The sequence below is a fragment of the Hippocampus bargibanti genome, linkage group LG01 (assembly GCF_051943395.1).
Source record: "Hippocampus bargibanti isolate YZ-2025 linkage group LG01, ASM5194339v1, whole genome shotgun sequence".
Lineage (NCBI taxonomy): Eukaryota > Metazoa > Chordata > Actinopteri > Syngnathiformes > Syngnathidae > Hippocampus > Hippocampus bargibanti.
The window spans coordinates 30,790,678-30,912,573 of record NC_142734.1 but is presented as its reverse complement, the minus strand read 5'-3'; the positions used below and the strand labels follow the sequence as shown (position 1 = coordinate 30,912,573).

General features: G+C 40.3%; 2 protein-coding genes and 1 pseudogene across 12 annotated transcripts in view; all 3 read left to right on the top strand.

Annotated features, from left to right (window-relative positions):
* The first annotated feature begins 664 nt into the window (after positions 1-664).
* Positions 665-48,166, top strand: LOC148903879 (neural cell adhesion molecule L1-like protein). 9 transcript variants are annotated; one of them, XM_089010272.1, is made up of 31 exons: positions 665-923; positions 5,666-5,834; positions 7,140-7,248; positions 7,388-7,581; positions 7,682-7,804; positions 10,822-10,992; positions 11,292-11,330; positions 11,491-11,596; positions 11,677-11,858; positions 11,969-12,103; positions 12,480-12,620; positions 14,933-15,044; positions 17,817-17,983; positions 18,749-18,914; positions 19,002-19,126; positions 19,643-19,747; positions 20,153-20,350; positions 20,604-20,674; positions 21,443-21,665; positions 22,469-22,504; positions 22,996-23,111; positions 25,068-25,272; positions 25,441-25,563; positions 27,215-27,397; positions 33,058-33,123; positions 33,534-33,647; positions 34,728-34,889; positions 35,505-35,636; positions 37,634-37,706; positions 38,457-38,532; positions 47,735-47,871. In XM_089010272.1, exons 1-30 carry the CDS (start codon positions 909-911, stop codon positions 38,530-38,532), a joined length of 3,837 nt encoding a protein of 1,278 aa, XP_088866398.1. In that variant the 5' UTR covers positions 665-908; the 3' UTR covers positions 47,735-47,871. The 9 variants fall into 9 exon arrangements, with proteins under 9 accessions (XP_088866398.1, XP_088866381.1, XP_088866375.1 ...); XM_089010255.1 differs by having other exon boundaries at positions 35,505-35,681; XM_089010249.1 differs by lacking the exon at positions 38,457-38,532 and having other exon boundaries at positions 666-923; positions 47,735-48,166.
* A 41,242-nt stretch (positions 48,167-89,408) lies between these two features.
* On the top strand, positions 89,409-89,526 carry LOC148903878 (5S ribosomal RNA; annotated as a pseudogene).
* Positions 89,527-104,732: 15,206 nt separating this feature from the next.
* The window catches only part of cntn3a.1 (contactin 3a, tandem duplicate 1), an 81,534-nt gene continuing 64,370 nt past the window's right edge, over positions 104,733-121,896 (top strand). For 2 of the 3 annotated variants that reach the window (XM_089010211.1, XM_089010202.1), the window contains exons 1-2: positions 104,734-105,122; positions 117,450-117,593. In XM_089010211.1, the coding sequence (XP_088866337.1) occupies positions 117,539-117,593 (55 nt within the window). In that variant the 5' untranslated portion in view covers positions 104,734-105,122; positions 117,450-117,538. Of the gene's footprint in view, positions 105,123-117,449; positions 117,594-121,896 lie in introns of all 3 variants that reach the window. The other variant, XM_089010219.1, reaches the window with a different exon arrangement.

Below are 121,896 nucleotides of genomic sequence, written 5' to 3'. Positions count from 1 at the left end.
ACAAGAATGATCTAGGTGTAAAGCTGTCGACTGCGACTATTAGCCCTACTTGTGTGATGGAGACAGCATGTTTTATTGTTTTTAACTGACTTGTCAATATTGGATCATGCTAGTGTGATCATCAAATGTGAAGCATTTTATGGCCGAGAGCGACAGCTGATAAAAGTGTTGACAGTTGAGTCACGTTGTTGCAAATACAATAGATCTCAATAATGATTTGTTTTGATCATCACCGCAGAACAGTGTGTTTAGATTTCGAGATAGAGGTACTGCTGGTCTTAACAATTCTCTCTCTGTTTGGGTGAAGTTTTTGGTTCAAACTTTGGGATTTATTTTTTTAATGCTTTAAGGCCACAGAAAAATATTAGGAAGACAAACTACAAGAAAGCAAAAAAGGAAAACAACAACAGCATTTCTTTTTCAAGTGTCTCCTCCCATTTTACTGTACGGGTAGCCTGGAGCAAGTCAAGGCAAAGACACTTCCCTAGACAAAAGCTCTGATCTTTAAAAAGCCTCAGACACATTGAATAGAAATCATGAGTGCAGTGTAAATGGGCGTGTATGGTTTGCGGAAGGCGTGATGGAGGGATTTCCATAAAATAAGAAAAATAAAAGGAAAAGAGCGAGACATGCTTGTACTTCCTCTTTCATGCTCCTGACATGCCCCCCATAGTGCAGGCTTTGTCCCAGTCATTGTTACGGGCTTAAAGAGCCTCTTATGCCAAGCTGAGGCTTTGGCGACATATGTCACTTGAGCGACTCTCCTGTCACCCCTTTCGGGCGCTTGAGTGCAGGGGCGTGTTCAAGGGGAGGCAAGCCTGAGCTGGAACAGGACCGACATGTCAGAGGTGTTGGTTGTGTGAGACGAGTTGGAACGATCCCCTCCCTTGTGCACTTGAGGATGTAGAATGACACCAGAATTCGTAAGTACTTCTTCAAAAGTTTGTTTGCACGCAACATTTTTCGCATTGTTTCCATTTCAAACTGTTTTATTTTGCCCAAGGAAACTTTCTGAGGCAAGTGGCTGGTATTTACATTTTTGAATCACGATGTGTGTTAACGGTGATACATTGTTGTCGTAGAGCAGTCACAACTACTTTTCTTGCCTTGGCTTAAGGAACATGATCCCTATGTCTGCCATAGGTACAGGTGCTCGATGGCGCCGAAGGAAATGCTTTGATTTCACTTTATAGCAACAAGATTGAAGATTGCTTTTCTGCAGGTTGACAGACTCTCACATTTAATAACTAATAATTATTTTCTTTATGGATATGTTCACATGGATGTTATGTGCCTGCTGCTGGTCGATGTTGTGTGGTTGGGATTTATTGACGCACATGTCAAAAGAAGGCCACACCTCTTATGCCCCCCCGTCTCTGACCAAGGCCTTTCAGTTCCTACCCGGTTGGCTCTTCTGGCACGAAAGCACATCTTTTACGATTGCCCCGTGTCTCATTCCAGAGCTGCGGTGGGTGCGCGTGTCACCCTGAATTATAAGATTGTGAAAAATGAAATAAATTTACCATTTCATTCCAGTGAGAAAATGTGTGTTTACTATGCCGGAAGCAGTGACGTGCGGTAAGGTTCATGGCTGGTGAGGCACAGACGTCATCACAGTCAGATTTACAAACATATGAACTCTACAGAGTAGCTTATTCACCATTTAATTGGCAACCGTTAACGTGTTTTGTTTAAAATGTCATGTCAGAATTCTTTATATAAACTGTAGCATATAAAAAAGAATAAAAAAACGTGATTATCGTTTTACCTTTACTTATAAATGAAGTCCATACGCCGCTCCTTCTGAAGAAAGGCATCAATAACTTCTTTGTAGAAGCCTTCCTTATCTTTCTTCAGTTTTAAAAGTCTCTCTATTTCTTTCAATTTAGATATGTAATCCTCCATTCTGAAAATAAGGCCAAGCAACACGAAAAAATGACTGAATGGTTGCACTTAATTTGCTAACTGTTTACTGTAGCTTGCTCTCACTAATTCTATTATTCTGCAGCCGAGGTGGCGCAAGAATAATCTGTAATCACCAGCGCCCCCTGTCAAAAGGCAGGAGAACTGTGTGCCTCACCTATGCACACAGTTTTGATAAAAATAACATAAAATAAACACTGTAGTACAGTGTTTATAATGTAAAGTAACTCTACATTATATACACCAGCTAAACTAGAAACTTAGTTCATATACTAAAAGTGTTTGAACACTTTAATAGCGATATGCAGAGGGGCAGCAATGCGGTCTCACTGCAGAGCAAGCCAGCACAGTTAGAATAGTCATTGCGCAATCGATGGTGAGGCTCAGCCGGCTGCTGCCTCACCGCTCCTCTCTACTTAGGATTTTTAACGGTAAATGTGAACATTCAGCGATTTTGAAAAAAAAATCCAAAAATGGTGAAGTTAAATGGAAAAGAACTATAAAGTACATATCACTAAATAAATATAACTGTTTAATTATTTTTTAATTTGATATTTCCATGATGACAGGTGAGGCATGGCCTCACCTGCCTCCCCTGACTGCACGTCACTAGTCGGAAGATACATCAAGTCAGCGTTACTACTTAATCCAAAGGAAGGTCTGTTTAGTTTTTAATACTTTGTCAATTTGTTTAATTGATTCTAAATTCCAGTAGCTTAATCTTGAATCCAGTCAACACCAATTACCACATTACCCCACATGGCTAAGAAGGGGGTAACACATGCTCACTCGCAACTTTGCAAGTCGTGCTCGGTTATTGTCAGACATCCCAGCCTTCATTCTTCTGATAGCGGGATAAGCTGCGGGGCGAAGCCATTTGGCACTGCCAAGGATGCCGCAGCAGTCTTAGATGCTGCGAGAACTAATCCGTGAAACGCCGGTGGGCTTAAGCCAATTTATAGTCTGATACTTGGACGTGGCAGACAAGCGGCTCAGCCTTTGTGCCATTTGGGTTTACTGTTAGCATGCCATGCCACCAGACAGGCTGCCGGGGGAAGGGAATAGGCAATAGGGTCATCTGCGGCAGTGTTGTGTTCCCTTTTTTAACATCATAACAAGAACTGGTACATGTGATGATCACTGGATGGTGTTCACTGGAGTTGTTTTGCATTCATTCAGGCCATGCTTACAAGAACTCCCGACGAGAGGTGAGGGCTGAGGAAAAATACAGTATTTTCCGCACCATAACACTTTCAGGTTTTTTCCAAATGCGCTTTATAAGCCTTATATATGGAAAACATTTTAAAATATGTCATTCATTGAAGGTGCGCCTTATAATCTGGTGCGCCTTATACTACGGAAAATACGGTGCTCTCAATTAGGTCTGACACATGAAGGACATGTGATAGCGATCCACATGTTCAAAAGTTTATCTGAATTTGTTGTATTTTGTTTGACTAACTTAAAAATCTTTAAGTACGAGATCTTGGATAGAAGCGGGCCAAATTAGTTTTCTGCGCAGGTTCTCCCTTAGATCTGAGAGGGGCACAAAATCCAGTCGCTTCTCCAGAGGAGTCAGATGAAGTGGCTCGGGCCTCTGATTAGCATGCCTACTGGACACCTCCCTGGTGAGGAGTTTCGGGCACTAGCAGGAGGCCCTGGGGATGACCCAGGACATGCATGGAGACACTATGTCTCCCAACTGCCCAGGGATCATCTCGGGATTCCTTGGGAAAAGCGAGAAGTGGCTGGGGAGAGGGACGTGTGGGCTTAACTGCTAAAGCTGCTGCCCCCATGACCTGACCCTGTATAAAATGAATGGATGTACAGTATATTCCGCGGTGTAAGACATTATAAGGTATTATAAGCCGCACCTTCAGTGAATGACATACATGTATTTTAAAACATTTTCCATCTACAAGCCACTTTCTGACAACTCCATTCACTCCCGAAATTAATAAACAACTGTTTAATGATTTTGCCCGAGGTAAAGTATTTGTGTTTTTGTGTCACAGTTTATCCATTAACAACAGCGATGTAAAACATATAATGCAACATGTATGTCACATAGTGGATGGGAACTTTTCCTCCATTCAGTAAACATGTGAAAAACATTCTGATGCTGTTACTCTAAATTAAATGTTAGTTCAATGACAATATACTAGCATTTGTAATAGTGCAAAGGATTAACAATAACAACTCAAATAATAACTCTAAAGCAATATCATAATAACTCAATGTTGTTCACTCAATGTTGTTCTTGTATTAATGTCCATAGTCACAATATCATCGAACTTGTTCAACTGTAAAGAAACCAAAGAAACACATTAAGCTCACTTTTTCAGTTCATCCTATACATAGGGCTTTTGAAAAAAATGAAGGCTTTTAGGTGCGCCTCAGAATGCGGAAAATAACTTTAAAAATTGACATTCAGGAGTAACTATGGTGACCTAAGTCATACCCCCTTTTCTTAAACATCCCTTTCTCTTCATCAAGCTTGCAAAGCAGCTTCAGTTTGAATGGTGCCATTGAAGTCCCGAGTTTGCAGGATTACATGAAAACAACCGACCTAGTTTCTGTGGAACCTTGTTACAAATGGTGGCACTTGTGGACCTATAATGAATTCATTCAATTTTGGTGCATATTCATAAAATTGGAAAATAGGGGAGGCTACCTTGGTGGACGTTTGTTACATATAACAGCAATAAATTTAAATACATTTTAATTAGCCCTTTTTTGTTTCACATTTGCTTTTTCATTTTAATTTTCAGCTATATTAAGCATGTGTTTGGTTCATTTGAAACATGCGTATCAAAATTGTTTTGTCATTGAAAATTAAAATTGAATATTCACTTAACTTCACTTTTTTAACATACTTTTTTGTAACAGTTGAACAGAAGTAACTGTTTTTATGTTGATTGTCGCCATTTTGGATTTTTTTTAAATATAGATTATTGCCATTTTAGAAAATTGAGGGGGCTCGTTCAGTCAATTACTCATATACGAATTCGCTGTTCCTAAGTGAGCCTCCAGAGGGGAGCATTTAGTACACTGAGGTAACAGTGCTACTGCCCAAAATATTAATTATACATGCAGGGCAGACGTTATTGATTTTATGAGAGGCTGCAGGCCGGATGAAAATTGACCACTCTGTTTTTTTTTATTGTGCCGTTAGCGGCCTCAAAGTCTTGGAAAGCATGTACTCTCTGATCATTTCTTTTCAAGTTACAAATTAAAATCTGATATTTCTCTCACACTGATTTGTGCTTTTGTTCAGTTTTTCGTCTGTTCTGAAACGGAGTACAGCATCGACTCCTTACAGCTAATCCATCTTTAATTTCTCCAAACACACATAAATAAAACACATCATTATTTCCCTGAGGGAAAGCTTATTTGAAAAAAAAACATCAACTGTCTAAAGAAACCAGAATAGGTCTTTAATAGGATTTCGCAGTAAAAAGCCCCGAGAAGCAGTGTGACTTGATTAAAATTTTTATGGCATTTAAGTCTTATCGATGTTTTTCTTTTGTTTTCCCTGGCACCTAGCCATTTTGCATAAATTGCTCTTTATAGATCCAATTTTAAACACTGCCACCTTGTCCATTTACGGAGAAGTGACTGTTCATCTGGGAGGGTCACTCAGTTCGGCATTTGAGGACACTTTCGATTCCATTATCATACTTTTTTCTCCTCTAAATGAATTAGACATACCATGACCATATTTTTAAATGTCGCCCTGCAGGTCTGCTGTGCCTTAGAAAGATTGCCAATTGATCTTCCTCGACACCTATTCCGCAACTCCTCTGTGTCCACTGACCAGCGCAGGGTGATGAGGCTGGCAGGGAGCCTCCAGATTGTCCTGCTGCTGGCTCTGAGCACCGAGGCCACAGACCTCAATATCCCTCCTGAAGGTAAAGCGAGTCATTAGAGATCAGCTTGCCATCGGTATTAGAAATTCATTAGATGCGTCCTTGGTGGGCCATAAGGGCCAAAGAGGCCCTCCTTGGTGGACTGGGTGGCATCTGAAGCGCTGACCTACATTTGCAGCTTAAATTCTGAAATATGTATTATGATAAGATCAGAAAGCCTTAAATAGTTCCACAACGGGGAAATGTGCCTTTATTTATTCCATACAGTCACTTGATGATGTAAAAAATGTGCTGTCGTGTTAATCTAATCTGTCCAGGGTGCTCACAGCTAAATTGTGTAATTTGAATCACCCTATATTAGAAACTTGAGTTGTTGTGTTTTTTTCCAAATTGGGTTGACTAAATCATTGCTAGACAAAGTCTGTATCGGTATCTTTCTGAGCCTCTGGTGGTTGGGCCAAAACTTGTAATCGCTAAACTCAACTGGTTCACCACATCTGTTGCCATGTATTCATCTATTTTCCGATCTGCAAGTGGGGTGCTGGAGCCTCGCCCAACTGGCTTCGAACATTAGGTGGAGGCCGCATACAGACGAACAACCATCTTGCTCACACTCACACCTCAGTACAGTTCAAAGCACGGGGGCCAAATCTGGTCCGCCACATCATTTTATTCAGCCCGCGAAAGCAAATCAAGCATGTCAAGTTCCATGATGCTTACAAAAGGTCAAACCAAAATTTCAAATTGTGCTATGTAACCCAAAATATCTGTAATTATTCTTGACTTCAGATTTGAAAACTAATTATTCATTAATTTGTCGTGCATTCTGTATGTAATATGTGGAGGAGATGAAACGTTCTAATGGTTTCCCGAAATTTATAACGGCCCCCGAGAGGAAACTGTAAATACATTGTGTCCCGTGGCAAAAAAAAAATATATAATTTGACAGCATTCCATAAACCTGCCCGGCATGTTTTTGGAATGTAGGAAGAAACCGAAGTACCCGGAGAAAACCCGCACAGGTACATGGAGAACATGCACACTGCACACAGGAAAGCCAGAACCGGACATGGACTCTGTGTTTCTGTCCATGTCAAGCATTTTATTACATTTATCAGAATTATCTTTATTGGCCATGTATATAGAAGACAGACAGAAGAACTTGTCACGCCATCACAGAAATTAGAAAAACAAATCGAGCCCATAACCGAGGCAGCCACTTGTCCTGGCCTCACCTTAGAAGGTTTATTTTGTTGGTAAGACCATTAGATTGGGAATCGATACTAAAGTTGTTTTTGCTTTGTATTGCTTGTGTTTACATGGAATGTTTCTGTCTTCTATCGACAGTGGAACAGCTTCCTACTATTGTATATCACACTACAGGGCCCATAATTGCCCTTCCTTTTGACAACACCGTGACTATCAGGTGTGAAGCAAAGGGAAACCCTCCCCCACAGTAAGTGACAATATTGTATGCTTATATTACCTCATTCACTGACATATGGTGTGCAAAATTGTGTCCATTACAGTACCACGGTTTTTGTCATTTTCAATCAAATGGAAGGACTTTGCAATCACCGTGATGCCTTTTGTAGATACAGATGGACCAAAGATGACCTCGACTTCATCCCTCCCCACCCTGCAACAATAAGACGTGACCAACTTGCCACAGATGGTACATTTATGCTTCAAAACAAAAGCCTCGCCCGATTTCAGGGTAAATATCGATGCTATGCTTCGAACAAGCTGGGAACCGCCATGACGGAGACAATTGAACTGATTGTACCTAGTAAGTAACATTCACCATCACTGTAATTCACAATTTTAGACAAATGCCTGTCATGATCAAGTATTCTTTTTGGTATTTATTTCTTTTCCCTTTTACTTAGGTATGCCAAAATTTCCAAAGGAGAATATTGAAACACTCGTTGTTGAAGAGGGAGAGCCTTTTGTTCTGCAATGTAACCCTCCGGAAGGCGTCCCCCCAAGAAAGATCCACTGGATGTCCATTGGTAAGCTTACAATTGTGTTTGTCATTTACACTGATCAGCCACAACAGGGTGACCTTTTACACAATGCAATGATGATCTATATCAAAAATTCTGTCTTTAGAAAGGTTAGGATTGTCCAATTTTGATTGACATTGCCAGGGAAGTATTTATCCGTGTGGATTATTGTGTTGGTAAATGTTTAGGATTTGGGTGACCTCAATTGAGGTGGTGGCTGGTGGGGCTCTCAGCACGGTACAATGCAGTTGTACATCAACTGGATGTGACACATTTCCTGCTGTTAAATGTAAATTTCTCCACTGCGAGACAAATAAAGGTAAATCCAATCCAATACACACAAATTAGCCCATTAAATGGACCGCCAATGTCCATTTGTGAGTAAAATATCTGATATACCCTTGTACCCTTGTATAGGATATGAGGAAGAATGAATGAAGGCACGTGTTGGTTGGACATGCAAAACACATTTGTGTTTTGCACGTCACACAAACACACACATACACACACGCATGCGTAAAATAACGGTTGTATTGTTGTCATAATTCACAATAGGACCCTCATATATTGTAACTGCTGGGAAATATTTTCATTGGATAGGATTGCGACCTTTCTCTCAAAATCTGAAATCAATCCAGTCAAATGTAGTTGATTCAGGAAGTGCCCAATCTGATGCTTGAATTGTGAACTTTGTTTGGTTAAGAGTACACCAATGTGACAAAAGCAGTGGGGAACCTTGACCGTGAACCATCTCGAAAGTGAAATTGGAAGAAAATGTGGCGTTGGTGTTTCATTTGCAGCTATAATGGTTTATTGTCTTCTGGAAAGACATTTTACAAGATGCTCTAGTTTGTATGTGGGATGTTGGCCTGGAGAGCAGGAGCCAACTGCTCACAATTTCTGTTGTGGTTCATAGGGGTCATCCACCCCAAAGAATCTAAGCATGCCTTAAATAATCTTTTTGTGTGCATTGGATACTGTTCATTCAAAGTTGGAAGCATTGAATTGACCAAAATGGTTCGCTGTTGATCAGTACTTTTGATTTCAGGAAAGCTGGAAAATGTATCACACTTTAATGAGCCATTCTTAATTTCTAAGAAAATATTATAATCAAAGAAATAATACCGTTAATATGCAGAATTGTGTGATGTGCGCAAGTTAGCAACCTAGTAAAGCTAGCTTGCATGCACTATGTTGCTTGTGGGCCAAGCATTTGATATTGTACTGTATGTTGTGATTCTCCATCCCCTGAGTTTGATTTAAACTCTTCAATGTCGCACTAGTTGGACTTGACTGTAAATACTCACAACAAAAAGCATTTCAAACACTGTATGTTTAAATACTGGTCATGTTTAATTTTAAAAACATTGCCAGAGCTAATGCTTAAAGCAATAGTAAATCCCATTGACATGCTCCCGGAAAATTAGCGTCAAGCATATTCCTTCAAATAATAAATACATGTATTCACCCAGAAACGCTGGAAGAACACACACACACACACACACACACACACACACACACACACACACACACACACACACACACACACACACACACACACACACACACACACACACACACACACACACATCCACACAAAAGGAAGATACACACCTGAGTTTAAAGATTGCGCCCGCTTTACAACCTTTGGCAAAACAAAGGAATTTGTTGAGCAAAAGGTGATTTCTGTTTTTCCCCCAAGTGTAGTGAGCTGAGTGTCTGCCTCTCGAGGCGCCCTCAAACAGATGACAGAAAGTCAAAGCTCAAAAGAAGTGCTCGCTGTGCTTTTCTTTTATATACGACCCAAGAATAGATGCTCAGTTCTCCCAAGTGCCACGGAACATAACTCTGCGCTCAAAGTGTTTTATGTGTTTGCTTTGTGAATTGACTTAAGCAATGACTTAAGGCTACACTTTAAATGAGACTGTAAATGAAGCTTCAGTGACCCGTGACATAAATAATAGGGCTGCGCAAACCAGCACACGTGCAATCAGAGTTCACTGGTTCCATTCAAGAACACTTTTCATTGAAGTCAATTGTTTCAAACTACATTGTCCAAGGTACCAATCTAAAAATTGAACACCCCATCTAATTTTTTTACAAGTAATAAATACCTCTTGTTCTAATATTCAGATTTTTGAGGCAGCAGAGACAAAAGAATCACCGCACACATTGTTTTGTACACATTTCACTCCCATTAGCGAATTATGATGTGCACCTCTACACCGACAGCAACCAACAATTACGATGTTTGACATTTAAGCTATCACTGCATAATGGTAAACGGCAATCAATTTCATGGTTGTATCATTAAATGCAGAAACGTGTTTGCAGATTCACCAAATGCAAATAAAAAAAAAAATCATGAGGTTTGCAAATAAAACTATTCATCAGAATTCTGAATCAACAATTATATTCGTTGTTGCGAGATAGTTGTAGCATTTGATTATTACTCGTACATTTTGTTCCAAAGTGGATTTATTGACATTGGTTTCATGAACTAATTATGTGAAAGCTCTGAGCAACAAATGATTTGGCAGAATGGTCACCTGGTTGGCCTCACAGTGCAGAGGTGCAGGGTTCGAGCTTCCCTATGTGGAGTTTGTGTGTGTTCCCCGTGCCTGTGTGGGTTTTCTCTGGGTACTCTGGTTTATCACCACATTTCAAAAACATGCATGGCAGGCGAATAGAACATCCTGACTCCTCCCTCAGTGTGATTGTGAACGCAAATGGTTGTTCGTCAATGTATGTCTTGCCTAATTGGCTGGCAACTGGTTCAGGGTGTCCCCTGCCTACTCCCTGAAGACAGCTGGGATAGGATCCAGCACCTCCCACGACCTTTGTGAAGATAAGGGGATGAGAAAATGGATGGACGAATGATGGAGGGTTGAAGAAGAAGAGAATGAAACTGTGAAATTGCCAAAATATAATTGTTGATCATTCCATAATGGTTTGCATATGTCTACTTTTGTTATTGGGCTCCGGTATTATGTCGCTAAGAAAACCATGCACTTTTTTTGCAGGTCTGCAGCACATTGAGCAAGATGAGAGGGTTTCCCTGGGCACTGATGGCAGCCTGTACTTCTCTCATGCCTTACAGAAAGACAGTCGTCAGGACTACTGCTGCTTTGCTGACTTTCTACGCATACGCACAATCGTCCAGAAACCTGCTATGGCAGTTGAGGTCAAGCCATGTAGGTGTATTGGCATTCCATCAAACACTACTGGATGAGACATCTCTGAAAATGAAGCAGGAAAAAAAAAAACAAATCACACTGAGAAAGTCTTTGAACATGAGACATCTTGAGTTTTTCTTTTCCTTTCTTGGAAAGTTGGTACTATTTTAATTGCCTAGTTTACATATTTTTCAAATACATACCAAAACGGGTCTTGTCTCGTTTGGTCTTTAGTCTGTGCGGTGTCAGAATATTTAATTGTAATAGCTGCTAAAACTACTGTATATTCTCCTTATAATGTTTCATTTTCTTTGCAGGGACCCCAAAGGATGAATTTGCTGACGGAGAAGATCAAAGTGAGTGATCCCCTTCTGCCCCCCTTCTATTCTCAGACCAAGAAAAATAATAGTTCCTCTTTTCAAAATATGAAACAGTTCAGCGGGGAGTTCTAAATATTTTTTTGCTGATATGACTGACCATTGATATAAATGTGTGGGGGTACTCTGGTGGTGGCAGGTCCTCCCGTGAGAACACCCAGTCTTCTGCTGCCCTCTGGTGTCCAGACAGAGAAAGTGCTTTTGAAAGGAGCCGAACTTGAACTTGAGTGTGTACCAGGGGGAAAGTAAGAATCAGTATCGCGTTCCCAATAAAATCTGGCCTCACATGTGACTGCCCCTAACATCTTCACTTATCATTTTGCAGCCCCACACCAAAGATCGAATGGATGAAGATGGGAGACGTGCTTACATCTCGAGCAAAACTTGACAACTTTGGAAAATTGTTGACCATCGCTGCAATAGATGAAAGAGATGAGGGCAAATACATGTGCTTGGCCAAGAACTCAGCTGGACAGGCTGTCCACTACTTTGATGTCGTCGTAGAAGGTTAGTCAACATCGGGTGCTCATTATGCATAGGCTCTTTTGTTTGAACTCATCGTGTTGACAGTTGATTTAACACAAAACAAATATGTTTTTTTTTTCGACAACTCCCAGAGCCTCCGAAGTGGCTGACAGATCCGCCTCAGAGCCAGCTGACTCTGATCGGCTCTGATGTGCACATCAAGTGCTCGGTCAGCGGGAAACCGCAACCAGACATACTGTGGAGAAAAAACGGAAACATTTTTGAAGGTAGGTGATGGGAAGTTATGCTTTCATGCATCTGATTGCGCATCAGTCATTGTTGTCAAACACAGAGTTGAAGATGACAAGCGAGCACCTTTTGCTGACGGGTGGTTAAGACTCAAGAAACAAGATTGACTCTTCAAAAAGCGTGACGCAACATCGAGATAAAACGTTCAACGTTGTTCAAGACAAGAGCTACCAAATTTGAGGGACAAATTTGAAAGAGTCCGTACTCTATTTTTCCACATTGATGCACTCTACTGTACTCTGTTTAGTGTGGAAATGGAAGGTAAAAGTGAACTAAAAAAAGGACATGGTTATTAGGTCGGGTTGAGATGCTATGTTATTATTTTTTTAAGACGATTTATTATTTATTTTTCAGACAACCCCTTAAATAACAAACGAGTGCTTGATGACACACTGGTGCTCCACAATGCCACGCCAGATGACAGTGGTGTATACCAATGTGAAGCAGCAAACAGACATGGCGCAGTACTGGGCAACATAAACATCATGGTCATGAGTGAGTAGGCTACGAGAGTAGAAGCTTGAAAGTAGAATGACAAATATTTTCCATCATCAAGCATGTTAAATATGTGTGACATTTGGTTGTTATATTTGGGGTCTTGCTCGTGTGATGGAAAAAAAACATGATACAGTAAAGTCTCGTTATATCGATATCCAAGGGAGTCCGAAAAATATCGATATAACCGGACTATCGATATATCCGATGCTGCGCCGAACTGCATTAAACAAAAGCCGCCAAAAGAGGGCAGCCAAGCGCCATATAAGAAACGGAGCTGGCCATTAGCTCCCTTTTTTGGGGGGAGATGTTCCCCTAATGTTGCCTCAAAATGGCACATATAATTCTTTAATGATTGTAAACATGTATGCTTTAATCTTCAGAACTACAGTGTATTTGAAACATATTAATAACTGGATGTGTAACAAGAAAGCATATTATCCGAATCTGAAGCCATTGTTTGGATTCACAAGCAATGCAAGACGTCTTGGCGTGAAGTCATTTTTATTTGCATTTGAATAAAAAGTGACATCGGCTGTCCTTTAATACACAGTATGGAATGTTAATAATTTTCAAAATCATTGCGCTTCAGCAGACAAAACAAGAAACATTGTTGCAAAAAACGATTGCATTCATATACAGTACAGTGGGCATGTACATAACACAACAGGGAAACTGCAACGCTTACATCTTACTGTATTATGTATACAATTTAAAAAAGTCATCAATCTTCTTCTGCTTCCCATTTTTACCTTTTAACACAAACACTTCAATCTCGTCTGCTACACACGAGCTAGCGTCTGAAAATGAAAATGGCTCTGCTACACGGGTGCTGGGCACGTAACCAAGTCACCTGACCAAGTCGACCAATGGCGCGAATGATGGCGTGACACGTAACCAAGACACGTGACCAAGTTGACCAATAGCGCGACCGATGGCGGCTCATGTGACCAAGTCGACCAATGGCGCGACCGATGGCGGCTCACGTAACAAGACACGTGACCAAGTTGACCAATGGCGCGACGGATATATCGATATAAACAACAAAAATGGCCGGCGGGGGATGAAAAGGAGCACCGTAATAACCGGATTATCGTCATAACCGGGTATTGTACTAAACGTTACTAATTATACATAAAAAGACTAGAAATGTGCAAGGGAAATGAAAATAGTATCGTAATAAGCGGTACTATCGATATAACCGATATCGATATAACGAGACTTTACTGTACATATAAATACAGGGGGACACCTATCGTTATGGATGTGTAATTACACATTATTGTATGATTACAAAAAATAATAATAAAAAGAACAACCAACTAACTAACTAACTAACTAACTAACTAACTAACTAACTAACTAACTAACTAACTAACTAATTGAATAACCATCCAAGCAACTAACCTACTAGCTAGTGAACTAACTAGTTACCAAACAAGTAAATGAAATAACCAGTCCATAAATTACACATTATTGTATGATTACAAAAAATAATAATAAAAAGAACAACGAACTAACTAACTAACTAACTAACTAGCTAACTAACTAACTAACTAACTAACTAACTAACTAACTAACTCACTCACTCACTCACTCACTCACTCACTCACTCACTCACTCACTCACTCACTCACTCAACATGTTCCCTGGTGTCACACGCACCCGCATCAAGGCGTCATATCGCAATGTGGGGTCAATCTCCCTTTTTGAGATGATGAAGCTTTTGCGCCACATTTGCTACATTTTTGCATTTAAGGACTCACGAAATTTACTCTAATTTGACATAGGCTATTTAAAAAATATGTTATTCCATTTTTACTCCAATTTTTATTCCAAAGATGCCCTTCACTTTGCTTTCATCACGTTTGCACTTTGAGTGGTTCTTGTTTTATTTTTAAATATTAAATTATGTGGTTTAATCTATTCACATTAATTGGATGGTCCCACTTTTGAAATAGGCATACAGTACTTTGTCCTTCACTCTTTTTAGAATTGTATATCATTGCATCTCTGTATCAACAAAGCCCTTTTTACAGGAAAAGCTTCAGATTGTATGCTTCTCTTTTATGGTGTGGATGGTCACTTACTGTGCATGGGGTGAAAGTGCCCGCAGAACGTAAAATGCTTCAGAATTAACCGTATTGTAGGTCTTGGGAAAAACAACGAAAGACAAGGGGAGGCTGCCACAAGCTAACTGAAGGTCCCCAAATTAACATAAAAAGAATGATGGTGGTTTTACAGTATGTGCACTTTTTCATCTAGCACCAAAATACCTTTCATATATGTATTTATTTTCCATTCACTTAAAGATACGGCTCCTCTGATCCTGACTGAAGACCACCACGAGTACGCAGTGATACGTGGCGAGGACGTGGCCATGAACTGCAATGCTTTTGGCTCGCCACCTCCCACTATCTCTTGGTAAGAAGCACGGGACTGTTGGTGAGCAATTTCACAGAAATGATGCAGGAAAAACCTGACATGTCGTGCTGTGTTTTTCTTTTTTTTTTGGGAGGGGGTTGGAGGCTGGCAGTGGACATAGTCATAAATAAACACTTCAGTCAGTGTGACTGAGGAAAGAAAACGTGTATAACTGCAGCGTGTGATTCAACTATTGAATCCACAGAGCTTCAGGTGTTCAAGCCGCACTGTTTAATGAGATTATCTTTTTTCCATCCTCGAAATTGGGGCTAATGAGATTCTATTCATCAGCATTGAAGCGCTGCTGCATTTCCTTTAAAAGGGATCTTATTTCCGACCAATACACATTTTTTTGGTCTTACGAGTTTTTGTCTTTGAATGAACCACTTGAAAAATTTACTGACATGTATTGAGATTCATAAAAGACTGAGGAATTGGCTTCGTTCAATTTAAACGTGCAGCAACATAAAATAAAAAGACATTATACATTATTGCACGATGGCATACAGAAAATTTGTTCTCAAAATAACTGCCTCACCGTCGCTATTCTAAAGCCATTACATTACCATGAGAACTGCCAATTAAGTGCACCGTGTGACACACGGCGGTGGTGGCTGTTGCCAACTGCGGCCAACTTGACTGGGATATTAATATGACGAAAGGTCACAAAGGCGCAACTTTAAATCACGAATAACAGCGATTGTGACATGACATAGAACAAAACAAGATTCCTATCCATCGATTATTCATGATGCCCCTTGTACTCATTAGGGTGCCTATCCCAACTGATCGAGTTTGTACAAATTATCGAGTGCTTCACGCACATTCATACATATTGATGTCATAGCTGCTCTAATGAAGAGTTGTTGTTTTTTTGCAATTACCATATTTCCGCCATTATTTACAGTTGAAAATAAGATTTCATTTAAAGGACAACCAACACATTTTTTTTTTGTTTCCTAACTGACATCAGAAAAACGTTTTATAGCATCTAAAATACCCGCAGACTGATATTTTAGTCACATGCAAAACACCAATAAAAATGAGTTAAAGTGTCCCAAAACTACTTGAAAATGACCTCGGGATGGCGAGTTTCAGAAGGTCCCGCCCCCTTGTTTGTGACGTCACGCCAAGACGTCTTTGCCTTGCTCTCGAATCAAAACAATCGCTTCACATTCGGAGAAGATACTTTCTTGTTACTCATCCAGTGATCAAATATTTCTGAAGAGGAAAGCATAAATGTTTGTATCGATTATAGAAGTTCTTCCGGATCATTTTTAGGCGTCTGGACTCCAATGTAGCGTCCCAGAAAATGCACAAGATGGTGCCGAACTCTGTTGGAAATGGGCTGATTTGTCTGCTGGGAATTTGTGCCAACCCGTATCAAATAATAGTCTTGGTGCAACACACAACGATTCACCATCGCGTTATTTATTGTGTTTTCCCTCTAATTTCGCCATCAACACGGATCAACACGAAGTTTTCAGACCAAACTAAGTACCCAAAATGCATTGTGTGTCGCTTTCTCGGTCAGGGGCGTTCCAGACGTGGCGTCACGTCAGGCATCGTCATCTACTCGAAAACAAGACTTCCTGAATATTCAATCTTAAAACGTAAAATATAGCTGTATGCTGTGGAATCTTTGTAAAATACGCTCAGTAGCAGTCATTTGAAGTGATTTTACGAATTATGGACACAACTTGTCCGGAGGCGTTATGTGATATGCATAGAAAGAGCTTGGTAGCTCCTTCATAATTTTTGTTATAATAATAACAATAACACAATTTTACATTTACTCACACTTTTTTACTTTCTGAGACTGAAAATTTGAACATGTTCTATATCTGAACAATTCTTTAATCATATTTTTTAAATGAATTTATATGAAGTCAAGTGTTTGGTTTTATAATTGCAAAAATTGACACCAACATATTGTCCTTTACAGCAAATAAATGTTTTTTGGCTTGCTCGCTACTTATGATTGGTCTTGGCCTTGAAAAAAATACCATCATATCACGACTCGTCAAAATAGCAGAGGATGGTTTCGATCTTGTGCCGGTCCCAAGCCCGGATAAATACAGAGCGTTGTGTCAGGAAGGGCATCCATAGTAAAAGCTTGGCCAAAACAAACATGCAAATCAAACCTCTGAAGATGGAGGACACTGATTTGCTATGACGACCCCTGAAGGGAAAAGCCGAAAGGAAAAGAAGAAGAGCATATTTTTCCAATTAGGTGCACCTAAAGACATTCAATTTTCTCAAAAAGCAGACAGTATCGCCGATAATTCGATTAGGCTAATATAAAATGACTGTAACTATGTTTATAATCCCCATTGAGTTGTTCCCTGTTGATGTTCCTATGCCACCAAGTGGTGATTATTAGCATAAAACAAATGTAACCTCAGAGCTGCAGCAGTTGTGAAGGCTCGATTTAAATAATGCTCTATTTTATTTTATTGTATTGTATTGTATTGTATTGTATTGTATTGTATTGTATTGCCTTAATCATATTGCCCTATGCATTTAAAATTGTTCATTCATTGCAGATGCGCCTCACCTGAAATGCTTCGTAGTACGGAAAATAGTACTCCACTCTTATGGCAAAACCTTCGTTAAGAAACATTCAGTATCTGTCGGAACCATTCACCCAGAAGGAAATATGTGATATTTTGAACACTAGAAATATGGCTTTTAATTTAGCTCTGTATAATGGAATTGGTTGTCAGATATGTCGCAGCAACTGTATGTGAAAGCATTTCTTCTCTCTCCTAGGGCCAAAGATGAGACTCCAGAAACCATTGAGGGAGAAAGATTTGTTACTCTTCAAAACGGGTCGTTACAAATCTCTAGTGCGGAAAAGAAAGACAGCGGCGAATACGTCTGTGTTGCCGATAACAGCGAGGGCAAGTCTTCTATCATGGCTGTGCTGGCAGTGAAAGGTAGCACAACAAAATAAGAAAATTGTACAAGCATTAGTTGACAAGATAGCTCTGAAAGGGCCAAGCACAAATGAACACAAATGATTACAAATGAACCAATTTATGAGTGTTGTAATGGTCGAGGTGAATTAATAAATTAGCCGGAGATTTTGTATTGCTGTGGATGATGACTTGATTTCCGATTGGAAGAACCAAGAATTGGAATGGAATTAAGTGCATGACTGCATTTGTTTTTTTAAGAGAAGACGACAACGTGTAAATTTTGTATACTCACTTTTCTAGCAATTATAAAAAAAATGGTCAAGTAAATGTACGCAAAGCAATTACACTGGTCAAATGTTTTCACACATTTTTTTTTTCATTTTGGAATATCTGATCTTGCTCTGCAGTGGAAGCATATAACCAATGAACATGTCAACATATGATAAAAATCAGTGAATCAACCCCGAAGAAAAAAAATGTATTGTATATTTTTGACTCATTGAAGTAGCCATTTTCAATGGCATTCGTTTTTCGGAACAGTTTTTCACCATTTTGTCAGTGTTTTTCTGTCTGTCTGTCTGTCTGTCTGTCTGTCTGTCTGTCTGTCTGTCTATCGAGCTATCGAGATAAGTTATTCTGTGATAATGCCAGTGCAAGACACCTGCTCACCTACAAAACAAATAGATGGGTTGATGGATGAACGGCTGAATGTATAATATAATATATAATAATAATTTATTCACATGGTCTCAGACAGTTTCCTCACTGGCTTTGTGTTTCTAGACCCTACACACATTGTAAATGGACCTCAAGACATGCAGGTCATCAGCGGAACCACAGCCCAGTTGGTGTGTCAGGCCGAGTATGACAAAAGTCTTGCCGACTCCTTTCAGGTGGTTTGGATAAAAGATGGGGAGGAAATTACATTTCCTGCAGAGGAACATTCCAGGTTTGCAGATTCAATAACATTTTTCCTTTTAACGGTTCTGGTCATGTATATTGTTGCAAGGACCTCATCGAAGGCTTTTCTGTTCAGGTACTTTCTGGGTGATGGCATGTTGCAGATCATAAACGTGAACCTAAATGATGAGGGAATATACACATGCATGGCCAGAACGCATCTGGATGGGGACAATAGAACATCCCTTCTTACTGTGCTTGGTAAGGTGCTCGTATGAAGAATACTTTCTACCTCTTTCATATCCAAAGTATATAGTGATGGGCCACGGATGGGAAGAATTTATTGATTCGAGATTCAAAACATATTCCCTTGCCATGCGTCCCTGCACTGAGAGCATTCATTATTTCTGTTTCTTACTCGCATATATTTCATATGGCGGACAGAGCACATTTATTATACATAAAATAAGGTCAATTGTGTGTGTTGTTTAAGGCTTATTTAGCAGAAAATTGTGTTTTATGGGGACCTGCGAACTGATTATTCTAATTTCTAATGGTTTCTTTCTCACAAATTTTCTGGGAACCAATTAAGTTCGTCAGCTGAGGTATCACTGTATATATGTACGACTGACTATCAGAAGAAAAAGCAGACCGTTTGACTTTTTATTTTATTGCCTACAAGAATTGTTAGTGCCTTACAATGTTTTGGGCAATGTGTTACCCATGTGATTTATGTTGAAAAAGTCCACGTGACTTGGATGTTTCTCTATATCGCAGATGTTCCAGATGCCCCGCAAAATATGGTGATAACTGAACTCGAGAACCAGAGACATATCCATTTAGCTTGGGTGCCTGGCAGTGATCATAATAGTTCTGTAATCGGTAAGACAAAATTGACGTGAATTACGGGTTAACTTTTTTCATTGGTTCCAAACCTCTTTAGGAATAATCAAAAAATATGTCCACATTTTGAAATATTTCACATGGTCCGAGCCTACTCATCTAGTTTTACTAAAAGTGTTCAACTTGCACATCGAAATGTCCCAAATACATTTTTTTGGCTGGCAAATTTACTGAATAAGCATCATCTTAATGTAATCATCTAATATAATTAGTTCAAATTAATGAAATTAAATCAGCATTTTAAAAAATCACAGTGAGCCTTCATGAAGATAATTCATCATAAACTGGATGTCTGCATATGATTTCAGAAGTTCAAATGTGTGTGCGCGTATGTGTGTGGTGATAATTAAATGTGCAGCGACCTGATCTCTTGTATGAATACAGAATTCATTGTGGAGTACGAGGAGAGCCAATGGGAACCAGGGAAGTGGAAAGAGCTCCACAAAGTCCCCGGTAACCAGGCAACAACCGAGCTGGCACTCCACGGACATCTTAACTACCAGTTCAGAGTGTACGCTGTGAATGCTGTTGGACCTGGGCCCCCCAGTGAGCCCACTGAGCGCTACAAAACCCCCCCAGCTGGTGAGACTCACTCATTCGCCCAATCCCTCACTTGAGTCTGTTTTCTGCTCTGATTCTTTTTAAATTGCTTTGGAGGTGGGGGACAGTTGGGTCACACAGTGTAATTGTGCCATCAGTTACAGTATACCTTTCAACTTACAAAAGAAGTTTGCTCCACAGTATTTTGTTGCAGTTTAACAATGACAGGACTGTGTGTGCATTACTCAGTGTCCAAGAATCATAGTTGTATTTTTTCCCCAAATATCTTTCAAAGCTCCTGACAGGAACCCAAAAAACATTAAAATCGAGGGCCACCTTCCTCATCAAATGGACATCAGCTGGGAGGTAGGATTTTACAAAAGGTACATTTCCATGTTCAGTGGAACCTCAATTTACGGAGTTTTCAAGTTACTAGGTGTCTCAAAAGGAAAATATTGACTCTTATTATGAAATAAATTTCACAATGGGAAAGGTAAAAATACAGTATAGGCTGCTCGTCAAAGGTCTGAGTTTCAGAAACACTGTAAATGTGAATCACCCAGAAAAAGTGTTAGAATAATTCATTTAATTTCTAAGCGCCTTTCAAAACTCTCAAAGACAGGTTACAATCATGGGATTCTTCATCAGATGGGTCACTATGCCGATGTTTGCCTTGGACATTTTCGAAAGATTGTTAAAAGCCCCCAAAAAATAATGTCATTTCTTTTCAAAACGCCAGGCAAAAGTCCCTTCTGAGAAAGAACATGGACCAAAGACAGCAAAAAACAATGAGGACGCAGTTAAAAGTTAAATGACCATAATTTTTAGTCTTTATTTCTACTTGATTTTTTTTATACGTTGTGCACAACTGTCATTTGTCGTGCAATATTCTGATTGTAACATCGATTTGTTCCACATTTTGATACATTTTTATGCTTTTAGAAAATTTTATGTCTGAATTTTGAAGGGGCTTGGAACAAATGAAGGCATTTTCATGGAAAATGTCACTCAGCGTACAAAATTCTACATATAATTTCGTAAGCAGAAGTACCATTGTACATGGATCATCACCCAATGCTAAGAAATGTTCTTGTTGTGGATCGTCACCCAACGCTAAGAAATCTTGTTGTGTAGCCACTGTTGCCCATCGAACACAATGCCCCAGGTCTGGAGTACAAAGTCAGCTACAGGAAACTCGCCGTGGACGATACCTGGACGGAACACCTGATCAAAAGACACTACTTTGTTGTGAGAAACACGTCAACGTTCGTCCCGTACGAAATAAAAATACAGAGCAGAAACAGCCACGGCTGGGGACCGGAGCCTAAAATCGCTACGGGTTATTCTGGAGAAGATGGTGAGTGAATATTTCAAATATACAAATAGTATTGCAAATAATTCAAATATACAAATATTGCAAATTTTTTTTTTTATTGTAGAAATGCTGCTGGGAGACAGGGTTTCACACTCATACACCACTGCATTTCCCTAGCAGATAATAACCATGCTTTTTTTTTTCTTATGTTATTTTATAATATGTAGATGTACAGTAAAGTCTCGTTATATCGATATTGGTTATATCGATAGTACTGCTTATTACGATACTATTTCTATGAACGCAAGAGAAAATTTACATGCCGCAGGATCGGATATATCGATAGTCCGGTTATATCGATATTTTTTCCGACTCCCGAGAATATCGATAAAACGAGACTTTACTGTATTTTTAATGAGTGCATTGCATTTAACCAGAAAAAAAGACCTGTCGATTTAATTCAACAAGTTTGAACAACAGGTAATCATCAAATGTTGTACACACAGACTGATTTTTAGCCCCTTAAACCACCAGTTTCCAAATTGCATCCAGGGGGCCATTTATAGTAACATTACTAGCAATAAATTTGTTTATACATCTATCGATAACAGTCTGAACTGCTTAATCCTCACAAGGGTCAGTGTCATGCCTCTGCGGACAGTAGGCGAGGGACACACTGAACCGGTCGCCAACCAATCGCACAATTTTTGACATCATCCGTGTTCATTCATACACTATTGCCACTATTAAATATCATATTTCTTAAATGGAGACTCAACTTGCTTCCATTGTTTATTATTGCGTTAATTTTTTTACTTTTTTTTTTTTTTTTGCCCCGTCTTCAGTCATCTTTCGGCATTGTCTCCGGGAAAATTTGTCAGGTTAAGTTCTTTTTTTATTAGATTTTTTTTCTGTTTGCCTGTGCAGCTGTGCTGTAGCAACTTTTCCCACCCTCAGATGCAGCAGGTGGCAAATAACCTTTTGTTGAGCTGTGAGATGTGATATCTACCGCCTCTCTCTCAAAATCTGTGCGACCTTTATTAGATCACGAGGCATTCCGCAGCTTAAAGACAAACCGAGGCATGATGCTGCTGCTTGTAGTGTCTGCTTTGCTTCCATCATATCCAGCAATCACGTAGAGCAGAAATGATGTAGTGTTTTTGTTTTTTTGTGTCCCCCCTATCCTCCCTTTAAAAGACAATTAGGCCCATTATGCTTTCAAATTTAAACCCCTGCTTATATTGTACCAGCTCGATCAAAAAATAGTTGCACCGACATTTCTGTGCAGTCATTTTCCTGCACCTGACTGTCGTGTTACAAGACTTTGTGAGTCTCTGTAGAGTTGCGTGACCTCCCTCCATGTGTCCTTCAGTTCCCACCGCCGCACCACGGGATGTTGCAGTGGAGGTAATGAATACAACTGTTCTGAGAGTAAGCTGGACCCCCGTTCCACCGATCACGCTGAGAGGTCACCTAAAGGGCTACCATGTAAGTTTTCATCAAGCACCTCCTTAAAATGATTTGTGTGCAAATAACACTGGTGAACAGCAATGAAATAAACACTGTGGCACAGCTGCACAGGCATACAGAAAAAAATAAAAATAAACAGTTTGCTACTTAAACAGATTTTTTTGCCACTGATTTACGAGATTGGTTTTTGAGATATGTTTATGTTTGTTTTTTAAGTTTGACCTTCAAAAGCTTTTGCTATGACATTTCAGGAAAAAAAAAATCTGCCCGTTACTTCTACTACTACTACTACTACTACTACTAATGATGACAATAATAATAATAATAAATTGATGACAAATAAAAACAAATGCTTGATCTGTTTTCCATTCAGATTTTTTGACAAGCATCATTTTCTTGCACGACATAATAATAATATTTTTTTGTCGCTTTTTGGAGTCTGAATTTACTTTCACATTGACATTTTAAGAATGAATAAAATGGACATACATGTTTTTCACAAGATACTGAGGGATGTATGGAGTGTCGTGGGGGGAAAATGCAGAAAATACCTGAAATGAATATTTCAGAGGAAAAAAAGTCATTTTTTTTTATTAAATTCAAATTGCAATCTATAATTCTGCCACATTCAAAGGAATCAACACATTTAATTGCAAAACAAAATATAGAACACAAAACATATTTTGTTTTTTGCTTTACTTTCTTCCCCACCTTTTTCCTCTCGGTTGTAGTAATTAGTATATAACTAAATTAAAAACTGAATCAAAAATCCAAAAACCTATCAATTTTTCATTCCATTTTTTTCACATGACTCTATTATTGGTCAGACTACATCTTTGGGTGTTATTTTATCACATAATTCACCAATCTACAGTGTTAAATATTGCTTCCTTTCTTTGATGATGCAACATTTAACAAAAGCGCAGTTTTGAGGGTCTCTTGTAAAAATCGTGATTTTGGTGAACAGACATGCTGGAGGTACGGTCAAGCGACCGGAGAATCGATTCCCACGGCAATTGTTGATGTCCAAAACATATCCAGCACATCACACAAGACATTAGCGCCGAGATCACCGCACATGCGGGAAGCCACATTGGGTGTTTAAATTCTTACACATAGACACTGCAATATCCCGGCCTTTTGGGTTCCGTCAAAAATGCGCAGGTGAATAAATGTCTATTATGCTATTCCGCCTTTTGCTGTGCCAATTTTGAGGAAAGTCAGTGTTTCCACACCTCACCAGATGACAGCCTGTCTGGGCAATAAATAACAACAGCAACAAGGTGTTTCATTGGTCATTTTTCTTGTCACACTTTACCAAATGTTGCAGTGCAATTAAACTTATCTGTCAGGGAAAAGGATGAAACATGATACATTTTACCCCCAAAAAAGTACAGCAGACAATGGCCTGGGGGCACAGGGACAGATAAGCTTTGTGAGATAATCTGGGGATGAGGCCATTTTAAGATTTGAAAGCAAATAATACGATCTTAAAAAGAATTATAACATGTTTCGGGAGTCAGGGAAGGGAGTACAAAGTAGGAGTTTTATGCTCCCTCTTATGAGTACAAGTTATAAGGTGAGTAGCAGCATTTTGGACCAACTAGAGATGCTTAAAGAATGATCGGTTGCTTTACTTGTATTTAACCTCAAGCAGTTGCACTGACAATAGTCATGAATCTATCAGCATATTTAAAGGACAACCGACGCCTCCCGACAAGTTGTATCCATGATTTGTAAAATCACTTCAAATGACTTCTACTGAGCGTATTTTACAAATATTCCACGGCATATAGCTATATTTTACGTTTTAAGACTCACGCTGAATATTCAGGAAGTCTTGTTTTCGAGTTGATGACGATGCCTGACCTGATTACAAGAAAAATGGAAACAAAACAAATGCTTGGTTCAGTCTCTGAACATTTTTGTCCCTCTTCTCTTGTTCAGCATTTCCCCATTGCCTGCTTCTTCTAGGTTCACTGGCTTCGAAAGCGAAGTTTCCTGAATCCAGACAAGATCTTGGATGAGCGCCACACACTTTCATTTCCCGGTAAAAGGACACATGCCATTGTGCCCAACCTGGACGCCTTCTCTGAATATCGGCTCACCGTCAACGTCTTCAACAAAAAGGGAAATGGGCCGAGCAGCGACCCAGTCATCTTCAACACTCCAGAAGGAGGTGAGATGAACACTCCAACGAGGTACCGTACTGACACAGTTCCTCACACCTGCTCGTTCCTTCAGCACTCACTGCTTTCACACCCGTGCAAATACATATTGATATGCAGACGAAATTGGCAACTCGTCGTGTGGAGAGATACAAGTGTAATTTCAAATTATTTTTCAGTTCCGGAACAAGTGCCCATTTTGACCACCTCCAATGCCCGGAAAGAGTCCATCCGGCTCGTATGGGCTCCGCCGCTGGTTTCAAACGGCATCCTGACTGGCTACCTCCTCCAGTACCACCTCAGTATGTTGACCCAGGAACTCACACATGCACATTCACACACAATAACCTACAGCTGGTCGATTCATACATATTGAATTCAGCCCTCTGGGATTTTTTTTTGTATTGACGTGTAGCACATTCAATGTTATATGTGGAAGGCAATGTGCTCAATATTTGACATACATATGTTTTTTTAACAGTTTGAATGTAAACACAAGGATTCATGTACATTAATTTCATCTGAGTTTCACTTTGGTTGTTTGTTTGTTTGTTTTTGTTTTTTGGGTGGGTGTAGGATGGTAATCAACCGCCTCAGTTAGGTTATATCAAACATTTTCTAATATCCTTATATTTCTCTGAACAGCAATGTGTATGCATCAGAATGAAAACAAACAAAAAAACTGCTGCACTTTGGAAATAGCAAAATTTAACTGACTTGTGTTTGCGGTCAGGTCACATGCTTGCATTGCCACATAGCTGGTTTACTTTGGTACACAGGAAAGAGCTTTTAGGAATAGTAGTAAAAAACCGCAGGGATTTATTTCATGATAAGAATCGTGAGCCATTTCCTCATGTTTGTATTGATTTCCCTGGTGAATCAGCGTTCCGAGGTGAATGTACGGGTAACATAATTGGAATCAAAGAAAGCCTCTGTGTGAGTCGATGTTCAACTCTAGATGGCAGTGTTTGGTTCTGAAGAAGGCTCTATCAACATTCCACACAGTGTCGACTTTTGCTTTTGCCCTGATTGCCCCCCCCCCCCCCCCCCCACCACACACACACACTCCCCCTCATTCACCATCTTTTCCCAGATGCATGAGAAATGTTACCTGTTCACGTTATCATTGACTGAACGGTGTCGCGACTGTAAAGTGACCTTGAGAGTTTTGAAAGGCGGTTATAAATGAAACATATTATTATTATTATGATATGATAGTGCCCCCCCCCCCCCCCCACCGCCTATCTGTGCCACATTTCCAAATGCAACAGTGTGTTGATTGTGCCAATACAGTACATCTAAATTATCCGACGGATAAACTGGTGGCGCTCATCAGCACATGAAAGCTCCAAAAGTGGTGCGAGCGGCTTTGGCACAGCATCAACCCTCACCTGGCTTTCAAAATTGCCGTCAATGTTGCTTCCCGCGCTCGGCGCGCAGGCGCTGCACTTTGATCTATAATGCATGTTGGGTGATATGTTTGACTGCTCCTGATTGCCCCCTATATTCCCACTTCGATGCACCGCCTCCACTTTATGCAAATGTTTCCCTCTTTCTTCTGCATTTGCGAGCTTTCTTTTAGTTTTGCAGCTTTGTTTACCTACTTTTAGAATTCAGACTCCTCCACACCCCCTTCTCGGTTTGCTTCCTCCCTTCTTCATCAACTGCCACTTATTAGAAGTCTTCCCCCGTTTCTTTTGAGTCCCATATATTCCGCCTCATCTCCCTCTTGACATCTTAATGTATTCCTGCTCAGCTCACCTGTCTCAACATGTATCTGTGACATTTTGCTTTTTTCGCATGAGTGAGTATGACACCTGTTCATCCTTGCTCGTCCCCTTGCCAGCTAGTTCAGCGTTGTCCCATGAACATGCAACATGTGTTGGTGACATCTCGGACATCCGCCTCGGCTTACTTGCGCCACTTAGACTGACGTCATGTCTTTTCTTGCAGTTAATGAGACCACAAAGGAGCCCCTGGATTCGTGGGACATGAACATCACGGGTCCCGACACCACCCACTGGCAGCTGGGGGGCTTAGAAGAGGGCAGCCTCTATCGCTTCCACCTCAGTGCCTGCACACGGGCAGGGTGTGGACCTCCACTGGCACAGCAGAGCAGTACTGCCACTCCAGCACGTGAGTATATGAAAAATAACATTAAAACAGCCCTGCCAAACATAAGAAAAAAAAAGATGGGACGATCTGCGCTCACTTTTGCTACGGTGGTTGCACTTTCAAAAACAAAGCAAAGTACCTTATTGACGCAACTATAAAACGGCCCTGATTATAAGACAACCACCCTTTTTTTCAAGACTCAACTATGAGGAAAAAAAAATGGAACACCAAAGTGATTCCTTTGAAGAAATTACCTATTCATTTAATTTATTATTTACATTTATTAAATTAATGTAATTACCTGGCCGATCTTCGACCCACTTCTCTTCAGATTGTCACTGCGTTTCTCCATTTTTTTGTTATGTCTTCTATCCATCCATCCATTTTCCAGAACGCTTTATCCTCATTAGGGTCGCGGGAGGTGCTGGAGTCTATGCTTGCCGTCTTTGGGCACTAGGCAGGGGACACCCTGAACTACCCAGCCATTAGCAGGGCACACAGAGACAAACAACCATTCCGTCTCACATCCGCCCCAAGGGATAATTGGGAGTATTCAAGCAGCCTGCCATGCATGTTTTTGGAAAGTGGGAGGAAACCGGAGGACCCGGAGAAACCCATGCAGGCCCGGGGAGGACATGCAAACTCCACACAGGGAGGCCAGAGTGGGATTTGAACTCACGACCTCTGCACTGTGAAGCTGCCGTGCTAACCGCTCGACTGCTGGATCGCTATCAATGATATCTGGCCCCATCTAGCGTGAATGAGTAGTGAGAGCTTTCCCAGAAAGGGTTAAGCACAACTGAGGAGTAAGCACAAATAAACATCTGTGTCTCATTTTGTTCATCGGATGTAATCATAAAGAAACAGTGAATCCAAAACACGCAAATATCAGAATATAAACACAATTAAAGGTATTTCTGAATACCTATTTTTCCTGAATCAAATTAACATTTCATCGGGAGACTCACTTTGAAATAACCTTTATAAACTGATAACACACAACGCTATCGCTGTCCAGGCACGTGCGGTTGAGCAATGGCAATATGCGTTCGTCACAGATTTGATCGAGACTAATGAATCTTCTATTCCAATGGCAAATTTATCAAATGCTGCAAATGGCTATCATCCGGTCTAGGATGTACTGGGATACACTCCAGCTCACCCCGCAACCTCAATGAGGACAAACGCTATTGAATATGGATGTCTGGAACTCCTCCAAAGGGAAACACATATTGAATGCGTGATTAACAACTGGAATGTTCATCGGGACATTGCATACAAAGTACAAAAGATATTGTCGCGGCAGTGAAATGAGGTATGCTAATGAGGGCGAGAACAACAAGCACCTTGAAAATCTCTTCATCGCTTAGTTTTGAAATGTGAGGAAGAGTAAACTATTTTGCGTCGCTGATAAAAATTTGGTCTTTAGTTATGTGTTTTAAAATATCAATTGTGTTTAGTTCGGCTTAGATTGAGGTTGCAAAAAAAAAAACGCCCAACTTTTCTTCTTCATTGTTGTCATTGAATAATAATAGCCGCATTAGTGTTGGCAATTTGTGCTCTAAATTGTCCACAATTAGAGACCATTTAAACTCAGATGATTTGTTTACACTCTCACAAAAATCAGATTTGAGGGCAGTATGTATAATTAAAAAAAAGAAAAAGAAAAAAAAAAACGATGAAACTGTAATGTGTCTATAAATCTATTTTAATATTGGTGATAATGTGGGTGGACACATTTGTATCTTTTTTCTCCACTGTGATGATTTAACTGTATATGGCAGTTTTTTCTTTAAACCGGTAATTAAATGCTCTTATCATTTTTCTTAATTCACGATCATACATAATTATATATCAGAATGTTTCCTGGAATTAAATGTACTTTGCACACAGCATAACTGATCATAGTCAAATGCAAAAGTGTTTATTTTCAGAAAATTAAATAGGACAAACACCCTATTTATTTATTTATTTATTTATTTATTTATTTATTTATCTCATCTCATTTTCCGTACCGCTTATTCCTCATTAGGGTCGCGGGGGTTGCTGGAGCCTATCTCAGCTGTCTGCGGGCACAAGGCGGGGGACACCCTGAATTGGTTGCCAGCCAATCGCAGGGCACACAAAGACGTACAACAGTCACTCTCACACTCACACCTAGGGACAATTTGAAGTGGTCAATCTGCCTGCCATGCATGTTTTTGGAGTGTGGGAGGAAACCGGAGGACCCGGAGAAAACCCACGCGGGTCCGGGGAGAACATGCAAACTCCACACAGGGAGGCCGGACCGGGACGCGAACCGGCGACCTCTGCACTATGAAGCCGGTGTGCTAACCACTCGACTACCGGGCCGCCCCTATTTATTTATTTATTTATTTATTATTTGTTCATTTACATGCTTATTTATTTTTGTTTATTTATTTGTGTACTGATGTTCTTTTTTGATTACTTTGTTTTGTTTTCAGGTGAAAACAAGACAATAAAAAATGACATTTTGGGAATAAAACACAGCAAGCAAAAACAATCCTATAAAATATAAGCAACAAAAAGGTGAACTGACTTACAATATAGTTGTAAAAATAAACTTTTTGTTCATTTTTACACTGACACTTAAAGGCCAACACAATTTTTACTGTAAGTTTTTCCTAACTGACATCAGAAAAACGTTTTGTAGCATCTCAAATACCCAAAACACGCAGGCTGATAGTTTTAGTAAAATGCAAAATGCCAATGAAAATGACTGAAAGTGTCCCAAAACTGCCACAAATTAGCTTGAACCTGGGGAGATTCAGAAAGTCCCTCCCCCTTTTTTATGACGTCACTATGGGTTACACGCTGCCTTGCTCGAGAATCAAAACAATGGCTTCAGAGAGTTCAGATTCGGAGAAGATGCTTTCTTGTTACTCATCCAGTTATGAATATAATTCAAATAGTTCTGAAGAGGAAAGCATAAATGTTTGCAATCGATTAAAGAAGTCTTATCATATCAATTTGAGCCGTCTGCAAGCGATGAAACCGGTGAAGATCTGGACTCTGATGTAGCGCCCAGAAAATGCACAAGATGGCGAACAAACTCTGTTGGGTTGGGCTGATTTGTCCGCTGGAAATTTGTGTAAACGTACACCTTCTTTATGCGTGTTACCGCAATTGGCTGAGACACACAACGATTCGCCATTTATGTAGTTTTCTTGTGTAATTTTGTGTGATGTTTTCCGACGAAAAGAGTACCCAAAAATGCATTGTGTGTCGCTTTTTTGGCCAGGTGCGTTCCGAATGTGACGTCACTTCGGGCATCGTCATCAACTCGAAAACAAGACTTCATGAATATTCAGCGCGAGTCTTAAAACGTAAAATATAGCTACTATATGTGGTGGAATCTTTGTAAAATGCGATCAGTAGAAGTCATTTGAAGTGATTTTACAAATTATGGATGCAACTTGTCCGTAGGGGTCGGTTGTCCTTTAATGACAATGCAGAGAGACACAAACAACTCCATGCAAGAGGAAAACTTTTATTTCCATAGGTCAGCTATCTATACAAGCCGGATCTCTGATACATTTGGTGAACTCCAATCCTGTTGTTTCTGAGCATACCTGCTCACTGCCACAATGAAAATGCAGATATCAAATGACATTTTAGACAGAACTCATTAACAAGTTGATCTTTGTTTTCCTCAATCACCTTTTATGCTTCAAGCAAGCACACATTATCAAGATCATTTCCATTGAGATTACGCTGTAATGTCAATGTAGTTAGTGCGAGAGTTTTCGAAAATAATTCCTGTATATAACAGGTGAAAAACGTGAGCTTAAAGGTATATATTTGTCCTTCATTTAATAAAGGTTACTCCCACCTTTGAGGCTTATAGGTTTACTTTGAGTGTTTTCTCCCTGCCGTAAGATTATTTGTTTGTAAATGCGGCTTGGTGGAGAGATCAAACTGGTTTTGTTTGGGGAGTATGGTGCTCCAGGCGTATTACTTCCTATAATATATGTCTCCCAATAGTGCCACGCCAGAGCACCATGAATCCAGAGACATGAATATGCGGTGATTGAAAGACAGTGTGACGGCTGAAGAGGAAATGCGGGGCATCAAATGATTCCACACACCAAAAAGTGTCTTTTATATTTTACCTTTCGGGTACAATGATATGGCAACGATCAAATAAAAGGATGATCATCCTCCTACTCCCACTCCTACTCCTATAAACTGTTTTTGAAATGTGGGAGCAAACCAGAATACCCAAAGAAAAACCAAACACACACGGGGACAGCATGCAAACTCCACCCACACTGCACAATAACCAATCAATGAATAAATAACTCAACAAATAACTAAATAACGAACGACCGAACAAATGAACTAATAAAGAAATCAATCAATCACTCAATAAATAAATACATCTTGTAAATAACAGTTTATTGGTGTGACACAACAAAGAACAACAACACAAAAAAGGCAAAGCAGATGATGTACACTGTACTAGATATTCATGCCACCACCACATATTTCACATAACAAATACCCCCAAACCCCCCTCTAAAAAAATAACATTAAAATTACAAAAAGTTGTAAACAAGAAGTAGTTGACGGATTTCTTGATTAGAAAAAAAGAAGAATAGAAATGATTGAGGGGGAAAAAGTCTATTCCCCTCTTGGGGGTCTTCAGAGATAAGAGGGCAGCAGCGATAAGGTGGGTTTCAAACGAGACAAACAGCATCACAAGCACATATTGCGATCAAATCTCAAGTGGCAATGAAAATAACCACAAGTATCCTACAGGGATTCAAATATTTGCTCACTTGCACCAAATTTCATCAGTCGACTTATTACAGATGTGTTGGCTGGTCGCTTTGAAAGTAGCTAATCCTGATAAAATAGTTTGTTTGCTAAAATAGCAATCAAGAGTTCTTCAGCTTGACTGCAGCCAGAAATCAACCATCAGTAGAATCAGGATCTATTTTCCCACAAGGAGACCACCACTTATGCACACAGCCCACACACAGCAATCATATTTCTCTTTTTGTCGTATCGGGATGAGGACTAAAATGAAATGAAAATAGAGGCATGTGGAGTTAGAAGCCTCGGTCGGTCAGTCGGTCTGTCGGTCTGTCGGTCTGTCGGTCTGTCGGTCTGTCTGCTTGTCTGTCTGTCTGTCTGTCTGTCTGAGATTGGTGTCTGTTACTTGCCCCCGACACTTAAGATGTCTTTTATTTGAATACATGACTACTATTTGTATGTATTTATTTTTTTATTTCTTGACTGCAGCTGTGGCCTCTGTTGACGGCAGTATGTATGACCGCCTCTGCAGATGACATAGATGTACAGTGCCAGATGTTTGGTTGATCTGAGTATTCTGAGAAAGGGTTCAAATTAGATTCTATTGAGAGTAGACGTTTAGGTTCGCTTGTGTTTACTTCTTCCATTCGTTTATCAGGCCGTGGTTTAATCTACAGTAAAACCATTAAGGTTGAACACAGTCTGTTCCCAGACAGCTAATGTCTTGCGCGTCATCATGTCGGCACTTCAAGGACTGAGACTCAGTGGAGCAAAATTTACAGAGAAAAGCTGGCAAATTGGAATGTTTCTATGTTTCTCTTGTCGTCATTTCTTCTTCTTGTTTCAAGTCTTGCATGCTTTCTGAGTTTACTTCTTCTCTGAGACATCTTCTGTCATTTCAGACCACAACTGCTCTCTTTCCTTTCCTCGCTTGATCCCGGACAGAGCTACTCATCCTCCTCCATTAGGTATTTACGACGCATACTCTAACTCTTGCTTCTTACGACGCTGCCTTCAAGTACCTGAACTTTTAATGAACAGTGAGACTCCCTGCGTGAAGTCGCTTTGCTCCGTTTGAGTCATACGACGGTTCTGCATAAAAGAGGAGTCTATGTCACACTCGCCCACTAGCACTGCATTGGCCCTTTGTGAGCATAAATCCGACTGTTTAATTAAGTCTGGGGGCCCGTGGTCGCCTTTTTAAACTGGCATCTTGAAGGACAAGCTGTACTATTCTCAAACGGCAAGGGGTATCCTATTTGCTTTGCTAATCCTCTTTTTCTGTCTTCTTTCCCTCGTTTCCGTGCCCGGTGGTGTTTTCCACTCCCTCTCCCTGCTCTATTTTCCCCTCCTCCCTATTTCTCTACCCTTTTATCAGCTCCGGGTGTGTTGAACATAAGCTCTTACGTGAGCGACACCTATGCCAAAATCAGCTGGACTGCCAGGGAGGAGCAGCAGGACTCGCAGCTTTACGTGGCTTATATGAACAACCGTAAGCTTCTCGCGACGGCTCCACACTGACACAATTTATAGGTGACATTGTTGCAAATGTATTCCTTAACATTTTCTCCATTGCCTCAAAATGGTACATGTTTTCAGTTCGATTTTTGGCATTCAGTGGAAACTCTTGAGATCAAACACAAGCCAAGCGACTGTGTTCATTTCAATGACAGCATCGTGGGGAATGGGGTGAGGGGCATTCATGGACAATCTCATTCATGTGCCACCTGTGCAGTGTAGCAGCTGTTATATTTATTTTAACCCGTGTCTACATTTATGTATTTATTGGAGCGACAAATCAGTCGACTAACGATAAAATCATATGGCAAACAAGAAATAACAAAGGCAATTTGTTGGCCTTTGCCAAGTGAATTGACGGCTTTTAAACATGGCCAAACATTTGGCGCCTCCGCCGCAATATGCGAAAATTCATTTTTCAATGTTTCAATAGATTAGAAGCTACAATAGTTTCAGAAGTTGCATTATGCATCCAATAGATGGAGCACCGCTGAACGGAATAAGTTACAATACTGCATTATTTATAAAGAGCAGTGGTTCTCAACCAGCGTTCGATTGAACTCCGGTGATTCGGTGAATCCGTCTCGGGATTTGACGGAGCCTCTGCCATGAAGATTAAATCACACCCAACTCAATTTATCAATTAGTTATGATACGCCCGCTTGGTCATTATTGGCTGATTCAATGTAACTGGTTGTGTTCTGTATCCCTATCCAAATTAAGAAACACTAATATAGAGTATTTACAACAGCTACAGTTGTTACAAACCGCTTGACAGAACATTTAAAAGGAGCAATCAGAATATTGGCCAATCTGATTATAAGGTGCGCTGTCGGCTTTTGAGAAGAGTGATCGCTTTTAGGTGCACCTTATAGTGTGGCAATTACGGTCACAAGCTAAGCTTGCAGAAACATACAGTGGTTGGCTTATCTGAGATATCTCACAGGCGTTCAACTGTGAAGCTTCCTCTTTTGCAGCATGTCTTTATTTTATTTGAAGGATTACTGTTTGAGACTCGCTGCTTCTGCACTTGTTGTGCTTGGCTTGTGTGTAGGTGATGGTAACTGGCGAATATCCAAGGCGGTAAACGCTTCCCAAAGTTTCCATGTAATTGACGGGCTCAATCCGGGGACGGTGTACACGGTGCGCCTCATGGCCAAGGCTTTGCTTGATAATGCTAGCATTTTCGAGGACGTTATCCAGACGCAAATCACAGGTAAGCGGTTACAAACTAGTGTCAAAGTCAGTAGCACTTAGTGTGAGCAAGTTGTAAGCACCCCCGTAGCAACCACCGTCCACTCGAGCTCCCCTGGGAGCAATTAATAAGAAGTCCGGGTTTTATTCAGTTACTTATTATTTTATATTATAACCATAATCATCATCGTCATCATTACCGTGTCTCATCCAAGAGGCTTCGTCAGCGAACTAAAATTTTGCTGGTAGCTCTGGCCCTATATCAATATCGCGACTGTCCAGAGGTGAGTCTTCACTGATTACTTCTATTGTCCTGACTGATTATGGTCTAGGACTGGCCTGATTGCCCCATTTGCTCTGACATCACTTCTTCAGCATAACTAAGCATATGTGGTAATGATCCGATCTCGCAGCCTCTTGGATTTGAAGCGAAATGTCCGATACCTTCAAAGAAGTACAAATGACGGCTGAATCATCAAATCAATCATCAAATCAAATTTTGCATCAGGACTCGTGCAGCGTGTTTCTTTCAATAATATTCGCTCAAGGAAACGAGTTTCATCTTAAATCTGCGTTTTCATTTCGATGCCAATATTCACCGACGACCATACTAATGATTGTTTGTCATTGTCGGCAGGCGCGGTGGGTCAACATCGGAGCATATCCACCAAGGGCTGGTTCATCGGGACCATGTGTGCCGTGGCGCTGCTCACGCTCATTGTCCTCACCGTCTGCTTTATGCGGAGAAACCAAGGTGGCAAGTATGCAGGTACGCCGCCGCCTGGAAGACAAGATGCGATCGCCATGGAGAAAGGTCAGTTAGTCTTTCAGTGGGAGGTTTGCTTTCCGGTGTCTTTTTTTGGGGATAATCAACCAAAATGTGGCTCTCTTAATTGACAAACCTACATCACTGATCACATTTTTTGACTTCGTTTTGGTTGACATCCTGAAAGAGAGAGCATCATACATGCATGCCCAGTGTTTGGGTAATATCCGATCAGGCCTGATCCCTTTGAATGAAGTGATCAACTCAATTTTCTGCCCTGAAAATTTAGTAGGACATGCAGCACTAATGACACAGTTTGAAGGTTAGAAAAAAATAAGCTTGACGTTTCCGAACACAAATCCGGAATCCTCCCCCCAAATAAAACGTGCGACGTGAGACAATCTAAAATGGCTCTCCATCACCTGTTGCATATTTGTTTCCAACCATTGATCTTTGAATGTTTGCAGTTGTTCTTATCATTTTATCATTGACACATTTATTTTTTTTAATTACACCCTGGCCTCCAGAAGTATATTTTTTGCGATTAAAGGCTTTCATAATAATCGAGGAACGTGGGAATGATTACACTTGAACCCCCAAAACTATGCGTGCCCTTTGTTGATATGTTGTATTGCTGTCAAAGACCAGCTACTTTTTTGCACACAAAATAAAAACATTAGGAATTTAAAACAAATCATAAAATATTTTTTAAAAAACTCTAAAATTTCAAGTGAGCCAGAGTAGGATTTTTTTTTTTTTTTTTGTGCGGGCAGAGTACCCCCATCCTCTGCAGTACAACCTCCAAACTCTTCAATAAACTACATGACATCCAGAATGCCGCCGCCCGTCTACTCACCCACACACACAACACCCCCATCCTTAAAAACTTCGTCTGGATCCCCGTTCCCCAGTGTATTCAGTTTAAACTCCTCATTCACTCCTACTCACAGATAAAGCCCTTCACAATCAGCCTCCCTCCTGCCTTTCCGACCTTCTTCACCAATACACTGCCTCCTGCAACCTCCACTGCTCAAACACAAACCTCCTCGCCATCCCCATGGCAAGGCTCAATACCTGGGGGACCAAGCCTTTTCTGTCGCTGACCCCTCCATCTGAAAAGCTCTACCACAACACACCCACAACTGTACTGACCTCCAATATATATACATCGCATCTCGTCGAGAGTAACATGCATGATACATGGGAGTCAGTATTTTCTGTAATCACGAAAACGAGTTCATCCTCCTCATTTGTCTCTTCTCTCCCAAATCCAGTGCATTAGTGAGTTCCTACTAAACTTTCTGCAGAACAGGCTCTGACAAACTAGCAACAGCATGTGAAAACTGTTTTGCATGCCTGTGTAAAGCATTACTTCTGAATAAAAATCTTGTCAAGATTGGATGAGGCGGTTTCGACTATTCACCTGTGCGCGTGTGCACCCGCTGGGCCTCAGTACTTCCCCCGGAGCAGAGAGATACTCATTCTCCTCACATGTGCTTTATTTCCTCACAAGCTGTCTTCTCCCTTGCAAACTTACTCGGCGTGGGTAGCTTTGACAAGTATTGAAAGATTTCACAAGCACTTTTGGACCTCCCGTCTTAGCCCATTCAGTTCTTTATATAAAAGCCTTTTTTCTGCTACGTTCGATTTCAAGGTGTGAATAGAAAAAAAACTGAAGAACAACAGAAGCTCTGTGTGCTCACACTTGATAGAATGTTTACATACGCCATTTGTAGTTTTACCCCCCAAAAGATTTTCGCCCATGCCTTTTGAAATCTAACTCTGACATGCGCTCAAATGCTTTCGTGTGGATTTTGGATTATTTTTGTGTTGCTTTACTCTTCTGCAAGCCTTGCTTTGCAGTCAACGAACAAACCGCTTTCGAGGTGCAACGGTTGTGATTGGTTGACAATTATTCGTTCATCAAATTTATCCGTCATGAAGATTGAATAATTGTTGGGACACGTTTAATACTTAAAGTGCCTCTGTTGTTTTGGCAGTGAAAGAGAAGGAAGACCTGCACCCCGATGAGGAGTCACAACCGATGAATGATGACACCTTCTGTGAATACAGGTGAGCCGCAGCATCTGATTTTCAGCAAATGACCGATGAATATTTTGTGCAGAGCCGGCAATTTGGTAATCAAGGTAAAAACTCAGGGCACCATGGCATCCAAGTGAAGAAAAGCAGGATTCAGAACTAAATAAATAAATAAATAAATAAATAAATTCACTTTTCTAATCAATAAGCTAAAATCGATTCAAATCTCCTCCACAATGGGCAAATTATTTGATGCAATCAATACCATACAACTTTTTGAACATTTGAAACTGACCGTTGCTGTTTTAGGACCGGGGGGAGGGGGGGGGGATTAAGAGGGGGGAAATAAATGTGAGAAACTGTTCAAGAGACCATCCAGAAGTGAAGCTTCAGTTGTACTCTGCAAGTCTTTTTTAGTACAGTGTTGTGTTACGTTGATGGGCAGTCTGATTGTGCACACGGATAAGGTCTTTTCATAGACAAGTACAGGTAGAAAGGGGCGTTTGCAACGTTGTGGGCATGAACACAGCAGACAATTGTCCGACTTCTCATTTTCATTAAAAATCGGCAAGAGATGCAGAAACAGAAAAAAATCTGAAATATTCAAGGCAACAGTAAAAATATTCAGATTTTATTTCGCTGATGAAGGCATACAATATAATACCTCACCTAGTGGGCCACATCAAGTCTGGCTGGCTCTGATTGTGTATGATGAAAAATCTACACGGTGAACACACTTTTATTTTCTTTCACTTTCGTTTTCTTTCTTCCCCACCCAAAAAGCAAACGTAAGGTTCTTGAGCCTTACGAGGACGAGCCGAGAAGACACTTTTCAACTTTCCGTCATGAAATTGGCTAGGTAATCACTCTGTAAAAACTGAACTAGTTGGATTAGTACCCAATAGACGTGTTGTGCTTCCTTTAGAGCCTTTTTAGTCGAGACAAGTATTCGCTGATGTGTAGCTTGAGTATTGCTTGTGGAGTCTGTAGTTTATTGCGCCGCTTCAAAACGTGCATGTATGTTTTTTTTCGCCTCTTGCTTTTTGTTGTTGTTATCATTCGCACGGCCATGTCATCAAAACTACGGACTGAAATCTGACATGAGAAATTTACTTGGTGACTTGACTTACTGTATGAACCAAGACGATGCTCATATACAGTGGCTTGAAAAAATATTCATACCCCTTGAACTTTCGCACATTTTGTCATGTTCTGACCACAAATATGAACATATTTTATTGGCATTTTATGTGAAAGACCAACACAAAGCGGTGCACAATTGTGAAGTAGAAGGCAAACTATACATGACTTTCAAAATAAAAAAAACTGAAAAGTGTGGCGTGCAAAAGTATTCAGCCCCCTTTTCTATAAGTGCAAACAGTTGCCTTCAGAGGTTGCCTGATGAATGTTGAATGATCAGCTGTTGACTTAATGAACAAATGGTGTCCACCATTGTGTAATCTAACCTTAGTATAAATACAGCTGTTCTGTAATGGCATATGCAAGGAGCAAAGCCGATAGAGCAGCAAAAAATATGAGAAAAGGGCACCAGATTATACCAATCTCCTTTTTCAGCAGCAGAGACAGCACCATTTACTTGTCAATATGCAGCCTAGTGAAGCCACTTTATATTTCAAAGCCACGGGGAAGGGTCAGAGATTTTAACCCACGCAGTCCACTGGCAGAAAAGGATCAATGAGTCATGCCGGCCTAAATAACATATTCAAGTACACAAGGCTTTTGCGGCAGCGGTCTCGTTACAATGTGGTGTGAGAGATGGGTAGGCGTCTGGTTAACTTGGCGAGTTGGGCGACATTGTAGTACAGTATTCAGTAGATAAGTTGAATTGGCGTTAAAAATGCTCACGTCAGCCCTCCTTAATGGACAAATACACCCTTTAATGGCCACTCATTGTACAGTGAAATTTCACCTTGTAAAATATTTACTGCGGATGTCTGTCTGTCTGTCTGTCTGTCTGTCTGTCTGTCCATCCATCCGTCCGTCCCCTCTCATTCTCTCTCATTCTCTCTCATTCTATCGAGATATCGAGTGAGCTAGGTAGCTAGCTAGCTAGTTATCTTTCTAGCTAAAGTGTCTTTATAGATTTCTTTATAGTGATCTATCTACACACCGACATGCGCACGCCAGCACACACACACGCACACGCCAACACACACACACACACACACACACACACACACACACACACACACACACACACACACACACACACACACACACACACACACACACACACACACACACACACACACACACACACACACACACACAGGCGCATAAAATAGAACCTACAATATTTCGCTATGATTCTATAATTGATGGGATACAATTCAATACAATATCCTCAGCATGCAAAGACTCAGCATGACTAAGACTTGATCATAGTTTTTCTCCCTTACTACTTCTACTGTCTTTGTGACAGATTTATTGCTTGTTTATGATAGACGCTCCATGTACAGCACTTTGTATGCAGCATTGGCAGGTTCAAAGTGCTCTATAAATACAGTTGAGAGGAGTTGAGCACAAGACAGCACAGCTTCATTTATATAGAGACTTCAGAACCGCTGCAGCTGAAACAAGCCACGAGAACCGGTTACCAACGCGGATATGAAACTTCGATATCAATGGCAAACTTGTACTTGAAGAACCCCCTCCACCACCCCTCAATTTTAAAGCAGTCCATCTGTGTCTTGAATTAACCTTCTTTACTCGAAATACACAAAGGAAAAGAAATACAGTGCATTTAACATGGATTTGTAACACAATGGTTTAAATTACAGTACTCTTCTTGAGGGGTTCGGGGCGACGAGAAGGGGGGTTGGGAGGAGTTGGTTCTGTCTCATGGAAATTAGCCACTTCAATCACTTCGCTCTTGCACTGCCGCTTCGCCCCCGAGTACATTTTTTTTGTTACCACAACGACCGAAAGGCAGCACGTGGGTGGAGGGCGGCAGGTGAATACATATGTATAAAAAAATGAAACGGTTTCTCTAAAAACTAAAATCAGTTTTCACTCGTGCAGGCAGCACTTCTTCCACCAAGTCTCTGAATTACACTACATAGTTTGTGTTGCTGATTTCGCACATATGGTGTATCCAGAAGACACTTTATGTCCCACACTCGGCAAGTTTGCCAGCATTTATGACTTATTACGTTTGGCATGCTTATATGCGCAAACCCTGAACTTCTCTGCTAACTTTTTAGCTTTGGCACGATTGTGCTTTAATGTCGTCTACTTGAACATATTATCCGAGCTTGCTGAGGCATAAGCGGATAATTCTAACATCAGCATTCAGCAAAACACAGTTTACAGAACTGGACAGCGAGCAAAAGCATATGTGGTGGTTTAATTTCACACTTGTTAGGTTAACAGGCACCCCCACGAGACTACTGCAAAGTACAACGAACACACACGGGCAATTAAAAAGGCCATTTTCTTTCACGTTCCCTCTTTATGACAGACATATAGACTATGTTTCTCCGTGAAACTGAAGCTTTTGAAGAAATACTGTAACTTTCTGACGTGGCATATTTTGTCGCTGTTTCCCTTTTTTGTCTTCGGTTGCTATGCCGACCGAAAAGAGACTCAATTGAATTCCATTGTGCTCTAGATCATCACTTGCTATTTTTGTGACAATGATGCGTTTTTTTTTTCGCACACATACACAAAGAAATCACCTAAAATAGACCTTTGCTGCCTTCTTCCAATTCTGAACCTCGCCAGTCACAATCACACACTGGCTGCCAATTTGCCTTCCTGTTGACGTTTGCCAGGACAATAATTCAATGTGAAGAAACGTGTTGTCTTGGGTGTCTTCATGCACTGTAGCTCCGAGATGTGATAAGAAGGTTTCTCCGCGGCCCCAAAAGCAATTTGCGGCCACGAAAGTGAAGCCGTGGCCAATCACTCGGACTCACTCCCTGATGTGCACACGCTGAGACATTCTTTGTGGTTTCGCCGCGATGTAGGTCATTGTATGAATGTTGAGCTGTCCCCATGAAGCAATTTGGAGCACAGTGGATTTGGATTCAGTCTACTTTAGTCACCTCTGTCACATCCACGGAGCTCTCAAAAGTCAGCACTCACCTGACTTATTGGGCTCTATTTTTGGTAACTCGACGTAGAAATCGGCATGTCTCGATTTTTGCGCCGGGGCGAGTCTAATTTACGCCGTTTGAAAATCTGGCAGCCTGCGCCGCATCAACCGAGGATATTTTCCTTCATACGTCCCAGGCAGACCTGACACTTTGGTGACTGGAGCTGCTTTTGTTGCCCCGGGAAGCAATCTACTTTGTTGATTTGCACAAGGGTGCTCTCTAACTACGCCTGTCTACAAAATTACCAAAAGAAAGAAAAATCCACTCATGCGCACAGTTGCACAGGGCACGAAAATGGGGTGGCATTTTCTCCACTGCGAGACTAATAAGGGTTAATCCAAGTCAATCCAATTACTGTACACCAAGTCAAAATAAGAACTGCTTTGCAAAAGGAACTACGACAATATTGCCTATTATTCAATGTGGATCACTGTAAAGTGTCCTTGAAAATTTTGAAAGGCACTTATAAATGAAATGTATTATTATTATTTATTATTATTATTATCATCACATGGAACGATCGTTGCTTTCTTCATCTTTAGAAGTTGATGATTTCTTCGCTTGTTTAATTTGTTTACCCATCGAAATGGTGTACAAGCATTATGCGGTTTATAAGACAGTGCGTCTAATATATGGGATTTTTTTTAAATATGTCATTCATTGAAGGTGTGCCTTATAATCCAGTGCGCCTTATACAGTCAAACCTTCATTTTCGAATGTCTCTCTTCTCGACCAATTTGGTTTTTGACCAAAAATGTCAAGTTTTTCATGCCTCGGTTTACAACCGAAAATAAGCTCTCGACCAAACTGAACACACCTGAATATACCGCTCAACTTCCCTCCGATTCATTATAAGTCACTTTCTTGTGTCGTGTCTCATTGTGACTGACACACTATCCTTTTGTAGCATTCCAATGTGTGCAGGTGTGTTTGTATTTTTCAATCACGATTAAAAAAAAAAAAAACGGACATTGATTACATTGATTATAATGGTAAATGTTTCGGTTTTATAATCAACAGGTTTCTGGAACTGATTATGGTCAAAAATCGAAGTTTGAATTTAGTCTGTAAAATACGGTATATTAAAACGTTTTCCATAGATATAAGATTCCTTCAATGAATGACATATTTTAAAACTTTTTCTATATCTACGGTGCATTTTCAGCTTTTGAAATTTCGAAGAATTTTAGGTGCTCCTTATAGTTTATAGTATAGTATATACGGTAAATCAATAAAGTCCAGACACATGCGGGTTGTGGCATCTCCGGCAGGGCTGGTCTGATACTCAATCATTCTGCTTTGGTGGCGTCATTACAAAGAGAAATTTGCTGAATGACTAAAAATGTGAAAAGGGGTTTACGTTTCACGTCGGTGTCTGTTTTAACAAATTTGTATGGCACCAAAGTGCCTTCCAATAAAAACACCCCTCGTTTAAAATGATGGCGGCCCACCTTTTTTTCCATCATGTGGACGGTTTGAATATCAATATTTGTCCAACTACCGTGTATTGCTGGAAGGGGTGTTGGGAATTCAGCGGAGGAGTGAGTCTATTCCAATCTGTTTAGAATGCCTCTCATGCTTGGTTTCATGGAGCTGTTCTGACTGCCATCCCCCCAGAGTGCCCTTAGCCCGGCTATGATGTTGTTTTCCCGGCTTTAAAGTTGAATCCGGGGCTTCACTTATGCCCTTTGAGTCTCTGAAGGCAATAAACCATCCATTGCTTTGTCACGTGTCCAAAGAGCTGACAAGTGGTAATTATGCTTTAGACGATTTCTCTTCAAGAGATGCGACTCCGCTTGCATTACCCTGCTGTCCGGTGCAGTGACAGCAGGTGGTCATGGCTCAGGGTCTGCTTCCAGCCACTATTTTTCTTTTTTTCGATTTTTTTTTTTTTCTAGCAGTCCAAATCTCATTGGAATTGGGTTCGTACAATCTACCAAAATAGCTGTTGGCCTCCCATTTGGTTGGTTAAGAAAAACAGAGGAAAGTGAGATTCTGGGGACCATTCCTTCAACACAGGAACATCTCCAAGAAGTGAAAACCATGATAGGCTCCAGTTTAGCCATGAAAAGGGTAAAAAGTGGATGGATGGAGATTAGTGGAGACATTTACATTTACATTTCACAGCAACAAAAGCAAACTATATGTTCTCCTGTAAAAGCAGCTACTCTCACAGGGACATCTTGAAGTAAAAAACAAAAAAGAACAAAATCACAAATAATGTGACACAACACAAAAAAACAGACGCTCGTCAAATTTAAGCACTTTCTGCACCCTCTTTGTTGCGTGAAGGAGGTCTAGATGAAAAAGGAGATGATTAAAGCGTCTTAAACGAAAAATGTAAAGTATATTTCACTCATTAACTGCCATTCCCATATGTATTCAGGAATTGAAAAGCATGACGTGGAGCGCCATTGCCGAATTTGTTCGAGTTTTTCTTGCGGGGGGTGCCGATAAAGCGTTGGTCAGACTTCTGGCAATGTTTTTCCCTCCCATGAGGGGACAGCATTTTTTTTGTCCAGCATTTCAAGGTCAGATAACTCCAGCTTAATATTCTGTGGGTCCTGCAATTTGAGTGACAATGACAAAAACCCTAGCACTGGAGTGGACATATTTTTTGAACGTCATCTGGCAGTGAATGAGTTAAAAAGGTCAAAACTTCCTCTTGGACCCGATGTTTTTGTTTTGTCCTGGAACCAAGTTGGTTCATGGCTAGACAAAAGTAATTACCGTGGGCCTGGTAACGTGCCACCACGCCATCATCCAGTTTCTTGTGGAAGCGGGGAGGGGCTTTTGTTGCACAACCAGCTGAGGCCAACTTACCGAACATCCCGAAGGAGCTTTGACACAAAAGCATTGAGCTCCCTCAAGCCCCATAGCCCCCCCACCCCCCATTCTTTTTTTTCTTTTTATCAGCGCATTGAAAGTCACTGTGGGCGGGCAGCGGCGACCGTGGCATTACACCGCTCTTCGATAACAGCCACTTATCTTCACCGTGCAACAATCATCAGCCAAAAGGAGCTTTGATAAGAGTTGAAATGCAGAGCGCATGTGGCCTGCATGGAAAGACGGGCCTAATGAAATAGAATAGGAAAAAAAGTCAAGATAAGATTGCTTATTAAAAGTCCACATGAAGGAGACCTTTGAAATCCTAAGGTGCTGCGTCTTTGTGCTCAAAACGTGTTGGACAAAAGCGATGTGTGACATAGTGTGCCACCATTTTTTTAAACTTGACGATAGTCTGTCCTCGTGGTTGCTCTCCATTTAGAAAGGGCATAAATGAAATAAATAATAAATCACACATTTGTTAAATGTATTTTTAATTAAATGTGATTAGTTAAAAAAAGGTTTGGATTGAAAAGATTGAAAAGCATGGCAAAACACTCCACACTTGCCTTGCGGGCTCACTCACATTAGACCAGTGGTTCTTGAGCTTTTTCCATGTTCGCACCCCTTTCAATTCACTACCCATTTCTCCTATGCCCTTGCAGAATTGATGAAAAGCAATATTGACATAATCATCATAATATGTCAGGCAGGCGCTACCGATCCATGCGCACCAAATCCAGCAGACATTTAAACAGCTTCTTCCCCCAAGCCTTTGAACTCTTTGAACTCTTTCAACATAGCCAAGTTAGCAGTTTTTTTGACGACGATACTAGTGCAGCGTGTTCTACCGGAAACAAATTCCTTGTGTTTTATACATACTTGGCAATAAAGATGATTCTGATTCTGATTCTGATTCTGATGTATGTAACAAAACCATCATGTATTTAATTCTTTATTCACATAACTTCCCAAGTTTTAATTGTGTATTATAATTCATTTAACACTACTTAACGTTATTACTTACAACAATAAATTAAAACTACATCAAATAAAAATAATAAATACAAAATATTGTATATTATATGTATTAAATAATTATCATAATAATAACAACAATTGGTGTACTATACACATACACACAGGTGTAAGTCAAGGCCCGGGGGCCAAATCTGGTTCACCACATCATTTTATTCGACCCACAAAAGCAAATCAAACTTGTGAAATTCAATGCTTGCTAAAGTCCGAAACAACATTTTTAATAGTTCCATGTAAAGCACAATAACACAATAATTTTTTACTTCAAATTTGAAAACTAGTTATTAATTCATACTTATTTTTCTCATGACTTCCCCAAATTGATAAAGGCCCCCGAGAGGAAGCCGTAACTATAACGTGGCCCGCGGCAAAAAATGACTATGACATCCTTGCTTTACAACTATAAAGCTTAATTAGCATGATCCCTAATGTCGATTAACACAATGACTTCTTTATTTCCAGAACGTTTCAACTTTTTTTAATTATCCTTGAAAATTTTGAAATGTCCCGCAGGGTATCCTCGCACCCCCTAAGAAGCAGTCTCCCACCCCCCGTTAAGAACCACTGAAATAGATCTACATCCTTTAATTTCAACCATCCGTGCAATTTCTGGGCCGCTTTACTCTCAAGAGCGTCGCGGGGGGTATTGGGTCTGTCCCAGCTGTCTTCAGGTTGTAAGCGGGGGACACCCTGAACCGGTTGCCAGAAAATCGGAGTGCACACAGAGACCCAACTGCACCAAAGGACAGTTTGGAGTTATCAATTAACCTGGCCTACATTTTGTTTTGAATGTGGGAGGAAACCGGAGTACCCGGAGAAAACCCATGCAGGGCCTGGAAGAACATTCATACTACACACAGGACGCCGCAGTCGGAATCAAACCCACTCCAATGCGTTTACCCTAACTTAATATCAATCATAACATCTTAAGAGTGAATTTGGGGAAATTGAAACTTCCGTAATTTCCAAATTCCTCATTCCCACCATTGTGCACCCCTGCACCGGGCCTCTTTTTGAATTACTGATTACACATTGTACTGAATTATTCAGCTCAGGTTGAACTTCAATATGAGACAGATTTTTTTGGGGGGGCTCGCACGGAAGGTGCAATCTCACTGCATAAACAGAAAACAAAGAAACAACACGTCTAGCCTTTTCATAAGGGTTTTTATCAAATAAATCAGGACTTGAGGAACGCTTTTTAGGATCACAATAGCAATTTCCGCGTTATATGCTGAAGATGGGTTTAAATCATTTTTCGCCCCCCTTCCTCCTCTTTCCCAAGCTTCTACACCTCCCTTAAAGCCTCCCAAGGGAAGACACAACTCTCGCTGATAAATAGCATCCACCTCTGCACTTTATCGCTTTGTGTTGCGAATACCAACTCAAAAGGAACCCGAGTGCTTGACCGCATTACAAAGCAGGACAGCAAAGGAAAAAAAAATCCTGTTTTGAGGTGACCTCCCGTCTTGTCGAGAGACGCTAGCCAAAGTTGGCTGGTTGCCTGCTCTTAAATTGGCATCTAATCTCCTTCCTTCCTGGTGTGTGGCCCTCGGGAATACCGGGAATGACAGGCTGTTTGTCTGGAATTGTCTTTGCAACCACCATCCCCATCCCACCGCTCTTTGCCAGACTCCTTCCTGATTCCGCTCCCTTTCTCAATCTCAGCCTTCAACACAAACACCCCCTACACACACACACTGTCATGTTTTTTTTTTGTGTTTGGAATGAGCTAGACTCTTGCAATTTCCATCACATCCTCTAAAGAGATTTTAAATTGCGTTTGGTCATGGAGTCGAGGCAATTAGCAATTAATGAAGTGATTGCAGCTGCCTCCCTCGTGCCCATGCAGCCGCTTGCATCTGCACCCCGCTCGCAACCCCGATTCAGTGAAACCGTAAGTTGGTTTTCCTGCGGCCAAATATTTGATAGTCTGTACATGATTTGCTATTTCAGCATTTGTGCGCTCGGTGCGATGTCGTTTCGCTTATAGAGTTTGGAATTCTCCACAGGCGTTGTGCGCCGCGATGTCTTTGTATTTGTATTGCACCGCTGACCCTGGTTCGTTGTTGATGGCAGCGACAGTGATGAAAAGCCACTGAGGGGCAGTTCGTGTTCCCTGAATGGCGACGATGCGGTCGGGGACGGCATCAGCAGAGACAGCCTGGTGGACTACGCTGACGGCGGAGGAGAATTCAGCGAAGACGGCTCCTTTATCGGCGAATATTCAGGACATAAACGAAAAGGATCTGTCAGCGAGCCCAATGAATTCGGCCCTGTCAGTGAATAACGTCAAGCTTCCTTTTCACATTTTAACAAGAATTGCTCCGTGTTAGGGCTTTCGCAACATTACATATATCACACATAGCTGAAATATGAACCATTAGAAATGTCTTTTTTTTCAGAAATGTTGCCAAGAGACTGGAAAGACAAGTATTATTGTACATACTGAAAGACAATGAACCAAAGGATCGGATTGAGAATTTTGCTATCATATTTTTTTTTCACTGTCACTCACATTCTGTTGTTATATTGTGTTTATGTGGTGTTTAGCACCAACAATATATTCAAACAAGCGCATTTATATTTACATTTAATACCGTCACATACTGGCCCTAATTTTTGGAAGGTCAAAATTTTCCGAACTATAAGGCCCACCTTCAATGAATGACATATGTGAAAACTTTTTCCATATATAAGGCACACCACATCATAAGGAGCATGGTCAGCCTTTAAAAATGTCTTTTAGGTGCGCCTTATCGTGCGGAAAATACAATATTTTATTTATTATTTTTTTTTGTCTGGTGACTGGAAATTAAAAAATAATGTCATAAATTGCGTTACCTTTTCATTAAATCAGTGATTTCTTATGGCGACTGAGCTGGAGGGGGGGGGACAACTGAACTAATTTCCATCCAATCACAGAGCACAAACAGCATTGCCAAGCAACCATTTCCACTCACTTAACAATTCAGTCTTCGATTCATCTTATATATGGGGGAGAAATTCAGAGTTCCAGGAGAAATGTCAGAATTAAATGCATGACAATAAGTACTTTTATCATCTTTATCAACAAGTAACAAAGCAAAAGCTATGTGACATTTCTGGTCACCTTTGCGAAAAAAAAAAATACATTGTGTTTTGGTCTCAGTGGTTTGTCAGTTGCAACAAGAACCGTCACATCAACAAGCCGGCCGCACACCCCTTTATCTGGAAACCCCAAATCGCTATTTAGACATCTCTTTGCACTCAATGGTATTTTGACATTGCCCTAATTAGATTATATTAGATTAGCCTTTATTTTTTTCTCACTGTGGAGAAATTTACATTTCACATCAGCAAAAACAAAATACAGTAGCTGTTTGTTGTAAAGGCAGCCACACGTGCGGCGCAACCTTGAAGTCAAAAATTAATAAATAAAATAACAAATAATGTGACACAACATACTTTTTAATAGCCGGGCTGTGAAAATGCTGCCCATTAAAGGCGCAAAAAAAAGCTCAATCGCCACAGAGCTGTCCAGCGATGACAGTAAAATGGCAATGTCATTCCTTCCAATCAAAAACAGTCCTGCAATATTCGTGCTGCCGAGAAGGTGCACCAGCCCATCACGACAGAGTGAATATATTGCATACCCAAGTTGCTCTGAGTGCATACTAAAGTCTGTAGTTATATGAGCTTGAAATTAGGGTGGCTATCCAAAATGCAATGCAATACAGATATAGCACTTCAATAACATTAACATTAACAACATTAACATTAAGTCGTAAAATTATTTTTTAATACCTCAAGCAACTACTACATTAAGCCCAAAAACTCTGCCATTGATCATTTTGAAATTACACTTATTCGAAATGTTGTTTTTCATATTCCATGTTTACAGTCTAAATTATGTTTTTCTTGAAATAGTCAATTATATTCGCCATATAAGCGAGACACTTGGGGGAACCCAAAGTGGGTTCCTCCAAAGGGTCAAACATTCATATCCAGAAACCCCACCCTGACCCCAACCATTGGCCTCTCTTTAATCATGTCATTCATAATACAGATTGCTCAAATATTAATCAAGGATATACTTTACATGAGTCCAATGAAATAAGTGCTGAATATTTCATTGGCTTGAAGCTTCTTTTCTTTCGCAGTTGACGACTTGAGAGTGTAGCGAGAAAGGGATGAGCGAGAGAGAGAGTTACAGGGAGAGAGAAAGAGAGAGAGAGAGATGCAAAATGAGGTCGAATTGTTGTTGTTTTGGGCTTACCGCGTAGCACCAGGCAGACGATGCATATTTTGTTTTAAACAGATGAGATTAAACAAAAACCTGATGGAGGAAGGTAGCATTGAAATTGTTGTCAATCTTTACTGAGGCATCTCCCATGCCACCAAATACCACAGATTCTTCGTTCTCAGAAACTATACATCACCTTTTTGATTAAAGTAGAACAACAATGCAAAAATACCCAACGAACAAAGATTGCGGATGATTGACTCAGCAACCTGTCTGGGATGCTACGCATCCACGTCACTTCTCTGATGAACTTCATTATTTCTTAACTATTCTTGCTAAAAACCTAAAAAAGTTCTGAAACTAAACTTTACCCAATCAACCTATTTGTTTAGCTACAAATGTCCAGCGCAGCATGTTTTCATTTTTTTTGTGTTTGTTCCTCAGCAGAGGAAACAGAACACAGCTTTTTAAAATAAAAATTGTATCTTTAAAGTCATATGTACTCAGTCCTTAAGGTGTAAGTCCAACCAGCACACTTTAAGTAAGTTGCCGCATTTTCCGCACTAAAAGGGAATCCTCTTAAAGACAAAACAGTTCTTATATTTAGGGTGCACCGCATTATAAGGTGAATAGAATGGAAGCGACAATAGTGGCTGCGATTGTATTACCATCCACTAGATGGTGCTAGATAGGGTGTCCGTGTCCCGATGAGTGAAAGATTGTCACGTCGACCTCACAGTGCAGAGGTAGCAGGTTCAGTTCCAACTCCTCCCTCTCTGTCTATAGTTTACATGCCTGTGAAGCACTCACTGGATCATGGCAAGATAAAAGTCATCTATAGCGATAATCCGGGTATTGTCAGGGATGACGCCTTTATCCATATCAAAATCGCTTTTGTCTAAAACCCCAGAATAGCAACAACAATCCATTAGGGTGGTCAAAGCTGCCATCGGGGTCACACAAAAGGGCATTTTAGTGGTATGGGGTGTCGTCAAATCTTGCTTCATAACTGCAAACTTTCCATTGAAATGCGATTGAAGAAGCTACAAATCAAGTTTTTGAAAGACTGTAATTAAGCTTCATTAACCCTTTCAGCGATCGCAGTTACGTCAGTGGAGGGCTGATCATGTTTTTGGGTTACAGAGTCCACGAAAGGGTAAAACCATATTCTGTATTTGATCTTTTACATCCAATGTACAGATTGGGATGTGACGAAATACTGGATTTTGGGTTGAGATGAAGGCACAAATAGTTGGGCTCTCCCTGAGGGCGCTGCCAATCAATCCCGTGCCACTGGTTGCACGCACATTCGCACAAACATATTGATCTTTCTTTAAATCAGATCAGCGCCTCTTTATCACTCAATTTTATCAGTGCAGATATTTAGGCCAAGTGCTTTAGAAATTGCCTGGTGGAAGCAAATCAATAACATGTTCCTCCCCAACACCCAAACGCAAAAAGCGCTTGTCGGCTTTAAATATTTCACCTCATACATACGCACAAATGCACCATCGGACTGTCCGGGTGAAGAAAGTGGCGAGTGAGCACATGAACATCTCATCCATAATGCGCACCGTTGGGTTCACTGAAAGGGTAACTGTGTGTGTGACAGGTGTTTGCCAAGGTGCTCTGTTATGCAGCCAGTAAAGGGCCGGCTGGCAAAAAAAAAACACAATGAGGAGACTCGGTAACATCACCATTCTGTCGACGAAAAGGTTTCTTCAACCGTCATCTATCATAGCAGAGTCCGGCATCGCCATGTCTGGACAGTAGGGATATATATAGAGCCTAAACTACCAGTAAGACTTGAGTTTGCTGACAAAGTTTCTTGGATAAGAAGTGAAACGTCCGACACCTTCAAAGAAGTACAGATGACGGCTGAAGAAACCATTTCATCGATGGACCACTCCTGTACGACTGAGAGCTTACACAGACATGTCACCATTCTGTTTTTTTTTTTAAATGGAGCACTGAAAATCGAGTGAAGGAATGGCCTCAAGGACACACTTTCAACACTCACGGGAAAACGGGGTAAAGGCTAGCAGTAGGAATAAAAATGAATTGAGCTTTTAATGTTATTTCATGTTCTGCCCTTTACTGCTCTGACTACATTTATAGATAAAGGAAAGGAGGTCATACTGAAAGGATATCACCTTGACAGTGAATCGGAATGGTACTATTTTATTTTACATTCTGTCAGCGGCCTTTACCCAAATGCAATGTTTTCAAACCACACTTTTCATAAAAGAAAAAGAGGAAATAGTAAGCGGATAAAGGTAAAGATGTCGGGTGTTCAAGAATGGGTTGCGGTTATATTAATCTGCAGGGGGTGTGCAAAAATGCAAAGAGCTGCTATAGATTTGGGTTACTGTTCAGGGAGTTTATGGGAGGTGGAAAGAAGCTCTTTGAACGTCTCCTGTTTTTGTTGTGTATGGATTGTTGCCATTTGCTATAGGAGAGTAACTGCAAGAGGTGGTTTGCGGGGTGGGGAGGGTCCAGAAAGATTTCCATGCCCTTGTTTTGGTGTGCAAGTAGTCAAGTGCGGGTATGGCGTTACAAATGATTATTTTGTCAAACCCCAGTTTGCTTTAGTTTGATGCGCCTGAGTTGGAATCGAACTCTGCACCTTTGCACTGTGAGATCAACACGCAAACCTCTTAACAAATGGGCTTCCTTGCTCCGCAATCTCTGTACAGAAACACAAATGACCTCAATGCTATGTTGATGAGAAGGTTTCTTCAGCCGTCATCTGTACAAAAGTGAAGGTTTCGGACGTTTCGCCTCCTATCCAAGAGGCTTCGTCAGTTCGCTGACGGCTGAAGAAACCTTCTCATCGATGGACCACTCCTGTACGACTGAGAGCTTACACCTCAATGCTATGTTGTTGTTTTCTATTTACTGAATGTTTTTTGAAAATATTTCACACCCTCCAACAAATTATTTGGTAACTGCATCGCTGGTGTGAATCCAAACAAATGGAAGTCATTTGTCATCAAGAGAAGATCGCCTTTAAAGAAAAAAAAAGTTTCTTTTTTCTCATCTGAATTTTGCTGAGTGCTGTGCTGTTGCTCTGATAATTCAAAAGGAAGGAGGGTCAGAATTATTCACCTCACACACATGACTTTGATGCCTCTTATCTAATTCTATATGTATCTAATTTGCCGTCAATCCCATAAAATCCATCTTTGACCTAAAACAGGCTAGACATGATCCTTAAAACACTGACTCCCATCCGGTACAGGTGCCTTTTTCTTGCTGAGTGACTTATCAACGGAAACACAAGCTGCCATTGTGCAAATGAACATCGCTTCGTCCACTTTGTCTTGCGCCGTGTCTTCACTAAAGCTGTTCTCTGACATTGGCAGCCCGTCTTTGTAATTATATTAACGATGCATGTCTCATTAGTTTCTGACATGGCTGAATGTTCCTTCTCCTGCCTTGACACACACTCGCACACGCGCACACACACACACACACACACACACACACACACACACACACACACACACACACACACACACACACGCACACACACGCGTGCGCGCACACACACACACACGTACACACACAAATGCTTGCTGGCATTTCAAGAAGTCTAGTCTTGCATGCCAAACATTTTAGTGTGGCTATGATAGGCCTCTAAAAGGATTCTGCGTCCCGTTACATTTACATATGAGTGAGACAAATTCAATTTGAGCAGAAGGTGAGTGGCGTGCTTTGTTTGGATGACAGAGGAAAGATACAAACAGGGTAGGCGGACCCATGGGACGTCAAGTTGGTCGGGGGTGTTCTTCCAATTATTTTTCTCGCCGAGGAACTGAGTGAGGTATGCAAGTGGGCAACAAAAGTCTGGGATAAGTTTATGGAAAGTTTATTAAAATGATGTTTTTTACCTCTCATAGGGAATAAAGTCATATAAATAAACAGTAGCCAAAATGGAACTGTATAGTGCCACTTAGCAGTTTTTTTTTTTTTTTTTTTGACGACGATACTAGTGCAGCGTGTTCTACCGGAAACAAATTGCTTGTGTGTTCTACATACTTGGCAATAAAGATGATTCTGATTCTGATTCTGATAAAGGAAAGACAAATTATATTTCCTCCAAGGCATGAAATTATGTATATTTCTATACAAATGGTATACAGAATTATGTGCTGTATTTACCACTGTAGGCATTTACCATGTATCTATCAATCTATCAATCTATCAATCCATCAATCTATCAATCTATCAATTTACCTCTCTGCCTGCCCGCCTGCCTGCTCATCTGTCTGTCTGTCCGTCTATCCGTCCATCCGTCCTTCCGTCCATCCTTCCGTCCTTCCGTCCGTCCGTCCGTCCGTCCGTCCACCCATCCTCCCGTACACCTGTCCATATGTCCATCCACCTGATCACCTGTCCATCCATCCAGCCATCCATGTGTCCACCTGCCCATCTGTCCATCCGTCCACCTGTCCATCTATCCATCCACCCATCCATCCATCCAACCATCCATCCACCTGTCCATCCATCCATCCATCCATCCATCCATCCATCCATCCATCCATCCATCCATCCATCCATCCATCCATCCATCCATCCATCCAACCATCTGTATCTCTGGGTTCTCTGGTTTTCTCCGGATACTTGGGTTTACTCCCACATTCCAAAAAACATAAAGGGCAGGTTATTGTAATGCGAGCGCAAACAGTTGTTCATCTCTGTGTGCCCTGCAGTTGGCTGGCAACCAGTTCAGGTTGTCCCCGGCGTACTGCCTAGAGACAGCTGAGATAGGCTTCAGCACACCTGGGGCCAATGTGAGGATAAACAAGTAAGAAAATGGATGGATGGATGGATTTTGGTGAAAGCGATTGTTCATACCGGTGCATCCGTGATTGCGGTAACATAAAATTGATCTTTAATTGCCATGTCTATGACAGAAACTTTGTATTGGATGCTAGTCTAATGGCTTTGTTAAGCACCCAATTAATCTGTAATGACCGATTGAGCGGCATCTTATCGAATATGCTTGTGGTAATCGGGATCTAAAGTTCTACGTTTTCTTGTCAGCAAATTAAAACCATTATTCTTTGCTGCCTCCCAGCAAATGGTCATCTGTCACATCGTCCTCGTTAACGGGGTTATTACAGTCGAATAAGGAAAGGACCAGCACACCAAGTTATTAGACGTTCACCTAGATAATTAAATAAATACATAAATAAATAAATAATGCATTGTCAATTTTTATCCTTGCAAAACAACTATTTTCAGCTCGTTTGTACTTACTTTGTGCTTTGAAGGAACACAGCACCTGAATTATTCATTACGCTTTTATTAAAATGCGCAGATTTGCATAACACACGGGGCGGCGGAAAATGCATTAGGGCTTTTGATCCTCGTGTAAATGTCAACTGATTTAGCCTGCCACTGGACCGTCAAACAGCCGAGAAACATGGATGTCTTTCAAACGTCGTGAACTAAACTGATTACAGCTTAAATGTGAGCAAATAATGAATAAACTTTCTGGCACATAAAGCCTAACCCGAGCAATTTGAAAAAAAGGACGCTAAGAAAGCAAATAAAGCATGAAAATTAATGTAAATTTGAAGTTAATCAAATGCTTTTTGAATGAGACGCACGCCAAAAATAGTTTCATCTCTATCAACAAAATAAAAAAATCACGTTTTACTACAGCGAACAGGCAACAGGAGAAAAGGTCAATTTTGCTAAGCCACATCCTTTTTATTTTTTTTACAGTAAAGCTCTTGCTTTGTGAGTCAGTTTAACTCAATGGTAACTTGTTGCTGGGCAGAATTTACGTTGAAGCCTTGACGTGTTCCAAGCGATTCACGCAGTCACCCTCAACAATCTTTATTTCATTATCAATAGCAGAGGTTGAATGAAAAAAGTGACATGTAGAAAATAGTGTGTGATTGTGTAGAATGGCGTCGAATGACAACCGTGACGATTCTATATGAATAATTTTATAAACAGCTAATGAATTTTTTTTTTTTTTATATCTTTATTTATTTATACACAGTATTATATAAAATGTTTGTTTACCAATGCATTTTTTCAGTACAGCCTGCTCTCGTGCCACCCCTCCCTCTACATTGTATTTTGGTTAACATTTTAACTCCACACAGACATTCAAGTTCTAAGTGAAAAAAAAGTGTTTTACATTAATAGCTTGTCAAATGTTTATTATTTAGCTGGCTGCTGTCAAGTCATGCTGGATATCTTCATTGCCGTGATGTTTTTTTTCCTTGCGGTTACTTTTAGTGTTGATTATATTTATTTATATTAGTTATTTATTTATAGTTTTAAGACTTTGAGATTTGAGTGTTTATTTACTTGTTTCGCAGTGCCTTGTTTGCTTTTTATCCCCAAGTCCACCATGCTCTCCTGCTCCTCTGCATTTTGGTTCACATTATAACTCCATAGTCAGCCACATATATAAACCCGACTTTGGTAGTTTTCATGATTATATCGAAAATAACTTTTTAGAAGCATCAATAGCCATGACATTACTCAACCCAAAACAGTGATTTTAGACATTCCAAGTTTTCGTTAGCCTGTCAAATTATCACACTTTAGTAGGAGCACGAGGCATTGAACAGAAGAACAAATTGATGACAGCATGGCAGTCTAATATTTTTGCCATGACTACATAAAGGCCCCTGCCCACTGGATGTGGAAACACACTAAAAGCCACATTTGAAATGATTCTTTTTTTAACCTCTTATTCAAGTGTTGCTTTCACAAATAAAAGCAAGCCACATTGTGTGTCCATACTTATTTGATTAGGTCAATTTAGTTGTCCCATTGCCTCAGAAAAGTGAACTAGTGAGATGGCCGGTAATGGTGAGTGCTAAAAGCATCAGCCGGAGTATAACAATGATGCTGTCAAATCTAAAAAAAAAAAAAAAAAAAACACAAGTAAAATAAAAACAAAAACAAACGGGACACAGTATTGAAAGCCGACATTTTCTTTTTTTGGTTCCATTCAGCACAGATTGATAACTCTAAATACATCCGAGTTTTGCCCTTCACTCCACCATGGAAATGCTTGATCCTTTCACAAGTACATTAAGGCTGTACGTTCACAAGCATTGGCATGCATGCACTGGAACAATGAGCACAGATGGGTATTATGTGTTTAGTGAGCTTTTCTGTCAAACTGTCTTCCTTTATTACTCTTTTTGTAAAAGCAATGTTCCGAGCCCTCGGGGCACACTTGAACTACCTCAGTATTCGCGCTGACTACAGCAGTAGCAAACGGCGTGAGTCGTCTGAGTCAAGTGTGTTGGACACCTCTGTAAATCACTGCTAATTGTGAAGACTCATTTGTTTTATTCGAGAAGACAAAAGAGCAGCAAAATGATCGCGGCGCATTTAGAGGTCAGACACCATCTGATGTCTACTACACGATTCAGTGAGGGTGGATTTGATAAGAATAACAACATGATCGATCGAAAAGGAAAGTGAAATGACGATTTAAATAGCGCATGGATAAATGAGTTGCTGCCAGTTTGTTCGGTTTCATTTGTGGTATTTCATAACTTTTTGTTTGCCTGTAATAAATGTGCTCATGCCAGAAAGCCCCAAGTGCATATTCTGACTTGGTTTTCCACACACACACACACACACACACACACACACACACACACACACACACACACACACACACACACACACACACACACACACACACACACACACACACACACACACACACACACACACACACACACACACACACACACACACACACACACACACACGCACGAACACATGCACACATACATTAGTTATTCAGAAGACCTCTGAAATAAATGTACATGTACTGTGTTCAAATCTCCACCCGCCACAAAAAAAGAAAAAAAAAATCTGCTGTGTGCAAACGCACATCTTTATCATGTAAAACATGACCAATTATTTTTGCAGTGCATCTTTTTTTCCCCTGTTGCTTCTTGTATTTGTAAGCATACTGTCATTCCCTGTACAAGGATTGTGCAGTTCAGCAGATAATGAAAGTGTTCTCCTAAAAAAAGGAATGATTTTGGCTCCAAGCTGATTATTTGCCATAAATATACATTCCAAGTAGCTTCAACACAGCATAGTGCCATTATTGATACAATACCATAAATCTATTGGCTTAATGCTAGCCGTAAATCTATTAGTTTATTGCTAACAATGCATTTGCTAGCCCGGTGGACTAGCTAATGGCTGATCGCATGGCTATTGCGGTCATTCAAAATAATTACATAACTGTTACTTTTATATAAACTGGCAGTAGCACACTCAAACACAGCATCGTATCAATAGTTGTGGAAACAAGTGTAATTGGTGACGTTGAGATTTCATATTGGATTGGGTTTGCTAACTCTGTACTTTATAACATCATTGATTCTCTCAACATTGCTAACACAACTGCAATGGTCTGCTCAGCGAGGGCCAGACATCGAGCATCGTATATCTGTATACTAAACAAGTATTTCTAATACAGTTATGTAGTACTACGTATTGGTATTGTCCAAGGTAGAAGTTACCGTAACTAACCAGGAAGGAACGATCACATGACACTAATAGTATGACAGGCATTAATATTCATGAGTGTCATGCAAAAACACACTGTGTGATGAAGCGAAAATAAAAGTAAGACACCTGCAAGGAAGACAGTAATTGAGGTGAAACAAGGAGATATTAGCAGAATGGTCCTGTCAGTTTGTGACATTTTATACATCATTCTGAGGGCAAGTGCATGGACAATGTGTCTCTCAGCAAGCCATAGAAACCGCTATCATAGTTTTATCCTTGGGATTTTTTTTTACATTTCACACACAGTCGACATGAGGACTTTGCTCAAATTGGCTATGATGTACAACATCACCTGTGATGTTAACGTTGATGTCCCTTCATGTCCATGAAAAGAAGTCAGGGAGACGGAACCGGATTTGTCTGTGCTCATAATGGCTAACTTCTTCAAACTTGCTCACACCCCACTGCTCGCGAGTTGCGTCCTCTGCGTCTTTCAGTCCAAATCACCTCATTTCATTTGCCTCCCATTACACTCGATCACGCCTAATATCTCTCGTATGACTTCACCAAACACAATTTGCCCTCTGTGTACGCGCAACACGCAGAGCGACACAACGGGGGGTGCCGCATGCGCAATTAGAGGCCACTCATCCTCCCCTGGATTCCATCAACTTTTGCCTACCTTGGCTTATTTGCGGTTCCCCCTTCTTAGCTCCACATTTTCTGCTTGAGAGACATTTTCTGACACGCACAATTTCCGTAGCGTTTTTTGCTGCCCTTTTGCTTTGATGGTTTCTTACTCGGCTCTCCAGAACATGACGTGTGAAACCAAGTTATTTCCATATGCTTTTTAATGTGATGCATATGAGTTACTGTATTTGTATCACACTACTTTCTACAAAGTGAGCATCATCTTGCCAGGCAGTCATAGGCCCGCTTACACAAACAACAACCTTTCTCACTCACAATCTTTCCCTGAGCACAATTTAGACTAAAGTGATCAATTAACCTACCGTATCGTATTTGCCGGATGATAAATTGCTCCGGAGTAAAAGTTGCAGCAACCATAAAATGTGTAATAAAGACGAAAAAGCATATGTAAGTCGCAGTGGAGTCGAAGATAGATTTTGGAGGAAATATATTTGATAAAATCCAACACCAACAACATCTTCAAAGGTAAATAAAAATAAAAATACAAAACAATGACAACAACTTTGAAAATTTCCGCTTCTTTAAAAAACACTGTAAGACACACTGTAAGACATCCTAGGCAGAATTGATAGGGCGAAATGATTTCCCTCTGAATGTGCCTCTAAAGCCATTATATGCTGTTTCCTTGGCAACTTGGGGATATGGGTTCGCTTTCACCACAGAGTGAAGAAAAGAAAGGGTGAGGTGGCCCAATGTCTCAAAGAAAGACACAGGCACACTGTAAAGTAGCTGCAAGGTTCAATTAAAGTTGTACTGTCAAAGGTTTTTGATCATATTGATCCATGAATCACCATTATGGCCGCCATCGTTCTGCGACGGGCAACCTGAAGGAAAAAAAAACAAAAAAAAACAAAGTAAACAAATTAGCTTCCAGTCTTGCTTCAACCTTGATCAGGAGACTCACAGTCGGGTAGCCAGGCTGTATAAACATGGACTTTCATCTGAAATGGTGATGGAGCTTACAGACGGCTTTTCATGACAGCGCATTGCACTCGAGGGCCAAAGGCAAGTTTGCAAATGTTTGGAAGCGCAACTCGTGTGCTTTATGGAGTAAAGCAGAGTTATCATACCACAGCTTCAGAGGAGCATTTCTTCACAGGTTTTGTTGCGTATAATTTTGTCACAGAGGAGTAGATTTTATAACTCTTATCAAAGACTCAATATGTAGAAGCCCCGAAGCGCAAGTGGAGTGTAACATCCCATTAAATATAATGAATTACCCGCTGCTGTGCATAAGCGCCATTCCAGTGGACCTGCTGTTCGAGTCGGCCGTTTGGCTTGGTTTATTTCAACAGTTGCGAAAATCAGTCAGGAACAAGATGGATGAAGATGGTAAATCTTATTGTCACTTCTATTATCTTTTATTTGAAAGGGCCACACGTTTGTCTCTCCCCGAACATGAGGCGGCTGAGTAGTTGAAGGGTTTTTTTTTTTTCTGGAGAGAGAGCTTGCGCAATACAGAGTGAGGAAAACAACACAACAGGTCATAAAACAGCACTGCACAAACTAGGAGATATTTGATGGCTTGCTCTCTTTTTTGTAGGGTAGAGGCAATTTTTTTTCTGGAGGGTTGAATACAATTATTTGTGACAGGGACAGAACAATACGTCCATAATACGTCCATCCACTAGTTTTCTGATCTGCGGGCCATATCGCAAACTATCTCAGCTTTTGTTTGGCAGTAGGCAGGGTAGATGTATAATTGACCTCATATTACTGGATTTTCCTCACTATAAGGTGCACTGGATGATTGGGCGCACCTTCAATGAATGATGTATTTGAAAATATTTTCCATATATAAGGAAAACCATATTGATTTTTATGAGCTTGAAAATATTCCAGGATTATATCAGATTTCAACACAATAAAATAATCACTTCAGTCACTTCAAATGACTTTTACTGCGCGTACTTTACAAAGATTGCACCGCATACAGCTATATTTTATGTTTTAAGACTCGCGCTGAATATTCAGGGAGTCTTGTTTTCGAGTTGATGACGATCCCCATGTGACGTCACGTTTGGAACGCCCCTGACCGAGAAAGCGACACTCAATGCATTATGCGGTACTTTGTTTGCTCTGAAAACTTCGTGTTGATCTGTGTTGATGCCGAAATTAGAAGGAAAACACATAAATAACACGATGGTGAATCGTCGTGTGTTGCACCAAGACAACTATTTGATATTCGCTGACACAAATTCCCAGCAGACAAATCAGCCCATTTCCAACAGAGCTTGTGCGCCACCTTCAGCATTTTCTGGGTTTCTGGGACCCTTTCATCGTTGAAGACCTCTTGGTTGCAGTATGAGACTCTTATTCCTCTCAGTTCTAACGAATTACCACTTCACCACTTGTATTGTGAAAAACTTCAGATGTTGTAAATGTTCAAGAAAAGAAAAATGAGCCGAGACGTAGGGGTCACGATCTGACATTCTGCCTCAGGTTTCCAAACGTCTCCTTTTTAGAACGCGTGGTGAAGTGTCACAATTTCCTCCGACAGTCTGGTCGGAGATACGAGCACTTTCCGCCTCACGAGGGTGACAAAGCAGAATCGCTTATTGGCCTGTCGTCTTTGTGACATCTGGCTTTTTAGAAGGGGAATTATGGGTCCACCAGCAAATGCGGATGCGGAGATGCATGGATACAACGGCGGCGGCGGCTATCACCGCAGCTGTGATTTGGCACATGCATTATTCAATAGTGCTTTAAGATCTGCGAGGCTTTTAGATTATTTACACTTTGAAACGTGGTGGCAGGGCAACTGTAGACATGTCCTGCAGAGCCCAATGGTAATGTATCAGCATGTGAGAGATGAGAGAAGCGTGGTAAATTTTTTAAGACGCACCATAAGGCAATGCAGTACACATTATTGACTTTTGCTGCTTGAAATGTTATGTTTGTACCCTCGTGTCACTTATGTCACCCCAAAAATGTCTTTAGATGAGGGGTCGGGATTTGGCGAGTCAGATTGCATCTGACTCGCCGATAATACTAAATACATATTCTCCACCTTTTCGCTGTTCATTTCCTGTTTGGGGCGGCAGTTGGCAGAAAGCGCAATTTTGATTGGATGATATTGGCCGTTGTTGAAACAGGTAAATGCCCCTTTTAAATAAGCCCAACGAGTAAAAAAAAATACGAGTAATTTCTTACACTTAAGGTTGATTAAACCGAAGGATTCGCTTTTGTGGAGAGACAAGGTTCTGATTCTAATTTGCAATGTAACAATATCACCGATGAAAGAGTCAAATGTCAGTGGCACTTTGACAGGCCTCATGCTAACGTTAGCATCAATACACTTCTGCGCGAGACAGCAGAAAGCAAGCGTGAAAGCTAATGAGCCGTGTGCAGGCTACCTAGCAGTACCTTCTCGTATGGACCCGGCAAGTTTACTTTCATTCCGATCGTTTGGCTGGATTTTTGCCAATCATGAGGAACAGAAAACCAGTCATGTTAAAGGTCAGTATTATAAAAAAAGTTATTTTAAATAATACATTATGACATTTTGTTGAAAAATGGCCGCGCGTGCGTCCGTGTTTGTGTGTGTGTGTGTGTGTGTGCGTACGTGTGCGTGTGTGTGTGTGTGTTTGTGTGTGTGTGTGCGTGCGTGTGCGTGCGTGTGCGTGTGTGTGTGTGTGTGTGTGTGTGTGTGTGTGTGTGTGTGTGTGTGTGTGTGTGTGTGTGTGCATGTGTGTGGATCTCACTGAATAACATTTCTCCATAATTTACTTGTATGGCTCTCTTACTCAAAAAGGTTCCCGACCCCTGCTTTACACCCTTAATCCTACTTGACCATCTATATCCTGCCCACCACCTTTTCCAGCTACTCGCCTGAGGCAGGCGCAACCGATCCTACTGGACCCTGCACATCCTGCCCACCACCTTTTCTACCTATTTCCCTCAGGCTGGGCTACCGATCCATGCACACTAAATTCAGCAGACATTTAAACAGCTTCTTCCCTTCCATTAATGCTCAACACAGTAACCCAACTCTAACTGTATAGTGGCTCAAAACAATTTTGCACAAGCCTGTGGAACAGCATCCTGTTATAGTCATTGTAGCTGCAGCTCTGTACCTACTTGAACCACTGTCATTGATATATTATACACTATATTCCACCGCACCAGACACTTTGAAGCGCTCAAGGAAATTTACATAATTGGACACTTGTTATACTCCAAATACAGCTACTGGTCACTGTAAAATGATTCAATGGTTTTTTTTTGCACCAACTGTTATCGTATTTTATGTGACCACCAATCACTATAACCCTTCTTGATAATTGCATATTGTCTCACTGTTGTCGATGGGAGGTACCGCTGCACGTTGGTTCACTTCCATGACAGAATGCCCTTCCATACTTATTTGTCATGTCCTTGTTGATGATAATACGAGTGCCGCATGTTACATTAGAGACATATTCCTTGTGTGTTGTACGTACTTGACCAATAAAGAAGATTCTAATTATAATTATCAGTATGATAATAAGTACATCCATCCCATATGTCAATACAATACATAAATACTGTACATATTGATTTATATAGAGCTTTATCAAACCCACGTTCATCTAACATTGTAATCCATCCAAAATCACCACACGAGTGACTCTCACATTTTTCGAGGGTACAGTACAGTCATCCATACGTAAACTTGTGCCTTTGCATCGGCAATGTGGCACAGCTCCTTTTGCGGGAGCATGCAAAGGGATCGCTAGTTAATGGTGAAAGATGCCTTGCTGGGTGTCCACCTCAAGAGGACAGCAGTCACTTTTATTCTGCGAAGCTATATAAGGATGACTTCTCAAACTATTTTTGTAAGCTGTGTCTGTGTGTCCAGAGTCTTCTTACATTCATTATGGTAATTGTCATGGCAGGCAGCAATGACTCTCAGACACGTTGCCCACTGAGCTCGGCCCACGCACCGTGGCCCCTGCTCTCACAGTCACTGTGTTGTCTGTGTGTGTGTGTGTGTGCGCCTGGATCTATTTCTGCCCCAACCAAAGGCCTTCCCTGCAAATATTACTCAAGTTGTGGCTGTCTTCTTTCGCTAAATCCTCCTCTTGCTATCTTCATCCTTTCTGCCTCTGTCTGTGTCAGACTGAAGCATGTGACGCTTAGGCCATGGAGCTGTAAGCGTAAACATCTCTCCATCTCCACGTGAAGACAAAGTAGGGTGGGGGGCAGTATCATGCAGACCGAATAACCCCTCGTTGAAATAACTCAAAGCACCAATTGGCATTCATGAGGTGAAATGCAAGCATGGAGATGGAAAATGAAGTACGGTCCGTTTAGGGTCCCTCCATCCCTTTTCTGATCCGCTCATCAACACGAGGGGCGTGTGTGTGCCGAGCAAATTTAAGCCATTTTCCGACAGCAGGCGGAGGACACCCGGAACTGGTTGCCAGCCAATCGCAGGTTATATGTAGACAAGAACCATCTGCTGTTACACTCACACTTAGGGAAAGTTTTAACCTTTTATTAACCTGTCGCAGATGTTTTGGGAATGTGGGAGAAAACCGGAATACCCGGAGAAAAGCCATGCAGACATGGGGAGAACATGCAAACTCCACACACAGCCGGAATTGGAGTCCAAGATGGCGCCCGAGTAGGCAGCCGTCAGCAAGTGCTCTCATGAGCCTTGCTTTTTTTTTTTTTTTTTTTGTCTTGTTTTGTGTTTTCTTTTGTCCTTTGTGTTGTTGTGCGTCGTGTGGAATGGATACGGATTGTTTTTTCAGCATTTTTGACAACGACATTCATCAAGGAGGAGACTGTGCTGAGCGGTTGCGCCTTTTCGGCAGCATGAACATGCCAGTACTCTTTTTGAATGGGAGGAATGTCTGTGCCATTCGACTGTCATCGCTGGACACCAAAGGGGCCATTGTGCTTTTTTGCGCCTGTAATGGGCAGCATCTTCACAGCCCCGCTTTGTTCAGCGGAAATAAAGAGGGTACCGAAAGTGCTTAAGAATGAATTACTCTCTGTGTTGTCATGTTATTTGCTATGTAGTTTTTTTTTGCTCTTTTGACTTCAAGATGGCGCCGCAAGAGTGGCTGCCTTTCCAGCAGCTCATGTATTTTGTTTTTCTACTTTCATTCCTCTCATCACTTTGCTGCTGTGAAATGTAATTTCTCGACTGCGAGACTAACAAAGGCAAATCCAATCCAATCCAAATCCAATTGAAGCCACGGCCACTGCACTTTGAGGTTGCCAACCACTGTGCAGCCCTATGAGTGTAACAGCAATATACTTACCAATACTTACTTTTCGATTCTAACCACCCTTTACAACACAAACTAGGAGTTATCAGAACCCTCCAGCATAGGCCTAAACTATTACTAACAAGCGTCAAAGGTAGAGAAAAGGAGTCAAAACATATCAGGAGAGCACTCACAAACTGTGGGTACCCTCAGTGGTCATTTAGCAAATGTCAGAAAGAAAGAATAGGGAAAAAATTCTGAATAGACAAAAAGGATTGGAGTAGCAGTACCTTACATTGCAGGAGTATCTGAAAAACTACAAAGAGTCCTTTGGCAACACAAAATTCCTACTTATTTCAAACCGATAAACACTTTAAGGCAAGAATTGGTGCATCCAAAAGATAGGCTGCCAAATGAAAAACAAAGTAATAATTCAATACATTGTAAGAATGAAAATTGTAAAGAGCAGTACATTGGGAAGACTAAACAAATTCTCAAAACAAGACTTTATCAACATCACAGGGATAATACTAGTGGGCCTCAATCGGCAGTACATATGCACCTAAAAGCTAGCAACCACTTATTTGACGACAATGAGGTTAACATCTTAGCGAAAGAACATAGATGGTTTGAAAGGGGAGTAAAAGAAGCGATTTTCATAAAACAGATAAATCCTTCACTAAACCGATACAGTGGGGTGAGGTTCAATTTGAATCGTTCGTACAACAGCCTACTTAGGCAACATAGGATGAGGAATACTGATGAGGTGATACCGGAGGAAGTGGGGCAATCAGACCAGTCGTTAGTCAGAACGATAGGAAGTATCACTGGAGCCGCAGGGAGTAGTCATAATTGCCATTCTCCCCATTGCATCTTCGGTCCGCGCCTCTTCGTCGCGGTAAATACACCACAATGGCTTTTTTGGGCGCCTTGAAAGGCATGTTTTTCCCCAAAAATGTCAGATGTAATTTTGTTCTGCAATAAAATCAAGTTTCTTCTTGTCTCAGCGTCGTACGCCCACAGTCGCCGATATCTCACTTTGTGCAATTGTTAAGTGTATCCGTACCGCTTTCCCAAAACAAAAAACTGACCTGAAAACCCTTGAAAGTCAATGCATGTTAGCATGATCAACCTCCGCTTCACCCGAGAGAAGCTCACATGTCCTCCGAAGGGTTGCCTTTCAGTCGAACCGCGACTTGAAACACAATCTTTGCGAGGCTCAGTCATGAAACGCGCCGCTTGTGAAACCTTGCCTCATGAAAAATTAATTGAGGAATCGAGCGGGAAACATATAGCCGAGATACATCACACACGCAGCGTCCAACGCCGGATTCGGGAGTACAAACGATAAATACCTTGAACAACCATCTGTTGTGTTCGCTTCCCTGACAGTTTCATGTTTGACATTTGAATTTTTGTGGCACTTTCGGTGCACCGCCAAATAAGAAAGGCGTTGCCATCCATCTATTATGAATACTCGTTTCCCCTCTATGGCTTTGAAATAAATGAGCAAACTGGCCCGAGAACAGACAAAAGAGGCATTCGGATGTGAGCAAAATGCCTTTCGCTCCGGCTGTTTTTGAATCTACAATCAGTCACTTTGTTGGTTTTCATAATCTGGGATGCAAGGTCAGAGATTTGTCTCCTCTATTAGTTCATTTGTATTTTTGTCAGGCCTTTGAGAGTGGATGACTAATGATGCTGACAGATCGACACGCCTCAGTCCTAAGCCGCTAGAAAGATTTGATTTATCCCCCATTATCGGGTTATTAGCTGCCATTGAAATCCTTGACAAAATCTAAACCTATTTTCGCAAAAAAAAAATATTTTGTCAAAAAATGGCAACCGTACAGTATGTGAAGCGAATTTTACATGAAAAATACAATACAATACAATACATATTTATTTACAGTTACAGCGCTTTAACAACAGCTGAATCTGTAACAAAACGCTTAAAATGGGCAACTTTTATATATACAGGCAATCCCTAAGATAGTAGAAAGCACCAGATAGTAAAACTAAGATCAAGATTGAATCATGCTGATTCAAATGCCAAAGAGTACAAGTGACTTTTGAGATGGGTTTTAAAGTTGGGCAGTGAGGGGACTTGCCGAATGTTCAGTGTCAGGTCATTCCAGAGAGTGGGACCAGCCAATGAAGAGGCTCGATCCCCTCTGAGGCTCGATCCTCTCTGAGACCCCTCTGAGACTAAACCTGTAGATGAGGAGGCAACAGTGTATCAATGCCGATGAGCCTGCAGCTGGTGAACAGGTAACTGCAGCATGCTCATTTGTGTCAAGCATTTTTCAACTGCTCCAACCTTTAAGCAGCAATTCATGCCTTTGTCAGCTCGATGACTGTATTGTGCCTTACTTTGGAGTCAGCCAATCTTCCATGAAGCGTCTCCAGCTGGTCCAGAATGCTGCTGCTCGTGACTGGAACCCGTAAGAGGGCAGACATAACTCCTTCCTTGGCATCCCTTTACTGGCTCCCTGTACATTTATTTTCCCTGTACCTGTTATTTTCAAGATCTTGTTATTTGTCTTCAAATCTTTAAATGGCCGCACTCATGTAAAGGCAGGGTCAGTTTTGAGACAAAGTACAAACGCATACTTGAGGCGGTTGGGCGCACACGTAACAAACATCACATTATTACATGAGGTCCAGGGACTTAGCAGCGAGCTAGTTAAGCATCAGCTATGACAAGTGTAAAATCAACCTTGCTTGTTATTTATCTATTTTTGTATACCGTTTAGTATATTATGGAAGGTGAAAGCGGGACAAAATAGTTCCCGTCTTTTCACAAATACATAGCGGACGTTGTTTGGTTCTGATGAAATTCAGGTGGCTGTTGAGATTTGGAATTTCTCGACCCGACCCAAAAACAATTTCCTCAATGACTATCATTTGTCAAGTCTGGAAAGATCATACGGAGGGGCGGCATAAATGGATTCATGCAGTTCCAAGCTTGTTTTTGCACAATGCTGGCTGCCTCGGAATAATTGAATGTTTGCAGGGAGCACGTTGGTGACCCCTGATTCACAATAACCATGTGGAATGATAGAGCCACCTACGGTATTTCTGCAGTTTTCATCAGAGAAAATATCAAGTATAAAAAGTATAAAACCTTGACCATGCGTTTCGTGAGGTGGGGGTGCAGCCTCAGACACTTTCATGTCAGAAATTGTTAAGAAATAAGAAAGGTTATCGGTGGATCTACTTCTATGCTATGAGTTTGTTTAGCAAGTTTTTTTGGCTTGAGTGAACTTTTAAAAATGTAAACAACCATCAGAAAACCTCATTTGTTACTGTCCTCTTGTACGATTGTACATGTTTGTAATTTATTTGTATTTATTTTAGTTTTTCAAATTGAACCAAACTCTCATCGTCACTTAATTATCACGATGTAAATTAACAAATAAATAAATAAAAATAAATAAACATATTTTGGTTCATTACCGGCACCTTTGGCAATGGAGGCTGGGTTTGCAAACTTTAACTTCAAATAATTTCTCAGTAAAAACGTTTCTAACTTTGACTTCATAGCTCATTCATGACTGTATATTCTGGATTAATTAATCGCATGAATCACATAAAAAATATTTGTGCTACTCTGAAGTGACTCACTTGTGAAATAATTAACACATTCAATTATTTGATTATTATTTACATTAAACTGCAAGAGGGTGCTTCAGGCACCCTCTTGCACAAAGACTCAGTCATTCAATCTAAAGCACTTTCTGCACACTCTTTGTTGAGTGAAGCAGTTCTAGATGAAAGAGGAGAGGATCAAAGTGTCCTTTTCACGAGTGGATCAGGGACGTCATGGTGAAATGTGCATGTCTGCTTCAAGCTAAATGTTGAATGCAAACACCAAGTTGTGGCATCCATTGACGAAAGAGATTGTCTCACATCTTCTGTCCAACGTAAATCTGCTTCAATTCCAAGCTTTGACAGTTCACGCATTGGCGCCCTGCGCTGATGCTACTTTCTTCTCGCTGTAGGCTCCTTCAGCCATGCATCCATTCAGCTGCAAACTGTCCAACACGACCTTTTCGCTGAACAAAGCGGGGTTGTGAAAATGCTGCCCATTACATGCGCAAAAAAAGCACACCACAGCTGTCCAGCGATGACAGTCAAATGGCACAGGCATTTCTCCCAATCAAAAATGGTGCTGGCATATTCGTGCTGCCGAAAAGGTGCAACTGCTCAGCACAGTCTCCTCCTTGATGAATGTCGTATGTCGAATGTCGACAATAATTATTTGTTCATGAATTAATATGTACAGTCATTCATATGGAATGTCCCATGACGTTGTCATTTTTCTGAATGTAATATGATGACATACAACACACATGCCCACAGAGCATTCAATCTGCCTGTGCCTCAGTCAAATGCACCGTGTATATTTCTCGCACTATAAGGCGCATCGGATAAAAGCGTGCATCTTCAATGGGGTGGCCTATTTGAAAACAATTTTCCTTTATAGGGTGAATCACATTATAAGGCACATCAAATAGAAGCTAAAGTGCTGACCGTGGTTGCGTTTTGGAGCGACAAGATGGAGCCACGCTAAAGGGGATACATTACAACAATCAGCTTTATTTATATTAAGCTTTAACAACCACGGCAGCTGTAACAAAGCGCTTTACAGAACAAGTGGTCGATCCCCAAAAAATCGAATATGGATGCATATGTCAGTTGTATCGGATTATAAAGTGCTGTGTCGGCTTTTGACAAATTTGATTGCTTTTAAGAACGTTTTGGGTGGCCTAAAATATATTCTAAATGTTTTCAGCAAAAGAGCATTCACACCAGGGCAATGTAAAATAGAAAAACACACTCGGCCTGTCGGTACTTCGACAGTCCCATGCGCCATAATGCCCAGTTGGGGTTATCGCACTCCTAAACACGAAAAGCTGGACTTCCCCCGGCATTGAAATGAGAATGCGCCCATTGTCACACTGAGTACATTGCCACCTATCTCCAAAAATAGCGCCCCTGGTATGAAAAATACCCAATACCCGACATATAAGTCCCAGTTGCACTTTCAGTGCTTTCAAAATTCAGGCTAGCACTCCATCTGTATCAATTCTCCCTTATGGAATATGATTCTCACACAATGCTAAATGAAACGACAAAACGACAAATGGATAGAATCGACTTTTTATACTACAAAGTCATCCAAGCTGCAGTGTACACAGTCGTCTGGGGTCTACTATTCCTTGCTAAATATGAAAAAGGGAGGCGAAAATGGCTTCAAAACACAAACCCAAAAACAGAACGCAAGCATGTCCTTGGCACCGTTATTTTCATGAACATTGCATCTCTCAACGGACAAAACTAAATTTCAAATATGACAAAACCCTCCCCTGAATCGGGCATTTTAATACAAGCGCAGAAAACCAGGCTAATTGCTGTGCACCTTGCTTCTTGTTACCCGAAGATACACTTGGAACATTCAGAATATGCCTTCTCCAGGGGGATGGTCGGTTCACCTCGGGAGATGTGACGAGATGAGATACAGTTCACAGCAGGAGCATCTTCTAAATCCATGAATGTATATCTCACTAAGCTTGGCAGGTGTATATCTTAGATGATAGTTTTCAAGACAGCAGCAAGGGATCACATTTTGCTTCTCAATCTTTTCTTGGTGTGCTGCGGAATGGAGGGATTATTATTATTATTCAGACCTGTATTGTAAATTATACGTGTGCGTCCCCATCACTGCAGCTGATAGAATTCTGAAAGTTGATATATCTGCACAAAGAAAAAAAAAAAAAAATTGTTCGAGAAATACTTTGTTTCTCTTTTCTCCCCCCACTCCCCCATCAATTTTGCTGCTGTAAATTGCAAATGTCCCCATTTTGGGACTATTGATAGTTTTTTTTATTCAGGCTTGCCTTTATTTTTGTTTTATGAGTAGTGTAGAAGTTAAGTTGTTGAAATACTTCAAATAAAAAAATTACAAATAAAATACATGTAAAATAAAATAATATTACATTAAACTGCAATAAATTGCATTCAATTAATTGAAATTGCATGAGTCTTATGCAGTAATGTAAAATTTAACTACATTACATTTAAAATAAAATAGAATAAAAAAATTAAAAAAAACATTTTTTAAAGAACCCACAATACTAACGTTTTGTATAAAATTGCTTTCAATTTAATTGCAGTACATTAAATTAATTGCATTAAGTTAAATGTAATTACATTACATAAACAATGAAATAGAATTCAATACAATAAACTACATTAAAAACAATAAAATACAATTAAATATAAAAAAATGAAAATACATAGAAAAATTAAAGGACCCACAATACTAACGTTTTGAAGGTTAACTTCTCCACAATGCACGTTGAAAGCTCCTTCCGCAGAGGTGCAATCACATTTAAGGTGAGGTTATTCAGAATAGTCTACAATGTTCCTCTTTTTTTGGGGTGTTTTTAGTTGAGGGTTTAAAAGGTTGGTGACATGCGGCAGCACATTTCACTCCAAAACGGCTTAATAGTCTTGAGAGTTCTTTGTACTTGGCACAGATTAGAGGAAGCCGTGCTAGATACAGAAAAGCGGTTCAAAACAACCGATCCTTCTCCATCACACAATGTGATCTCCTTTTCTGATTTATGTATGCGTCTGTAGAATGTGAAGCTGATATGACAAGTCAAAAAGATCCATTAAAAAAATCCCTCAGATGCCTTGTGTTGTTTTTCCTATATGTCTTCTCCAAATTCTAATCTCATCAAATTATTTCAGTGTGGCTTCTTTTTACTCCAGCATGGTACTTGCCAGCACTTAGTCACCACGTGATTTAACCCACACGCTTGTTTGAAGATCAGCGTGATGATGATTTCCGAGGAATGTTGCAGAAGCGATCGTCTGAAATTTGGAAACATTTTCAGAAACATATGGAAGTACATTTTGTTATCGAAAATTGTTGCGTATTGTTATTTATTTTTTGTGACTTTATTAAACCATTGCGAATAATTATCCATTCAGCCATTTCCGATCTGCTTATCCTCGCATGATGTATTTGGGTAGCTTTAGATTTTGTAATCAACCTGCCAGATATGTTTTTGGAATGTGGGAGAAATTTGGAGTACCCGGAAAAATAAACACAGTCAGTGTGACAACATGCATACTCTAAACAGGTGGAATTGAACCTGGTATATCTGTACTGTGAGGTCGATGCACTAACCACTCGTCAGTTTGAAGGCTGTTGTAAGAACGTGATCAGTAATGTCAAACCTAGTTATTAACAAAAACCGCGGTTGAATATAGACAAATGCCGTTTGGCAGATGCGCAAGCAAACGATGGTCATGCTTCCAAATGTATGTGGGTGTGCTGTCGGCTTCACTGTGACACGGAATGATTGTATCGCATCACATCCCGTGACTTATGTTTGTTTAATGGTAATCAAGAAGCGTATATATCAGTATGCTTTAATTTTCACACGTTACATTCTGAACGTCTTTGATATGAGAATAATTACTTGACATTTGTGCTCTTTGCGTTGTATTCGTGTGTGTGTGTGGGTGTGGGTGTGTGTGCGTGTGCGTGTGCGCATGCACGTGACCAACTCCCATCGCAGCGAATAAGTTGAAAGGCAGGAGAGGGATGTGGTTGATGATGGATATAAACAAGCATCTTCAAACATCGCTGCTGTGCGTAAACCTAGCCATCGCTATTCAAGTCGCCAAACTGTTGCTCACACTACAGTAAATAAAAGCGTTGAAAGCTCCAGCTGAGATTGACAAGCAGGTAGATAGGACTCAAACCTTGGTTGTAATAACACCACAGTGCCTGGACTATGTTGGGCTGTAATTCAGAGTGTCATAGGGAGCAGGTCACGTATGTCTTGTCATGGTCGACATGTCAATCCTGTTTGACATCTGTACATGTCCTGTTTGACATCTGTACATCACAAGGAGGACTATTGACACCTACAAAATGATTGAATAGTGAGAAAACAGAGGAATCCTGATATTGCTGAGACCTTACTCAAATTGATAGGCCTTTACGAATTTGAAAATTAATTTCTAAATAGCACTGCAACCAATATTAACAAGTACAACGTTACAAAGAGTGCAACAAAGTCGTTTCATTTTACAAATAATCATTTTTACACATAGACGCCCATTTATTTATTTATTTATTTATTTATTTATTTATTTATTTATTTATTTATTTATCTGTTTGTTTAATTGTGTGTTTATTTGTTGATATGTTTTATTTATTTATGTATTGATGTATTTATTTATCTATTTTTATATTTATGTATTTATTTTTACGTGTTTATTTGTTTAAATGTTGTTTTTATCTATCTCATCTCATTTTCCTTTTCATTGAGAGTTCCTTTGCCTGAGTACTCAGACATTCTGGAGCCAAAGTATCTGGAGATGCCAGCATCATTTTATTTGGTGAATCCTTCCATGGTCGTCCACCAGTATTTCCTATCTACAGTGTTACTCTTCCTTCCGTTATTGTGGCACTACATTGTGATCTATACAATATCATATATCAGTGATCATATACAATAAAACCCGCTCGTGAGCAGCTTACAATCAAATAAAAACGTACTCGGTCATTTTCTCCCTTTTCAAAAATCCACTTGACAAAATGCATACTATTAAGTCCAAGAAAAAGATGAACAGGACATTGCTTACAAGTGGATGAGTGGCATGGAACAACATCAATTATGGTGCCACAATACAGAGTTTTACTTTGAAATACTCAAATGCGCACACAATAGTCCACTACCTGCACACGTAGTTGTTAATTAAAAGTATGACCCTGTCCAGGGGTGGTTTTTTTCTCAGCCTAGTTTGAAGTGAGATGTGCGAGGGTACTGCAGAACATGTCACATTTGGCAGATCTTTGGGAAACAAAATCCAATTATCCCTCCACATCTTTTCTTGCTCAATCACGGTGGTGGGGGTGGAGCCGTTCAAGCAAGTTACGGTGGCCAGTGTGGAGAACTTTTCCCCCAAAAAAGTTTCTTTTGATCATTATGTGGTTTCCGCTAGCCACCTTATGACACAAGATCACGACTGTGATATTTGTAAAATTTCTTTGGAACTTTTTTTTTCTCACAAAAGTTGGGCCAACCTATCAATGGTCAAGCGTCTTGTCGCAAGTAACACGACTTCATGAATTTTATCCTCCGCTTTATCCTCACAATGGTTGTGGGGGCTGCTGGAGCCTATCCCAGCTGTCTTTGGGCAGTCAGCATGGGGCATCCCTGAACCTTGTGCCATCCAGTCACACATCGCATTCACACGAAAGAGACAATTTAGACTGTTCATTCATGGTTTTGAATGTGGGAGGCAACCAGAGTACCCGGAGAAACCCCACGCAGGCCCAGCGAGAACATGCAAACTCCACAAAGGCCGGAGTTGGAATTGAACCCGCAATTTCCGCACTGCGAAGTGGACTTGCTAACCACTAGTGCACCAGGCCACCGACCCATAAATGAGCTGGATGGTGATGAACTGAAGAAAAACAGTTTGACTTTGAAAGTAACTTTTGTGATAAAGTTTACAAGAGACCCATGAATCGAAAAACCAGAACATTGCAAATTCAACGAATGAATCTCATTTACAGTCTCGGTGATAGCGATGGTTCTGCTCTTTTAGTGATTTACACTGTTACTGATGTCGTGGAAGAGAAAATGAATACCCGGGATTAAATTGTTACTAACACGTTACCATCTTAACTGTATTTAATTTTGTCTTGGCTGCACACAATAGAACATTGAGGAATTAGATGCATTTTTATGTGGATGTACTGTCGGCTTTGAAAAAAAAGTATGTTATCCAGCTCATTTTAATTCGTGGAACTATTTGATGAAATACAATTGGGTGAATTCAACACATCCTTTTTATCAGTGTCACTTAATGCTAACATATAATAGAAAATGGCATCCAAGGGGTAATGATTATCATTGGTGTCATTGTGTTATAACTGTTGAACCAGAATAGATTTGAACACAAGCAATCGGGAGACATTTATAAAAACAGATCTCAAATGGATTCTTTATCTTGAGAAGAATGATAATGATCCTGGTCATTCCTGGGGATATGAAAGCTGACTTAAGTTGTCTTTTTTGCTCTTTCTAGCATTGCAAAATAAGTACAGTATCTCTCTTTTTGTTTGGTTTACCACTTAAAAATTAAACAAAGTGCATTACAAAATATTCTGAGGTATACATTGAAAAAATGTTGCACTTCTCATTGCATATCATGTTTAATAATAATAATAATAATAATAATAATAATAATAATAATAATAATAATAATAATAATAATACATTTCATTTGCACTTTCTGCATCTGCAGATGACAAATAAAAACAAATTGCTTCATTCAAATTGATTTTTTTCCCCTCTCGAGCCATAACACCCATTATTGGTTTATTGGGACCGTTCAGTTGTTTTTTTTTTTTTTTTTTGGGTTGACCATGCATCAAAGTGAATCTAAATGGCACGTCAATGGAACCGGAAGTATTCAACGTAGTATTTGTCTCACTCTGTGCCAGGATCAATTCCCAACAATATTTTTTACATCAGTCATGCCCTTTCGCAACACATTTAAATCCAACAGATTTTAGGTCATGAGTGTACAAAAAACAACAACAACAACAACAACAACCACTTTGTGTTCGTTGGCTTTGTCTCAGAGAATAAATTTGCACCGAGAACCTCAAGAGGCTTCTTAGCTCAGGCATGTTTCCCTGAGCTTCAACATATTATTTAATTATGTGCTGTCCCCTTTGGCAGACACAAATCATTTGTGAGCAATGGAGCTGTGACATTTCAACATGAGGAGAAGGCAGGACAAGTAAAGGCTTTACAGTGGTATTAGCGGAGCTCCTTATGACTGTTTTAACCTGCAAAATTGGATGTTAAGATGTGCTTAATTAGGATATTATGCACTTAATTCTCGCTATGCGTCCCTCTCGATTTTTTTTCTTACCATTGTTTATTTTGGTCCATTCCAAATGTCACATCAGATGACGGATTTATTTATTTTTTTCTCCACAATGTTCCAACATAATCTACAGTCACACGCGCTTACAGGCATTGGCATTCCTTTAACTCAAAGGTACTATTGTCAAAATATAATTTCCTGGCACTGTGAAGAATATGCTTTCAAATTTCTGCACGAAACAAATAACTTGTGCCTCATCTTTGGATTGGATTGGATTTGCCTTTATTAGTCTCGCAGTGGATGGATTTACATTTCACAGCAGCAAAGTGATAAAAGGAATGAAAGTAGAAAAACAAAATACATGAGCCAAAAAGGCGCAACCGCTCAGCACAGTCTCCTTGATGAATGTCGTGGCCAAAAATGCTGAATAACTTTCCACACGACGCACAACAGCACAAGGTGACAAAAGAAAACACAAAAAAAGACAAAAACAACAAAAAAAGCAAGGCTCATGAGAGCACTTACTGATGGCTGCCTACTCGGGCGCCATCTTGGACTCCTACATGAAAAGAAGACACATTGCTTCAGCCTAATGAGAAAATCTCTGACAAGATCCATTACGATGAAGATAATATCTCTTGACAAAAAGAGGGACACTTTATCAGGCCATCCTGAAAGCATATCACGAGACAAAACCCAGCAACCAACCCTCCCCACCCGCCTTCAGTGGAGGCATAAATAGCCGCTGAGGGCGCTGATTGATAATTATCCTTATCTCCAAATGTCTCCCATTACGGGGAAACAAATAAGGCTAGTGGCACGTTGTCAGACAGAGGTCAATGGGAGGACTTCTACATTTCACACAGCACACACTGAGAGATAGAGGTGCCACGGAGTCAGCCTCTTTGACCCCTAGGTGTGAGATCTGAACGAGATGATAAAGGCAACTGACGGAGAGAAAATTGGCAGATAATTACAAAGGCTAGGGGGGCACATTTGGTCCCCCCGTGTCTCTTTCTCTTTGTCATATAACATGCATTTATCACCTCCTCCAACACCACCAACAACACAAACGAATAATGCAGTGTGGGGTCGAGTCAGTGTGGCATGCCCTAACCGCTGGAATGATCTGAGAGCCGCCATTGTCATGAACATTTTCCAAGGTGGAAAGATTGCTTCGAGATATTTATGAGACCACTGAAAACTACAGGATGTAATCCACAGGTCCATCCACCCATCCATCCATTTTCTGTACCGCTTATTCCTCACTAAGGTCGCGGGGGGTGCTGGAGCCTATCTTAGCTGTCTTCGGGCACGAGGCGGGGGACACCCTGAATTGGTTGCAAGCCAATTGCAGGGCACACAAGGACAAACAACAGTCATTCTCACACTCACACATAGGGACAATTTGGAGTCTTCAATCTGCCTACCATGCATATTTTTTGGAGTGTGGGAGGAAACCAGAGGACCCGGACAAAACCCACGCGGGCCCGGGGAGAACATGCAAAATCCACACAGGCAGTCCGGACCGGCTCTTGAACTCATGACGGCGTGCTAACCACTCACGACGGCGTGCTAACCACTCACAACTGGGCCACCTGCCATATACTGTATATAAAACAGTAAAAACAAGACATTGATAAAAGTTTCACCTTTTATTCCAAAGCGTCTTAGAGGAAAAGACGTTTATCTCCTGAGCAGAAAACAAATGTAGGTTTTGCCAAAAAAAAGATTCTGATGGGGTACACAAACTATGCGGTGCTCCTGCACTGAGATTGACGGACTTGGTTCTTTGCTGAAAAGGCTACCAGTGTAAGAGTCGGGATTCAGGCTCGTAACTCTCCAACAGGTGGCCCGAATACTAAGTAGCCTATGCACATTAATGATCGTCTCTTTACACCATTTTAGAACAGGAATATTGTTTCACATCACTTGTTGGGTTAACATGATGTGAAATTAACTCTTGGCAATGGACCGTCACATGTACCGTATGTCTAAGTGGACAACACACCCTCCATCCGCTGTGGTGCCCTGCTAGGAAGAGCTGCGCTTGAGCTCAAAATAACGCACCTCAGCTAACATAAGATTTAAGAAAACTGTGTGCATGAATGCCTGGGAGTGAAGATTGTATTCCCAGTCAATGTGAAAGGCTTGTTGAGAGTCACATGAAACTTCTTTTGTTTTCGTCCATATTCCATTTTTAAGAGTTATGGACTGGCCTCAGATGGCCTTGTTCATATGTAGTCATGCAGTTAAAAGAATCGATCTCCATGTTTCGAAGGCCTTATTGACAAACAATATTGATTGTTGCTCAAGAGAATATTGCTAAATGCCCCAAAGTTATCTGTGAAACTTCATCTTTTGGCTCTCGGGTCCGCTGTGCAATTTCTTCTGAACAATCGCTAGAATTCCCTTCTTTTGGATGTCGTTCAGAAGCGTCGCTAACCTGATCTTAGACAAAATTTAAACAGACCGGATACCGCTGCCAAATAATGATTGTACCTGACTCACCGGCTGTGAGTCAGATCACCTGATCCATAATTCAACATGAGCAGACATTGAGTGACACTGATCCATTGCTTCGATCAATAGCTTTGTTGAAAGAGAATCCAGATGAGGCCGAATTGCTGGTCATGATCGGTGGCTCACTCAATAATGCTAAGGTTAAGAGGGCAGCCTTAATTGTACAAGCAACACTAAGCGCCCTTTTCTGCAAAGTCGTATTGGCGTCCAATATATTGGATTCCACACTGCGCCGATTGATGCCGGACGTCAGTATGAAGTCCGACCAGAAGCCGTCATAATGAACATTTATTGATTTATGACTGCTTGCAAGCCTGTTTGCCGAGTGAATTAAACCTAACTCATTCCAGACTTAATTGTGAGGATGAGAGATAAATAATGGATGCCCGTACATTCTTCCGCACTTAAGCATTCATCAGGAGGGCCCTTTGCCAAACCCTTTGCCACTAATTTCGGCAATTTTTGACATCACTTTCACCCAAAAGAAGTCGTGACAGTCTTCCTCCAAACCAAAACGCAAGTGCTTTCTGGTGGATGTTTTAAAGACTGGGTTATGAATGTACAATAACAGTTTTTTTGTTTGTTTATTGAACATACAAACATATACAGTTAGAAATTGACAGAAAGTAAATACAAATGAAAATAATCCACGTATGTGCACAACATTCTGTTCTTTCGATCAGATAAAATTGCCCGCAATTCCGAGCTACCCTCTAATGACAGCTGGGATTTGTTCCAGCACACCCACGCTCCAAGTGAGGAAGTGCGTGATTCTTTCGGCTGACCCCCAAGCTGCTCGTGGTTCTGATCCACTACACTGTACTTAAATAAACAATACAGTGTTTGTCCGTTGTGTTTTATGTAGATCACAGCTGCCATAATATAAATAGACATGTTCTTGAGTCACCTAGATGACAGAGCCGGAGAATGAATAAACGGAATTTTTGTACTCCAGTCATTTTGCTGACACAGACCACATTCAATAGCTCGGTTATCATAAAAGTACTCTCGCTGTCCTCATTATGTCATTTCTGACATCATGAAGGCTTGCTTGTTCTGGCTTGTCGAAAGTACTCCATCCGTGAGGGTCCGCTGCTATCAAAGTGTCGGAAACACTCGCACAGCCTTGCCAGAGAAGACAAAGGCATCTTTGACATTTGAGTATAGACACAATGAAGTACGGTGGAGGATAAAAATCGACACGTCCAGGTTTGGTAATAATCAAAACATTTCTCACTCGGAATGAAAGCTATTACCTATACAACATTTTGGCGGGAAACAAAAATAAATGAGACAAGTGTGCAAAAGCTTTTCTCATATCTGAAAATGTGGCCATGTTCAAATATAGATTCCAAGTTTTCCGAATGCTGGAACTCGAATGGTGAATCTAGCACAATGTCTATTAATAACAATCGCAAAACCACTCATAAAGTTTGCAAACTAAAAGCTGGAAACAGTGCTTTGTATTGGGTTTGGAATTTGGCAATGCACACATTCAGTTCCCATCATGCTCTTCTGGCAGAAATGTCAGTCAGCATAATTCACCGCTAAAAGGAAGACACAAGCAGACACAATGAAAAATAAAATTGGATTTCTGTGAATAGCACACAACAAACATGTCTGCTCTCAATGAACATTAAAGGAGAACCGACATTAAAGGAGAATCGACATCTGCATGGATGATGGATGGATGGATGGATGGATGGATGGATGGATGGATGTAAATGATAGACAGACTTTTTACCTTTTGATGACATTTTTTTGCGTCTTACAGTCGACTCATATTTCACAAAATGTCAAGTTATGTTAAATCACATTTAAGAAAAAGAAACTTTCCCGACAAGCTACTAAAAACCTTCCCCAAAGTTTTTACAGAGATTTCAACTCAATAAAAATGCACACACCAAAGTCAAAGGTTCGCCCCTATGAATTATTTATGATTCAGGTGTTTATGAATTGGACAGTACATACAGTAAGTCTTTACCCGGCGCAATATTAAGAGTACTAGCAGAATAATATCAACAGAATCTGTGTCAATAAACGAGATCATCGTCATGGGCTCAGACTAATTGATCGCGATTTAGAAATTTGACTGTGATGGAGAAAAATGCCCCTAAGCATCCATAACTATCACCTTTCTTTCAACCCTCTAAAGATGTCACACCAGCTCCCACATTTACTTTGACGGTTTCTACTCAACATCAATAACTAATGTGCATATTTGAAGAGTGTGGCGCACTCATGTACTATACATGCTGCCTCTCCATTTTCATTACGGGAAAATCTTGACAAAAAAAAAAAAAAAAAACATATGCCAGCACCTAAAACTTTAATTGTCTCGCACATGATTTGGAATCAAGAGGCTCTTTTGAGGTTCCCTGTGATGTAAGAAAATCAAGACCTTACATGCAAAAAGAACCCAGGACAGATTCTGTGGCAAAAAGCTCCATAAAAGGCAGAAGGAGGGCTTGTTTTCACAGACAGATTGTAGGTCACAGTGAAAACAGCAGGAACAAAAAAGTGTTGAAGGAAGGCATCCTCCGCTGTTTTCAAGGAGCGGCAGCGACGCCCGATAGAGCTTGAATTACTTCAATTATTCCAAGTGATCCTGTCACCAGATTTTAGCCACAAATTTGAAAGTATTCTATGTCACAGCTGAGCAGGTTGTCACGGTTTGCAAGGTGGTGATGGCAGATGTGGATCCCAAAAAGCAGGCAGGCGGAAGCAGCAGGTTGTGTTTGAGAAATTGTATTAAAATAAAGTCAGCAGGAACAAAATGTAAAACATCAAAATCACCTGAACAGAAAAAAATACAAAGTATGAAAAGAAAACTAAGATTAAAAGTCCACCAAGATGAAACAAACATGCACACATGCATATAACATGCATCTACAGCATTCAACAAACAATGACCCGACAGCGAATGGTCGTGCCGGGAGTCCTTTTGAGTGTCACTGATTGTAACGACCAGCACTTGCGAAGCAGCAGGCAGGGCTGCCAGGGCTACCCGGTGGTCGCCAATCCGAACGTGGCAGTCCGCCAAGGCTCGGGACGACCAGCACGTGTGCAGGTACAGGCGGGGCCGATAGCGCCGCCCGTTGGTCGCCAACCAGATCATGACACAGGTCAGGAAATCCTGAAGCTAAACTGAATCCATTCAACACATTTTAAATAAGTGAAATAACTATAAGTGCATGGCCTTCTTGTGTGGAGTTTGCGTGTTCCCTGTGACCGCGTAGGTTTTCTTCAGGTACTCCGGTTTCCTCCCACGTTAAAAAAAAAACATCCACAGTAGGTTAATGTAACACAAAAATTGTCCCTCGGTCTGATTTTGACCATGAATGATTGTTTGTGTTTAAGTGCCCTGCGATTCGTTTGCAGGGTGTTCCCTGCCTAAAGCCCAAAGACTGCTTTGGTGGGCGATACATAAATATTTCACACTACGGGTCATTATCACGTATTCAGCTCTCAGTGTGTGTATGTGTGTGTATGTGAGTGTGTGTGCATGTGTGCGTGTGTGTGTGTGTGTGTGTGTGTGTGTGTGTGTGTGTGTGTGTGTGTGTGTGTGTGTGTGTGTATGTGTGTGTCTGTGTGGTTGTGTTCCTTCTATACCAGGGGTACTCAATTAAAATTCACTGACTGTACACAGATCATACAAAAACATGTGAGATGAAGCAAACGAGCAAAAAAGAGACTCATCTTGGAAGTTCATTTAAAGACAGAGAAAAAATGTCAAATTCCATTTCGAGAAATTTCTCAAAGAAATAGTCCGGAAGATCGTATTCTTGGTGTCTGTTTCTTGTGTTGCATTTTTAATTATTTGGTAGAAGAGGAGGAGGTAGAAATGAATCCCTCGAATTAATTGAGTTAAGTTTGTATGAACTTTACCTTTATTTGTATTAAGTAGCACAGATTACACAACAAATAATAATAGTTTTTTTTGCAGAGTATTATTCTTGACAGCTGATTTATCAAGTTTTGTGTCATTATTTTCTTGATTGTTATGTTTTGCTTCATGGCTGTGGTTTTCTGAAAAGCCTGATCGTTCTGTTTCAATCCTGTCAAAAATGACTTGAAATATATTTTGCTTCATCTTTTTATATTGTCTTGATGAACATATGGGCACAAAAGTGTCAACTTCTTCCGGTTACTAAATGCCTGATTTGCGGCTGCATTCGAATTAAGATTCGAAACTAAATCTGTCACCGCTGAACATTTTTTGACCTCACTCAGAAGTCCCTCCCGCAAAAAAGAAAAAGAGAGAACTTCTTGCTTTTTACAGCCATGGTTGTGTGTCTATGAGTCTTTTTAACTGATTATTTTTAATTGGTTGTCACAATCAATCCTTTGCCATTTGTTGCGCGCCACAAACATTGCAGCGTATGCATTAATATCGCTGATTAATACGGCAAATGCTTTGTGTATTGACCCGAACAATGCAATAGTGGACACAAGTGGCTAATTAAACTGCTCTGGCCGTTTGGGCTTAGTCGGAAGTGCAAGTAGGCAAAGAGATGTTTTTACGTTGAGTCCTATCAATGCAGTAAATCCGTTTTTAAAATACTATGAACGAGAAAATATAAGTTGATTTAAAGCTACTTCTTTCTCGCTCTGAGTAAACTCTCGTTATTTTCCCTGCTGTGGTGGATCCTGCTGAACATTTTCCGATTTATCTGTCGCCATCCAACTCCATTATTGGCTCCTTCCCAATGTACATGCGACTCCTCGGGATAAGCTGACGGCCAACTCCTGCTGCGGGGATCAGTCGAAGGCTCGGGAGATCGTCGGCGTCACTGCTGCGGGCACTGAGGCTCCTGCAGGGGACTCACCTGCGGATTTGTTCATTACTTTGGTTGTTGTTTGCAGTGGTGTATAACGACAATGCATCAAAATGTCAATATTTTGGTGACCTCATTCATATGGAAGAGTTAAAAAAATACAACAAACTTTTCTTGGTGCAGTTCTTTCCTGAAGTTTTAATCAAAAAGCTGGTGGACAAACGTGTATGGGCCATTGTAAATTGTTGTGGAATTGGCCTTGCCAAGAAGACTGACAGCCACGTGTTTTGTTTTGGGTTTTTATAATTGAAAAAATATATTTATTTATTTATTTATTTATTTATTTATTTATTTATCCATATATGTAAATTTTATTCATGTTGTTTTATTTATGTTATGTTTTTTATTTACATGTGTATGTATTCATTTATTCGTCCATTTCTTTTTTTATCTTGGAAAACGAATATCAAAAACATTAACAGTTTATTTATTTGTTTTTGTGTTTATATATTTACATGTGTTTGTGTATTTGTTTATTTATGTATTTATTTTATCTTGGATGGTTTCATTTTGTCACACAACAAAGAGGGTTGTTTTTGTCACTTCCTGATTTATTTTGAAAGAATGACTCACCTCTTGAAACGGCCCTGTCGACCACTGGTTAGTGCGTTGGTTTTGCAGTGCAGAGGTACCGGGTTCAATACCAGCTTCGGGCTCCCTGTATGGAGTTTGCATGTTCACCCTGGTCCTGCGTGAGTTTTCTTTGGGTACTTTGGTTTCCACCCACATTCCAAACCATGCATGGCAGGCTGATTGCACACCCTGAATTGTCCCTAAGTGTAGGTGTGTGTGGATGGATGTTAGGCTCTGGTTGCCCTGCAATTGGCTGGCGACCAGTTCAGGGTGTACCCTGTCCTACTTGGAAATGGCGAGGATAGGCTCCAGCACACCTGCGGCCCTTGTGAAGATTAAGCAGATCAGAAAATGGATGGAAAAATAGATGTATGGATGGACACTGACGGATGGATGGACGGATGGATGTTTGGACTCTACTCTCGTTTCTGGTCACTTACCCACCACCCTGCGCCAGTCTGATTGTCATCCTCACCCTGATTGTTTTCCCTTGTGTCTGAATGGTTCTTGTCTCCGTTTGTGAATGCGCTTCGTCCTTGTGCTTGCACTTCAGCGTCTCGGGACAGATCTAACCAGCCCTTGACTTGTTTCCACAACCTTGCCATTGCGAGTTGTCAGGCGCTGATCCTCAAATAAATCTATCAGTGTCATGTGTGCAATCCTGGTTCTGGGACATTCAAACTTACCTCCCTTAACCTTTTCAGTCTATAACTGGTACCATTATTGTTATGGGCTGCCAAGACAACAAAAATACCGTATAATTTATTTGGTCTTGTTGTTTTAAGTATTTAAGGTTTCTATGTGAACTTTCATATGTATGTACTTTCTCAATGTACTTTCTCAATGATCACATGTGAAAAAATAAAAAAAACTGGACACTTGTAAATATGGGTTGTTGCAATATATCAAAATGCATTTCTTGATTCTGCACTATGTACAGTTTTTCTTATGGAACGGTTTTGCACATTTACATCTGCACAGTATACAGTTGACACTTTATTTTGTTATGCTTAGAATGTCTTGTTTTCTATCCTTTTACCCCCACCCCTACCCCATCCCTTTTCAATTGCTGCTGTGGACTGCAAATTTCCCCATTGTGGGACGAATAAAGGTATTCTGATTCTGATTCTGATTCTGATTCTGATGTTTTTCTTAAAAACGTCTTCAATACGGAATAATATTTTGTCATGATCACTTCCGGGTCCGTGTCTCGAGAGAGAGAGAGAGAGAGAGAGAGAGAGAGAGAGAGAGAGAGAGAGAGAGAGAGAGAGAGAGAGAGAGAGAGAGAGAGAGAGAGAGAGAGAGAGAGAGAGAGAGAGAGAGAACGGTAAAGTCTACGTCATTTAAGTTTGTCTACTTGCTGTTTACACGGTGCAGACGTTTTCACTGTATCTACTCCGGTCAAAGATGACGCCTCATACTGATGTCCAAAACGTTTATTGTGGAACACCCCTTGACCGAGCTAGATACACAGTCCCTAAATAACTCGGGGGCTACATCAAGACGTTTGTGGCCTGCAAAGGCAAATCAGTCATGATAAAATAAGTGCCCAATTTCAATTTTGACATGTGCAATGAATCATAACTTTGAGAAATTGCAAGCATTTTTTTCAATCCCCATTTTTATGGTCACCTTGACGACAGGCGAATAAACTGTCATCCTCGACGTCTAATTTCAAAAGTAGTTATTCGTCATTTTTTTATATGTAATGATATGATAGATTTATAGGATGATAAATTATTGATATGTTTTCACAGTCATAACAGCCCTCAGAGGGAAGCTCGAACTATAATATAGCACACAACAAGCATTTGACATCCCGGTAAATCATACAACTTGACTCATTGGCTTTGCAAATGCAAAATAGTAAGATTGGTCCTGGTTTTCTGCATTTATAATTTTTATTTGTATTTATTGCTATTGTTATACAGTTACTGGTGTATGGCTCATGATATGATCGTGTTTCATCCCACAATAGGTTTCTGCACCATTCTTCTACTTTCCAATCATTATTCTGGAGCAATGAAGTTTTCACACTTCTCCTTTGAGGTACATGTTTTTTTTTATTTATCTGTTGGAATTATGAGCAGTTTTACCCCCAAGCTTCTTTTGCCCCAACCCTTTCTTCGCCATGAGAGGGAGAGATTAAGAAAAACTGAAAGCCGTTCAATTAATATTTCAATGGGAGTAGGAGGGATAGACTTTGGCGCTTGGAGGCCAGCGGAAAGTGGTTGACCATAGGAAACACGTCTTCTGAATGAGCAGCTTCTGATAAGAGAAGCAACTCCTCCCTGGAGCGTAAGACAATGCAGAATGAAGTCAAATGTGGCAATGTGTTGATGAGGAAACGGAAGGGCAGAATGGAAATGTGGATGAGGTGACGACATTAGGAAGACACATTTTTTTTCATTTTTTTTAGCGACAGCAGATAGAAAGTGCACAAAGAAAACCATTACACCAAAGATGCCGATGGCATTGACACAAGGCAAGAAACATGCACCGTGACCAAGTTGGCCCAAGGATAGCCTTTTTCAGATGGAAATGTGTATTTCCAGTGAAACTGGTGTAAAGGTTTCAAGACTCAACGTAGCCAACTTTTTGCTAACCGCCGCATTACAAATGTCAAGGCACACACACTCCAACAATGCAACGCTATGGGGACCACTGTGTACCATCTGCACATATGTCAGATGGAATACCGCTCAATATTATCAATTATCCGATTAGATGACTGTAATATGCTTTACATTGGAGTCAACCAATCCTCCATTAAGGGTATTCATTTGTTCCATAATGCTACTACTTGCCTCATGACTGAGACTCGTAAAAGGGAGCACATAACCCCTACTCTGGCATCCCTCCGATACATTTGTGAGGTTTTTTTAACATATTTGTTTTCAAGTCATTTATTTGCCTCGCTTTGTTGCCTCGCTCTGTTGCCCGTGCCTCAGTTCGGGGGATCAGACATGCTTCGAGGGCAATATGGAGGCTCAGGGAGGATGGAAACTTTTCCGTTGGTGGTCGCTCTATTTGGAATGACTTCCCACTGAATATTCGGCAAGCGCCCTCGCAGCCCATCATTAAAACTAGACTCATGACTAATTTCTATTCTTTAGGTTTTGACTCATTGATTTTAACAGTTTTTGTCCTTTTTACTGTCTTTGATATTAATTTATTGTTGTATATATAATTTTTGTTGTATATATATTTGCTCTATGTTAAGCACTTTGTTTACAGTGGTGGCAGTTTTAAAGAGTTCTAATAACTCATTCACTGCCTGACGATGTGAAAAAATATGTCCACTCCAGTGACAATGTTTTTCTTATTTTCACTCAAATTATAGAACCCACAGAATATTGAGTTTTAGGACGACATAAACATTCAATGCAGCGTTAGAAGCCTGAGACTCTCCTTTTTCATCAGAAAAAAATAGTTAATTCCTAAAATATATGGCTCTGGAGTTATCTCATCTTGAAATGGGGTCGGCTGTAGAAAAGGCAAATGCTGCCCACTCGTGGGAGGGAAAACATTGCCAGAGGTCTGACCAGACTTTGATTCGCACCCCCGTGCAAAAAAAAAAAAAAAAAAAAAAACGTGAACAAAATCGGGAATGGCGGTCCACATCACGCTTTTCAATCCCCGAATACATACGGGAATGACAGTGAATGAGTCAATACAGTTGAGTTGATTTAACTTGAGTGGCAGCACTGGGGCGGCAGTGGTCAGTGTGCCTCATTCAAAAAAATAGCTTTAGGTTTAGAAACTTTATGAGCAGGTAGCCTCTCCTGAGTCGTGTTAATGAACTTGACTTTATTCCTGGATGCCGTCAAATCGACTGTTTATATGCTTTGTCACTTGCATTTGTTTAGCGCACTAATTTGCTAGCAAGCAACCAATCAGAGTGATTCAGCTCTTATCTTCAGCGTTCTACATATTGAATTGCCTTCCCTGGATTTAAAAAAAGGTAAATAAACAAATTAAAAATGATTTGTCGAAAGGAGCATTGGGTCGAAAGTTAGCTATGGCCGGCGTCATACTGCCACTGGCCAGTATCAGTTCAATTTGGAAACATAGTCACCGTGTTTGAGTATTCATGATGGTTAAATGAAAATTAATCACCGCGACAATGTTTGGTTTAATTCAATTAATTTTAGACACTCGCGACACTGAAGCGACTACAGATAGAGGAATGATATAGAATGTTAAGAGTGTCATCGTTATCTTGGAGAAAGAAAACTCATTAATAATCCAGCTCAACACATCCATGTTGAAGATAAAAGCAACACAATGCATTTAAATGAACGTGCTTATCGTTCATCATTTATCCTATTCCGACAACAGTAATAGAAGAAAATATATATTTTTTTAATGTCGCAGACACTAATTGACCACAATTGCAACGGTCAGGAACTATAACTAAATGCCGATTGTGGTACTATTCATTTCATTGCAGCTGTCAAATTGATTAAGTACGCTGATATTTGCACCTTCTCATGTTGGTGTATTTAAAAATGTCACCCCTGTGAAGTACCGGCGTGATGATAAACATGTCCAATTTTGTACGCTGCTTATCAGAGCTGTAATTTGCGGTTGTTTATGACAGCCATTGTATTTATTTGTTATTAGTTTTTTTCTTTTTTATCTCTTTAGTTAAAAAATAATATAAAATAATACAAAAATACAAAAATGTAAATAAATAAATTACTACATGTGTGGATTCAACACAATTTAATTAAGAAAAAAATGACTTTAAAATATGCCAGCTTGCGCTCGATGAGTGAAGAAATCCTGATGACATCAAAATGTGGTCAGACGACAAATCAGAGTAATGTTCACCTTTAAGCCGCGGGCTCTATGCAATGACTTCGACAACAGTCCCTCAGGGGCATCTCAGCCCCAAATCTCAGATTGCAAACAGTTCATGGAATTAATGGGGTGAGAAGAAAAGTGAGCCGATTGAAACAAATCAACTAAACAAGCGCTAGGATGTAGGGTTTATTCCAACCATCCTGTGTGGAGTTTGTTGTATATACATTGAGACCTTGGCTTGCAAACTTAATTGGTTCCCAGACAGAGTGTGTAAGGCGAAAAGTGTGTATCCCCCCAAAATTTCCCATAGGAAACCATTAAAATGAGATTAATCCATTCCCAGGTTTCCATGAAATATTTCAACTAAATTAGCCTTAAAACTACATACAACATACCTTATTCTATGTATAATAAATGTGCTGTGCGACCATACTACCCTGAGAACGCCCGATCTCGTCTGATCTCGGAAGCTAATCAGGGTCGGGCCTGTTTAGTACTTGGATGGGAACCGCCTGGGAATACGAGGTGCTGTACATTGGCAGTGGGTAGGTCCTATAGACCTACACGGGTGTAAAGACGACCCCGCCATCCACGAGTCTCCGGAGCCTCTAAGGCGGTCTGGTGGCGAGATCCGCCATCTTTCCGGCAGCTCCTATGGGAGTAAACCCTAAATCAATCAGTTAATGGTGCACCTAAGGCGGTCTGGTGGCGAACTCCGCTACCTTTCCGGCAGCTCCTGCGACCATACTGACCCCAAATTGTATCAGCTCAGCTGTTCCTTTGGTCCAGTCTACGTGGTGGAGAGGGTGAGCAAGCTGCATAGGCGACAACCTGCTCTCCATAATACACCGCCCAGGCACACTGTCCACGGGGACAGTCATCCATGGTCAGCCATGACCGATGGAGGCCGACGATGAATAAATGTGCTATTGTATTGTAATGAAATAAATACACTGCATTGTATAATAAAGGCACTTTATTTACATTTGTGATGCCATTGATGGCTTGATGGAATGATGTTGGAGGTCAGAGGTCAGAGGGAATTGCTGTTTGGAAAGAGAGTCACATTCCATAAGGACTGTAATTAAAGAAATAAACTGTATTGTAAAATAAAGTCGTTTTATTTACCTTTGTGATGGTCATTGATGGCTTGACGGAATGGCGTTGGAGGTCAGAGGGAATTGCTGGCACATTATATATATATATATATATATATATATATATATATATATATTTTTTTTTTTCATCATCATTTTTTTTTCAGTCCACGCCGCTTGCTTAGCTCTTATGAGTCAAGCCAGCCCCTTTCCTGCTCCTCCAACATGACTCGCCCTCCCCATTATTCTGCTCCATTGAGTGGAAATCTACTTGCACCCCTCTTGTTCTCTACTCAAGCAAAAGAGTCGAGAGTGACAAACCTCATTATTATGTCCCTCAATAAGCGCTCCACCTTCAGCTGCGTGTTGTAGCCTGCGGGGGGGGGGGGGGGGGGGCTCATCTCCTGAGTGTTCTGACCCACGTTTGCATGCTCTCAGTTTGACTGTCCACTCCAATGAATCAGACGCCCAAGTCACGTTTTGTCCTCTTTGCTTTCTACTCTTACGCATGAGCTGAACGTCTTCAGGGTGGGGGTATAAAGTGACATGGTTGTTTCATTAGTGAGCAAGCCTCTGTTTTACGTCTATTTTATGAAAGACGGATTGGAAACTACCGGGGAAAATATGTTCTTTGAAAGACAGCAGCTCTGAACTTTGATTTAATGTGGTATGGTCCACATTGGCTGAGGTCTGGGAAATGATTCAGTGGCATTCAAAAAGAGTCTTTTAATTAGACTGATTAGTGCAGCTGCTAGTTTCAGTCCCGGTGTGATGAGAAAGGAATTAAGACGCGGCGATAAATTACATCCAATGAATTAAAAAGGAGAATTTGGGTGAGTGTCTTCTTATGCAAAAACAAGACTCATGAAAAAGTCACAGTCCACCGCAGTCTATAAATATTGCCTATCTTCCCAAGTGTGTCTATGTGAATTAGAGGTGATTTACATTTTAAACCTGCAATAAGGCATTAAGTATTAATTCATAAAGAACTGTGCTTGAGTCAGTCGAGGGCTGTTTATTAAGACAGAGCGTTGCTCGGAGAACGCCTCGTGCAGATTCATTCAAGCCACATTAACATTTAAAGTCCTCGGCGGAATGTCATAATACTGCATTCATAAAAAACAATCATGTGCTTTTTACATCGTAAAGCTATTACAATATTAATCGCTTAGAACAACTGGCCGTGAATCTTTGTTTGCGACCATTAAACTCGATCTACAGTGGCATTAATGTGACGAAAATTCATTTTGGTCCGCGTCTCAGACATTGTCGTTGATTCACCCGATTTCGGATTTTTTTTGGGGATGCACATATGTGATGGAAGCTGTTTGGTAAGCATGCGGTGACTTTGACCTTTGATAACCTTGGCAGCATAACGTTGTCACCAACCGGGAGGCAGGCTGTCTGTCTCTCGCCACCCTCACACTAATCCCTTTTTTTCATGTCAGCGTCAAGGCCAGAAACGATTCTGCAATATTCCTTTTTTAAGACGGAATGAGTCATGACGTGATTGTGTCACTGTCAATCCCAGTGCGTGTAAAAATCACTGCGTCGTCATGCCCTTCAATCTCGTACTGCGGTCTACTAAAAGTACTCTGGTTTAGAGGACAGACGTGTGTCCACTGGGCACCGTAGCAATTGAGGACACCGCCTAGTCCTGATGACACTCGTTCGTGCCGTGGGATTGTCGATCTCCTGGTCCAAAATTATCAAGCACCTGGCAGGCTTCCCTCGGTTTGTCCTATGGGATTCAGTGTCCACTCTGTGAGTGGCGCACTGACAGGTAAATTGCCGACTGTCCCAGGTGGGACGGGACGTACACGGGAGCTGTCAAATATTTGAAGGACTAGTCAATTGACGGTCCATTCTTAAAATAGGAGACAAAACTAGCATATTTGCACATTTCTCCTGGAGTGGCGCTTCACATTACGAGCGATCATGCAGCTACAAGCCATGTTTCCTCCAAGTTGCGTGCGTGAGCGATCGAGAACTTGTCTCGCCCCACTTGGCGCCGCGCACACTATACACATACGACATTTCAACGCTCATTCCTTCATTTTCACCCCACTTCAGTATACAAGCACGACACCTGACTAGAAAATTAAAATGTACATTCATGATCACTTTAAATATGGATTGTTGAGGTTTATTAAGACTACCATATTTATAAATGATCTTTGTTTTTCAGGAGCGTAAAGCATAAATGTATACAATCGATTAAATAAGTCTTTCTGGGTTATTTTGAGGCGTCAGGATTGTTGTGTAGCACCCAGAACATGCAGAATATGGCGTCCAAGCTCCATTGGAAATGGGCTGATTTGTCTGCTGGGAATTTGTGTCAACTAGTATCAAATAGTAGCTTTGGTGCAACACACAACGATTCACCATTATTCAACGATTCACCGCGTTATTTATGTGCTTTCCGTCTAATTTCGCCGTCAACACGGATCAACACACAAAAAAAGTACCCCAAATGCATTGTGTGTCGCTTTCTCGGTCAGGGGCGTTCCCGACGTGATGTCACGTCAGGAATCGTCACCAGCTCAAAAACAAGACTACCTGAATATTCAACATGAGTCTTAAAACGTAAAATATAGCTATATGCGGTGGAATCTTTCTAAAATACGCTCAGTAGAAGTCATTTGAAGTGATTTTACAAATTATGGACAACAACTTGACGTCGGTGGCGTCGGTTGTCCTTTAAAGGCTTTATTTCCGGCCATCCTGTGTGAAGTTTGCATGAGCTCCCTAAACCTGTGAGGGTTTTTTCAGGGTACTCCAGTTTCCTCCCACATTGATTGTATGTGTTTATTTATTTATTTAGTTAGTTATTTTTGTCTATGTGTGCCATGTGATAGGATGCCAACCACTTCAGGTTGGACTCAAAGACGGCTGGGATAGGCTCCAATGTGACCCATGTGAGGATTAAGCGATTCAGTTAATGGATGGATAGACATCAAACAATATTGGGGTGGAGGGGGTGTGGGAACCGGCCAGAGAAAATTGTGTGCTTCGTGTATGCATGAGGCACTACTCTCAATGCTCCGCACTCATTAAAATAAAGTCAATTAGAACCAGACATGTCACCTTCAACATTTGAGTGGATCTCGTCGGGACGTCGATGCTGTCTGCAACGTGAATTTGCATTATGGTCTCGCTCCTTAAAAATCCCTAAAAACGATCGCCAGAGTGAGAAGTCGCCGTCCTATTCAAAGTTCGGAACCGTAATGCTTTTCCACGTGCACAATTGCACAACTTTCCCAAAAGCTTTATCATCCATTGACAGCGACACACTGTGTGTCGTCTTGAATATCTCGGGATTCCATTGTGCACTGTCCAATTTTTTTGGGCCGGTGATTAAATATTGATCTCTATACATTTTTGAACGCGGTGAAAAATTTTTCCCTGGAGTTCGATGATAACGGGGCGTAACTGGAGGCCACTCATCATTTTTCTGATTCCAACTGCTTGATTCAAGAGGCAAGATTACCACCGTTCATTTCACTTGGTGCCTCTCAATATTCAAAATGAGTAATCAGCGAGCTTTTCTCCCGTGACCTTTCACTACATTTATTTTTCCGCTGCACTAAAAGCCATCAAGGTTGATGGGAAAAAATCTCATGCCAGCTCCATTAACCCATGTATTCAGAAGAGTCTCTCCTCATCACACTGAAATGGTTTATTGAATGGTTTATCTCAAAACGTTGTCAAATGTAATGTGTTAGATGTTGACTCATACTTAAGAGTATACATATTACATTTACATTCAAACACATAGCTCAAAAAACATTTCCAAGTGGAATACAATTCCCAAACTTTAATTTGGAATTCGACTCTTTTTTATTCCTATCCTTACTATTTCAGAAATTAATAAACCGAAGCTGCTTTTCATCCTTGACATTATGCCGCCTTGATTACAATAGATGTTCCGTTTAATAATTTCTCTTAGGCAAAGGATTTTACTGATTGTGGAAAAATTAGAATTAGTTTCAACTGTACAACGGCAGCTTCATCAGCATCCTTAACCCTGGTTCATTAACGCCCCCGTTAATAATTACAAAGGATCTCCTATTATGTGCCTTTATCTTGCTTGCCTAATGAACGGTAGAGCAGGACGTTATTTACCCAAGTGGGAGCTTGACTGATCAATTCCTCTTAGTTTTAAGAAGAAAACATTTTCTATTCTTACACTGGTGAAATTCCCAATTTACATTAATTTTTAATAATAATAATAATAATAATAATAATAATAATAAGAAGAAGAAGAAGAAGAAGAAGAAGAAGAAGAAGAAGAAGAAGAAGAAGAAGAAGAAGAAAAAGAAGAAGAATTATGATAAATAAATATTATAATAAACAACTAATATAATTTAATTTACCTTAAAATATAATAAACACAAAATGTACTGTATTTTCTGGTGTATGATGTGCACCAGAGTATCAGTTGCACCCCCAATTGTTGGTGTATGTTTACAAGTTTTCCAAATATAATATATAAGTACATAAAAGTTTTCCAAATATAAGACACACCACATTATAAGGCGCTACAGTATAGACTGGGGTTATGCACTACTTCTTCCATGGGGGAAAATGGAGTCGGTAGCTGCTGACAGTAGTTGCGAGACTTGTTTAAGGCGCTGGGTCATCTTTTGAAGAAAATGAAGGCTTTCGGGTGCACCTTAGACACTGGAAAAAATGGTACGTATATATATATGTTTAAATGGATGAAGATTAGCCTGAGCAAAAAAAAGTAAAAAGCAAAAAAAAATCAAATGAAACTGGGGTATGGTATGTATGGCTCTATGTCTTAAATAGAGCACATTTGACAAAAAGTTGACTAGAACCTGAACTTGAGATTGTCATTGCTTGTCACTTGTTTCGGCTTTATTTTGTTTTAAAGACCATCAATCTATTGAATGGTGTGTGAGTGAAAATGGCTTTCTTAAGGTTTGAAGTAAAACTGAAGTTGTGGAAAATATGACAGTGCAGTGATGTTATTGTATTTAATTCATAGATACAACAACAGCAAACATCAATACCAATGCACACTCCTACCCAAGGTGATATTTCTTTTTTTTTTTTTTTTTAATTCGAAAAGCCCGAACCCTGAACCAATTGCAATGGGTGGGAGGTGGTTGTCACACACGGATGCATAATCTGGAGTGGAATGTGGTTTCCTGGTGGCCAATTTGACATCATCCATAAGTGGAAATCTTATTCAGTTCCTTTTAGATGTTCTTTGGCAAACCTCTGCACGTGCATCGGCGAGCCTCTCTTGCACGAAATTTAAAGACATCGATCGGGAAACATACCTCTGATGTTCACTCCCACAGCAGCGCCAAAAGGCCGTTTTCACCAAATAATGACTGCACCTTTTGTTTGATTCTTGCATGTTGTTGATTTATCCTCCCACACGTGCACTCATCAAGTAGCAGAGCAGGTTTCAAGTCCCCCAGAAGGAGCTGTTGTCGAGGTGTTACAAATCAATACACACAAACATTTGGGATAACTTTGGCGTGATATGCATTTGAGAAAATAGAGAACGGCACAATTGGAGCTCCTGCTTATTCGTAACCTGGAGGCAAATAACATTAAAGCCAAACAAGTCGGTAAACTTCAGTGCAGAGGTAATATGGTGACTGCTGGTGTTGTAAAACCTATCGAACAAATTGAGACGGAGCTCGCCCTCAGGGTCCTGTAAATTAGCAAGGTGGAAGGAAGGGCTGAAGTAAGCATGTATTCCGGCATTAATAACTGAGGTGGACTGACTTATCAAGTGAGCAAACAAAGATAATTGAAGAATTTCTTTCACGGGAGACCACACGTTCGACATAAGGAAGACTTCATCAAAATTCTTGCAAGACAATATTTGTTTTACAATCCTCACAATCGAGTAAAACAATATACCAGAATACATTCAGATTATTTTTCAAAATAGTCATACTACTTCATCTGTTCCTGCATGTTTGTGTTTTTTGGGATTGAATGGTGCATATCAACACATCAACATAACATGAAAAGCATGTGCTCATTCCCGTCAACTACTAATAAAGGGAAAGGCTTGTGTAGTGTACATGTATTCGCAAAACAGGATAATGTGCCACTGCAGACTTTGTTATGTCAATATTCTCAGAGACAAAATGGAACTGTATAGTGCCACTTAGCAGTTTTTTTTGACGACAATACTAGTGCAGCGTGTTCTACCGGAAACAAATTCCTTGTGTGTTCTACATACTTGGCAATAAAGATGATTCTGATTCTGATTCTGATTCCGATTCTGATTCTGATTCTGATTCTGATTCTGATTCTGATTTTGATTCTGACAAGAGTCAACAAAGATGTAAGTCGTAATAACTGTACACTGGCCGCCACCCCGCATGGGGACAATTGGAACATTGATCAAGAGTTGATTTGGTGGTTTTATGAAATTAAATATCCCATTGAGATCAATTATACACGGAAGAAAGGATTTCCTTCTTAAGGGCATGCTACCAGCACCAAACAACGTTGTTGTCAATATTTAAGCTAACATTTTCACAATTTTAATCGTCATACACTCAAAAATGAATGTTAGCCATAATTAGCATAATGTTAAAAAAATGTAAAGACTCCCTTATTCTGATTAAAGATAATGATGAAGGGGGATGGGTAGTATGGCCTATACATTGAAAAGGAACATTTATTTGTCCACTGTTAAAATTCGGTTAATATATATACCAAAAGAGGTTAATATCAATAAAAGGCTCATGAAATTAATGATCTGATGAAATAATATATATATATATATATATATATATATATATATATATATATATATATATAATATATATATATATATATATATATATATATATAAAACTAAGCTAAACTTTAACCAGGCGACATTTACACTGTATGACAGTTCCCATCTGCCCCAGGGGTGCCTTGAGACAGCTGCTTACACTGCAATGCACAGACCTTCACAATTTCTTGACAATGTGTCAAATGCGACAGCTGCACTCGGATACCCGTGAAAAAAATAACGAATGCAGTTCATCGCTCATGCAACCGTATCTTCGATTAGAATCTCGACTGGCCTGCAATCTAGTTAGTTTGAGTTGACAATGACGTAAAAAGAGCCACAAGTCAACAACGGCAGGTCTGACCATTGAATATCTTGCCTCAGATTGGAGGGTTCGTGTTCATGGAATCCACATGAGGAGTTCATGCCATTTGAAACAGCATCAACTGATTAATTTTGTAGTAGTCTGGGTTGTAGCCTTCTTTTAGCGGAAGACCTACTTCTATTTCATGGTTCAAGAGCTCATCTTTTTTTTGTACGATAAGAAGACAAATTGGCCCAAGGTTAAATGCTTTGGCAGGGCAGTCATTAGTGTGCAGCAAGTGAAAGCTGGCAGTAAGAAGAAAAGAAAGGGGAAAAAAAACCTCAACGTCTCGATTTTCTTTGAGATCACTCAATCACACAATTTAGCGTGTGGAGCAAGAGGTCTCTGAGTCAATATCAATCGTTCTTACCATTTCAAGCTCAGAAATACTTTTCTTGTGTGTCTATTTTGAGCTTGACATGATGAGTTTCATCCCACGCTTGAGATAGAGTAAACAAGTAGGTGAGATAAACTTTTAGATTCATGGTTTCCAATTTAATGCAACAATGAGACCATGAGCCTCCATCCCAAAGAATTAATCCATCAGATCATTAATTTCATGATATTTTATTGATATTAACCTATTTAGGGTACAACCATGTTTCCGTAAAGGGGTGATGCTCTCAAAGATGATCAGTGAATTTGTTTTATAGGGTGGAAAAGGCACTATTACTAGAGATTTTATAAAGCAAGGGGGCAACCCAAAATAGCAGGAAAATAATAGAAATTGAGATTTTTGTGTTTGGCTAAAACAGTGGTGGGCCTGCAAAGCTTTGCAAAGCTTCTCTGCTGGCCTAATATATCAGAATCACAGACGAATGTTTATCACATTTTGTGCATGAATTTTTATTAAATCATTCCAAATTGTCTTGCAGCTTTATTTCATTATACTTTCCCCTGTTGTGCTGCTTCCAGGTGTGTCTTTTCTTTCATATTAAGGCATTAACCAATGACATTTCAGCCATTGTTTGTTACCAGGGTCAAAAATTTACCTGGACACCTTCACAAATAGCTCTGCAGGCCCTGTCGCATTAAATGTGTTGTCGATGACTGTTGCTTTAACCAAGCAGAGATTGGCAACCAAAAAAGGGATACCAACGCATTCTTGAAGGCGTTAGTCAACGCCAGAGTTTTCACAAACTATGATTGGCTAGTCACTAGCCAATCATAATATCAAAGCCGCAAGTGACAAGATATGTAGGGATCAACAAATATATTTTTGTGTTGATTTAATAGCGGTTTTGTCAACCCACAATATCTGAAGGAGGTGAAGAAATGGATTTGGTTGCAGCCATTTTCAAGAGAGACTTTTCAAGAATAGATGGAGATCATTAAGAAAGATTGGACAGCTCCGAAGCTACGACCAATAGCAAAAAAAATATTGCAATTTTATGAGGTTATTATGAATCCACAAGTTCATAGTAAAAATGTGAACAGTTTAATGACAGTATTTCTTACGTATCTTCAAGTCAGGTTATTTCCTGGCCAATAGCATCTGATATTGGACGTGTAATAAATCTCACCACACTCGCAGCTGTGGATTGATTCAGATGTAGCACTACTGAAGGCCTAGGGTTGACATGCACGGCCCACCACTGGATAAATAGGATTGATCGTCTTTAAAGTTTCACTTCAGGATTTTAGCGCAGTGATTCCCATGTTGAAATGATTCAACTACCATTAATTGGTCCCCACCAAAAACATATTATTTATTTCTTATATTTATTTAATCAGACAGTTTTTTTCAATGCCAGCAACGTACGAAGACAGATAGCACAATTAAAGTCCCTGTCTAGTAAAAATAAAAATCCCTTATGAATTTGAAAAAAAAAAAAAAATATATATATGACAAGCTTTGAGTAGCCTGCGATTGGCTGGCAACCAATTCAGGGTGTCCCCCGCCTCGTGCCCGAAGACAGGTGAGATAGGCTCCAGCAACCCCCGCGACCCTAATGAGGAATAAGCGGCACGGAAAATTGATGGATGACAGGCTTCAAAACGAAAAAGAACTCTGCTACGTTCTCGTAGCTTTCTGATGCTGGAGGGGTGACCCAATTCGACTGTCACCTTTCACGATGGACGAGCAATTTACAGAAATTAATTTGTGCACCGCACAGCACACGTGTGACTTGTGAGAATCAAAGTCCAGCAAGAAAATAAGACAAAATCAATGGGATCAAAGGATAAAAAAGTACAATATTTTCCAGTGTATAAGGCACACCCAATAGCCTTGATTTTCTTAAAAAGATGACCCTGCGCTTTATAATCCGGTGCGCCTTATATGTGAAGTAATATTGAGGCGCAACAGGTCTTGCAACTACTGTTAGCCCGCTTTGCCTTTTATGCTTGTTTTTGTATTTAGTGTCTCAAAAAATGTTTATTTCTGAAAGATTTAATGCTAAAACGTAAAAGTTGGATGGACGGATTATGGATGATTTGTATGCTATCCCTGTCACAGATAATTGCGTTCAACCCCCCATCAACGTTTTGCATCTACCCTACAAAAAGAGAGCAAGCCACCAAATATCTCCTAGTTTGGCAGTGCTGTTTTATGCCCCGTTGTGTTTATTTCTGATAACTCCTCACTAAGTGTAGTGCAAACCCTCTCAGAAAAATAAAATAAATAAATACCGGTAACTCCTAAGCCGCCTTCCAGTAGAGGTAGTGCGTAACCCAGCCTCTACTGTTGCGCCTTATACTCTAATTTGATGTGCCTTATGTTTGGAAAATAATAATAATAATAATAATAATAATAATAATAATAATAATAATAATAATAATAATAATAATAATAATAATACATTTAATTTATAAGCACCTTTCAAAACTCTCAATATATTTATACATATTATATTTGGAAAACGTTTTTCATTCATTGAAGATGTTCCTTATAGTCCAGTGCACATTATAATAATAGAGGTAATAAAGGCAAATTCAATCCAATCCAATCTAGAAAAAGTTTGAAAATACACAGTTCGTTGGTGCCCCTTATACTCCGGTGTGCTTTATTACAATGCAATACAATACAATGCATATTGATTTATATTGCGCTTTAACAACAACTGAAGCTGTAACAAATCGCTTAACACAGACAATTATCATCAAAGTCAAAGTCAGCTTTATTGTCAAATATGCTAATATGCATGACATACAGCACAGATGAAATTACTGTCCTCTCGGACCCAGCATGCACGGCACTTATAATTACTTAACAAACATAAACATGAAAACTCCAATTTGCCGGGGATCATATACAGGAAATAAAGCACTCACAAAGATAGTAAAAAGCACCATGGAGTAAAACCAAGAACTAGTCTAATAAATAAATAAATACACAAATAAATAAACAAACAAACAAGTACGCAAATAAATAAATAGATACATAGATAAATATTCAATTATTTTTCAGGTTATGAAAGACGGGTTATACTGTACAGTGATTTTTTTCAACTCAGTGTCTATTTCAAAGGGGTTCTTTATTTGAACAAATGTTTATGTAATGTTTGGGGTGGACACATCAATGTATCTCGATTGGTCCTGATTACAATGGCAATGGAGTGTGGAAATGCCTCACATTAGCTCGTCATTTTCAAGTGGGAACTACTCGAAAGATGTTTGTGTTACTTGTTTACATGGTTCTTCAGGGCGGTGTCACGCGTTGCTTGCCTCTGTGGCAATGGTGTTCCTTCATTTAGAGGGCTTTCTCCTCAGTGTTTAGCTTTGATAGAATGTGTAGGATAGCAAGTGTAGGGCCTGTGGAAACAAGTTCTTCATTATTGATTGATTTTGCAGGTTTTTATTTTTAACTCATTCACTGCCAGACAGTGTGCAAATATGTGTCCACTCCAGTGGCAGTGTTTTTTTCATTTTCACTCAAATTGCAGGACCCACAGAACATTGAGTTTTATTTAGGACCAAATACTGAATTATTCGGTGTATAAGGTGCATCTGGGTATAAAGTGCACCCCCAAGAATTGTGTATTTTCAAACGTTCTCCATATATAACGTGCACCATAGTAAAAGACACCCCTTCAATGAATGAAAAAGGTTTTGGCTCAAAATTACTTCAATTATAAGACGCAGCGTCATCTTTTGAAGAAAATGAAGGCCTATAGGTGCGCCTTATTCAATTAAAAAAACAGTATGTAATGCAGCGTAACAAACATTAGAAAAAATGTTTATTTCAAGCTTACTTGGTTGTAGAGTTATCTCCGTTGAAAGTGGGGGCGGCTGTACAAAAGGTGAATGCTGCACCCTTGTGTGAGAGAAAAACATTGCCAGAGGTCTGACCGAAATTTGAAACGCACTCCCTCCTAAGAAAAAACAAAACCTGAACAAATTCAGGAGTGGCGCTCCACGTCATGCTTATCAATTCCCGAATAATTTTGGGAATGGCAGTGAAGAAGTTTAAGTGAATGACATCAACGATTTGGAAATAAGCCACATGCCACATAAATAATGCCCTTTTGATTTTTTTTTTTACATTTTATAATTATTATTTCTTCTTGGGGTAGAGGTCAGACTTGATATATGGTGGTCGCACATACTTTCATTTCTGCTATAACTGCAGATTTAAGTTCTTTTTTGTGCATAATTTAAGAAGGCATCTGCCTCTATTCAAAGTCCTGCTCTCAGCAGAAAGTTGCTGTTACTTTGCACAAGGACATTCTTATCAGCCATAATGACTTGGGCCTGCTGGCACGTGACAAAGTCACAATGAAGTCTGGCATTGTCACGCATTACTTTTTTGTTTTGTGTTGAACATAACTGCGCCCCGAAACCTTTTGTTTCAAGCACTCATGCATGTACACATTACAAAAAGTACAAGCAGTTGTACATGTTTCAATCTGCCAAAATCTGTGTGCATTCCATGTCAGTGCTGCGCGACAGCCTCGCCGCCGATCTTCTCCGACAACACGACATTGCTCTCACCAACATTGGTTTGATATAAGACACCCTGACAGATCTGTAGCGGCTTCTTGTCAATCAAAGGCAGAAAGCAAAGGTCTGCTGGAGAGATGAGTTCTCCTGACTTGTCTTGTATGAACAGCGTTTCAATGAGCAGGCTCTCTCACCCAAAATCGCACAATATTAGCACATCAGAGCCGTCAAAAAAGAGCCTCACTTTATCTGTCTGTGCCTTTTATTACAAATCCAGGGAAGGAGAATCAAATGCTTGACCGTGTCTACATGTGGTTTCATGTATATATTCGTTTTCATCACAATAGAACGAGAGAGGTGAATGTCAGGTGGTCACCCTCTTCTCCCCAGCTCAGCATTGTAGAATGTTTTTTACTCACAGGCGATGTGATGATTCGTACAGGTCGAACATGATTAGGGAATCTATTTCCAATAGCTGCCCGCATGGAATCACAAGCTTTTATCTCTTTTTTTTCCAGTGGTGAAAATGCTGCCCGGCACAAACACTCTGCCGCTGACATAAAGGTGTCGCTCTTGCTGTGCGGTAATCAGCATCGCTTCCTCTTCATCTTTTGCACGCTCTGACCCATCTCTTTGCTTTTCATAAACAGGGACTAGACTCAGTTGCTGAAGATAACGCTTCTTCACAAGTTGACGTACTGATCGTGAGCACCCCAGCGGAGGTGCTCGAATTAAAAAAAAACAAAGGTGTAAGCAATGAAGATCAGATGCATTTTACACAAGTGGTTTTCAGTTATGTTGGCGTGTGGCCTCAGCAGTTAGGATCAAACTCAGATGATAAAAAAAAAGATGAGTTCAAAGCAACAGCAAGGGGTGGTTATGTGCATTATTTAGACGAATGATATAGCCTTGCATTAAACATCGTTTAAGCTACGATTCCTCCTGACGTCAGGCTATGCTACAGTGAAAATGTGTCAAAGGGATAATTTAGCTATTGACTGCAGTTCACATGCTAAAAAGCGGAATGGTATCACAAAGGGACATCAGAATCAGAAAGTCTTTCATAGTCCCACAATGGGGAAGCCTGAGGAAAAGTATAATCCGAGTAAGAAAAGACATCCTATGGACAACGGGACCTAAGTGTCACTTACTGAAGTTGACACACATTATTTTCATCCCCATTGAAATGAAGGCAAAATAAGGAAACCACACAAGGGCAACATTTGTTGTCCTTCTTGCATGTAGATCAATATTTCAGATGTTTTGTTTAAGGCTGCCTCAACTATAAAAAGTTCCTTGGTGTGCCATCATTTGCTGTGCGCTTAACTGCTTAAGGAATGCTGTACTCATTTGGTAGGTTAATCAAAATGGTCTTTTTCCCTGCTTTTTTGTTTCTAAGGCTCAGCAGGGTATTAATTAATTTCTTCTGTAATTCTTATCTCCCGTTTGCTGGAGAAAAAGTTGATTCTCTTAAATCCTACTCATCGTGGATGAATTATGAGCCAGAGGGTACAGCATATAAAAAGGGGTCCTGTCTACTTAAACATAACTGGTTGCTAGTCTGCAAAGATTTGTTCAAGTTGAAATTTGGTGGCAGGCATCATCTGCTGTGAAATGTACATTTCTCCACGATGAAACAAATAAAGGCTCATCTAAACAAACAAACAAACAAATAAATAAATAAATAGTGTGGGCGTGTGTGCGTGCCTACCTACATACATCCATACATACATATGTGACGGGTGTCACAACATATTGTACAATAAAAACGAAATGAAGCAATTATTACCTGCAACACAGTATGGCAGAAGGGATGGGTGAAGTCGCATGGGTTTCGACTTGTGATTAACTGCGCAACAGAAAAGCACTATGAAGCCAATGTGCTTCAAAGTTCCACTCGACAAAATGTGAATTAAATAATGACACAAAAAGTAATCTGGACTTGAAATAAATAAGGGAACTAATTAGATAACACTAGACAGTACAAAAGGGGAAACAAAATAAGATATTGTCATGAAAATGCGCGTTAATCGACACCATTAGAAAATTGCGACTCACCATGAATCTCCTCCAGATTGTTCTGGAAACTATGGGCGGGACATGGTGCCACACTGTGCGCCGTTGCGTCACTTCCTTCATAATTTAATAATGCACAACTCCGTTACACATACATACATACATACATACATACATACATACATACATACATACATACATACATACATACATACATACATACATACATACATACATACATACATACATACATACATAAACAATATTGAGGAGTGACCATTGAATTAAACTGCAATTGAATTAAAATTAATATAATCAATACTTTCTCCTTCTGGTACTGCGCATGACGCAGACTGCCCTTGATTCAACACAATTACGAGGTGCGATTGGAGCAACTATAACTTTGAAACATTGGCCCACATTCTTGATATTTAAATTAAGAATAAGATGGTCATTGTAGAAACCCTTTCCAGAAACTTCACATCATATGTTATTTGAAGTCAAACTAATTTTGACTCGGGTAAAACACCAACAGTGTAGAAATGTTTGAGCACCACTTTGTGTCCCGCGCGCGTAAAAGGAAGTGGCTGTCGTCCCGCACCAGACAAGGCTTGGTCACAGGTGCCCGACGTCAGACGACGAGTGAGCCCAACCCAACGCGTGTCAAACGCCGAACCACCGCACGCGCACCGTGGGAGGAGTGGAGGGACCGACCTCCAAAACAATCGCTGCTTGGAGCTCCGTCACGTCGGACTAAAGTCCGGTGCTGTACCAGTGCCGGTGCGTGGAGCGAGCAGAGCTGCCAGCAGAAACAACCGACGAAAGGAGCGAGCGTTCGTTGCGTTCGCGTTCTCTAGGATCAAGAAAAGAAGACGCGCGAGAAGAGTTTGTTTGCACGCTCGGCTCTGCCGCGAGGCTGAAAGGAGATGCGCGGCACAACATGGATATCCGAGGAGGAATAAAACTCGACAGACATTATCCAATCGGGCGTAGACGGGTATGTGTGGTCATTTTGGAATTAATCAACACACCGTTTGTTTATTGATTGCTATCCGCCTATCAGTCTTTGAGATCACCTCATTAGTCTCGTGGGGTGGGGCGGGGGTGTGTGCTGGAGCCTATGCCAGGTGACTTTGGGCGACGGGGTGAGTTTGAGATGGTAAACCCTGGATTGGTCGCATGTCACTCTTATATTAAACCTTGTCTCCTTGATCCCCCCCACACACACAAAGTTACTCCTATGCACGCACACTATATGTAGACAATGCATTAAAAAATATGGTACAACATTGAGTGTTGTACAGAATCAATTTTATATCCCACAGGCAGTACTGATAAGGTGAGGAGAAACTGTATACAAATACACGCATCTTTAATTGGATGCCTATATATTATCATAGAAAAATCGGAAGATGTTGTTGACATTGTTCTTTGTTTATATATCATATCTGTGAAGGGTCACAAATCCACCTTTTGCTCTAAAGTGCTGCGGGGCAGAACTCATTTGCCGCCTGTAATCAGTGGGGATTGAACTGAGTCTGCTCTCATCATCTCTCCAAGTCTTTAATTGAACTGAGCTACAAGCTTGACTGCAGTTAGGATTGTCCAAACCCGTATGTCAGCAACTTCATTGCACGTTATTCCGATGTAATTCACCAGAATGGCTGCACATCTAAATGGTGCTATTAAATCTGCTCGACGTACCTTTGAATTGATTGCTGAGAAAAAAAAATGTTCCTCTGGCAATGTGTGTTTTTTTTTTGTTTTCCCTGGCATTTTGTACTCTATAAATACACAGGTTTAAATCAATTTCACTTTTTTTCTTTTTTTCAAGATACATTTTTTTCATCCCCTGTTCTGCAGCAAATTAGAGCTTTGTACACCTCCTGAGGCGTCGCCTTTATTGACTCACTTGTGGTGATGTCACCGTACGTCAAACAGGAGGATGAAACAACAACATAGCATGTAGAGATGTGTGGAAAAAAATGAAAGTACACCATTATTAAATAAATCCTCCAAAATGCTTGATTAAGTTGCTGCTAATCACCCGGTTCTGTGGCACGATGGGAGTACCACTTCATATTTTGGATGGGGGGGATTATCGTCTAAATTTAGTTAAGGTCATTTACTACCCCACAGAGAGTTTTTGCCCTGGGGTAGTACAGTGCTTCGTTATTTTGGGCAAGGTCCGTTGCTCTGGATATATTTGCCATGATTACGACTCATTTCAGTTTTATTTCATGTGACCATTTGATGTGAGGCATGAAACTCTTTGATTGATAAAAACTCCCAAAACTGCTTTCCAAAGTGAACATTTTATTTAAAGATCAGTTTTGTTGTGGCGGCGGGAGATAAAGCACATGGTGAAGCAAGCTTGAACCTACAGACTTTCCTACAAGATCAATAAAGTATCTACCCGGGCTGGGCAGTATACCCCAAGGCCATATTTCAGTATTTTATTTTATTTTTTTGTCTTAAAGGTGATACACAAAATACAGTCTACTGTATATCTTGGTATTTTCTCAAAGTCGGACAGTGATAAAATCAAATCAACTTTTGTTTCCAACACTTTCATTGGAGCAGTTTTTCTTTTTCACTAAAAGATTAGGGTATCATTACTATCCAGTATTGTGTATTTTCACCATCAAAAATGAGATGATACAAATTTTGGAATACCACTTTGGAAGGGGGCAGCAAACCTGTGTCAGGTTAAGCAAATATCTTGAATTGAAAGATATAAATGGCCGAAGTTTCCTGGACAAACATATCCACTTGATCAGGCCATTTTACTGCACTGCAATTATCACATCTATTTAAGTCCTTTCCGTAAGGAATGACTCAACATGATATATAATTGCCACATCCCTCTAACTTAATTCATTCACAGCTAGACATAGAAAAATGTGTCCACACAGTGCCATGGTTTTTGTCATTTTCACTTAAATTCCAGGACTCACATAATATGGAGGTTCAGGACTACATAAACATTCAACGCAGCATAATAAACCTACGATTCTCTTTGTTCATCAGAAAAAAAGAGTAAGTCCTAAGTTATATGGATCTGGAGTTATCTGAGCTTGAAATGGGGGTGGCTGTACAAAATACAATTCAATACATACAGCACATATTGGTTTATCTAGTGCTTGAACAATAGCTGAAGCTGGAACGAAGCGCTAACGTGGAAAAAAGGGAAATGCTTCTCCCTCGTGGAAGGGAAAACATTGCCAGATGTCTGGCCAGCACTTTATCGGCACCCCCAGCAAAACTACAGAAAAACTATAGAAAAACTAAAACCCGAACTAATTCGGGAATGGCGCTCTATGTCATATTATCAATTCACGAATAAATTTGGGAATGGCAGTGAATGAGTTAACAGTCAATTTGCTTTTCAAATTGCTTAGTGTATGTACATATTGAGCATGCATTCACGACTGACCCCATTCGTCGACGGCTGCGCACGGTATGTACCTGTAGCTGCTCAGTGCATTTCAATGAAGGGGTGATCTTATCCATTCATTTAATAATAAATATAGTTGCATAGTGTTGTAAAACACAAAATAACAGTTTGGGACTCCAACTATCAAACAGTCGCGATCATAAAATGCAGAAATGTATTTCGTGTGCATGTAAAAGCGAGTATAACACTTGGATCACTCATGCTATGTGACATTTCTTGACTTTATTATATGGTTGGAGTCATAATGGCCCTTCAAGGGAAATGGTAATGAAAATGTGGGCTGAGAAAAAAATGGCTTGTAACTGGTTTGACATTTGACCACTGGGTGTTTGTCTTGGATCAAAAGTGCCGTAGTTAGTTCCATTAAAGCAAGGGTGTCAAACTCATTATTTATCGCGGGCAACATTGTAGTTATGGTTTCCTCTCTGGGGCCTAATTTGAGGAAGCCATTAGCATGTTTGATCCCCTCCACATGTTTCATACAGAACGCACAACAAATTAATGCTAGCTTTAAAATCTGAAGTCAAGAATAATGACTATTGTGGTTTAAATAAAATCGAGAACAATACGATGTGTGACATGAAATTCAAATGCACCGTAAATATTTATTTGCGGTCGACTGCACCTCAAAACAGTCTCGTTATGCGGTTACGTTAACCTTCATTCTTTGCTCACACAATGTAAACGTAGCAAACTAATCCATTCCTGGAGTGTGTGTATTACAGGTGACCATCTGTCTTAAAGCGACTTAATTTTTGTCCAAGTAAGTTTTTTTTACTTGCCTGTGAAATGCGACTCTGAAAAGGTTGGACCTAGCAAGATTTTTAATTTGACATCGCAGGTGTTTGATTTTGGTTGTGTGCATAGTGTCATATTATTGAAAGATCTGCACTGAGGTCACTCATCATTCATTTGAATGAAGTTGAGGTGAAGCCACAATTTCATTCAGCTCCTGAAAACATCTTTTGTGCTCCATATATTCTTGTAGGTGCTTGTTATTCTGGCACGAATCTTACATCAGTAAACTGACGCAAAACATAAAATATGGTTTGGAAGATCGTGCTCATTTTGTCTCTTCTAACAAGGCTCCTGCCAAAAAATGGTGGTGCATTCGAATCCCTGTTTAGTGAAGGTCTCTGCACATTAACTGTCTTGTACGTTCCACGACAACAATTTTGGACAACATTGGAACATTGGAATAGAAATGTAAATGGGAAACTCCACAATCCTGGAGTGACATCAAAGAAACAGATTTCCATTTGAATAGGAACAGACAGTAATTGGCCCCTTTTCCAGTATTTGGTGAAAAAGTGAGGTCTGATCTGATGCTGCACATGGCTCCTGTGAGTGTGCCAGCAGGTCTCAGTGAAAGCAACCACTTCCCTCACTGAGATGTGGAAGTTGCAGCCTGTCTCCTGCAGCTTTTCATCTAAAAGCTCACTGCGCCTGCTCCTTCTTGCTACATTTCTCCCCTGCACCATTTCAAACTGAACTTTGAACTGTCAAAAAAAAGAACAAAAATCCTGAAATGGCTTATAGAGGGAATGATGGCAGGCAGCATTCAGCTCACTAACAAGCACATTGCATTTCCCGTGACTATTGTACGACAAAATATTGTTACCTCAGCAGCTCAACACTTTCAAACACCAGTCGGAGAAAATGGTTTCATTAGGGGTTAGCAGCTGAATGCATTTTGCTCTGCAACAATGCATTTTTCTCTGTATCATGATGACGTGTCACTGTGTCCTGCAAATATTTCTAAATAAATATTTCAAGAAACTTCCTGAAAATCGCAAAAGGGCTGCTATAATTTGAAGCCTATTTGGAAAGGTCAAGTGGCATTGTTGAAAAGGTTTCTTCAGTCGTTATCTGTACTTCTTTGAAGGTGTCGGACGTTTCGCTTCTGATCCAAGATGCTTCTTCAGCGAACTAAAGTCTTTTGGCCCTATATACATATATATATATATATATATATATACATATATATATATATATATATATATATATATATATATATATATATATATATATATTATATATAAAAATATATATATATATATATATATATATATATATATATATAATATATATATATATATATATCAAAGGCTGCCCACCAATGTCAAAATGGATTCACCCAGCTATAATATAAAATATTTTTTTATACATTTAATATTCAGCTATGGCTCATTCTGTTTAAATCTGGACACGCAGATGCAAGCAGGAAGAACCTTTTCAACATATGCCATTGTGCTTGCCATAGGGGAGATTGGGACAAGTGCTCACGCAAAGCGCCCCTGTCTGGAGAAATGAGGAAGCTGGCATCTGATGCATGACACGCGCCGCTTGTGGGTTTACATCAAAACAGTATTAGTCTCTTTGTTTTGTACCGCACTTTGAGGCTCAGTCTTGGCAAGTGGATGTGTTGGATTTTTCTCAATTGGCTCCCGCGGTGAGCTGTTTGTGAAGAACAGAAATTAGTTGGCGTGTAAAAACCTCACCTCAAACAAGTGTTGCACATAATCTCACTGGCCATATTTTTAGGTATACCAGCATATTACCAATTTTAACGGTGAAAACAACACTTAAATGTGGCTTGTTAAAAAAAAAGTGATCATTTTGAACACTTGAACTCTTCCAGACTATCAGCATCAAAATGTGGACTCATTTACGTCTTCCACCTTTCAAAAGTAATGCAACCATTTTAATGTATTTACACTTTCGCCAAACAAGGCTGAATGCTACGAGTTACTCGGTGCCGTATACGATATATATTACTATATAAGGCCAGTTAACTAACAAACCCCATCAGGCAGCATTAAACATAAGTCTGTGGCAGTGCAGTAGTCTTTGCAGAGCTGTTTGGTGCGTGTTTGGGAGAATGCGGAATGTTGCTCTATGGTCATAAATGTTGTGTTTCGTGGCTAGTTGTTAGCGGCTGTCATCAGTTGTGATGGTGGGAATTGGTCGTCAAACAAACAACATTGATGTAGGAGTCACGTTGGAGTGATGGCTGTATTTATGGCACTCGTTCCCTCTTCTCTTTTCATTCAACTCGAGGTGCTTATTTTTGCACTGGTGGATCATTTTACATATACTACATATGTCATAGCCGAGTACCATCGGACTTGTAGATAAATGTACTAACAGTGCCGCTTTCTCAAAGTCAGGAGAAGCGAAACCATCTGCGGATATTTTATATTGCCACTTGCTAAACCAGTCGCACGTGACTATATTTGTATATTTGTTTTGTCCGTCCAAATATGCCCCACGTACAGTTGTACCAATACATTGGGAAGAGTCACTACATGGACATTTCACTGAGAAGAATGTCAGGGTATGTTGTTATGTTTATTCTTAATTAGTTTAACCTTTTTGACCATTGAAATTTGCACTATTAATGTCAATACACATTACTGATTATAATTAAGGAAAATGACATTGCAATGCTCTGTTGCTTCTCGACAAAATAGTTTATTTCAAGTCAGGAGTTTTGTTGTGTCCAGTTGCTGAGTATTTAATGAACCATCAGGCTGATTATAAGCTTAATAGGTTCGGCTCTACCACATCGGTCATCAGGGAGCTGCCAATTTGTTTGGACATGCCTTGCACATTGCAGGCAAAAATGCTTTCTCCATGAGATTGTGTGTACTTATTTGATATTGTTTCTTTTGAGTTTAAAATCCTCCTTAGCAGCAATTTGAAGTGGCATCATCTTTTTGGCCAAAGAAGATGAGACCTCTTCAGCCATATCCTATCACGAGGAGTGCAGCTAATGAGTCATTCAGCGATATTCGGTTGCTCCAGTTGTGCACTCTATGAACAAAATAGGCTGTTTTACTGCATAATTGGCAAATGACTGCACTTTGTATTTTAATGTATATATTTTGGAGCCAAACCACCTTCACCCGAGCGAGGCGGTTCCCCCTCTAGTTATTTGAGGATGAAGTCGACATTGCAGTGCAGCTCCCTCTCTTGTTCTTATGCAAGAGAAAAGTTAAGTTACTGCCATGAGGGGTTTGGAAACAAGAAAACGGTTACAACAAACATCTCCCATTTAGTACATACAGGAATTAGAATTCTGATAGGGATTTAAGCAAGCATCATAGAAGTTCACATGGTTGATAAAATGATGTGGTATGTCAGATCTGGCCCAGCGGCCTTGGGTTTTACACTGTAAGATTCTAAAGATGATGATGTATAACCTTACGGAATACTTCATCACATCCCAACCAATAGTTTGTCCGAATACTTCAAATTTGTTTCACAAACAAAAATAATAACAATCCGATCGTCGATGGGATGATAGACCACAACCCCAAGTATCACTCAACATGTGTATTTTTCCATCTCTCAACCTAATAAAGAGGTAGTCCCACTTCAGAGTCCAAGACCAATTTAGTGCTTGATTTAGGTTTTAAAATTGGCTGCTGTTTGGAAGTGTGCACCATGACTGAAACAACAATTCCAGCTGAAGAAAATCTAGCCCGGAGCGTGATTTTGTCACTGCCAAAATGTGGTGTCCTTCTGAGGATTTGTTTGTTGGTGGTTCCAAATTTTCATTGAAAAATAACCTGGGTTGACTAAAAACACATGGGTAGCCACATTGGAGATTGTTATCGGTGTGATGCTTTGTAAAGAAAATTTGCACTCCTTTTTAAGTTGCCATCTTCTGATTCTGATACAGATCTGGTGGGAGGTGAGGGGACCAGGAGGGGAAATTTCACGATTTCCAGCAATCGCAACGGGAGCGGGGGCAGAAAATGCATTTTAAATAACCTGCAGGCACTCAGGGCTGTGGGACGGAGGAAATCACTGATCAAGCGGGTGTCTGCAGATCAAGCGAAGTCACAGCTCAGGTGATAAAAAATGCAGCATCTTGTGCCATTTTTTTTTACTAGTCTCGTCTCGTTTCTGCACCGAGTGGGTGTCTGCTCTCATTCATGATTCAGTGCTTGAGGGTGTGCGCCAGGCCGAGAATGTGTGTCTGTGACGGCCCAGTATTTCTGTGTGTTTTTTTTTTTTTGTCTTCATATGAGTGAGCAGCATCTTTCTATTAACACACTTCTGAGCCCCGAAAGAAAAAAATGAGAACAGCACAGTGATCAGTTGTCGTTGAGAGGGTCAAATCAACTCGCATCACTGTCGGACCGAACTACAATTTGCAATATGTCACCTTCAGCTGCTACCCGAGGATGAGAGGAGGAAAAGAGGTAGTGGTCTGATCATACTCAAAATCCCAAGTGCTTTTGTATTTAGAAATTGAATGCTTTTCATCCATTGGGGAAAAATGTATTTCAAAGTCAAGTAAAAGACTAACATTCTAGGCACCTCTTGGGGATGGAACAAAATGTCAGTATTGTATCACAATGTTATCTATTCAGGATGGACCAATGTCCCATTTATTGAGACAAAACTTTAAGTCAGTGTACTTCCTAAAATGGCTGCCACACCTTTGGACCCCACTAGTCTAAACACATTCTTCTGATTAATCTTGCATTCGTGGAATATGTACTGTATTCAGCAGAAAAAGATACCAACTTGTACCATATTTTCCAGATGATAAGCAGTGTCTGAAATAACGTCTGCCCGGATGCCTGGGGCGTGCAACTTTTACATTGGGCGTACTTACGTAACGTCTCCACCCGAGTGGCCGACAACTTTTTCAAGAACAATAAAAAAATATATTTTATTTTCAAATCAAACGTTTGCTTTATTCCGATTTCAAAATCTTCGTTCGGTTTGGAAATTTCGGAATTTCAGTTCGTTTGGCAATTTGCATACTCGGCAGCCAGAAGTCTGCATCGAATAACTTCATGCTTCCGGGTGTATTTGCATATCATTTTCCAAAGTAGACGCAGAGAGAGCACCCGAAACATGGATAAGCGGTTCGGAATCAAGCCAAAACCTCAGCCCCAGAAGAAAGATTCAAAAGGAGATAACACAATTTATGACGCTACAAAACATAAACGTACATTAAAAGCATTGAAGAAAGAGGAGTTCACGTGGCTTGTCGCAGACAAGTGTTGTTCTGTTTTTCATTCTGATTATCAATCCTTAATAATTTGCAACAATGTTTTTTTTTGTGATTAGTCGTCTTATTGTGTTTCAAGTTGAGAATAATGGGGCAGGCAACTTTATGGCTGGGCAGGCAACTTTTCAGAGTTGTCTGCCCTGGTGTCTGGTAACGTTTTGTCATGAGTTTCGGCACTGCAAAAAGGCACACTGGATTATAAAGCTTAAACAAATAACATGTTTTTAAACTTTTCCACAGATAAGATGCACCACATTGTAAGGCGCACCTTCAATGACGGACATATTAAAAAAAATCCATATGTAAGGCACACTGGATTATAAGGCGCATGGTCGGCTTTTGAAAAAAAATGAAGGCTTAAAGTGCAGAAAATACAGAATCCATCGAAGGCGGTGGCCATTTTGTGACATCACAGGCTGATCACCTTTTTAATTGTTTTTTCTTTTTGCTTCAAAGTCTGAGGCGTGTGCTTTTTTGGGGCATTTTTTTTTGTGCTTTTTGGGCTTCAGCTTCCCACAACATGTTGCGAGGTTACTTAATATAAATCTGAAAATGATTTGATTGGGCACGATTCCCGATCATATGATCAGCAAATTCCATGGTTTAGCCATATTTTACTGAGCAGTCAGGATGGGTGTATGCTAATTTTTGTTTTAGTTTTGTTTTTTGCACTGCTCAACTACTTTTTATTTCATTTCTGGTGAAATGGCCATGATTGAGGATGAACCACAAAAGAAAAAGCAATGAAAACGCAAAACCCACTTAGCCAACCAAGTACTCAGGCTTTGTCGTTGGAAGGTCACAGGCTGAGTTTCATTGCAAAGAAAATAAATGTAAAACTCATTGTTGACGAGCTGCTAGTCTGTTTCCTTGAGCTCAGGGACGCACCCACGGTTTGTATGCCGAGCAATTTTACATTTCATCTTCCATGTGGCTATCTTATATTTTATTTCAATTTTAAACATCGTGCATGTACAATTAATTTCCCTCGATTTATTTGATGTATATTTTATTGATGTAAAAGTAAAACACGCATACACACACACACACGACATGAGTCACCCATGTAAGATTAAATTAAATATTTTTTTTTAAATAATGATGTGAAACAACTGCTTTGGACACTGCACTACCCTATCTGCCATCTGCCACTCATCAGAATCTTCAGATCAAATAGTGTCTTTGATCCATCAACGAACTGATATGTCACGTCTGCCAGCCTGTTGACGAATGGCGATCAAAAGGTTGCTGTTCAAGATAAAAGGATGTGTTTGGCTTTTGAATGGGAGATCTCAATTGTTTGCAAACATTTGGTCATTGTGTCTTCAAAGAGGGATAATCATAATAATTATGTATGACCGGGAACCCCTGTATACTCATATTCTAATTTTGTATGAAGACAAAGTCGTTGTTTGTCTCCATATGGACCGTATGACTGGCTGGCGACAATTTCAAGGTGTCAATTGATCTATTAATAACTTCTAATAATGATCAGATAATTAACGAGGAATTGAGTCCGTTTCACTTGTCCACTGTTAGAAATGAAGAAAAGGACGGGAAGACATTAGAAGTTAATTCAAAAGACAGATTGACATACAATAAATAGATAGATAAACAGACAGATACGGGAGATATATACAATAGATGGATGGTGGATAGATGGATATATTGATGGATAAATAGAATGATGGATAGATATCCACAGACACATGCACACATACTGACATGCACATACAGGCACACGCTCACACACACACACACACACACACACACACACACACACACACACACACACACACACACACACACACACACACACACACACGTGCACACAGCCCAGCCCAAAGTCCTCTGGGGTTGTCTCCAGCTCTTCTGCGACCCTAATGAGGACAAGTTGTATAGAAAATGGATGAAGCCGCAGTTCCGGGTGGTGTTCAATTTCAAGTCCTCCTCTCTTCATTACAATATATGGCATATGTATTCAGCAAAGCTCTTGCAATTATTCTGCCTCAAAGAAGAAGCGCTGCAAAAAATATCCGAGAGCATAAAAAGGTGATTTGAAGTCTCTGTGTTTTATTATTTAAAGCTAACATTTACTCACAGCATTGGTATTGTACTAACCACGGGATATGTTGGAGCAAAGATGACACTCCAAAGCTAATCTTCAGAATGAGATTTATGGGGTAAAACGTATTGCCTTTTAATGGCTTGTTTGACTCCGAAGTGAGTGAATTAAATGTGAATGTGTCAGGAATGCGGCGGGTGTATTCACTCGGTATACTCTTCTGCTTTTCGGAATTAACTGTAAACATGTTGTATTTCTGCTGTTTCTTTTTTTTTCTCTGAAAATACTTTTCTAGATAGTATTGTTTTCACCTCTCTCGTTAATTTGGCAGACTGACGGTGTGCAAAAGCAAAAGCACGTTGAACGCTGCGCTGAAAGTCAGTTCAGCTAATCTCGAGTCATTTAATCTATTCTCACTTTATTAGCAACTTCTCATGCACACATATTTAAACAGCTTTTTTTTAAATCGGGAATGATCATACTGGAGCTGTCAACTGTTTGGGGAGATGTTCAACTAAATCTAACAAAACAAAATTGTCATCAGCGACATCAGGCATGTGCCTCATTATCATGGCAACTTTTATTTTTAGACCCAACGCATTCAGAAATTCGTCCCCAAGAAAATGTGACTTTTCCAAGAAAGAGGGAATGTTTTTTTTTTTCTGTCAGCGATTAATTGCAAAGATAAATGCACTATAGCTTGGATGAATTGGAAGAGCCGCCCAGCGTTTCATTACACGTCTGACAACGTGTCTGCCTTTTGTTTTGTCTCAGCAAATTTCAGTACGAGCTTGAAATCCCTTCTCGTGTTTATTTTGCAGACGTGATCCCCGATATGCAACGTTAAGCACACTTGAGTCTTTGTAGGCTTTTGCCTGGACTAATCTTTTTTGGCTGCATGTTCACACTTACCAGCTCAAAATGGATTATAATGGTTGTAATTATCACATTATTTGGCATAAAATGAATGTTCAGAGCATTTTTTAAGGGGGAAAAAAAATAAAAACCTTTTTACAGAATGTATTCTTATTATGATATACAGTAAGTATCTCTTGGTTAAAGATGTGCCGCAGTCCAAGTTTGCTTGCAGGCAACTTCACATATTTAATGTCTACAAACCACACACCAGTTGAGACTGAACAGTGTACTGTAGTCTGCAATACAAAAAAAAAAACGAAGGCACATTTTGTCATGATCTGGTTGGCGACCAACGGGGGGCGCTGTCGGCCCCGCCTGCACCTGCACAGGCGCTGGTCGTCCCGATCAGATTGGCGACCAACGGGTAGCGGCGTCAGCCCTGCCTACAGCCTCGCAGGGCTGGTGGTTTTAATCACTGACACTTAAAAGGACACCCGGCACGACCATCCGGTGTCGGTTCATTGTTTGCTGTTGTTTGCTGCATGTTTGTTGCATGCATTGTGTATGCTGTGCGTGTGTTTGTTTAACCTTGGCGGACTTTTACTTTTGGTCTTCTTTTGATACTTCGTATTTTTTCTGTTCAGATGATTTTGATGTTTTACATTTTGTTCCTGCTGACCTTTATTTTAATACAATTTGTCAAACAACCTCCTGCTCCCTCCTGCCTGCTTTTTGGGATCCGCACCCGCCATCACCACCTTGCAAACCGTGACAGTATTGTGCCCTGTACAGTATATGAAAGCAGTTTTAAAAAAGGCCACTCATTGAAGCTGCGCCTTATCGTGCCAAAAATATGGTCATTGATTTTAACTTGTAATGTATTCCTGTCCTTTTTGCTTCATTTTAACAGGGGACAATTGAAACTGCTCTAAAGGACAAATCAGGATTTTCAAAAATTTAGGATCGGGTTCATGCCTGCATCAACCTGAGACCACAAAAATGGACTTCCTGTGGAAACTGGCACTGCAACTTTCGTTGCTGGACTGTCTGTCAGGTAAGCCTCCTGAACAACCATTTTATATTTTGTATGTGGGTTGGGATATCACCTATGAATTGTTATTCATAGATTGATAATAGCTCTTGAAACTGCTGAATAGTTGGCAGGAAACTAGGTTACATGGCAGCCGGCGCCTTCCTAGAAAACGTTGTAATCCAAGGACAATCACAATGTCTTATCACTGGCATCTTCAAGCAGCTTTACCTTTACATTTTTTTACGTTTTGGGCATTGCTGGGGAAAATTTGGCGAAAATAACATCCGTGCCTGGCAGTTGAACACATGGTCATTAATTTTAAAGGGCACTTCAATCATTACCTTAATTGTGATTGCATGGCTAATCGTAGAGAAATCCTTCCACCAGTCTTGCTTTTAATGAGAGACCTCATTTGCAACTCTTACAAAATGTACAGGGTCAAATGTGAGTTCTGCTAATGTCCGAGTTGGAGGATGAGAGCGAGATAAATTAGGGCTTTGCGGCACGAGCGTGATATATTAAAGAATGACTAATCTTTCATGTTGTCTTGTTCCCGATTAGCCGCTAGCAGCTGGACTGTAAAATAATTAGCATCTGTGAGTTTCACTTCATCACTTTGTCTCTTTGTGTCGTATTTACACACCTCCATTTGCCATGTTGGCAATTATCACCGTTTATCTGTAAATCCAATCAGACGAGGTGTTATAAGAGTGCCTTTTAAAGACAGCCCGTCAAGAAAGTAGTCGAATATGCACCGTAAATGTGCATCTTTGAATTGTGAATCCTCAAGCATTGAAGGACAACCGTCACCATTTTTTTTGTTTCCTAACTGACATCAGAAAAACGTTTAATAGCATCTAAAATACCCTGATATTTTTAGTCAAATGCAAATCACCAAGAAAAATGACGTAAAGTGTGCTAAAACTGCAACAAAATGAGCTGCGAATTGGGGATTTTCAGAAAGTCCCGCCCCCAGTTCGTGACGTCACGCCAAGACGTCTTGCCTTGCTCGAGAATCAAAACATTGGCTTCAGATTCGGAGAAGATGCTTTCTTGCTACTCATCCAGTTATGAATATGATTCAAATATGTATTTCTAAAGAGGAATGCATAAATGTTTGCAATCGATTAAAGAAGTCCTCCCATATCAAATCGAGCCGTCAATGACACCAATGTAGCGTCCCAGAAAATGAATTTTGAATTTTGCATGAATTTTGCATACATTGACATTAGTGATTCAAAACGTTGACTAAAAGCACAGCAAATTATTTAAGAAAAAACACTGTGTCGAGCTGCCCTTCACTTTTAATTCTAATTCTACTTTGTGGAAATTATCAAAGGGGGCAAAAAAGGACTCATTCTCTTACAGAATGACAAAAGACCTACGATTATGGCTGATGTCATTTCTCTTGTTAATTATATGAGAGACGTTGGGACAGTTAGCCATGGTGGAAGCCTGCTGATAGCGAAATATATTAAACCCCTCAAAGCTTTGGTGTTTTAAGAAATTTGTGTTGAGAATTTTAGAATGCACAATACGGAGTCGAGAAAGCACAGTGTCATAATGTCAGGTATTTGCTTCCAGGGAGGTTATCCGACAAGCAGCTCGGGCTATGTTGGCGAGCAGATGAGCCAGGAGGAAGTCGTTCCCATCGAAAGTTCACCGGGAGTTAACCAGATCCCTCCCCATTCTGCCCCCCACTGCCCCCTCCTCCCCACACAGCTCCAGGGGCGCTTACCGGATGTGTGTTTGCGTATGTCAGGGAGCACGGAGGTGACGTTACAGTAGGTTGGAGGATACATTTTGACCTGTACGCTGAAGGCTAACATGCACACAGTTACCTTTCCTGAACCTTAAAGCGAAAAAGGTTACAGCCATATAATCACAACTATCTTGAGGCAAATGAAGGTCAATTTCACTGTCTTCCTTAATTTTTCTTGATGTATTTATTTTGGGTGAGAACACATTACTGGAGTGAAGTTTACGTCTGAGCTACGGCAACAAAATTGATGGAGTTAGCCGCCAACCGTAAAACAATCTTTACACAGATAATTGTTGTGTATAATGCTGTATTGACTCAGGCTGTTGACTGAGCAAAACACGACAAAGCCTCTCAGCACTTCTTTGAACCGCAATGTGGACAATCGTCTCCGCGAAAATGTACCTCCCGTCGCTCCATGTTAGATATTGGATATTGGATATGCCTTTATTAGTCTCACAGTGGAGAAATTTACATTTCACAGCAGCAAAGTGATGAAAGGAATGAAAGTAGAAAAACAAAAATACGTGAGCTGCTGGAAAGGCAGCCACTCTCGCGGTGCCGTCTTGAAGTCAAAAGAACAAAAAAAAAAACTAAATAACAAATAATATGACAGCATCGAGACAATATGACCAAACAAAGACACAGAGAGACATTCATTCTTCAGGACTTGCTGTACCCTCTTTGTGATGACATGAAGCAGTTCTAGATGAAAGAGGAGAGGATCAAAGCGTCTTTCCACCAGTGGATCAGGGACATCATGGTGGAATGTGCACGTCGACTACAAAAATGTTGAAAGCAAACACGCAGCTGTAGATCTGCCGTGTCTCGTGACGCCTTTGAACTCATTGAGATTTAGCAGGCCCTTCTTGATTTATCTTTTCTTTGACTTATCTATCTTTTCCCTCCCATGTCCATTGATCCATCCATTTTCCGTACCGCTTATTCCTTATTAGGGTCGCGGGGGGTGCTGAAGCCTATCTCAGCTGTCTTCGGGCACAAGGCGGGGGACACCCTGAACTGGTTGCCAGCCAATCACAGGGCACACAAAGACATACAACAGTCACACTCACACCTAGGGACAATTTGGAGTGGTCAATCTGCCTGCTATGCATGTTTTTCGAATGTGGGAGGAAACCGGAGGACCCGGAGAAAACCCACGCGGGCCAGGGAATAACATGCAAACTCCACACAGGGAAGCAGGAGCCTCCCATGTCATTTGTGTAAAATGAATGTGATAAAGCTCACCAAAATAATGATAATGAATGACAATGATTGGTGTTTCTATGAAAATAGCCCGTTAGCTTGTACCTGACCGCTAATAACCTGCTAGCAAGCTATATTTGCTTGAATCCGATGATGAATGGTCCTCACTGAAGCAGCCAGTTTCGCCGCTCATATATGCGGTCCATGGAAATAATGACAACCAAAGAAATAGCTTTAATTTTGTTGTCCCGCTGTCACACGTGGGGAGTGAATTCGAATCAATGATATGTGTCCCCGATGAATCTGCTGTTGGAGACTTCATAAAATGGCTATTATTGCATTTCACATGCACTTGTTTTGATTTGCGCTGACGTCGCGCGACAGGCTGGGAGAATATTGATCCTATTTCTCTTTTCGTATACAATATTGTAAACGGCAGCGCTAGACCAAAGTGAAAAGTTGATCTCTTTTGGGTATTGTATTTTTTGTGTGTGTGTTTGTTTGCTGCTTTACCAATAGTTTTAATGATATGAATGTCATCCATTTCGAAAAAAGAAAAAGTTGCCTCCAGTGTTTCAAATATTTTGATGAGATGTGCTTAAGGCGACTGTATCGCTGTACGAGAGATACCAAAGGTGTCTGTTATCGGCTCGGACACTGGGGAAAGATGCTTCTGAAAGTAAGATGGGATTTTATTTATTTGATGCATAAAACCTTGAGCTGAAACGAATGGATTAGGGACCTCTCAAACGGCCGATAACTCCTCCACAGCCGACTCCCCCATGTGCCTGTTTATTCACGCTGAGGTAAGCTGGAGGTATTCATTTGCTGTCAGGTAGTATTGAATTTGAGATTAGTTTTTATTTCAGACCCCCCTCAGCCCTCAAACCGGCTCACCTCCCTTTCATTCCTTCCACCTACGATGGCAAGCTGAGTTTTTCATTGTTTGAGAAGCCTGGTGAAATGTCTGCATATTATCACAATCTGTGCAGCAGGTGACAGATAAGAATGGAGGTGACCTATTTTTCTTGAAAGAATCTTTCATAATGACCTTCGTCTTCGCCCTGCTGGAGTGTACGGCGGACTTTCTGTCAGGATCTCGGCTCAGTGCACTCGCCAGATAGAGCGATTTTTCATCATTTTGCAGAGGTGCTCGTGGATCGTCTTGCCTTGAAATTTTGGCTTAACCCCGACTTGCATCTTCAAATAAGTGACAATCTGTCAACTCCGGCAAGTTGTCAGATGCATTCCTACAATGCACCTGGCTGCTTCTAAAATGACATTATCTTAGGTCCCATTATCTTTGGCCTCTTGATTTCCGACTGATCCACTATGTGGTGTAGATTGATATTTAAAGTC

Bases quoted from the DNA above. Each gene is read 5' to 3' on its own strand.
- LOC148903879 (XM_089010231.1), top strand. The intron at 19,748-20,152 runs GTAAGACAAAAT...GTATGAATACAG, and splicing joins TCATAATAGTTCTGTAATCG to AATTCATTGTGGAGTACGAG. The intron at 37,707-47,734 runs GTGAGCCGCAGC...TGTTGATGGCAG, and splicing joins GACACCTTCTGTGAATACAG to CGACAGTGATGAAAAGCCAC.